Consider the following 138,729-nt stretch of genomic DNA (forward strand, 5'->3'; position numbering starts at 1 on the left):
CACAGGGAGGGTTTAAGAACCACTTGTCCACCCTCCATGCCACTGAGTTGGTCACCGGCAAACAAATCTGAACAGACTAAATCCCGCCTCTGAAGATCTCGGGGATGGTAGGGTGCAGGTTTGCAAACACGTACTCCAAGGGGCTTCAAGAGCCCAGGAAAGGAACTCGAAAGAATCCTTCAAGAGAAGGTGGTGAGAATGGGCAGCCACGAATGGGTAGGTTCTGTGCAGGGACTCCCCGGTGATGCATGAAGGAGCGTCCCTCTTGTTGAAATGGGATAAGAGAGTGAACCAGCCCCTACAAGACCAAGAGTTCAGGCTAGGGAAAGGCCTCAAGTTCATCTGGCTCCCAGATATGCTTTTGCTCAAGCCATTCTGAAGAAAGAATTCTTGAAGCCACCCTGACAGGAGACCTGCTAACCTCTGCTGAGAACTCCTTTACTGTGCAGGAGTTTTATCCCTCTGAGCTAACCTTAGGCAACAGCCCAGACCTGCTCCTGTCCTACCCTTTCCCGAACCAACTGCCCCCCATCCCTCAGAACACGCCGGCTGTGGAAGGCACATTCAGGCTAGAACAGGCATCCAGGCAATGAGCCCCTTCCCTATAAGACATGACCAACAAACCGCAAGGAAAGCAAATCCCCAGGAACGCCTTTGTATGAAGGAGGGATCCCTGGCTTAAAGGGGCTGAGGACAGTAGCTGCTTGTCCTCTCTGCAGGGTCCCCTCCACTGAATAAACAGAAAAGCAGGACTTACACACCTGATGCCTTTGGAAGGAGGATCAGAGGTTGTTACTATAATGGGGGCTGCAGTGTTTGGAGCCCTGGTAAAAGAAAATCATACTGGTGAGTTTGGTAATTGCCAACTGGTATGTTACCTAAGACATATGCATGACCTCATGTAGAGCGGCCAGGCTCATGGCTGGGATTTCAAGCACTTGCTCCAATTGTTTGCAGAGTTCTGGTCATTGGTATGCTCGGCACTTGGCCATCAACTTGACGCTAGGTTCTCGTGGATTGCTGTCCTATCAGAGACTGATAGCATGGAATACAACCAACAGAGAAAATCCAATAAAAAGCCATTGTAGAGACTGATCTGCCACCATCCTGCTCCCCGGTGGCCCATCTAGTGGGTGGGGATGCTGGGTGGAGTGCTGGCTGATTTCCCAGAGGCTTTTTGTGTCTGCTGTAGACTCCTCTGGACATTTCCTGTCAATCACAAACTCAAGCTGGGGCCCACAGGCAAGCAAGTCTCCCATGATCAGACTGGAATACAAATGGGGTTTTAGATTTAAAGATCAGGTTTGATGGCATGTGATGGGAGGGAAACATGAAGGAGAAACCCCTTCCCAAAGCTCCATCACCCTACAAGTGAAAATTCAAGACTCTAACAAGGCTCTGTCTTGAGTTCCCACCCCCTACTCCCAGGCTTTGCCCAAAAAAGGAAAAAGGGAAGCTTTAAATCAGGTCACCCTAAATCCTCTTTTATCCTTGAGATTATCCATCTGGTATTTGTGTATTTGTGTTTCTGCCAATACAGTGGGATTCGGGTGCCCTGGGCCCTCTCTGGCTCCTGCTACAAGCCACAGAGGTGGCTTCAAACACCTGTCTCCCCCTTCCCCCTTTAGATGTAATTGGAAAAGAAAAGCTTGAGTAGCCTCCAACATAGAAATAAGTAGAGTCCTCAGGATGCGTAAGAAGACCTCAGGGCACACTGAGGCCTCTTCCCACATTGAAACATGCTCAGCCCTGAGTTCCTGCCCTCAAGTTACCAGTGAGACAGTCTTCTTAGCAGAAGCCAAGTCTACCAAACTGTGGCAAAGTCCTTATCCTTCAGGTGAAATGTGGCATCAAGACCATTGCTGGGTCCCCAGTTGATCCATTCTCATTACGGTCTCTGCTGCTTATTGAGCAGTGACTAAATGTTCTCTGACGTAATCGCAACAATCCCTTATAAATGGGTGCTGATCACTCATTTACGGCTGGGGAAACTGAGCCTCAGAGAAGTTGAATATCGTCCCCAAGGTCACACAGCAGAAAGTGATGGAGCCATAATACCAACTCAGGTCCCCAGGCACACAACCATTCAGTGCCACTCACACATGTGCCTGGGTTACCATGCCACCATCATCACACTTTGGTTACACCCTTTGCCAGCATCACCACTGCCACCTTCTCCACCTCCCATCCAGTATGTCCTAGCCTTCCTTTGTTCAACCAAAACAGCTGTCCTATATTTGTCCCTCCTGGACCAAATCTCACCAACAACCCCTCACTAGTGGATGAGCACTGCCGAGACTGTGAGCAGAAGCAGCCAGTCCCCACCCCTGGCCAGCCTGGGTCCCAGGCAGACCTTCCTCCCAGCAACTACCACGTGGAGATCCTTCCTCCCTCTTCTTTCTCCTATGCTGCCTTCTCAAGCTTCCTGCTATCTTCTGGAGCTTTTCTACTCATCACCCAGATGACCTGGAGATAGTCTCTATTGGTCATAAGTTCTGCCCTCTTCTCCCCAGGTCACTCCAGAGAGACCTGCTCCTGTGAGTTACTATGCCATCCTGGCCCATCAGCCCAGGGCTTCCCACTGCTCTCAGCAGCCTCCTGCTTTGTGTCAAAGGAACTTCATTTGCCAACGACTTGTTCATGTGTTGTCACTGGATTTATTTACATTTGCTACATGTCTTATTGGACTGAAGGACAGTGAAGGTGGCATCCCACTACCCACAAAGCAACCTCACCCTGCCCCTCCAGAGTGCTCTGTTCATACCGCTGACCCTGAGATGGACAGCCGCTGAGCACACATGACATGAGTAACCATTCCGTCCTCTTGACCTGGGTTTCCTTCCGGGAGCAAAGGGGAGGTGGAGGCAGGCACTGGTTGGGAAGGTGACTGTCAGATTAACCCCGATGGGTAAAACTCCTCAGTCTTACAGCGTCTGTGAGCAAGGCAACTCAGCCTCCTGTGAACTCCCTAATTTCCAGGCTGGTGGGTGGTTATTTTTCCTCCAAAGCCCTTGGCCAGCCCTTCCTCTCACCCAAGGGCTGTGGTTTGGGGCATGTTTTGACTTGAAACAGTCAGACCCATGGCGGTATTTGGAGTTGTAAGCCCCTTCTGTGCTAAAGGGAAAACATGAATGGTCTATTTAGAACCCGCTAACAATTCACAGTATGAAAACAGGCAACAATTCTGCTGCTGAAATGCCTGCTTTCTGAGAGTAGCCCCAGGGGAGCTGGCTGTCTGGCAATTCTGGCCCCTACTCTGGAAGACCCTGCACTAGTGGTGGCAATGATTCCAGAATATCATGCCTCTGTCCTGGCTTTTTCTCAGCCTCTCCTTAACCTCTTCCCAGAAGACTTTCCTCCGGGGGCCTGCAGTGTTCTTGTGCTGAGGGAGACCACTTTTTATAAACCGGATGAACTTTGCTCTGGACAAATGAGAGAAGGGTGAGTATTTGGGAGGGCCTCAGACAGATTCTCCTGGGCCTGGGTTGTTAGGTTTTCCCTCACCATCACAAACATACACACAGTTCACCTGAGGGAGGAAGCTGGCTTCCTCTTAGGACAAAATGGCGGCCCTGGAGCTGTAGATGCATTCCAGGGTGTTGTCAGCACCAGAGAATCACAGAGGTTTTCTTTATTTAATTGCATCCTAGGATCAGAAGGGGAGATGTCAATCATAGGTTTGTAAATATTCAACCTAATTAAAAATAACCAGTTTACTGAAATACCAAAAGCTTGTTTTCAAACATTATCCACAATTTGGAATGGCATTAATCTAATTTATAAAAACTGAATTTCCTCGTAGATAATAAGTAATCCCAATAAAAACCCTGATTGGTTTTGGGTAGGAATTGGCAAACTGATTCTAGACTTTATGGAGAAATGAAAAGGAACTAGAATGGCAAGAACAATTTTGAAAAAGAAGAACAAATTTGGAAGACTGGCACTACCTGATTTGAAGACTTACTACAAAGCTACAACAATCAAGATAGTATGATGTTACAATCGGTATAGACAAATTAATGGAACAGAATAGCATCCAGAAATAGGTCCACACATATATGGCCAACTGATTTTAGACAAAAGTGTCTAAGTAATTCAATGAGGGAAAGGATTGCCTTTTAAAAAAATTGTACTGGTATAATTGGACATTCATATGTATAAAGTTAACCTTGATGCTTACCTCAAACCACACACAAAAATTAACCTGAAATGGATCATACTACTAAGTGTAAAGACTAAAGTCTAAATTTTTGGAAGAAAAAATAGAAGACAAAGCCTTTGTGACCTTGGATTGAGTAAAGATGTTTAGATAGCAGACAAAAATCATGAATCACAGAAGTAAAATTAACAAATTAGACTTTGCCAAAATTTAAAACTTCTGCTCTTCAAAGACACTGTTGAGAAAAATTTTACAAACTGTGATAAGACATGTGAAAAGCATATATCTGACATAGGTGTATATATGTTTGCACATATTTGGTAAGTGTACCCCACATCATTAGCCCTTGGGGAAATACAAGCCAAACCACAGTGAAATACCACTCCACACTCACTACAATGGATAACATTTAAAAAGACTGAAAGTACCAAGTGCAAGGGTGTGGAACTATTGGAACGTTCATATTTTGCCAATGGTGGGTGCAAAAGTGCTACACAGTTGGCAGTTTGTGAAAAAGTTCAGCATTTCCTTAGTCAACCAGCAACACAATTCTTAGATATTTATCCAAGACAAAAGAAAACATTTGTCCAAAAAGACTTGTATTTTAATATTCATAACAGCTCTGTTCATAATCATCAAAAAGTAGAAACCACTCAAAAGTTCATCAACCAGCAGATGATTTAACAAATTGTGGTATATCCATATAATGGAATACTACTTGATAACAAAAATCCATATAAGTGATAACCAACTCACAGATGCAGCAACATGGATGAATCTCAAAAGTATTTTGCTCAGTGAAAGAAGTTAATTACAAATGACTGTGTCCCATATAATTCCATCTATATGACACAGTGGGAAAGTCAAAACTGTAGAGACAGAAAACAGATCAATGTTGCAAAAGGCCAAGAGTGGGAAGGAAATCGCAAAAGAACATGAAGGCCCCTCTTGATTGTGTGGTCATTACATGACTATTCACATTTGTTAAAACTCCTTGGACAAACTGAACACTTTAAAGGGGTGAATTATATGGTATGTATATTTATACTTCAATAAATCTAACTTTCAAAAAAAATGAATCTCCAAACTAGCTTGGATAATGGAAACTCATTAATTTGGATCCCCTTTATTCATATTTTAGTGACAATTTATACCCACAGGGGCCAAACTTCACATTTCCTCTATCTAAAAATTGTCGTTGTTAACTTTTTTTTCTTTTTGTAGACAGAGTCTCACTCTGTTGCCCAGGATGGTGTGCAGTGGCATGATTTTGGCTCACTACAACCTCCATCTCCCAGGTTCAAGTGATTCTCATGCCTCAGCCTTCTGAGTAGCTTGAATCACAGGCACCCACCACCACGCCTGGCTAATTTTGTATTTTTAGTAGAGACAGGGTTTCACCATGTTGGCCAGGCTGGTCTTGAACTCCTGACCTCAGGTGATCTGCCCACCTTGGCCTCCCAAAGTGCTGGGATTACAGGCATGAGCCATCACACCTGGCCTACTGTGAACTTTTATTATCCCACTAGGGGAAGGAGGAGAGAGATTCAAATTACTATGTACCAGGCTGGTACATCATACTAGGCATTTTGTACTATAGTACAATCTAGTATAGTAGGATATGGTACCACAGTATGGTATGGTACAGTATGGTGTGGTGTGGCACACTGATTTTATTTGGTCTTTGTTATGGGTAAAATTGTGTTCCCCAAAATTTATATGTTGAAGTCCTAACCTCCAGTACCTTAGAATATAACAGTATTTGGAGATCAGGGCCTTTAAAGAGGTGATTAAGATAAAATGAGATTGTTAAAATCCAGTCTGACTGGTGTCCTTAGAAGGCACAATTAGAGCACAAAAAGAGACACCAGGGGTGCACGGGGGAAGGACTATATGAAGACACAGTGAGAAGGTGGCCATCTGCAACCCCAGGAAAGAGGCCTCAGAGGAAATCAACCCTGCCAACACCTTGATCTTGGACTTCTGCCCTCCAAAAGTGTGAGGAAATAAGTATCTGTTTACGTTCCTCGGTCTGCAGTATTTTGTCATGGCAGCCCTAATCCAGCCCTGATACAGTCTCTTACAGTCCACCCAACACACTAAGGTGAGATAGGCAGGGACGAAAGCCCAAAGCTCTGACAGTGTCAGTAGCCTGCCCAAACTGCAGTGGCTGGGGGGGGCGACCTGGGGTGAAACACGGGCCTGACACCCAGAGCTCACACTTCTGCCACATGCTGTACCCCCATCCCCCAACCACCTAGACTGCTATTCTCAGGGGCTCAGAACTGGTTCTGTCATGTCTCTAAACAACCTGCACTGTGCTTACTTAGTAAATGTTGAATTGATTTGAATAATTAAAGATTTCAGGATGCAGGGACCTACTTTAAATATCCAGCTATTTTCCAGGGCAAATAAATACCACTGATTTTTACAAAGTGTGAATGTGATCATAAGAACTGAGAGCTTACCTACTCACCATGTCCTGAGTTCTGTGATTGCTGGGCCCAGTGACAGGCGTAGAGTATGCCAAGGGGTGGCTCCTGGCCCTGTTCTCAGGCAGGTCTTACAGGACCTATGCAATGAATGCTGTGTTAGCTCCAATGTTCATTTATTCTGCAAACATTTATCAAGCACCTACAATAAAGCTAAAAGCCAAAATTTTTTTTCTCTCAGACAGACTTATCAGTAGATCCTAAATTGTTCTAACCTCTGACCCATTATAACAAAGGGGCTTGGCTGGGCACAGTGGCTCATGCCTGTAATCCCAGCACTTTAGGAGGCCGAGGGGAGCGGATCACAAAGTCAGGAGATCAAGACCATCCTGGCTAACAGGGTGAAACCCTGTCTCTACTAAAAAATAAAAAAATTAGCCGGGTGTGGTGGCGGGCACCTGTAGTCCCAGCTACTCAGGAGGCTGAGGCAGGAGAATGGCGTGAGCCCAGGAGGCGGAGCTTGCAGTCAGCCGAGATCACACCACTGCACTCCAGCCTGGGCAACAGAGTGAGACTCTGTCTCAAAACAAAAACAAAAACAAAAGCACAAACAAAGGGGATTTGTGTTGTTCATTTATTTTGTTTTTTACATCAGATTTTTTTTTTTTTTTTTTTTTTTTTTTTTTTTTTTTTTTTTTTTGCCGTTCTATGCACCAAAGCCAGGTGAAGAAAGCAACCTGGAGTTGAGGGTCTTGCAGTTGAGGAGCGGAGAAGGATCTCCTTGTATTCTGAGCATTTTCTGGAGGGCAGAAACTGACCTCCTGTTCATCATTAGATTCTGAGGGCTCAGCAAATAGCGAATTTTTGGTAAATGTGTTTTGGACTTAGAACTAAATTTTAGATAAATCAGCTGCTCAGAGTAAAAAGCAGCCACTTGGGGAAGTGATTAAATGCACATTTAAAACTCGGCCTCTGGGAGAGCCAGGCGCACTGGGCGGCTCTGAGAGGTGTCCTCTGCTCAGCCAAGGTAAGGACAGGGTAGCCCTGGCGACAAGGGGAGCAAAAAGCTGGAAATGGGACTTGAAGGAAAGGACAGTAGGGGACCGTTGACTGAAACCAAAAAATAAAGAGGTGGAGACGATTTTGTGCAGAATCCAGTGGAGCTTTGGGTTTGAGAGGCCAGAAAGCTGTGTCCGTGGAGATGGCCAGCCAGCAGCCTGGGGCTGTGGAAGGGAGCCATCAGGACTCTAGCTGGGGAAGAAGAGCCTGAGGACTCAGCCTGGCTCCTCCTCCTGCCTCACTCCCCCCTTCACCAACTGGCAGGTTTGCTTATGCTACCTTTTATGTATTCTTAAATCTTTTCCTTCCTGCCTACCGCTTGCAACCATAGGTCCTCATAATCTCTTCCTTAGATGACTGCCTTCTCACAGGTCTCCCCTGCCAGCCTCTGCTCCTCTTAGATTCACCCTTCACACCATCACCAGTCACTTGTCTGAAATGAAATTCTCAGGATCTCCTTGGCCTGCTCAAAGCCTGCCCCATGCTGGACTCCCTCTCATTCTTCAAGACTCAGCACAGGCATCCTGTCTTCCAGAAGGTGGTCCCTGAAGTTCCCAGGCACAGCCAGGAGGGCTCTGTGCACTTAGAGGTCATTAAGTGTCCTGCGTGACCACACCAAACTGCCATTGCCTAGTGGTTATTATGTCTTCCTCCCCTGAAGCCTGTGACCTCCTCAGGGCTGCAACCATACCTGGAAGTCTCTGTCGTCAGCACCTATCCCAATCCCCGGAACATACAGGCATTCAGTTCTTCTTGGGAGAGAGAGAGAAAGAATGAGGACCAGACGCTAATCTTGAAACATGTCTATATATGGTGGGGTAGCAGCCAAGTTTCCCGTATCCTACTTGAGGGGGCTTGGCTTCCTGCTGAGTCAGGAGAACTCAGGGCTAACTGCTGGCTTTGTCACCACCTACTGTCTGACCTTGATCAGGCTGTCTAACCTCTATGGGCCTCGGCTTTCTCATCTAATAAAGGGGTTGGGCCAGATGAACTCCACAGTTCCTTCAGCTCTGATTCTAAGGGCATCAGAGGTCTCCTGACCATAGGAGTCTTGGCCCCATCTCTGCACCCAGGGAATCACCTCCCAGGCCCTCCAGCATTTTCCCTGCCCTGATCCTACCTCCCTGGTCCCCTGACTTCCCTCTCCCTGAGCTGGAGAAGCCCATGGCAGCCTCATTAAGTGGCACTGACTGTCACAGCCTTGCCCATGGAGCCTATCAAACAGCTTTCAATGGAAATTAAACACACATGGCTTCTCTTCTGAGTTTAACCAGCTGTTTTCTGGAGACAGGATTACTTTCTTATTAAGAGCAGAAGTCCAGATGGCCAGGTCTTTGGATCTTCTTTATTGTCTTCTTTAGAGGCTCATTAAATTCCTCTTCCCACCCACTGCTGGAGGGGAGTCCACCAGGCCTCTGGGAAGCCCAGTCCCTCCTCCCACAAGCAGCCCCTCCTCCCTGTCAAAACTGGGCTGCATCCCCTATGAATAATGAAGCCCTGCTGGGCTCAAACCAGGCCACCTTTCCTTGGATCTCTGCCACTTGTGGAGACAGGAGATGAAGGACACAGTCTCTCTCCTCACATTTCTCATAGTTTCTTTAAAAATGCAAGAAACAGCTATTGAGGAGAATTGAGATAAGTTGCAAAATACACATCCCACTCCTAAATTATTCTTTTATCTCCCAGTAGAATAACCCCCACTGGGTAGGGACCTTGTCTTGCTCACTCACCACTGGATTCCCTCCTCTTGTACATACCAGGCATTCAAGAGATCTGTTGAATGAATAAATAAATGTCATTTTCCTTGTCATATCCCCAGCTCCTAGAACAGCCTTTGAATCAATAAATTCTTGCTAAAAAAAGAATGAATAATGAATGAATGAATGAATGAATGATTTGCACAATGCTTTGAAGGATGAAGAGGAGTTAACCAGAAATGAAACAAAAAAGGAAAGGGGCAAGCAATCCCAAGAGCACGCACAGAGGATGGCATTTGCAAAGGCAGAAGAAAGTGTGGAGCTTCCAGGGAACAGTGACTTGTTGGAAGTGGCCCAACATTCTATCTGAAAAATGAGTTTAATCGAAGATTTACAGGAAAGTGGCAGAGGACAACCTAGCTTTTCTCACTTCTTTCCCTTCTACCATGAACTTATCTCCTTTAGATCATTAACAAAATCACAGGGACTTCATATTTCCACCATATTAACCTCAATCTTTTTGTTTGCAAGCAACAGAAACTTCAAACTCCTCAAGCTAAAAAGTAAGCAGGTGTAGGAGATGGTTCTTGCTATTTATCTATGTTTCTATGTACACATGTGTGCATGTCTGTATTTATATCTCTCTCTCTCTAATCTTGGGTTTACTTCCTTCTGAAATAACCTCATTCTCTCCTACTTAAAGAGCTTCCTCTTTGCAACCACAGGAACAGGTTTGCATGGCCCCCACAGCGTTGGAAGCACTTATATAACATCCAAATAAAAATACTAGGAGAGGGCAGAATGTAGTGGCTCAGCCTGTAATCCCAACACCTTGGGAGGCTAAGGCAACCAGATTACTTGAGGTCAGGAATTTGAGACCAGCCTGGCCTATATGGTGGAATCCCATCTCTACTAAAAATACAAAAATTAGCCAGGTGTGGTGGTGTGCACCTGTAATCCCAGCTATTTGGAAGGCTGAGGCATGAGCATCACTTGAACCTGGGAGGCGGAGGTTGCAATGAGCAGAGATCACACCACTGCACTCCAGCCTGGGTGACAGAGTGAGATTCTGTCAAAAAAAAAGAAAAGAAAAGAAAAGAAAAGAAGCCCAGGAGAGGATTTTGATGGATTCTGGTTGATCACATGCCCACTCCAGCTCAATCTCTGCAACTATTGGCCAGCCCGTGTCATGTGCCTTCCCATGATGGACAGCACCATGACTGACAGACTCAAGAGAAAGCGAGGAGTGTTCCCCCAAAGGAAGAGATGCTGGGGAAAAATAAAACCACAGATCCCATCACATCAGCCATGCACACATCCCAAACAGCCAGGTGCCATGTTGGGATACATTGCAGTCATGTCCAGTTGTCCTCACTCATCAGAAGAGGAGGTAAGCTTTGTGTCTTACATTCATCAGAGGAGGAGGTAAACTTTTTGTCTTACACTAGCCTCTTCTCTGGAGCTCAGTTTCTTCATCTGTAAAGTGAGTATGCTGGGCTAAATTCATCTTTAAAAGTCCCTTCCAAATAGGACAGTCTGGTACTTCTCAGAAGTTTACATTTCAAGGCTTGCTAACTTATCTTGAGTAATGGAAATGTCTGTTTCCTTAATTAATTAATTCATGAGGTAAGCTTGGATATTTTATCTTTCTTGTTCTTAGTCATTTCAAAAACACTGGATGTAAGTTCAGCAAAGGAATCCAATCTCTTTCCCAAAGTAAATTTTTTAGTCTCATTCAGAATTGGGTAATTTGGATCATCCTCTTTGGAAGAATGAGATATTTGAGATGAAATACTTTAGATCCATCCCAATTTTTAATTCTTGGGCTCCCAAATTTTATTATTTTGAATTGATCCTGGGAGCTACGGAAAGGGAAATCATTCCTCCTTAAGGTTATTTGAAACTCACTTGACTTTAGTGGAGAATATTTCAGATTAGTGTCTGTAAGCCTGAAACTACTGTTTTTGTTTTATATTTACTGAGCACCATGATGTTCTTGTAAGGTGCAGAGAAATCAGAAACACTGATCTATTAGCCATTCACAGTGCTGTGGGACTCTGTGCCTTTTCCAAGCACATCTATCTGCTCTTGCACCCCCAAAAACCCTGGTCAGAGGCAGGACAGATCCAGAAAACAGGGCACAAAGAAGGACTATGATGTATTCATAGTTAACAGCTAGTTGGTCATGCTAGAATATGAAATCCAAGTGTTCTGAATTCCAGTCCAGTTCCCCTTTGATATAATCATCCCATCTCCCCTTCCCCTCCAACCACATTCAAAGCCTCCTTCTGCCAGACCCAGAACCAAGCCCCAACCCTCCCTCACCCAGCTACCAAGGCTCATCGGTAATGTCATGACCCCGGCCACTGGCCTCACTGAACCTTTCAATCTTGCCTCCCACAAGCATCTTTAGTCGGCACTGTGACTTCCAGGCACCTATGCTATTTGCAGAGAATTCCCTTTCCTTAATCCAAGCCCAGTAATCTAAATGTTTGACTCCCTGAGAGACCCTCTAGCACAACCAAGTCTTTGTTTGACGGTGGAGCCTGCCTCCCCCATACCCCTCAGCTGTCTGAGGCCCACGCCCACAGCCCCACTCACCCACACACAACAGAAGACCTGTGCCTGTCTTCTACAGCTGTGAGGGGGCCACAGAGGATGTGGGCACTGTCCACTGGCCCCAGGGGCTGAGGGAGTCTTCAGAGCCCAGCTGGCATGACTCACATGTTCTGCAGCTGGTAGGATCCTGGGCTGCAGAGGCCGCACCTGCATGGTGTATCTTAGATCACTGGCTCAGGTAGCAGGTGACTCAGCTTCTCCTCGAACCCCCTGCCACCCCTCCAGAGGAACCCTGTTCCTCAGAGACCACAGCTTTCTTTGATGGGCTTGAGTGGCTAAGGCCTGGCATGGCGAACAAAACCTAACTTGAGAAGAACCTCAATTGTCTTCCTGATCATTTTCCCAAATAGTCTAGTACAAACCATATCCAGCAGGCCATTTCTTCTCATATTTTTTCACTCATAAAAATATTTATTGGAGACCAGGCGCAGTGGCTCCTGCCTGTAATCCCAGCACTTTGGGAGACCGAGGCGGGCAGATCATGAGGTCAAGAGATCGAGACCATCCTGGCTAACACAGCAAAACCACGTCTCTACTAAAAATACAAAAAATTAGCCGGGTATGGTGGTGAGCACCTGTAGTCCCAGCTACTCAGGAGGCTGAGGCAGGAGAGTGGTGTGAACCCGGGAGGCGGAGCTTGCAGTGAGCCAAGATCACACCACTGCACTCCAGCCTGGGCAACAGAGCGAGATTCCGTCTCAAAAAAAAAACATATACGTGTGTGTGTATATATATGTGTATATATGTGTGTGTATGTATATATATACATATATATAGGAGGTCGGGAGCAGTGGCTCACGCCTGTAATCCCAGCACTTTGGGAGGCTGAGGTGGGTGGATCATGGAATCAGGAGATCGAGGCCATCCTGGCCAACATGGTGAAACCCTGTCTATACTAAAAATACAAAAATTAGGCAAGCGTGGTGGTGCACATCTGTAGTCCCAGCTACTCAGGAGGCTGAGGCAGAAAAATCACTTGAACTCGGGAGGCAGAGGTTGCAGTGAGCCGAGATCGCGCTGCTGCACTCTAGCCTGGGCGACAGAGCCAACTCCATCTCAAAACAAAACAAAACAAAACAAACAAACAAAAAAACAAAAACAAATTTACTGGATTTCACTATATTTTTGGAACATTAAAGAAGCTGACATGCTTTTCTAGAACACTCACTTTCCCCATGCCTCGAGGTCCATGAAAAATGCTCCCTCATTCAGGAAGCCCCTCCTACAATTTCTATTTTAATTAAATTAGTGGCACAGAGAACCATGAGGGCTTACTGCTCACAGTTGTCTCCTAATGGCCAGACTTCTCTCAGCCACTGGTACTGCAGCTAACTCTGTTAGCACTTGACTAGATGTGGTCTGAAACGTCCCAGAGTCAGGGTCTTTGATTCTCCTCTCCCCACCCAGAACCCTGCAATCCATCACACTTTCTTGCAGGATCTCTCCTCCCTCACCTGCAGAGGATTTCACAGGCAACTCTGCCTGTCTTTTTGCTGCTTACTCTGGTCTTCTGCACATGGGAACCAGATTCATCTTCCCAACAAAGTACTGTGATTGTGCCCTACACTGACTCAAAAACAGCCCTTAGTTTTCCACTGTTCATAGGATTCTTTCAGTCATTCATCAAGTACTTGTTGAGAACCTACCATATACCAATTACTCTACAAGACCCTGAGGATCCAGCCGTGAGCAGAATCGAATTGCAGTGTAGATGGGAAGAGCCACACAGGCGAGCAAACAATGATGTGATGAGCGCTGTCCTAGGAAGTATGTAGGAGTGTCAGGGAGGTGTAGACCACCAGCACCTCACCTGGGCGGGGAAAGGTTTCCTGGGGTTGGACAGCTAATCTGGGCAGAAACTCCCTGGTCTGCACTCAAGGTCTAGGCCCCTTTTCCTCCAAGCTGTCCCCACTCTGAGTGTTGGCTCTGAGTAAGGCACTCCTTAGCTGACTTAAACACCCTGCCCGCTTGCCTTCCTCCCAGTCCTGAGTTCTGAATCGTTTCTCCATGTGTGGGACTGAAACTTCAGCAGGGCAGGACCAGCAGCCCTTTAGCCAAGTCCAGCCCCACAGTCAACACAGGATGGACCCACATGATATATTTTAAAGGTTTGAATTAGGTGCTGTGGCAGAGACCATCAGGGCTGTAGCCAGGCTGTGACTGCCCCGCTAAGGATGACATTTCCTCACCAGTCACAGGACATGTGTGAAGCTGACGTGGGCCACTTCCAAGGCTGGGCTTTCACAATGCTGCACGTGCCCCACTCACCGCCCTTTCCTCTCTTCCCCCGGCTGACACTTGGGCAGGTGGTGACCCAGCCTTGATCGTGGCCTTTCATATTATGACCAAGACGTGCAGAAGACACCACCATCCTGGTCCCTTAAGCCACTGTATTGTTGGCAGGGCAGCACAGGCTTATCTCAATGAATACAGTTGCCAACGTGTCAGATTTCAGATTTCCAGCATCCACCAAAAAAGTGGAAGATCTAGCAATATTACGTCCACAGTCCTGCAGGGCAGCAGTCAGCAGGCACCAAGTCGCAGTTTGCCACAGATCCCACCGTGCCCGGTGATCTGAGGTCTGGTGTCCCTGCCACAGCCCTTGAACTATTGCTTTTCTGACCCTTCACCCTTTTCTATAAACTGCCCGATTCTTGCAGACAACTGTAGTTTAAAAACTGCCCTGAAGCTTATTTGAAGCATTTGAGCCTCTGAGTAGAACATAACTCAGGGAATCCAACTGCTGGTGAACCTCCTGCCTGGCTCTTCCCTCAGGAGTTTTTGCCACTTAAAAACCCACACCTAGGCTCAGTGCGGTGGCTTACGCCTATAATCCCAGCACTTTGGGAGGCCAGGAGTTCAAGACCAGCCTGGCCAACATGGCAAAACCCCGTCTCTACCAAAAATACAAAAATTAGCTGGGCGTGGTGGCACGTGCATGTAATCCCAGCTACTCTGGAGGCTGAGGCAGGAGAACTGCTTGAACCTGGGAGGCAGAGGTTGCAGTGAGCTGAGATCACACCACTGCACTCCAGCCTGGGCGATAGAGCAAGACTGTCTCAAAAGAAAAAACACAACAACAAAACAACAGAAAACACCCACAACAGTTATTTCAATCCTGGTTTAGGACCTAGATCAGACCCAGTGCCTGACAAATATTCTGCGTGTCCTCTTTACATCCCTGAAATTAAATTAATGTTACCCACCTACACACACAATTTAAAAAATCAGTATAATGTCCTAATTGAAATATAAAAGAGAAATAAAAGTCGTCTCTGATGACATCATATGTGTTTCAATATGTTAAAGTTTGGTGCAACTACCTTAGCAGCCAGCAGGAAACAGTCAGATGCTTGCGTGCAGAAAAACACCACCGCAAACCTGACAGCTGCAAATGCAGATTGGCACAGGTGTGTGTGGTTTGGGTAACTCAAATAGCACAAGTGGCATTGGCATTAGGGATGTGATTTTTCCAAATGGTGAACAACACAAAATCTAGTTTATCCCTGATTCTCACAACAGTTGCATTCCTGGAAAAACTTCATGCATTTAAAAATACACAGCTAATACTCCATGGTCATGAGTCAAATGGAGTTTGATTTTAGGCTCAGATTATTCTGAACATGTACTCCACTCAAGAATGCACAGTGGGCTGGGTGCAGTGGCTCACGCCTGTAATCTCAGCACTTTGGGAGGCTGAGGCAGGCAGATCGCCTGAGGTCAAGAGTTCGAGACCAGTCTGGCCAACATGGTGAAACCCCATCTCTACTAAAAATCCAAAAAAAAAAAAAAAAAAATAGCCAGACATGGTGGTGTGCAGCTATAATCCCAGCTACAGCTACTTGGGAGGCTGAGGTGGGGGAATTGCTTGAACCAGGGAGGTGGAGGTTGCAGTGAGCCAAGATCGTGCCTCCGCACTCTAGCCTGGGCAACGGAGCAATCTCAAAAAAAAAAAAAAAAAAAAAAAAAGAATGCACAGTGGGCACCCAGCCATCACGCAGGACAGGAACAGTTCTTCATTGGGAGCCATCACCCAGAGCATTGCAGGCTGTCTAGCATTTCTGCCTTTTCCCATTAAATGGCGAGACCATCCCAACTCAACCATTAAGACAACCAAATTCACCTGTACAGATGCTTTCCCAGTGAGAATCACTGCACCAAATCAAGAAGTCACACAGAGAGGTGAATGGGAATAGTGGATAGGACTCCAAGATTTTCCTCAGATCTCAAAGATAATGAGACATCACCTCAACATGATTTCCTGCTATCCAGACTTGTTAGGTTTTTTCTTCAGCAAAGGAATCAGCAATGAACAGAAAAGACTGTAGTAGCCTCCAAGGTGAGTGTCCTGTTGGCTTTTCCCTCTCAGGACCCTGGGAGAAGAGGAGGAGGTAGAAGGCTGCTCGTCAGACAAGCCCCTCCTCCCCACCCCACTCAAACCCAACAAGACAAACTTTACTTCTTGATTTCTGTTTTTAAAAAGGAAGAACAAATAAAGCAAGAGGCTGAAACTGAATGAAATTCAGTTCTCCTGTCCCTTACATCTCCTGTCTATTAATAGCCTCTTTGAATGAGTCACATTGAGACATTTATTGGCTGTCTCTGAGAGTGCTTTTACCCAAAATAGTTCCCAAGCCATGTTTCTATGCTGCTGTGATGCTGGGGCAGCCAACACAGGCGCCGTTTCTCGAAGAAGAAACATGCATGTAAATCAGGTTTCACCTGGGCAGGCTGAGCCGGGGCCCACAGTCAAAACACCAGTTGGCCCTTCACAAACTTGAAACACTGAGGATATGAAGGCTTCATCGTCCGGACTCTCCCCCAGAGACCAGCCTCCTGGCGTCTCCTTGAAGAAGCACCTCATTGTCTCCACAGACCTTGGTGTTGTCTCAACTCTTATGTGGTTTCTTTAATAGCTTTTTGGGGAAATGCTGTTGTGCTTCCACCTGTGTGTAATGAGGGGACAGGGACAGAGAGAAAACAAGTGAGATGTTCCTTCTCCCACGACCCCAGAGCCAGGGTCTGCTCGTCCTTGTCCCTCAGAGCCTAATCCCCTCAGGGCAAGCGCCTCACTTTCCTCATTTCATGCCACCCCAGCCCCTCATTTCCTCCTCTGTCCCAGGCCATTTTTAACTGTCTGACTGGGAAGGATCTGACCTGACAGGACAATTAAATATTAATACTGTGATTGAAGAGTCTGTGTGCAAATCAATTAAAAATTGGACATGTGGGGCTCAGATATTTTTAACCTATTTTTTCTTTCTGTCTGGAAAACTCTTGCTGCATAGCTCAGACCTGGGTGCCTTGGGGCTGGGATGGATTCTGGAAGGTAGGGAGGACAGGCTGGGAAGCTGGTCACCACTGTCCTCAGATGGGTGCTGTGTGTAGGGGTTGATGTGGCCTTTCTCCTACCACGAAGACAGAAGGGAGTTCCGTGCACCAGTCCCCTCCTCCTCCATCAAAACCTCCCAGGACTAGCTGGCACTCTCTTTGGGCTCCCCTCCTGTGTCAGTCTATGTCAGATGTTTGTAATTATTTGATTTTTTTATTGCACTGTATTCTAGAATGTGAGGGAATGCATTCTAGAGGGCAGGAACCATCCTCTCCATCTTTCTACACAGGTCCCCCCGCCCAGTCCCTGGAATCTGTTGGGCACTTAATAAATGTTTGTGCAATGAACCAACAGCAAGGCAATGACATCTGCCACTTGTTACAACTTCCTTGTTTGAAATGGCAAACCTGTTTAATGACATTTAAAAGTTTAATCCTCCTGCCCCTTCCAAGTCAACTCGAGGTGGCATGTGGGTGAAAGCAGCTTACATGGAAAAAGTATAAAGTTTATCAATAAACATTTATTCCATCATTTCTTTCTGTAAAGAAGCAGAGTGGGCAGCTGCTCCCAGACCCCGACATAAATTGATTACCCACCATCAGCGGGCACAGATTTTGGCTCTGAGCTTCCTGGAAGCCCAGGCCAAAAGGAAGACATTGTAGGCGATATGGTTTTCATTTACTCACCCAAAAGATCACAAATCGGTCTGCAGAGACAAAGCTTTCCCAAAACTCTCTAACTGAAGAGTGATTTGGTATGTGAATCCTTACACTGAAATCCTAAAGCAATTAGCCGGGCATGGTTGTGGGCACCTGTAGTCCCAGCTACTCAGGAGGCTGAGGCAGGAGAATCGCTTGAACCTGGGAGGTGGAGGTTGCAATGAGCCAAGATGGCGCCACTGCGCTCCATCCAGCCTGGGCGATACAGCAAACTTCTGTCTTAAAAAAAAAAAAAAAAGAAAGGCAGAAATCCTAAAGCAAGCTTGTCCAGCCCACAGCTCACGGGCCGCATGCAGCCCAGGACAGCTTTGAATGCGGCCCAACACAAATTTGTAAACTTTCTTAAAACATTGTGAGTTTTTTTTGTAATTTCGGCTATTGTTAGTGTATTTTGTGTGTGGCCCAAGACAATTCTTCTTCTTCCAGTGTAGCCCAGGGAAGCCAAAAGATTGGACACCCCTGACAGCTAAACTGTCATTTAGCTGTTCCTCAAATAAGCCACACTGACTTCTGCCCAGGACTCGTCCATCTCCTGGAATGTTCCCCAGAGCTTCTTGATATTCACCTCTCTGCTCAAGTGTCCCCTCACAGCAGCCATCCTGCCCCCCAGCACCCACTCCTAGCACCACACTCAAACCACACTTTGCCTTCCTTTATTTCTCTCCGTTGCATTTACACTCCACTCATCCAAGCCCATTACTTATGTGTTTGCCTGCTTGTTTTCTGTTTCCTTCACTAAACTATAAGCCTCATGAGGGCAGGGATTTTGTCTGTTTGGTTCATTGCTGTATTCCCCAGTCCTAGATTAGCACTTGGTATCTAACAAGCATGAAATATGTATTAGCTGAATTGTGAATCAAGGACATTTTCAAGCAGGATTTTTGGAAGTGACAGAAACACTGTTTTAAAAGGAGACACCTGTGAGTATGATATAACATGTTCCCAGGTACTTTGATTTCTTATAATACAATTTCATATGGGGATAGAATGTGGAGGATCTATAAATGGGTTGCATTAACAAGTTCCTGGGTCTGTCATCTGTCTCAAACATCAGGAGCCTAAGTGAGATTTGGCAAGCTTCTTTCACTCAGGGTCTGCTCTTAATTGGACTTCCCAGCAATTACTCCAAGTACAGCTCTTCAAGATTGCTTAAAATGTGAACCTTCTGGTTTAGCTACCGGACAACAAGGCAAAGTGCCGCTCACCTGCAGATGCTTAAGAGCTGGATTTACACCCTCATCCTCTGAAAAAGAGAACTAACTTCAGCAGGAACAAGGACAGCTGGAGTAGCTACAGGCAGAACCAGGGCATCCTGTAAGAGAACTCTGAATGCTGTCTGGAGCTCACACAAGTTCCTGGAGTAATGCTTTAAATTCTATAATCTGTAATGCCTTAAATTCTATATCTGTATGATATAGAATCTGTATTAGTTATCTGTTGCTGCATAACAAATTATCCCCAAAGTTTAGCAGCTTAAAATGACAAACATGTATCATCCCATAGTCTCCATGGGTCAGGAATTTGAGAGCAGCTTAGCTGGATGATTCTGGCTCAGGGTCTCCCACCTGGTTGATGTCAAGATATTGGTCAGGGCTGCTGTCATCCAAAGGCTTGACTGGGACTGGAGAGTCAAGGTGGCTCACTCACGTGCCTGCTGACGGTTTCTCACTGGTTATCCTCACCACCAGGGCCTTTCCATAAGGCCGCTTGAGGACCTTTATGACATGACAGCTGGCTTCCCCCAGAGCAAGTGATCCAAGAGAGTGAGCAAAAGGGAAGCCTCAATGCCTTTATGGCCTCGTCTCAGAAGTCAAACAGTCTCTTCCACTACGTTCGATTTGTTGAAAGTGAGTTGCTAATTTCAAGCCATATTCAAATGAAGAAAAATTAAGCTCCACCTCTTAAAGGGAGCAGAATTGAAGAATTTGTAGACGTATTTTAAAACCAGCACACCAGCTAATGTGAAGAAAGTGGTCCCAGCAGGAGAAACATGTGCAATAGCCATTACCAGGCAGAGAGGTTCTGTGTAAGAGGAAGCACGATGCACTGAAAAGATCCTGGATGAAGAATTAGACATTCCAGGACTCACATCTTAAGCCCATCACTGACCAGCTGCATGAATTCAAAGATGATGTTTACCTTCCCTGGGCTTCAGTTTTCCTTTGTTTAAGATAGAGATAATATTACTCATTTTGCTGAAATACTATGAGAAATAGAGAAAATCCATGTCAATCTCTCTGGGCACACAATAAATACTTAAGAAATGGTAGGTCTTATTAAATTGTGCCATGACACCTTGTGAATCCTTAATTTTTGAAGAATTATAAATGGGTGTACTGTACAGTGTAGAAAAATAGATAAACCACTAAAGAGTATTACTGAAGATATGCCACATAAATGGCAGTAGATGTTTATCTAATATAGTAATTTTGGTTTGACACTCAGCTTATCCATCTGGGATATTTTTGTGTATGTGTGTGTGTGTGTGTGTGTGTGTGTGTGTGTGTACACTGTGCCCCTACTCCTCCAATAACATTTAAATGGCTTACAAAAATACCAATTGCAGCCAGGCATGGTGGCTCACACCTATAATCCCAGCACTTTGAGAGGCTGAGGCGGGAGGTTTGCTTGAGTCCAGGAATTCGAGACCAGCCTGGACAACGTAGGGAGTTCCCATCTCCACAAAAATTAGCTGAGCATGGCGCAAGTACCTGTAGTTCCAGTGACATGGAAGGCTGAGGTAGAAGGATCACCTGAGCCCAGTTTGAGGCTACAGTGAGCTATGATTGCATCACTGCACTCCATCCTGCACAAGAGAGAAAGACCCTGTGTCCAAAAAAAAAAAAAAATACCAATCTCAGCTGGGTGTTGTGGTGTGTGCCTGTAGTCTCAGCTACTCAGGAGGCTGAAGCAAGTGGATCCCTTGAACCCAGGAACTCAAGCCCAGCCTGGGCAATATTGCAAGACACCATCTCTATTTTTTTTTTAACGAATTGCAGAATAAAGACATCGGAAACAACATGTTATGGCCACGTGCTGTAATACCAGCACTTCAAGAGGCCAAGGTGGGAGGACCACTTGAGCCCAGGAATTTGAGACCAGCCTGGACAACATGGTAAGACCCCATCTCTACAGAATTAAATAAATAGTCAAGCATGGTGGTGTGCATCTGTAGTCCTAGTGGAAGGCTGAAGTGGGAGGGTCACTTGAACCCAGGAATTCAAGGTTACCGTAAGTTGTGATTGTGCCACTGCACTCCAGCCTGGCTGACAGCACAAGATATTATCTAAAAAAAAGAAAAAAAGAAAAAGAAAAAAAAAGTAAAGGAAAGAAAGACAGAAAAATTTTAAAGTATGCTATGAAAAACAAACAGAAACCCAGGAATATGCAAAGCACAAATCAAAAGAGAAAAAAGACTAAAGTGAGGAGGAAAATAAAAATAATTTGAGACAACATTTTGGGCTCTAAGCCAAAATGAGCAGAGAACCATGATCAGGGTCACAAGGAGATACTAAGTACTTTTTCCAGAGCTTGATTCTAAAGGGAATGTCTCACGAGAAAGCCACCATAAAACACACAGAAAGATGTAAGACTATCCCTAGGGGAGCTATAATCACTATTTTTTTTAAAGCCTATGGCATCCTATGAGAACGCAGAGGGCATGATCTCAAAGCTACCACTCAATAATGGCAATTCTGCAGGGGTCACGTCTGCCTGGCATATCTAGAAGAGTGCATGGAAGACAGCCTACATGTCTTTTGGTAATACTTACCTAGTATCCAAATTAAGATGGTAAGAACAATAGTATGCATTTTTTGAACACTTGCTAGGGATCAGGCAATAAATTTGATGCTCTCCATGCATGATCTAATTCAATCTTGACGATAGCCTGTGAGATTAATACAATAATTAACCCCAGTTTCAGAGAGGGAAACTGACACACAGAGACTCTGGATTACACAGATTGTGAGCAGAAGAGTCCAGATCTAAATCTGGGCAATCCAGAGTCCATCCTCTGAAAGTTCTCACTGTGAGCCTGGAATACTGGGGACTGAGACGCAAGTGGAGGTGGGTGGGACATCTGGAAGGTGGGGATGAGGCTCTCCAGCAGGGCCTACTGGGCGGTGGCCTGTGTTAATTGAGGAGCCCCAGGATGACAAGCAGCAGAAACAAAGAGGGCCTCAAGAGCCAGAGGAGACTCCCATTACCTCTCATCGTTTTGTCTAAAACCGTAGGGTTGTCCTAGTTCTGCTAGCTCTGGGGCTCACATAAAAGCACTACAAAGGCATCTCAGTGGCCTGGGACCCAAGGATGTGGTTCTTAGATGGATGCTTCCCAAAAAGAAGTCCATAGCCAAATAAGATCAGAAAGGCTACCAAGATCTATTAGCATAATAAAGGCCCTAGAACATTCTGTAGTCAAGAAATCTATTTAACATCCTTTCATCTGGCATTGCCCAAACTTTGTATTGTTGAAGCACGTGTTCACATCCTGCAGCACTACCAAAGGCTGACCTAAAAGATCTCTAAGGTCTCTTTCAGTTCAAGGAGTCCAGGAGTCCATAGTTTTAGTTCTTCTTAAAAAAAAAAAAAAAAAAAAAAGCAACAGTAAGAACAAGGAATGAAAAGGCAGAATGCCTAAGCTCAGTTTCAATCTCTGCCCCTGGTTAGCTGGAAAACCTGAGTTTAAAAAAAAAAAAAGAAAAGAAAAACCCTCTCTCAGAGTCTTGGTCTTCGTATCTGTCAAATAGAGATAATGATGGTGTCTCTGTTATTATGCTGCTTTGAGAATCAAATTAGGTAATGAATGCACTCTGAAACAATGTATAAATTATAACTTGGCATACAAGTCAGCTATTTCTATTGTAAATTAAACACAACAAAACCAGGAGTCTAACCTGAAAAGGTTTTCATCACCTGGTTATGTGTTTGGGGCTCGCCATAGCTCTGCTTGCCCTTAGACTTTGTAGTAATGACACACATTTTCCAAATGGAACAAATCCCTTGAATTCTTTTTCCCATCCTTCAGAATGATACTTTCAATGTCATTTCAATTTAGTATTTGGGTCGGGAAAAGAAATAAATTAAAACCAAACAAATGGTTTGTTCTTCTACACAGCAACCCTCTGGTTGAATGAGTTTGAAGCTTTTCATTCAGTGCCAAAGGCTGGTGGTCAAATTAAAAACAGAGCACAAGACAAAAGGAGACTACTAAGAGAGGAGAAATTCACTGGAGAAAGCTGAATTCCAGTACAGCAAATCCCGTACAGATAGTCCTAGGACACAGCTCTTTAGGGACTAGAAATCATCCCAATCCATCCAGAGCAGCTCTCTTCCTGGATAGAATGCTTCTTTTTCACTTCTGAGTCTGGTAGCTGGTGAGATAATACGATTCCAGCCCAGACAACACCTTCCTGTCTTCTGCGCGTAATAAATAATATAGATTTATGTCATGAGAAAAGATCACTCCCCAAATTCTTCCACCCCATTTGTTTATTTTCCTCTTTGGACTTTACCCAAGCCATGACTCTCCCACTCAGCCAGTTCAAAGAAACCTTTCATCTGAAAGCTTTCTAATTTTGAAAGAATTAGTATTTCTAATTCTGAAAGAATTGTATCTTTCATGATACAATGAAGCTAAAGGTTCAATATGGAGTCTGCATGACAATAACTTTCTTTCTTTCTTTTTTTTTTTTTTTTTTTTGAGACAGTCTCGCTCTGTTGCCCAGGCTGGAGTGCAGTGGCACCATCTCGGCTCACTGCAACCTCCGCCTCCCAGGTTCAAGCGATTCTCGTGTCTCAGCCTCCCAAGTAGCTGGGATTATAAGCCTGCACCACCATACCTGGCTAATTTTTGTACTTTTAGTAGAGACAGGGTTTCACTATGTTGGCCAGGCTGGTCTCGAACTGCTGACCTCAGGTGATCCACCTGCCTTGGCCTACCAAAGTGCTGGGATTACAGGCATGAGCCACCAAGCCTGGCCTGAAACTTTCTAATGATTGTTTTACTCTGTAAGACTATTTCTGATTCTGACTGGATCACTGACTTATCGCTGAAGGAAGTTCTTGGACTCATTCTCAGTAGTAACTGGGATTCCTCAGAGGAAGTGTTAGAGTTGTTGAGAAATGAGAGAAATGACATAGCTCTTCCCAGGGCAAGATGTAGCCCCAAAGATACAAAATGATGGTGCCACGAGTTGGAAACTATGGTTTCCTGCATTTTTATTTATGGTGTGCAGTCAAAAGTCCAGGGTCTGCATTTCTAAAATGTCCTGGTTAATGAAATTTCACTCACAACGTTTTTTTTTCCTTTTGATTTTATGGAAAATTTGAAGCATTCGCACAGGCAAGAAAATACAATCTCTTTTCATTTTGCTTAAACCCAGGGGGGCTTTATTCAATAGCACCTGTTTGGGTGAGCTTCAACAAGCATCTCCAAAATAGAAACGTTCCATTAGTAAACTGTTTAGGAAATAGACCGTGCTCAGAAATGAGCCTGCTGAAAGTGCTGCAAAGTTATTCTGCTGTTTCATCCTTGCTTATTTTCCCCCCATGGAGTTTCACATCCTATTTTTAAACTATGTTTCACCTTAAGTGACAAAGCAGCCCTTTGGAAATTATATATAAAGTCTATTATTTTAATTTGTTTATTAAAAAACATTCTGTCTCTTAATTAGTATTAGATCCAAAAGAGTGCTGCTATGTTTATTTACATAGGTAGAGACATATGTACATATATGTTATGTATATTTCTTGCTATGCATATAATATATAAGCATTGTACATTATATATTATATAATTTAGACAATAATCATATATATAAATGTTTATATTCTCTGTATATTTACACATATACACGCATGTATACATGTACATATATAAAGCACTAAGCGTGTGTGTGTGTGTGTATATATATAATATATGCTTAATCCTGTATGTATATTTTCCAGTCAGTCCTAACAATTCTATAATGCAAATGTTAGTTCTCCATTTTTCAAGCAAAGAGCCTCTAGAGAATTTACCTCTCTAGCCCAAGGATGTGCAGTCATAACAAACTTGGTATTTCACCTCAGTGCTGATTCTAGAGCCTGTGTTTTCCCTCCTGTCCATCATTCTGATTTTCTCACAGCTAACAATATAGGAGCATCAGATATTCCTGTATGGGATGGAACAGAAAGGAAGCTAAGAGCTCATCTACTTTACCTTCATTTTACAGGAGGAATGGGAGCCCAGAGATTTGAAATGACTTGCTCAAATGTACATAATTAACTGACAGGAGCCATCACTTCTCAGCATCTCCTTTTACTCCAGAATTTTACTCACATAGTATAATCTCACTCAATGTGAGAGTTTGTTGGAATTTACTCCCCCAAATGAAACTGGATTTATTGTATTTTCTTTATATGTAAAGGAATTCATGTTAAAAAACAGCATTCACTCTGTCCACATAAAATTATGAATATGCAAAAAGAGATGTGTGTGTGTGTGTGTGTGTGTGTGTGTATATATATATATAATTAGAACATGCAATAAGGTCAGATGCTCAACTAATAACCCCGTGTGTAGTTTTTCTAACATTCTCGTGTTCATGTAACAATACAAGAACATGTATACATGTATTTAAAGGTTGTCAATATTTGTTTTACAAAAATGTTTTTTCCCCATACATTCCCTGAAGTTTGCTTCTATCACTTAAAAACATTTTGTGAAAATCTCTCCAAATCAATTGGTAAAGCTCTATTTAAATATTGCCCAACATTACATGGTTGAGAATATGCCATGATTTTACCATTCCCCTTTCAATGAGTTCTCAGTTTGTTTCTTGATGTTTGCCACCACAAGCAATGCTGCAGTGAATATCCTTGTACTGGTGGCTTTATTTCTATAGAACAGACTTCCAGGAGTTGAACTGGTAGGAAAGTCCTCCTTTGCTACTCTGTCTTCATTATTTTATGTGTATTCTTGGACATATATAGTCTTCCACATGAATCTTAAAAAATTCTGTATCCAATTAAATTAAAACTTTACTTAAATTCCACTTAAATTAAAATTCCATTAATTATACATGTTACTATTGAGGAAAATGACATTTTTATGGTGTGAAGTTTTCCCTTCCATACTATATCTTTTGATTACTTTTCTGATCTTGCTTTAGATCATTTGATAAAATATTATAGCTAACCTCCATATGGCTCCTGTGCCTTTCTGATCTATATTTATATCCTGTAAAATGTTCATGTTAGTTCTAATATTATGATATTTCTTGAATTTTCTAGGTATAAAATTACATTACTAAAGTATGATATTTCATCTCTTCTTTTTCAATATTTATACAAAATATTTCAATTTTTTGCCTTCTTGCATTTACTGGAATTAACTAATGTTGAATTTTGGGGATAATAAGCATGTCTTTTCTGTTCTTGATTTTAATGAAAATGGTATTCTCATTTCATTATTTATAATGATGTTTGCTATTGATATTTGTTCATCTTTATCATATTTTCATATTTTTCTATTTATATCTTTACTTAGTTTTTTGACTAATAATGTGCTTTAATATATTGATATAATGAATTACATTAATATATTTATTAATATTGAACCATTCTTATATTCTTGTTATTCTTGTATTTTTAGGATAAGCCCTCCTTGGTCAAACATTATTACTATTATGATACATTGTTCTCTTTGCTCATTCTTTCTTAAACATTTTTGCAATATTATGTATTAGTATGCTTGGTTGATAGTTTTCTTCTGTTTTAAACTTTTTAAGGCTTTCCCATTCAAGTTATTCTCAATTTATTCACAGGGAATTTTTTTCTTATTTTCAAAGTTATGTGTATCTCTTATGGAATCCTGTAGCTAGAATTTTCTTCCTAATTTGTTTTTTAATTAATTGACTAAAAGCTGAAGAAAACAGTGATTTTAAAATGCAAGCCACTGTTTCCTGAAAAGACTGAAATTCAAATTCACTTTTGGTAGACTGTCCTTTTATTCTGGGAAAACCATATGAAGAAACCTTGTGGTTTCATAAAGTTTATTCAGAAAAAACATAGTAAAATCATCCTTCTCCCAAAAGAAATATTTTTGCCTCAGAAGCTGAGTGTTCTGCAGGGTGATGCTAACACGTGTCTGCTTGTGCCAGAGCTCAGATTTCTGTAGACTAGGTTATGTTTTCTTCTGTCTGGAGGATTTCATGTTTGTTTCATGGTGAAGAGGGAGGGAAAGAGAAAAATAGGAGAAATGTTTTCCTTTTCTAAATGATTTAGAATGCACCCGGTAGCAAACTGATGAGGATTTTTAAAGCATAATTTGCAAGATGTAGAGAACTGGAAAGAAGTGCTACAGGACCAAATCCCATGTATGACACAGTTAGAAAGAAATGGACTGGCCTGGGCAGCTCAGTCTAAACTATTTTGTAAGATTAGGCCACCCAGAATCTGCTGAGGAGAAAACAGCATGAGGTGGCTGTCCCGCCCCCTCCCCACCTGTGGGTGTAAAATGGCATTCCCCAAGAAGGAGACAGTCATTCCCACTTTGAAGACTGCTGAGAGAGGGTAGATCCTAGTACAAGAAATGGAGCCTGGGAAGCCAGGCCCTGAGTTGGGCTGAGGCAGAGAGCATTTTCTTCTCTCCTGACCTTGGGCAGTTGGGTCTGGACAGGAAGTCATGATGCAGGGGTGAGCAGGCCCAACCAGTGGAGCCTGGCCCCAAAACCCTTTGCAGAGGCCAAGGACAGGCCCGCCTGGACCTGTGAGCCCTGACAGTGGCTGCCTCTAACAATAGCTATGACCTCTTCTCTACTGTGTCCTACTTCCTTTTTGATGTTCCCAGCCCTGCAGAAAATTCTGAGGGTAATACTGAGGGTAGTGCAGCAATACTGAGGGTAGTGAAGGAGGCTGCTCCCTCACTGGGAAAGAGGGAGAAAGCTGTGTGTTCTCTGCCACGCCACCTCCCCAAAAGCAGACCACTGCGGGAGTGCAGTTAGTCCTCTGCCTCTATCCCTCCAGGGTCTGCCTCAACTGCAGGCAGTCTCCTTGCCCCTGACATTCCCTTCCTGGGCAGCTCTCATATGGGGACTGAGCGAAGCAGCTTATAAAATTCTGGCCCAGGTGGCACGGAACATTGGAAGGGCAATGGTCTCTCCAGAGATTGTTCACCTGGTTGCCAGAAGCTTTATTGGGTCTGCACTGAAGCTCTCTTCCCAAGCCCTATTCTTTTTCTTTTCTTCCTTTCCAAGGTGTTGATCTCTAAAACACCATGAAGTCCTCTTGAAGAATGCTGTCCTTGCTTCTGCCTTTGGAAAACCCAAACTGCAAGGGCAAAGGACACAGAAGCAGTGGTATGCTGGCAGAACAGAGAAGTGGGAGAGGAAGACTATAGCCTGCACCTGAGCACCTGGAGGTGGGGGTGGGGGATCTCAGAAGTAAGTGACAGGGTCAGATGAATAAGATGGACCAGTGATCTGTGAACCCTTCTAGCGCATGGACACTCTGACTCTGATCCTTGCCACCTGCCTTCTATGGCAAAAGAGACTGCTGTGTTTGTTCATCAATTAAACTCCTTCCCACAAGTTTCTCTTGGCCAAGAATGTCTCTTCAGCCCTGAGCTTCCCATTTACTAATAGGTCTTTGTCACTCCAAGAGACAAGGCTTCCCATCTCCTGCAGTCTTATCCTCTAATCCAGTTATTTCTGCTTTTGGAGCATAAACAAGAACTCCCCTGGTTTGCCCTTTTGGGTTCCCCAAAGCTTAGGCTTCCCTATTCCTTCCTCCAGTTAGCGCAAGAGCAATCGGACCCAAGATTTCAGCTCATGTTTATCACACACCATCTCAAAAAAATCTACTAATGCTTTACAAGCCCTCACAAGCATTTCCTGCAGGCTCCACCACTTTGAGAATCAGCAAAGCCCTTGAATTTTCCCTGCTAGTGGTGTGCTGGTAAAATCAGCTCTCTGAAAAGTACATACACACACAGAGAATAATATAGCATTTGCTGATTTCCAATTTTGGTGGTGTAAATGCTCACACCATAACAGATTTCAAGCTACCAGTGAAATTTCACAGCCTTTTACAACAAGCTTGTAAAGTTCCTGCGTATTTAACATTGGCTTTTGATATCCTATAGGAGCTGGCTTCAGCAACCACGGCGTGGCTATCCTCCAATTCTCCAGGTCACTCCCAACCAGAACCCATCTTATTCTCCTAGCATTGTCCTTGACTAACATAATTTTGTCATGACAGCATTCGCCATGGCCCACACTGTCTTAGAGACACATTGCCTATCTGACTCATTTAATCCCCACAAAATCAAGCATCTTTATCTCCATTTCACATACCATGGTTACTACTGGAGGTTTATCACCTTTCATCAGACCTGCACTAGACATAAAACATAACACACTGCATTGTTGGGCAAAGCAGTGCACCCCTCTTACAAGTATTTTTTTTAAACACAATAAAGTTCTTTCAAGCATAAATTTATTTTCCCATGACAAAAGTAATGAACCACTTTGCAAAGAAAATTGGAAAGCAACCATTAATTCTTATATGTGTTAAGATTATTTCATGTCATGGTAAAATGTTTGTGAAATATTACATTTTAAAAATGGAGTATAGTATAGTAACCTACAATGTGATACCAATTCTGTAAAACAGTAAATGTATTAATGAAACACTGTAAGTAAAGGAAAAATGGGTAGTTATCTCTTTTTTTAGTATGTTTTAATTGATATATCATGGTTATATATATTTGATATTTTGATACATGTATACAATGTGTAATGATCAAGTCAAAGTAATTGGGATATCTACCACCTCAAACATTTATCTTTTTTTGTGTCATGAACATTATAATTCTTCCCTTGTAGTTGTTTTGAAATATGCAATAAATTATTGTTAATTATAATTTTTTAATTAAATATTTTTAAGTTTTAATTATTATTATTTTTTTTTTAGAGACAGGATCTTGCTGGTCACCCAGGCTGGAGTGCAGTGGTGCAATCACAGTTCACCTAAGCCTCGATCTTTTGGGCTCAAGCAGTCCTCCCACCTCAGCCTCCAGAGTTGTTACCTATAATTTTGAACAGTAGTTAACTGTGAACAGTGAGAAGCAAAGGTTTTCCTCACTTCCTCTTTTACAGTTTCTGTATTTTCCATAATTGATACATCATCACATATTACAATTATGATGAGAAAACATTATGCATATTATTTTTATTTGAAAAATATAAAAATAAAAACAAAATCTATGACCTCACCGTTCAAACTCGACATCTCCTCCATTTTGATGTCATGCATTGTTTCTGACAGAGGTTTGATTGAAAAGAAACAGTATCAATAAGCATAGGCTCCACAGTCCTCCCACATCCCTCTGAGTGCCCGCGGAGGGGCTGGGGACTCCCCCCACACCTTCACCCACAAGGACCTCTCCCATAGACCTTTTCACATTCTCTCTCATCTTCCCCAAAGCCTTGCAAGATGGGAGTAATATTATTATTCCCATTTCAGAGATGACAAAGCTAAGAAACTCGTCCTCTGTGGTTTCTGTGCTATGAGGCTCTATCTCATGTCCCCGCACGAAGTATCTTTGTATGGGAGGCGTAATGGTTAAGAGCATGGACTTCTGTCCGACAGAATTCATTAAGTTCCAGGCCAGACACACCACCGCTCTCTGGCAATGTGTCCATGGGGTAGGGGTGGCACTGAGCTTCCATTTCTTATAAAATAATGACCACAAGATCGTTTTCCTTGAAGGGTGGCTGTGAGCCTTCAATGACACAGTGATGAAAAGACCTTAGCACAGTGCTGGGTAACCGCTAGCTACTTCAGAGGCACAGCTGAGACTTGCACAGAGGTACCTGGCTGCAAAGTCCGGCTCCTCTACACTCTGCAGAGCTGTTTTCCCCCCTCAAGAGTTCCTCTCCTCCGGGAGGGGTTGCCTCGCCCGGGTCCAGGATCTCTGCCTTCGGTTGAAGCGCAGCGCCCCCAGCCGTCCGCAGGAGGAAGCGACGCCTCTGTCTCCCCAAAGTGAGGGCGCTCGCGGCGGCGCTGGGGGTGGTCTCCTCTTCCCTTCATCATCGCCCAGCAACCTGGGGGTCCTCGTGGTTTCTCCCTGGCCGGGGGCTGGAGGATCCTCTGTGCCTCCAAGGCCCCTTCCTCGTCCTAAGTCGAGTCTCCTCCTTACTGACCAGGCATCGCGAGCGGATGAATCTCCCTCGTTTGGGCGGTTGTCCCTGTCAGGCTGTCAGGACCTGATTTTCCCTGGTAAGCCTTCGTCAGGCAGGTGGCCTCGCCCAGGCCTCGGAAAATGTCAGGGCGCAAGCTGGGCATACGGCCCTCCCGCTGGCGAGCAGGCAGCGCCCGCGTTCTTCAGGATTTGGAACAGCCCTGCCAATTAGCTTGTACTCTGCCCACATGCCCAGAACTAAAAAGGAAGCAGGCCAGGCCCGAGCAAAATTAGACAATGGGCTCCCAGAACACCAAGGGCGAGGGCGGCCCCAGCACCTGCTGTTCTCGCCCCTCAGGACTGAAATTGGGCATGGAGTTGGCGAGGGAGGCCTGGCAGGGAGGGAGGGGGTCGAGATGTGCGTTTGCTACAGGGCCTTCTTCCTCCACGTTCCAGATGGGACTCAACGCGGGCTGCCCAGAGGAGGGGATGGGGAAGGGCCAAGCCCTGAGACTGGATTCTCTCGGGGCCACAGAGGGCGGGTGCTTACAGCTGGGGTCAGGCACACTTCCGTTCTGTCTGGAGGACCGGACAGCGTGGTGGCTTCTCCAGATACAGTGCTGGCCGCTCAGAGCCCGTGTGTGGAAGACAGTCTGGTGCGGGGGTTGAGAATGAAGATTTTTGGAGAGAGGCTCATGGGGGTTCTTGTCCCACGTTCCTTACTGACCCACTCTGCCACCTCGGTTACTTGAGAAAAGTTAAGGTTTCTTTCTCCAAAAAGCAGAGAGAATAAAAATTTCTAACTTGTAAGGTACCCTGTGAGAATAAGAGGAAATGAAATGTGGAATCCATATAGTATCTGCTTATAGAGTTACTGAGGTCTATTTTGGGATGAAGAAAAATGTAAACCTTACAATGGTAATATTTTTATCTTTGAGGTTCACTAAAGCACCAGAAGGTATGAAGGCGGAGAGAGGAAACAGGGCAATGGAATGAACACTTCTCAGGGATCTCTCAGGTGCCACAGGACTGGGCCAGGTGCCTTCCATGTGTCATCTCATTTTACAGGGCAGGTAACATTTCTGAAAGATCAGGCAGCTAAAAAGCAGACAGCTTTCTGGCACAGCAGAGAAACAAAAGAAATGCTGGAGACTGGAATCCTGCTGTGTCAAGACACCTAATTAGAAAACAATGTCAGAGTGAATTCATCCTGCAAGTCTCCAGCTCTGCCAGAAGAATTAAAATAAATGTGTCACCAGAGGAATCACAAAGTAAAGCCTATTATTGTTCTGGGGATTCTGGGGAGTCAGAGGTCTGACAGGGGATGGGGCATGTGCTACGTCGTAGTATGGTGCTAAATGGGAGTGCTTCCAGATCCCCCCCACCCCGACCCCAGAAGCCTACCGCATCGAAGATCTTGATGTCAGTTGAACTTATCTATTTATAATGAGGAAACATTAAGGTAACTCAAGCCACCAAAATAAAACAGGTTGACAGTGACTAAGCAACAACAGAGTGCTAGATTTATATAGAGATTCTTTCTTTCAAGTGGCTGAGACATTTCACAAAGGAGAACTGTAGATTATCATCAACTTCCATTTGGGGACTTAGAAATCCACCATTACAAAGACAGTGTTGGCATCATTCCTTCCAGCTCTTGGCTGAAACTATTCTTTCCTATGTCACCAGTGAACTCCTACTGGCCAACGCCCAAAGAATACTTTCTCAGTTTTAGTTTAGAGAACTATTCCACACGCACAGTTAGACACTAACTGCTGGAAACTTTTCTCTAAAACACAAGCTCTTGCTGGTTTCCCTGCTACCTCTCTGGCTGCTGCTGCTGCTCTGAGTTGGGGCTTTCATCAATCTTCCCATCAACAAATACTGATGTTTTGAAGATTCATCTGTAACTCACTTCCAATCTGAAACACTCCCTGGGAAATGTCTTATTTGCAAATTTTACAGCTAAAATCCCTCCTCCATAGAAAATCTATTAATAAACAGTACCTGCAAACGGGGGACTCTCTGGGGGAAACTTTATCACTACAGTTGGTGTCAGCATTATATTATAATTAATCCATCTTTATCTCAGATAAAGATGTAGGTTCAGATAAATAACGGCCCCTTCCCTTTAAGCCTTGTTATAGTTGTGCTAAGCCTATTTGTGGCCATAACTGGGATGGAGTGGTTGAGATGAGATGCCAAAGAGACTATCTAACCTTCTGGGTGATTTTTTGCTGAATGAATATATTTTAAAGTACCATTTCTGATCTCATTCGGCTTCTCTCTAGCCTCTATCAATTACTTGTTGATTAAAATTGGAAGACGGGCTATATGGGGTCTAGAACTTTTCTTTGTTCATTGTTGTTTCCCCAGGACCTCGAAAAGTGCCTGGGATGTAACTCACAAATGTGTGTGGAATGAATGAGTAGTTCTATCTATTTCACGTCTGGGTCGATGTAGGCTGTACCCATGTGTTCCTGGCAGGGGAAGTAATAGTAACAAAGACTTTGGCTAAGCTTCAGAGGCCATGGATTAATAGATTTTGGAAGAGGTCACTTTTGGATTTATCAGCTTCACATCTTATATAAACTACTTACTGGATCCAAAAGACTCCATTCTTTATGGGAGACTCATGGTTTGGCCATTACAACAGTGAATGAAGTAAGGTTTTGGGACATACGTAACCAGGCCTGAATTGGTTGAATATGAACTCGGAAGTTCAAATTCAGAACAACATCTTTCTTTTGTCAGCTCTTCAATCTCAGCCCTTGACAACCTAAATAACAAACAGAAGAGGGGCTCTCTAAAATAAAAATGATATTTATTCAGGAGTAAGGCATTGCAATGGAAATATGGGTGCCATAGTAAACTACATGCATACTAAGAGAGGTAAAGAAAGACAAAAGTTTTTAAAGGAAAAATGAGATGGGTTACATAATTGTTTGGAGATAATTATCCTTGCTGCAAAGATCAATAGAAAGGGTGATGTCAGTACAATGTTGGACAAGCAATTATTGGGCAGATGTCTTTACAGAAGTATTTGTGTGTGTGTGTGTGTAAGATTGTGTGGCCTTTGTGCAAGGTTGTGGTTTTTGCAGTCTTTTGTGATATTTTCTTATCAGGTACACAAGCAAGCAAACCTGCTCTTCACAGCCTTCCCTAACCCTATTTGTCAAGTGTTTTTTTTTTTTCTTTAATATTAGTGAAATAAGATAGAAAGCAACAAGTCTCATACCTGATGTATGGGCCAAATAAGAAGTCCATCATGCTGCCTAATGTCATGACCAGAGACGTCCAGACTGCAAACCAGGAGAGCTGATGTTTTCATGCATTTCTGAAGACATCAAAAGACTCCACATCATGAGACTCTTACCCCTTTTCATGCTTACTCTTTCACTTGGCAAGATAAAAATGTCATTGAAATTTCATAATCGGTAGCTCCTGCTGGAAACTTGACTAAGAGATCCTTCAATATCCATTAGTTAAGTAGGAAAACAGGCCACATGGTAATAACAGCTCTCACTTAATTCTTTCTCATCATTTGATGTCTTCAATTGTTTATCTTTAAGCCTCAGTGTGTGGCTCAAAACCATGATTTAAACTGGGATTTTCATACTACTATTATTTTTACCTTGTTGTTGCTGTTGTTGTTTTTGTCTGAGACAGGGTCTCACACTGTCACCCAGGCTGGAGTGTGGTGGCACCATGGGTCATGGCTCACTGAAGCCTTGATATTTTTACTTTGTATTTTCCCTTTTTAAACTTTGTATCTGCAAGTCCTGTGGCCCCAGCTCCTCCAGGGCTGAGGTGGGAGGACTGCTTGAGCCTGGGAGGCAGATGTTGCAGTGACCCCAGATCACACTACTGTACTCCAACCTGGGTGACAGAGTGAGACCCCATCTCAAAACAAAACCAAAACTTTTTACCTGTTACTTATTAAAATTTTTGCAGAAACACAACCCTAATAGGAGAATGCTAGCCCAGCACTTTGACATGGTATCAAAAGACTATGGAACAGACAAAATTGAACTTAATAATAGACTCCAGGTAGAATTAGCATGAGAACCACTTTTGTTCAATCTCCTTTATTGTTCAAATGTGGCTGAAAGGGTTCTGACACTGACTCTTAGCCGCCATTCACTCCCCACAAGGTGGGATGAGACCAGCAACTGGGACCAAGGGTGGTCAAATCCAACTACAGGATAATCAGTGATGCTCTCAGAGAAGGATCTTGATCAAAGGTGGGAAATGTGAAAGTTGTCAGAATCAAAATGGAATCGGTAGTATTAAAAAAAAAAACACTTGGCAAATAGGGTTGGAAAAGGCTCTGAAGAGCAGGTTTGCATGCTTGTGTGCCTGATAACAAAAACTATCACAAAAGACCCTGCAAAAATCACAACCTTGCACAAAGGCCATCACAATCTTATACACACACACACACACACAATACTTCTGTAAAGCCCTCTGAGATTCCTGCCTCAGCGGCTTGCCTTTTGGCCCTGGAGTCTTCTCTAGGATGAATATGCCTAGGTGAAAATGTTTGCGAACGCTTTTATCTTAGTTTTATTTTGGCGACATGCACCTGATTTGGCTCTTTCCCCTTGCTTGTTTCTGAAAATCTTCTGAGAGCAAAGCAAAACAAAACAAAACAAAAAAACAAAAAAGCAAAAAATCCTCAATGGTGGATGCAGGATGACTAATTGAAAGCCATTAGGGTAGCCACCACCATTTAAATTATCAGGCATATTAATCAAATAAAATATTAGGCACACAGACCAAAAGAGAACTCCCCAGGGAAAAAAAAAAAAAAAAAGTCTCAGAGACAGACTGCAAATTCTGTAGAAATCAGAGCACTCAAACAGAAAGACACTTGTTTTTATACCAGAAAGGACTTACAGAAAAGACATATAGTCTTTTATCATCCCAGAAGAGATGTAAGATCCTTCATTTAAGGCAGCCTTATAACCAAACCAGATCCCAAATAATATCAAAAATGCCTGACACAAAGAGGAAAGCTCGGCCTCAGAGAAGACTCCAGGGCCGAAAAGGCCAGCCGCTGAGGCAGAGATCTCAGAGGGCTCAAAGAGGACCGCACGCCGAAGTCAAGAACCGCTGATTCTTCTGAGAGCGAGCTTTCTTCAGGTCCCGTTTTCTGACACCATTTATGTCAACCTAAATGACAAACAGAGAAAGGCTCTCCAAAAGAAAAAGATGCTTATTCATGAGTAAGGCACTGCAATGGGAATATGTATGCCCTAGTAAACTATGTGCATACTCAGAGAGGTAAAGCAAGACAAACATTTTAAAGGGAAAGACAAGGACGATTAATGTAATTGTTTTGAGATCTTGGCTACAAAGATCAACAACAAGGGCGACACCAATCTGAATTTGGACAGGCCATTGTTGGGCAGATTCCCTGGCACAAGTATGTTTTGTGTAGGATTGTGACAGCCTTTGTGCAAGGTTGTGCACTTTGCAGAGTCTTTTGTGATAGTTTTTGTCACTAAGCACACAAGCGTGAGAATTCTCTCTTCATTGCCTTTCCTGGCCCTATTAGTTGGGATTTAAAAAAAAAATTAGTGACTCCATTTTGTTTCTGACAACTTTCACAGAACAAATGTGTGTAGATCACAGGTTCCTGTCTGCTTGGATTCTGGTCATGTCTTCTCATTGAGTGTAATTTAATGCCTCAAAAAAATTAATCACCGGCCGGCCTCGGTGGCTCAAGCCTGTAATCCCAGCACTTTGGGAGGCCGAGATGGGCGGATCACGAGGTCAGGAGATCGACACCATCCTGGCTAACACGGTGAAACCCCGTCTCTACTAAAAAAAATACAAAAAAACTAGCCAGGTGAGGTGGCAGGCGCCTGTAGTCCCAGCTACTGGGGAGGCTGAGGCAGGAGAATGGCCTAAACCCGGGAGGCGGAGCTTGCAGTGAGCTGAGATCCGGCCACTGCACTCCAGCCTGGGCGACAGAGCGAGACTCCGTCTCAAAAAAAAAAAAAAAAAAAAAAAAAAAATTAATCACCTAATGAAGACCTCTTATCTGAAGATCTGTTTGTGATCTACTCTGACTGGTAGGGGTCCCAGACAATTTGCTCACCACTTTGAGCTCATCAGAAATTGTGGTAAATGTAGTCTATCTCCTTCAAATTCTTGCCTTATCAGTTTGCTGGATATGTAACTAAATGCTATGCTCATTTCCTTCTTGATAAGGGCCAATCTGAGGTTTCCAAAGCTACTCTGCCTGAGAATTCAGTGGTCCTCAGTTACGTTCCAGGCCCATGGTGCAATGATAGTTTCTCTTGTTTTGAGACAGAATCTCTCTCCGTTGCCCAAGCTGGAGTCCAGTGGCTCCATGCTGGCTCACTGCAATCTCCGCCTCCCAGGTTCAAGTGATTCTCCTGCCTCAGCCTCCCAAGTAGCTGGAATTACAGGCACACGCCACCACACCCAGCTAAGTTCTATATTTTAATAGAGATGAGGTTTCACCATGTTGGCCAGGCTGGTCTCGAACTCCTGATCTCAAGTGATCCATCCACCTCATCCTCCCAAAGTGCTGGGATTACAGGTGTGAGCCACCGTGCCCAGCCCTGGAAAGCTCTTTATCAACTCGTGCAGGCATCTCTCATGAATAAGCAACAAGATCACCTGTTGTCCTGCGTTGAGCTTTTCTCAACCTTTCATTCTGTGGATTAAAGCCAATTTTGGATTTAGCTGCTAATGTTCAAAATAAAAGCTCAATCAATAACTGTCCCTGCTTTATAAATGGACCAGCATTTTATACTGCCTTCAGATTTGGGGTCAGTTAAGTATCGTTTTCTTAAAAATATACATAATTTTTTGGAGGGAGTCACAGAGGAGTGCCAAATAGAGCATGTTTTGTGCCTTTTGTTCAAAAGGTATGCTAATGATTTACAGTCCCTTTTTGATCTTTGCAAAGAATGCTGTACTTCCATCCACCCAACCCTTCCTGCTTTTGAAGGCAGAAAAGCTAGTCCTCTCCATGGTCAGAGAGCAAAAGCAAAGCTTTTCCCTCTCCACCTTCAGATACGATGACTTAGGATGAATGACTGCTAAACCGAAATCATTTTTTGGCATATGTTCCTAAAAATGTAATTAGTCTGTTTACAACTCTAGGCAGCAGGTGAGCTCATTCTATTTCATAGATTCATTCCACCATCAATGTTCACTGAAGGGTTCAAAGAAACCTATGCCATTTAAATGTGATATGTTACAAGTATGTTGTTAGAATTTTTCTGTAGATGAGATAAATGTTTGCTAACTATTACTCTGAATTTTTCTTCATTATGCTCTCTGGTGAAAAACAGGAATTTTTCCTTTGTGTGTGTGTCTGTGTGTGTGTGTGCGCGCGTGTCTGTGTCTGTGTGTCTGTGTGTGTGCGTGTCTGTGTGTCTGTGTCTGTGTGTCTGTGTGTGTGTGTGTGTGTCTGTGTGTGTGTCTGTGTGTGTGTGGTTATTTTTGGGAAAAGTCTCAAAAGTATTTTGTAAAGAAACTCCTAGTCCTGCCCACATGGTATGTCTCCCTTCATCCCCCTTTTTCTTTGTTTATCAAACCTTTTTTTAACACTCACTGTGTGCCAGGCAGTCTTCTAGGCATGAGAATAGAATGGTGAACAGAAGTGGCACCGTTCTTCCCCTCATTACTCTTACATCATATTGGAACAAGAGTATTGGGTTTTGGCTTCTTCCTTTTTACCCGAAGATGCAAGCCTTATTTTCCCATTTAGTTGCTTTTGAAATCATGTGGACCCAGCTCTCGGCAACACAGAATCCACATCTAACTTCGTTCTACTCAGCTCTGCTGTCCCAAAGATATTTCAGATCTACCCTCTTATCTTTTCTCCCTTTAAGGTTCAAAGTACTATTACTGGTTTCCAAACTTCCTTTAAAACGATATTATTTCTTCCAAAGAAAATTGATTTGGAAACCAATTTTATTGAAACTACTCTATTTCTATCTAAAATAGGATGGAATGATAACTGCCTCCCTGAGTTTCCCACTTTGTCCAGAGCTCTGAGAGAACCCCGCCAAGCCTAATTTAAAACACTCTCCCCTGGAGAACTGACTTACCTGGAGCTCGGCCTCTGGGGGCCCACACTCTGGGCTGAATGATAAATCTGGGGCTGGGCTGAGAGTCAATTTGGCCTTCAAACTTATCAGCACTGTTCCTCGTTGTTTTTCTGTACATTTTTAAAAGGGCTGCCTACCCTTTTCAGAATCGATGAGCCAAATCTCACATCCTCATGTCCATCTGGTGCTCTGTATTGTGTCCGAGGCTACTGCAAAGTGATAAAAACTAGGGCTCAGTTTTGAAAGGCGAGGCAAGCGAGGTGCCATTGTTGAAACAGGCTTTCCAATTGGAATTGTTAAGACTGAATTTCTTTTTCTCAGCAGGGCTTGTGTAGAGAGCTCCACACCCCACTTAGTGTAAAGAGCAGGTTCTTATCCCACAGTCAAGTAAAAAAGAAAGAGAAGCAGGTCAGGTCTCAGATACTTGCAAAGAGGGTTACAAAGAGAATAGCTTGAGCACATATTGCACAGAATAAAAATCGGCTGGTCCAGTGTTTGTATTTCTGGAGGGTGGGAGGCAGAGGGAGGGAGGGAGGGAGGGAGACAGAGAGAGAGAGAGAGAGAGAGAGAGAGGTGTTTCTAATTCAGACCTGCAGTATAATTTCACCATCTGCTGGAAAGAGTCCCCATGACACGAAATTCTGCAGTTTCTCTACCTTCTCACGCCCCCACTCTGTTTCCACTCCATTGCTAGGAGAGGCTGTCTAGAACTGGAGAGTTTTGAGAAGCTGTTGGTGGAGGAGTCGTTTTTTTACATATCGCCTCCTGTGCCCCAAATCTTCTCCAGAATCTAGGGGAAGGAAGGACAAGGCAGTTTTGTTACTGTTGTTTGTTTGCTTTGAGGAGCATTCTTCTTTTTCTGAATATAAAAGTAATACATCTGACAATGCCTAGTAAGGATATGGAGACATAGGATCTGTTACACATTGCTGATGGGACTATGTATTGATTAATGCAACAACTTTGGGAAAATACTATCTTTTTATTATTAATTGACAAATTATAATTGTATGTATTTATGGGGTATGATACGATGTTCTGATACATGTATACAATGTGAGATGATTAAATCAAGTGAATTAATAAATCCAGCACTTCGAATACTTTTTTAATGGTGAAAATGACATGCCATTGCAAAATTATAACTGAGACAGGGAAAGATATCTGACCTAACCAACTCCATCTTGCCTCTAACCTCCAAGCTGTCCCTGTTCAGTCCTCAGCGTAGGCCAAACTAACTTTCGGAGGAACTTAGCTGATAGTTTAAAACAAAAATGGCAACAGCCCTTTCCCAAAACAAACCTCTTTCTTGCGTGGGGACTAGATTGCCTTTGTAGGACTAGCAAATTAGTCAAAAGATTAGAAATTATGGTTTAGGAGTCATGCTGCTGGAGGCTACAAGATTCCTAGCACTCCCCACATTGCTCCTGGGGATAAAATCACTATTGTAAAACCTAAGACCAGTGCTTGAGATATTTTGCAGACCTCACACCTGATGAATCAGCTGGCGCCACCCAGATTGAAAAACTGGCTCATCTGATCTTGTGGCCCCTACCCAGGAACTGACTCAGCGCAAGAGGACAGCTTCGACTCCCTGTGACTTCATCTCCAACCCAGCCAATCAGCACTCCCAACTCACTGCCCCCAGACACCAAATTATCCTTAAAAATTTGGATCCCCCTTGGGGATACTGATTTGAGTAATAATAAAACTCTGGTCTCCTGCATGGCCAGCTCTGTGTGAATTACTTTTTTGCTATTGCAATTCCCCTGTCTTGATAAATTGGCTCTGTCTAGGCAGCGGGCAAGGTGAACCTGTTGGGCAGTTACAAAAACACTTAAAATCTACTCTCTTTGCAATTTTCAAGTACACAATATGTTGACTGTAGTCACCATATGGTGCAATTGATCTCAATGAGCATATTCCTCCTAACTGAAACTTTGTACCTCTTGACTAACATCTCCCCATTTCCCCCAGCCCCCAGCTTCTGGTAACAACCATTCTACTCTCTGTTTCATTGAGTTTGATTGTTTTAGATTCCACATATAAGTGAGATCATACAGTGTCTTTTTGTGCATGGCTTATTTCACCTAACATAATGTCCTCCAGGTCCATCCATGTTGTCACAAATGACAGAATGCTTTTCTTTTTCAAAGCTGAATGGCATTTCCTTGTGTATATATGCCACATTTTACAATCTATTCATCTGTTGATGGGCACTGTGGTTGAATCCATATCTTAGCTATTGTGAATAATGCTGCCATGAACGTGGGAGTGCAGGCATCTTTTCAACATGCTGATTTCAAATTTTTTGGATATATACCCAACAGTAGAATTGCTAGATCATATGGCTGTTCTATTTTTAGTTTCTTGAGGAACCTCTATACCGTTTTCCATAATGGCTGTATTAACTTACACTCCTACCAGTAGTACACAAAGTTCCCTTTTCTCTACATCCTTGCCAACATTTATCTTTTGCCTTTTTGATAACAGCCGTTATAACAGGTGTGAGCTGATATTGTGGTTTTAATTTGTAATTTCTCTAATAGTTAGTAATGTTAAGTATATTTGCATATATCTGTTAATGGGATTGCATCAAACCAAAAAGATTCTGCACAGCCAAGAAAACAATTAACAGAGTGAAGAGACAACCTGTGGATTGGAAGAAAAGATTTGTCACTACCCAAAGCAATCCAAAGTCAATGCAATCCCCATCAAAATACTGGCTGGGTGCTGTGGCTCACACCTATAATCCTAGCACTTTGGGAGGTCGAGGTGGATGGATCACTTGAGGCCAGGAGTTCAAGACCAGCCTGGCCAACATGGTGAAACCCCACCTCTAATAAAAATACAAAAATTAGCCAGGTGTGGTGCATGCCTGTAATCCCTGCTATGCAGGAGACTGATGCACAAGAATCATTTGAACCCAGGAGGTGGAGGCTGCAGTGAGCTGAGATTGTGCCACTGCACTCCTGCCTGGGTGACAGAGTGAGACTCTGTCAAAACAAACAAACAAACAAAAACCAATAACATTCTTCACAGAAATAGACCAAAAAAAATCTTAAAATGTTTTAAGACCCCCAAATAGTCAAAGCAATCCTGAGCAAAAAGAACAAACCTAGAGGCATTATACTATCAGACTTCAAAATATACTACAAAGTCGTGGTAACCAAAACAATATGGTACTGGCATAAAAACAGACACAAAGACCAATGGAACAGAAAAGAGAACCCAGAAATTAATTCACATATCTACAGCCAATCAATTTTTGAAAACCATACCAACAGGAGTTCAAGACCAGCCTGACCAACAAGGTGAAACCTTCTCTCTACTAAAAATACAAAAATAAGCCAGGAATGGTGGCGGGTGCCTGTAATCCCAGCTACTTGGAAGGCTGAGGCAGGAGAATCACTTGAACCCAGAAGGTGGAGGTTGCAGTGAGCCAAGATCAAACCACTGCACTCCAGCCTGGGCAACACCGTGAGACTCTGTCTTAAAAAAAAAAAAAAGATAAAAAATAAAAATAAAAAATAAAATACAATAAGTTTATAAGTTTGGCTAAGTATTCTAATTTGTGTCAACCTCCTCGTCTGTAAAGTGGGGGTTATATAATAACAAATATCTTAGATGATTGTTTGTTATGGAGAGTAAATAAAATAATGAAATATTCCTTTTAAAGGAATAACATGGTATGTAAATTTTATTTGTTTTCAATAATGCAACAAAAAAGAATAGCTCCCATGGCACACACTTGTATTTCCATTAAAGGTTCAGACACAGTACTGAATCATTTAATTTTCACAGCTTGACAGATGAGGAAGATAGTCCTTTATCATCTTCTAAAATATTCTAAGTAACCTTGTAATTATACGCATTCATATTCAGTGGATATTGATTAAATGTCTGTTACACATATTTTAAGCACTTTTATGTGCAATATAGTGAAAAAAACAATAACTTAAAATTTTTTCATACCTTTATTCCGCTCTTAAAAATTTATCCTAAGGAAATCATCAAAGATGGCACCCATATTTATTGTGCAAACTGCTTATTGCAGGTTTGTTCATAATAACAAAAAATTGAAACAACCAGAATAAATGTATACAAAGGATTAGTCAAATAAATTATCATGCATATGTTAAATGTATACAACTCAGCTATTAGAAACATATTTTCAAAGATTACTTTATCATGTGGAAAAACATATGCAATGTTAAGTTTAAAGAATAAGACTACTGTTTAAATGTCATGATTATACTTTTGTTCAAAAATATGAATTAGAGAAAACAGCTGGAGGGAAACATACCAAAATTTAATAGCCATTTATGATCAAATTCTCAGCAAATTAGAAATAGAAGGGACGTTACTGAACCCGAAAAAGGGCATCTCTGAAAAGCATACAATTAACATCATATATGACAATGAAATACTGAATACTTTCTCCCTAGTTTCATGAATAAGGTGAAGAATGTTCACTCTCACCTCCTCTATTCAACATTGTACTAGATGTCCTAGCCAGTTTTATGAAGCCAAAAAGAGAAATAAAGTCATTGATAGAGACTGGAAATGAAAAAGTAAAACTGTCTTTTCTTGACAGACAGCAAGAAAATCCCAAAGAATTTACAAAAAAGTTACTAGAACTAATAAGTGAATTTTACAAGGTTGTATGACATAAGTCAATATAAAAAATTAATTATATCTCTGTATATTATCAACAAATGATTTGAAAATAAAATTTAAAAACAATTCCAGGTGATCATAAATACTCAGGACAAAAGATATGCAAAAACTCTACATTAGAAGCTTCAAAATATTGTTGAGAGACGTTAAAGACCTAATTAAATGAATTCCATGTTCATAGAATGAATGACTCATTTTTTTATTTGTTTGTTAAGACAGGGTCTTGCTCTTTCACCCAGGCTGGAGTGCAGTGGCACAATCATGGCTCACTGCAGGATGTAGCTCACTGAAATAGCTCAATAGCAAGAAAACAAACAATCTGATTAAAGAATGGGCAAAGGACCTGAATAAGCATTTCTCAAAAGAAGACATACAAATAATCCTATATTTTACACTCTGACAAGCGTTTCCATCCCTAGGTCCATCCCTCAACCTCCCCAGGCTCAAGTGATTCTCAACCTCCTGAGTAGCTGGGACTACAGATGCACATAGGCACACCTGGCTAATTGTTGTACTTTTTGTAGAGACAAAGTTTTGCCATATTGCCCAGGCTGGTCTCAAACTCTTGAGTTCAAGTGATCCGCTCACCTCGGCTTCTCAAAGCGCTGGGATTACAGGTATGAGCCACCATGCCCAGTTGACTCTAGGTTTTAAAAAGCGTCCGTTCTAGATTAAGTACAATTCTAATCAAAATTAAATCAGGCATTTTCTTTTTCTTTAAGAGATGGGGTTTTGCTCTGTCACTGAGGTTGGAGCTGTGATCAAAGGGACACTGCAACTTCAAACTTCTGGGCTCAAGCCATCCTCCCCCGCCAGTCTCCCTGGTAGCTGGAACTAAAGGCTCAAGCCACCATGCTTGGCTATGGTTTTTTAAAGTAATTGACAAGTCTATTCTAAAATTTATGTGGAAATGCAAAGGAACTGAAAAGGGGCTGAAAATAGGCTGAAAAGGGGCATCAAGATTGAAAGTAACAAATCTTGAAATAACAGTCCTGAAAATAACAAAATTGGAGGACTCACACTACCCGATTTCAACAGTTACTAGAAACTATAGTAATCAAGAGAAAGTGAAAGTTGCATAATTGCCATGAGAACCTACTAATTTGATGTTACTGTACAGATACTCTTTAAGGTTCATTTTAATGTAGTCAATAATTTCTTACCTCAGGACAATAGTAGGCTATCTCTGTTAAAAAATAAAAACAACCTTATTTATTTATTTATGTAGGCCTTAGAGCGTACCACAGTATTTCCCAAAGTAAAATTCACATACCACTGGTCTGAAGATCCTTTTAAGTGGTACATGGAAAAATACATTTACTTTTTAAATAATTGTGTGTTTAAAAATGATTCTGTGCTTAAAGTTACAAAGACCATTTTTCTATTAACGATGGTCATATAAAGTTTCCTTCTGACAAAAAAGCAGATGGATTTATGGACTAATACAGGAGTGCTAACACCTCATTCGGACATTAGGCAGATTTACACCCTCACCCCCACCCCGGCACTGGCAGAGAAAGAAAACCTGGGCTTCCCCTCATCCACACACTCCTTCCCCTCCAGGCCTGAGACTGCTTTCACTACAAAGTCAAAAGTACCAGGAAGGGTGTTTTCCACAGACAGGTAGGCTGGCTCCCAACTCACCAATCAGGTAACAGAAAGGCAAGCCAGGGGTTTGCCTTAAGGAGGGCCTTCTCTGTGGACACACAGGGAGTAGGAATCAAGCGTCTCTGTCTCTGTCTTTTTAACACACACACACACACACACACACACGCGCGCGCACATGCCCTAGACCTCTCAGCATCACCTCTTCCCCAGCCTCCCAGGGCCCAGGTGTTGTTTCTGTGTCTCTGGAGACCGAATGTAGTGGCTACCACTACACTCTCTTATTAACAGATTGTGTGCGACCCTGCCATGAATTCAAAGCTCCAACTCAAAGTCCAGGGTATGTGCATCTGACTGGCAGAATTAGGCAATGAGCCTGTCCCAGGACTGCAAGGGAGGCTGTCGAAGTAACTGTATATGAAAACCTTTATTTCTACAATGGTGTTCATGTGGTTGTTGGGGTGGGGCCCAGTAACAAAGGACATAGAGGAAAGCATATTGGGCAGACAAAACTAGCATTCTATAGAGGAGAAAACCAAGTCTCAGAGAAGTTAGGTAACTTGCTAAAGTCACGCAGCGAGTAACTAATTCTGCATTTACAAGATCAAATACTTTTTAATCAAGCTCTGGTCTCTAGAGCCTCAGGAATTCTGGTTCTTATACATGAGAGAGAAAATTTGGGAGAAAATAAAAAAAGAAGCAACAACAACAAGATGCAGGCCTCAAGAACCAAGGAAAAATGATGCCCTACTCTGAATCTACAAGGCTGTGTGTGGTCCAAGCCTACACCAGCGAGATGCTCTCCTGACTTGTCCAGAGGGATGAGTTGTGCAATGTTCGTTTTTGATGGTGAGGTTAGAATTCCCAGGAAAGCAGCTTTGTTTGTTTTTCTTGTGAAGCCAGCACTTTATTGGAATAATTGTCTTGTTTCTATTCAAAGTCCTCTTTACCTCTATTCCCATAATTTTGAGCTTTTTCTGGTTTTTGGAGATTGTACAAAGACACTGGCACTTTGCAATCTCCTCCCTCGGGCTTTGGGTGTGCCACACACTCTGAAACACACACTTTCCATGGTGGCGGTTCTCCAGGCTGTCGCCTTGTCCATCTCTGCCAGCGCTATCGGGAGGTAGCTGGAGGCCCTGTGCCGGAGAGCTGGCTGGCATCCCTGCTTGACTGGCCCACTCCTGGAGATTCTCAGGACGGTGACCGTGAGAACAGGCTGATGTCCTGAGGACGTGCGCTCCCTCATGTGCGCTTTGCCTCATGCTGAGAGTCAATTTCTTACTCCTGTCACAGAAAAGCTGTGTAAGCAATTCAGACCACTCCTTGATCCTTTCTCCCACTAAACGCTTCTGAAAGCTCATTATTGTTTCAAGGGCTATTTTTCTGCCATCTTTTGAGAGACTGAGACAATTAGGTCGGTTTCAGCAGGTGGATACTCTTCCTGAATCTCTACCCAGAGCTATCAGAAGTCAAAGGATACATCACCTGGCCCAAACTGCCTCAAGCAGTTATCCAGAACTGATTAACACAGAACTTACACGTGAAACTCAAGCATAGCAATCCGGAGGGAAGGACGGTAGGAGGAGGGGACTGAAAACATATTTGCATGTGGCACTTTGTACAACAGCCAATGGTAGCAATTGCGCTGCGTTCTCACAGTGAGTTTGGCGGTGAGCCACCTGCTTTCAATACAGCCATCCTTTGAAACAAGTTCTATTTTTATCCCCACTTCACAGATGAGGAAACTGAGAAATTCATTTCAAGGTCATACAGAGTAAGGGCTGGGGCTGAGATTTTAAGCTCAGCAGTCTGGCTCCAGGGTCTGTCTTCTTTTTCTTGTATTGATACACAATATTTTCATACTTGTGGGATACATGTGACTTCTGTTATGCATAATAAAGGTTGAGAACATGTCAACTGCCCTCCCCTAGATCTTTGGTGCACCACTGGAACCTTCCAGGAGCCTTCTTCTTTCCTCACACACTTGCCTGTTTAATTTAGCCAGTGTGTTTCTTTGGTTTCAGTTAAAACTCCACTGCTAAGCCTGTTTTCTCATCAATAAAATGGGAATAACAAAGGTATGTGTCTCATAAAGGTCTTACAAAAGCATAAGTTCTAAGTACCTGATAAATGTAAACATCCATTAATGAGCATTATTATTACAAAAGTAGTAGAGTTTCACAGAGGATTGATTCTGTTTTTGTACCCGCCCCCGCAACCCGTCGCCCAGGTTGGAGGGCAGTGGTGCCATCTCGGCTCACTGCAACCTCTGTCTCCCGGGTTCATGCCATTCTCCTGCCTCAGCCTCCTGAGTAGCTGGGAATTACAGGTGCCCACCATCATGCCCAGCTAATTTTGTATTTTTGTAGAGACAGGGTTTCACCATGTTGGCCAGGCTGGTCTTGAACTCCTGACCTCAGGCGATCCACCTGCCTCGGCCTCCCAAAGGGCTGGGATTACAGGTGTGAGCCACCATTCTCAGCCTCACAGAGGTTTAGAAAGTACTGGCTTAAAGTGAGATGCCTCTTACTTGGTTAGCCTAGAATTTTCCATTATTGCCTTACCAATATAGAGATAAACAGGTTACCATTCTTTCCTGTAGCTCTTACTCAGAATTTCAAATTTAGAAATGTCACGTTTAGTGATTTTGGTCTAAAGAGGACCATTTTTACCATCACCACAAAGCTTAGGAACCCTTGACTTCAAGACCCACAAGAGGGCCCACCAGGCAAAGGATCTGTGTCTTGGTCTCAGCATTTTGAGCTCTGCCCACACTTAGGTTAATTCAGATGAACACACAAAAGAAAGTACAGGATGTATTCTTTCATTAATGAGTTTATTCATCAGGAAAGGAAGAGAATAAATGCTGCTAATCAGAATAGCCAGTTTTCAGGGAATTAAAAGACAGTTTTGCTTGAATGTGCTAAAAGTTTAAATGAGGAACAATACATTGTCTAAGTCAGTAGTTTTTACACTGTATTCAGTGGAACCCTAGAGTTTTGCCAAGGCGTCTCAGGGGCAGCTCTGAAGTTCTGATGTTAGTAATTATCCCTCTGGCTGAATGTTAACTTAAACACAGTGGAGGAACTCAGGCTGTAAGGCCTGAGGACAACTGTGAAGCAGCTGTGCCAGAACCTCCACGCTGCCTAAGAGTACAATCAGTTGTGGAGATGTGTGACCTTGGTCAAGTCACTTCCCACCTCCGGAGTCTGTCTTCTTCTCGTCCAATGAGGAGAATCAATGGCCTGACAACTTAAAAAATCTTTTGGCTCTAAAATTCTGAGACCCTTACATGAGTTGTGCTCTCTTCAATGTTTACTTCCAACAACGACAAAAAAGATTTTTAGGACTACCTTCATACAACTGTCTTCAAAATTGGCACATCGTTTCTTTGACATTTCTGTGATTGCAAATCCTAGCCCTTTCAGGATAAATGTGATTTGGGGAAGTGACAGAAAACATCTACTCATTCTGAACCAGGTGTTTCATTCAATTCACCCCACAAGAGCTTAGTGAATGCCTTTGAAGAGCTAGGCACTGGCAGAGGTGAGACAAAAGTGACGAGCCCCAACTTTTCCTTTTTTCAAGCCATTCCCAGGCCAGTGATAAGCTGGTAAAACACATACATGGGTTTCTTGCGTGGTTTGTAGATGTTTCCTAGGTGGAGCCATTGTGACAGGAGATGATGAAATGTTGGAGCCAAGGATCAGAGAAATTGGTAGTTGCCTTGGAAACAAGACTTGTCTCTTGTATCTACCATTTTGAAGTCTGATAAATATCCTCTTGACTCAAGAGACCATAAGGCCTGAAGCTGTAAGCAGTCCTTTTTCTTCTTCCTACCTCTTTAGGAAGTCACTCTCTAGCCCCTCACCATAACTTTTTCTTCATAAACTCATTGTCCTTTTTATTTACTTTATTTTCTACCTTCTTTACTACATTTTGTCCATTTGTCCACTACAACCACCGCAGGTCCTATAAGTACCTCCAACTCCCAGATCCCTTTGATAGCTGACTGTTTGGCAGGTGAATGTTGTTTGTAAGGGTATCTGAGTCAGCCTTCATGGCAGCCATATTACACACCCTTGGTTCAAATAGATTAATTGTGCACAGTTAGGAGAGCCAGTCTGTATCGCAGAAATCAGGCTAATCTAGGTTCAAATCCCAGGCCCATCTACCTTGTGGCTCTGTGGCTTTGGGTGAGCCGCTTAAATGAAATTATAGGTATCTTGCAAGGTTGCCATATGGATTAAGGAATCATATAGAGCACTCAGTGTATGTTAATGCCTAGTGAGGGTTCACAGAGTGGTTCTGACTGGGTGCGACGGCTCACACCTGTAATCCCAGCACTTTGGGAGGCTGAGGCGGTCAGATCACTTGAGGTCAGGAGTTCAAGACCAGCCTGGTCAACATAGCGAAATCCCATCTCTACTAAAAATACAAAAATTAGCTGGGCATGGTGACGCACGCCAATAATCCCAACTACTAGGAAGGCTAAGACAGGAGAACTGCTTGAACCCGGGAGACAAAGGTTGCAGTGTCCCGAGTTTGCGCCACTGCACTCCAGCCTGGATGACACAGTAAAACTTTGTCAAAAAAAGAAAAAAAAAAGTGTTGGTTGCTTTTATTATTAGGATATTATTAGGACTGCAAGGAGGATACTAGTGTTCATATAGCTTATTAGACAGCTGGCCTGGACCAGTCCTCTTTGAGGTGTTTCTGGAACTTGAAGGAACCACTGCTGAGCTGAGTAGAAGCTTACAGATATACCCTAGGGGAGTATGTGGCTTGGAGACAGCGAGCCACCAGGAACCACAGAAGGAAGAAGGTGGGGTGAAGTTGAGTCAGCAGTCTGGCCAGACCAGTTGATGGAAGCAAGACCTGAGCTGGATTCAAGAGAGAAACTTTCATTACCTCAGGTTAAAGATGGTCTCAAAGGTTGACATTAGAAAACGTAGAAAGGTGAAGCCAGGCGTGGTGGCAGGCACCTGTAATCCCAGTTACTTGGGAGGCTGATGTGGAAGGACTGCTTAAGGCCAGGAGTTCAGAGCTGCCGGGCACTATGTCCTCACCTGTGAATAGCCACTGCACTCCAGCCTGGCCAACATAGTGAGACCCTGTCTCAAAAACTTTTTTTAAAAAGAGTAATTGTAGGAAGGTGAATGGATGTCCCCTTTCCATTGACCTACTTGATTAAAAGATTAATCTACATTTAAAAAGCCACTTAATTACCACCAGGGCCATTAAGACATAAGAAAATCTCAACAGTTGAAAGAGGTCTGTGGTGCATATGATAAATCTGGAACTGGAAATTGGTGAATGATCCTCTAAAAATGAATGGGGTCTTCCTTGTATGTACACATGTGGAGGTAAGGATCTGACAGCGTGGAGGTAAGGATCTGACAGCTTGGAGGTTGCAAACTGGAGACCTTTGCTGTCACGTATATTTTGCTTAACTCAAACAATGTTTTAAAGTAAGATTTCACCGGAATTTCTGGTTTTTCTCAAATATTAAAAGATGGAGCCCCACAGTCTTCCATAGCAACAGTCTGCCTTGCACCAAGTACCCACTGCCTCCTGTGGATATTTGGTGGGGTAGGGGACTTCAGAAAAGGTTGCTAAAACCAAGAAACTACTTTTTAGGGGTTTCAGGCTATTTGCCGCTCCATCCTTGAAATGCTGTCTTGGTTTTTATACACTGCTCCAGCCTTGTTTTCCTCCCACCTCTCCAACTGCTCTTTTTCATTCCCTTCTACAAATGTCCTTCCTCCTCTGCTGTCCCCAGATTCTAGGAATCTCAGGGCTCTATTTTAGGTCTCTTTTTCCTATTCCACCCAGTTTTCTTGGTAAACCTCATCTCCTCTCAAGGTTTTGAGTCCCAGCCAAATGCTGCTTATGTCCATGGTAGGTGTGCAGTACATAAGGGACTGGTTGAATCGTGCAGAAACACGAGATAGGAGGATTCTGGGGGGATTTTGTTTTTGAGACGGGGTCTCCTATGTTGCTCAGGCTGGTCCCAAAGTTCCAGGCACAAGCAATCCTCCCAACCTCAGCCTCATGAGGAGAGGGGATTATAGGTGTGCACCACCATGCCCCACCTGGTGTGTATTTTTCATTTTCTCTTCTATTCTTTCACTGACCTAAACTACTTATTTTTAAAATCATAATGTTTATTTTGGAAACTTATGAAAATACTGACATATACAAATAAGGAAATAGCAATTGCCTATAATCCAAGATAACCACTGTTAGTATTTTGGCTATTTAACTAGACCCTCACTCCATGATTTCCATCACTCTCTATCCCCTCACCATAATTTTTTCTTCATAAACTCATTGTCCTTTTTATTTACTACTTTATTTTCTATCTTCTTTACTACATTTTGTCCATTTGTCCACTACAACCACCCCAGGTCCTATAACGGTGCCTGGCATACAGAAGGCATGCATGCACTTAAGTCTTTGTTGAATAAATGAGTCAATGTCATTATATATGTGTGTGTATATGTGTGTGTGTGTGTGTGTGTGTGTGTGTATGTATGTGTATGGAGAGAGTGAGCAAACACTGGATCATACTTTATATACAATTCTAGAGTTTTATTCACTTACCATTACCTTTGTGCATGTTACTGACTTGTTGAAAACCTTCAGTGATTTCTTAGAATAAGGTCCAAAATCCTTACTTTAGCCCACAAACTTGGGTTTCTACAGCCTAAAATGTCCCAGAATTCACTCCCCTGAGGATAAAATGAAAGTTTAAAAAAAAAAAAAAAAGGAAAACAGAGTGATAAATATCAAGACATAAAAGTATAAAGATATGCACAGTGATTCTAAAAATTCAAATTAAAACTAAACCAGAATATTTACATATTTTATTAAATCTTTACAATCAGTAATTATAATCAAATACACAATTATATACAGGATTATATACATTTTGCCCAGACTTTTACATCACAGTACATAGTTTCCCTTAGAAATATTGTATACATTTATCATCAAACAATAAAATCCAACAACAGTAGTGTTACAGCACCTGTTAGTACAGACATCTTTTTCATAAATTACATCATAAGAAAATATACGGCTGTAAATTGGGCTTTTAAAAATGTCTTTTATAAAATCTGAACATACAATATTTCATTCACAGAATGTTTTTTTTTTCTATGTTCTGACTGAAGCCTTGTGCATAAAACGACCGGCTGGACTATTTACTAAATTCTACCCCCCCTTCTCTAAAATTATAAGCAGTATTTGAATTACTTATGCTGAGCTTTCTTCATGATGAATTTGGCATGGGGTTTGGTGAGAGAACAAATGTTGGCTTTACTATAAAAAGGTTGTGTGATGGTAATTTAAATTTTAAAAACTTCTTGAGAGAGTAATTATATTAGTGAAGTTAAAATCAGAAAGTGTACAATTTTTCATTTTACTAATACTGTAAAGAAAAAGGGAGATATATAATGCCAAGAGTTAATTTGTTCTGAAACAATTATACTCTTTTTGGAAGCCTATTACAATTTAAGAAGAAAAAAGAAAACCTGCCCAAGAAAATATCCCATACCAAACATATCTAGTAAATTACAATTCTTTCACACTTAAAACTTTATGGGAAAAGTATTGCAAATAAGGGCATATCATTTCAATGAACTTTTATATGCAGAAAAAAACTCTAGCTATTTTTAGTAGGTAAACAGGTTTTTAAAACTTGAAAATACCTGAATTAAATACTTACTCTAATATCTCTTAACTTGCAGCTAAAATCCTTACTTGATTCCAGATTTGTAAACATTATATAAATGTTTCTTACTCAAACAATTTTATGGCTGTGGTGATCACTTCAGCTATATTTCTAAGCAGTCAACATTTAACTGAGGTAGACCAGATGTTTCTAAATTGGGGTTTCATAGAATCCCCTGAATCTTTAGCAAGTTATTAAAATGTCTATAAAAGGTAACTAAAAAACAAAACATTAAAAAAAAAAACAACTAATGCCTTTGGAATTTTTAATGAACTAAAAAACTACTTTGTGGCAATATGTCAAGTAAGTAAATGAATGTAGAGTCAATTACAACGCTGGAGTTTTTCAGACGAACATTATATCCTCTTTTTTTAACTCGGGAAATACTAAGTATAATTCCTTCTGGGTATTAAGAAAAATTGGTTAAATTTTTTCCTTTTCTTTCTTTTTTTTTGTTTTTAAGGATTTACTTTTCTAAACAAGTGAACGATTTGCTTCTAAGCGTCGATGAGGCAACACCTCCCTCTAATGGCCAAAGGAAGAGAGTGGCAGTAAGCTGACTTTTCCAATGTGTCACACAATCTTTCATGTCATTAAGTTCTCCTTGTTGGAAAAGAAATTAGGTTGTTTTCATAACTTAAAAAAGTTAGATTTAGACAACAATGGCTTTCAGCTACAAATACAAAATCAAATCCATGTATATAAGGCTTCTGTAATCAATGTCTTAGAGGAACATCTGCTCATTTTCTCCAAGCCCCAGTCCTACGAATCAAGGCAAGTCAAGTAATTAAGCTTCAGCTATTTTGGCAGCTTGCAATTAAAATGAACAAAGCACTATGTCTATCCTTCCATATACTGTATATATTATAGTTCTATCTTGTTACATCAAATCTCACATGCAGAGAGACTAAAAATATCCATTTTGGTTTCAGGTATAATTAAAAGCCAATAAGGGTCTTGCATACTATTCTTTTTCCCCCTCCCCAAAATGAATTCTCCATTAGATTTACTACTCCCTGACTCAATTATATTTACCTGGAATATCTGAATGCAGGTATTTATCCTCTCAGAAAAGAATATGTTTACCTGGGATCTAAACATACTGTACACGAATATACATAACTACAATACAGCACTGCTGTTTTTAACAGCTCCACTTACAGCTCACCAGTACCTCACAACCGTGTTTTAGGAAAAAGTTTTGTGTAATGTTATGGTAAAGAGAAGAAAATTACGTCTCTTAAATATTCCTTTAGAACTGATTCAGGCAAGTTTTAAAAATAAATAAAATGAATAAAGCCATGATTTCAACTATAGGGCTGTCTACAGGCATCAACAACAAAATTTTAAAAATTTTTAAACTTAAATGTGGCCAGCACCAGACTACAACGACAACAACCAAAAAAAAGGGGGCGGGGGGATTCTTACTAAGCTATATGGCTATATGGCTAGTTGTTACTGTACTTTTTTTTAAAACACAGGTCACCATAGACTAATTTTCAAGTCCATATCAGAAGGAATATCTGTTAAAAACAAAAACCAAAACCATGATTCAACGGAAAATGTGACAGACTCCTTAGGTGCAACTTTAGAAACCTAAGTTTCAAAGGAGAAAAACAGTAGTTACTCCAGGAATTTTAAATCACTAACCACAGTTTTATCATGGCGCTGTAAGATAGAAAAATGGAACAAAATGTATATAGCTGTTGGCGATATGAGCCTTGTGGCTCAAATTGCATACCAAACATGGGATGGAGTAAGGCTGATGGCTAGAGGTAATCACCTCTAAGAGAAATGAACTGGAAAAGATTTATAATCTACCCTACAAGGATATAATGCTAGGTTCCATTTCAGAGTAGTCATAGCTTTCCCTATGGAAGGCCCAATGGGAGGTTCATATTGCAACATTATCGTTTCTCCCTTACTCCATTTTTCAGAAGTATTAAGTAAGCAATCTCCACAATATATTATATGACCTTTTTACCTGGTCCCACTGATTAGTCTTTATGCAGAGAACTCACTGAGAAAATACACTGGCTTCACCTTTGGTTTAAATAAAAAGGACATTGTTAAGAAGGAAAAAAAATCAAGTCATCTTGATCATTTGTCACTAAATGAAACAAGAGAAAGCGATGAGCAAAGACTGTTTTCACCACAAATGCATTTGCTTCATAACCATTTAGGTCACTTAGAGTGTTTTGTGAAGGCAGCATAATCAGAATGCCACAATACCCGGATGCATCTTCCCAAAAGAGCCTCTAACCCCCAAACCAAGAAAGGCAAGCTTCCTTTAATTAGAAGGCTATCCAAACTTCGATTCCCCACTCCACTACTAAATGAATTCTGTTTCTTGTCTCTCCAGAGACTACAGAAATCTGCTTCCCAGGAATGCTCAGTAATCTTTCCCTGGCCTGAGGTGTTGCAGGGTGGTGCAGTGCTGCATTTGAAGGGGGAACTGTGGATTTCCATTTTTGATGTGACAGTTTTAAACAAGGTCAATTCTAACACAGCATGCTCCAGATTCCTACCATAACTACACCAGTCAGAACGTGGTTGTTCATCACCATACTTAAAGCCTCCCATTAGAAAGCCTGCTTAGTATTAGGGTGTCTATTAACCACACACAGTTTACCTGTTCTTTTTAAATACCTACCAACAGATTGTTTAGCAAGTCATAGCTCATCCTTCTCCATCATTTCAAATGCTTCTATATCTTCATTCCAGTCTGCTAATATGGAGTCTATAGGCTGGACCTTTTTACCCCAGCTAACATTAGGATTGGAATCTTCCTCAGTTTCTGATTGTTCTTGAAGCTGGTTATCTAAATCTGTACATTCACCATTAAGATTTGCAGTCTCATGGTTTTCTGTGGGATTAGAAGTCTGTTCAGAAGGGGAAATGCTTGCAGCATTGTCCATATCTGCTGGAGATAATGATTCTGGGTGAGAGTTTAGAGAATTTTCCTCAGAAGACTCTTGATCGACCAAATCAACCTCCTGAGAACTTGATGAAATCTGTTCAGCACTCTGATTCTGAGAATCATTTTCAGAGGATGGTTGTTCTTCATTTTCCATTTCAGGATCTGTGTAAGAAACAAACAAAGCTCACGCTACTTCTCTAAAAAAAATGTACTATTACACTTTCCAAAGCATACTGGTTTTTGCAAGAAGATGAAATAAAAAGTGAAAGAGAATCATGTTAATGCAGAACAGTGAGCATCAGCACTGAAATGAAGACTGTCTTCATGCAGTCACATTTTCCTATAGATTCACTGTGCAAAATGTGTATTAGAAAATAAACGTTCTTCCAAACTGGAAGGAATGACAATAACTAAGACTGACATGAGTGGACATGAGCAAGCCAAGAAGTAAACTAACCAATAATAATATTAAAATATAGAGAGATTTGCAATGTATGGCTAAAATTTATTAGATACCTAAAGCTTACGCATGAGAACATATTAAACAGAATCAATTTTAAACAGCATATATCATTGCGATATTTTAAAATAATATTCCTTTGAAAAGTGAAATTCCTACTCAGTAAGCCATAAAGATGCAGATAACATAGATTTTTTTGAATGACTAAGGGTATTAATGTGATTGATCAGAAATATTTTCACAAGACAAGAACTGAGATTATTTACAAAATTCTATTACTGTAGGTCTATGAATTATAAGATACAGTCATTCTAAAATCCACTGGAAGGCTGAAGAGTGGGTTAAACCTCTTATAATGAATATACAGTGAAACCACTAGAGGCATTTTATTTAGGGTTCCTACAAGAAAGTGCTTAAATAGCATCGACGCCTACATGCTACATCCTGTTCAGTCTCTGCCTCTGTGATGCAGTCGGCCAGCAAATCTCTTCCAAGTGATCATTCTGCATAGTGCTAGGGATAAAATGAGGGGCAACACCAAATGCTATACCTGCCCTTATGGGTCTTATAGTCCAATACGGGAAAAAGATGTTTATTATACAAATAATCACAGAAAATAAATAGAAAACGCAACTGTGACATGTTACAAAAGAGAGATAAGGATGTTGGATGCTCAAGTTCCTTATGTAAAATGACACAGCATTTGCATATAACTGACACACATCCTCCCATGTACCTTAAATCATCTCTAGATTATAATACCTAATACAATATAAATGTTACACAAATCACTGGTATACTGTATTGTTTGGAGAGTAATGACAAGAAAAAAAAGTCCATGTATATTCAACATAGATGCTTTTTCCCTCTTGAATAATTCCTGTCCACGGTTGGTTGAAACCATGGGTGCAGAACCCACAGACACAGAGTGACAACTGTAAGGAGATTTCAGAAGTTCCTTCAGAAAGTGACACTTGAGCTGAGGTTTAAGTACAAGGTAATATGTCAAAGAAGGGAGGGAAGAGGATTTATTTAAAAAACAGAAAAACCAAAGGAAACGCAGACATGCAGGAAGAGGTGGGTGGGTACCATTGGGGCACAGAAAACAATTCCCCAGAATATGGTGCTTCCGCATGCTGAATGCTTGGACAACTGAAAGGTCTCAGAAAGAAGCCTCAGATTTGAAGTCTGTCTCTGACCTTCCCCTGCCTCCCTGTCTCTCTGATCCTCTTTCCTGAAGCAACTGGGGGGATTCTCTCTGGAATTTTCTTATCTAAGGAAGCTTCTTTTGAAACAAAATGAAATTGTCTCTAGAATCCCTCCCTAGGACTCTCATCAAATAACCAGAAAAAAATGAGCCATCAGAGAAGAGCAGAGACTGCACGTCCTCACCACACCCAGAGAGACTTTTCTTCTGTTCTTCTGGGGACAGCTCCGAGAGATTAACTGGGGGACTTTATCTAGATACTATGCAAAGAGAATCCTTTACCAATCATTGTCTGCGCATTGGGCCTCTTCATTCCCCAGTATTCCTCTTCCCTAAGAAGAGGGAATTTAAGCTTCAACCACCTGTCCCCTTTCATATTCTGTATGGCTCCTGTGCACACACGTACACATAATAAAATTATTACGCTTTTCTCTTGTTAACCTGTTTAACAGGGGTGTCAGCTATAACCCTTTATGATGGGGAGGAAAGGGATCACCCCTTTCTGCCCCTACATCGCATATATATTCACCCTGATGAGGTGGGATTACCTGACTCTGAAACTTCACATTCTTAGGGTTTTTTTCTTGGTCAGGGCAGGGGGGGATTGGAGGGTTGGATTGAGGAGTTCCACACAATCTCTGTCTTCTAAGCTGTGAAAAAGGTACAATTTAAATAGGCAATTAGGGAAACCAATGGTGCGGACCAAAGAAAGAAGGTAGCTGGCTACTTACAGCTTATTTATCCTAGGTTCCCTAAATTCAAGAGAGAACAAAAAGAAAAACCTCCAAATTTCTTTCTAGATTGTATTATTCCAGATTAGAAAGAGAGGAAAAGGTGTAGGGTTGTTTTACCTGGTAATGAAGATTGTGCTTGTGATCAAAAACTCTCCTAGGGTTACATATACAATATTATTTTGGGACTGTAGCTAATGCAATCGGACAAGAAAGTAGAATAATCAATGTAAATATAGAAAAAGATCAAATTATTTGTATTTTCAGATTGTGATCGTATACTGTCAAAGCAACTCGAATGAAAAAAAAACTATTAGAACTGATAAAAGAATTTGGTAAGAAGACTATGCAAATACCAATAACTCCTTTGTAGTAACAATAACTAGCTAAAAATATAATCATTAAACCTTTTCATAATAAAAATAAAAGCTACAAAATACAGAATTAAATTTATTGTAAAAGGTATAAGACCCATATTGCTTAATACTATAAAATCATAATGAGAACACAAAACAAGATTTGATTAAATTTATAGGTATATTCTTAAATGAAAAGTCTTAATATTTAGCATTTTCCTAACTTATATGTAAAGTATGCAATTATATAATTTCAAAATGAATCTCATTTGTACTTCTTGTTTTTGTTTTAGAACCAGATACAATTAATTTAAAGTTTCTAGGGAACCGCATATGTCAAAGAGAAGTCAAGAAATTCTAAGAAGAATCAGTGAGGGGAGAATTGCCCTATCAGAGAATAAAATTTACTCAGAACAGCAAACTGTTTTATTATTGGCACAGGAATAAAAAGATTAGTAGAACAGAAGGGTAAGTCTAGAAGCAGATCCAACTATGCAAGAATATTTGATATATAGCAAAGATGGTAGTTTAACTGAAGGAGAAATTAGTGGTTTGCTTCATAAATGGTATCTAGAAACTGACAACTCAATTGGAAAGTAAGACTCCTAACTTATGTTTTAAAATTCCATATGATTTAGAGACCAAAATGTAAAAAATTGTAAAAATGCCAGAAGAATTTAGGAAAATATTATGTAAAAATAGGATGGAGTGATCTTCTGAAGTGAGACAGGAGACCCAGGAGCCTTAAAGGAATTATTATTTCTGATTACATAAAAATGTTATGAAAGTTACATGAACAAAGTGAAAAGATGACATGTTGGGAAAATTGTGTGTGTGTGTGTGTGTGTGTGTGTGTAACCTGTCTCTATAAGTGTGTCTTTTCTAGATAATTTACAGAACCTCTATTTCTTTATGAGTATGCATGTAAATATAGGAAAAGAAATGCACAGACAGACAGAGAGGTCCTATAAAATATCTAGAAAAGACACACAATCTTATTTAAAGAAGGCAAAATGTATGACTAGGCAATCCATAAGGAGAAAAAACAAAAAATATACCTATAAAGGGAAATATGCTGACTAAAATAGGAAGAAACATGTACTTTCATATATTGCTGGAAGGGATGTGAATTGCTACAAGCTTTTTTGGAATGCATCTTGTAACATCCATTAAAATGAAAAAGACCCATATCCTTTCTGCCAGCATTCCATTTTAGTAAATCTCAAAATTCTAGAAAAAAGTATGCATATCTAAGAAGATATGTACAAGAACATTACCTACACCATTGTATACAGTGGCAAAACAAAAACCTGGAAATAATCTGGATGCCTAATAGTGACATGGTTAAATAAATCATGGTACTGTCATAATACAAAACATAATGTAGCTTTCAAGAGAATAAGTTATGCTATCCTACTAGCTTGGAGGAATGTCTTTAATATAGCTTTAACTGTAAAAGGCAAGTTACTGAATGATACATATATTTAGAAATGTATAAAGCACGAAGAAAAATACAAAAGACTACACATCAAACTGTTATCTTGGTTGGTTATCTCGGAAAGATGAGAGATTATTTAAAAGCTTTTAATACACCTCTGGATTGTTTAATTTGTTACAAGTTTAATTTTATAAAGTTTCTAAAAAGATACCAATAACTATTCTATGCAGTGCTATAGGAAAGTCACCCGGGGCCAACTAAATGTAAATGCAGAGAAGCAGAGAGAGAGAGAGAACTTTGAAGAAGATGTCCATAGAAGAATAGATTTTGGTTTTCGCAAGCTGAAGGAGCTATAGAACTAGAAATAAAAGTGACAATCAGGAAAGTAAAAATGGCAGTTAGAGAACTACAAAAACATAGAAGAGTTAAAGTCTGCCAGATTGCTACAAATCTTGATCCTAAGGTGCCTGTTTTCACCAGTATGTGAGATCAAAGTCCTAAGAGCATAACAACCACAATATTAAACTCAGGAATGGTACATCAGAAACACAGAAAGAAATAAGGGAGAAACTCTCAAAATACAAAGGAAAAAAACCAGTATGCTTTAATAATGAAAGGGGAAGAGAACCTTGGTAAAGACTTAGAGATTGGATGTTATACAATCATTCATTCATTCATTCATTCATTCATCTGTACATTAAATATTTACTGAAAGCAAGGAATATAGCGATAAGAAGCAGGTAAAGAACTATTTAAGTATCATAGTAGAACTGTATTAAAAGGACACCCTTAAATTTTACCTAGGAGAATTAAGAAATATTTCATAAAGAAGGTGGAATTTGAAATTTAGGATGTCTAAATGTTCTTACAGAGGAAACAGGGATTGACAGGGAACTTTCAGAAAAAGGGAAGAGATGGTGCAAATGTGAAAATGCATGAGAAAACATGCCTTGGTTGGAGAAGGGAAGGTTAAGTATCAATTCTGCTAAGAAGAATGTTTCAGATGTTTCTCTCCAGGTAGAGTTCATCGGCATATGTACTAGATTTTTCTCCTAGGAATCAAATCCTTTCCAACAGCAACGTAAGGTCTGTGGTTCAGCTGTCGAACAGATTCATTCCAATCAAGTTCAGTGGGGGATAATCAGGAAAAGTGACCCTGCCTGACTTAAATCAGAGCATTGCAAAGGATGGAACCTTTTTTCCCCCCTCCTCCATTTTCTCTGTCTGGCTCTTTACCAGACAGACACAAATAGAGTGGCTTGAAAGCATTTGTCTAGAGCCCTTAAGGCGCTAGCTATAGGCTTACCCTCTAAGTTGCAAGCATGACGATATATTGGAACTTAAAAACGCTGATGTTTTTTCCCCGTGAGAAATACTACTGAAAAAAGGAAATTTACTCTTAATTGTAAACTGCTTCAATTTGGACCTAAAGGTAACAACACATTGCCTTTGTTTGTGGGCACAGGGTTGGAATAATTAAGTACCTTTATGAACTGAAATTTTGGAAAACTGAAACGCTGAGCGATATGATGCTGAAAATTCTGTTCAACAATAGACTGTGGATAGCTTAACTTTCAGAAGTGTCACAGGTTTGACCTCAGGAAGCAACATCACCTGATAAAATGCTAATGCTTTTTAGCTTCTAAAGAAGAATGTGTGTTAAGATAAACAGAAAATTTCTGCTAGCAGAACAGTTTCAGATATGTCTATATGGCATGGACTTATCAGAGTAAGAAGACAGGAGTGAAGGCTTTTTAGGGGCTTCTGTTTTCTGTATTAATATATGAAAAGGACTGCTTAATCAGCACTGTGTGACTTCATAAGGAAAAACATGTATTGTGGAATGAGATTTCTAGAAAAGGCAATCTGGAGAACATTTTATTGTTCAGATTTTAAGGATGTTATTTACTGCACTTATATAATCCGTTAACTAGTATCCGTGATGGTACAATATGGCCTGATACATAGCTGGGAGACAGAAGAGGGGTGCTTTCTGAATCTTGTTCAGTATTTCTCAAAGTGTAGCTGAGGAAGCAGCTACAACACAATCACCTGGGATGTTTGCTTGAAGTTTCAGATTCTGATTCCCAATCAGAAAGTCTGAATCAGAAAGTCTGATTCAATATTTGGAGCAGGAATCAGGAGCCAACACTTTTAATAAGTGTTATCTGTTGATTCTGATGCAGGGGAGAAACACTGATGTATGTGGTAACGATATAGGACAAATGATAACCACTACAGACTGTGTAGTCTCTTAGGATATTATCCTAAGTGAATAAATTTGTGGATTTCATAACACTATTATCACTGATTTGTTACATTAATAAATATTAACAATTATACTGTATCTTGTTGCTAATCAATATAGTTGTACAGTTCTATAAAGAGCTATTACACAAAAAAGTGGCTTTTCAATACTTACATCAAAAGATCACTCTATAACAATCACAGTTCAGTAAATTTATAGACTAAACTTTTCAAAAAATATCTTTTAAATAATGCCCTTTTAATGCAAGGTCCTTAAGGGGATACTGTTCACCAAGAATTTTTATTTTCTGGTAGAATTAATCATGTCTCATAACCTTTCTCTGGTATAAGAAGCACATGCTTTACCATAATCCTATAGTCCTAACCCATGTACCACACACACACACACGAGCTTTTAAAACAAGCCAATACTTTAAATATTTCACATTGTGTTCAAATAAAAAGTGATCAAAGTAATAAACACCAAAACAACAATGCCTTGTTAGAGTGACTCTTGTATGGACACAGACATAGAATTCATCTATTATATGGCATGTATAATTATTAGAATTTGTTACGACAGGATCGATTAAAAATTATTATGTGACAGCTGACTAGACATGAAAATAATCTAATTATGTTACACAAGATATTAGCATGGTATCCACTGAAACAAAATTATATATGTACTTGTGTGTGTACACACACACAATACATATATACATATATAATTTAAGGCTTGTTAATGCAAGATACTTACTACTATTAATAATGTAGCTTGGAATCATTTTACCTTTTAATATTGCTGCTGAAATTCCAGTGGTGGCACAAAATAGGAGGGAAAAAAACAAATGCATTGAAGAGTTACATGAAATAATAAAAAGTTACATGAAATAATAATTTGCCTATGTTAGATGTGCCTAAATGCATATATGTAGGCAAGAAGATTTGAGTTTAGAAAAGGGCCCAGGAAAAAAGAAATCAGGTATACAGAGGATTTAAGATTAGAAAACCTTTGTATTCTGTTCTGTTTCCATCTATACATTGTTATATACAAACAACCTACTTGCTCACCCCATTGCTCTTAAATAATTGACATTTCAAAGAGTCTCAAAGAAAAATAAAGCAATACAAGAAGACAAAACTAGGCTAGCATGATTATGCTAGCATAATTATCACCAAACTTTTTTTTTTTTTTTTAAATGTCCCACTTGGAAGTCACACAGAATTGAATCAGTTTCCTACATATCTATCAAACACCCCAGGGGATGTCACAACTCTGTACTATTATACAACCTCATCTATTTAAGGGGATGGGAGAACTTTAGCTCTCTCTTCACGTCTCTCCAGCAGACAGGAAAGACTGCTACCACGAGCAAGATCTGAAGGCTCACCTTCCCTCATTTCTCCTCTATCCTTGGGTGTGAAACTATGTAAGAATACTACGAAAGCCTTGCATTTATATAGTAATCTGGGTTTCAAAGAGATTTCAAATTACTAACAAACATTTTGGCCTGCAGAGGACTATCTACTCTCATAAATTAAGACATGCTATCTTGTTTTTCAGAAACAGCCATTTGTAACTCTTACAAATATCCATGTGATAGACTTAGACCTCATTGGGAAGAAGCTGCTAGATTTCTATTGCCTTCACCAAGACAGCAGTCATTTGATTACAGGTGGCCTGTTGAGACCAACTACTATCATATTGTATACAACATTCTATACATGTCTTCTTATTCCTTGTAAAAGACATGTAAGATGTAGTATCAGTGAAATCACATGGTGAACATTTCCGGATGTTAAAACGGCTTTCCTGAAGTAGTCTCTTGTATTTTTATCACCTGAACAGACTCATGGCAAAAATTACAAATTACACATAAAAACATGTTTCTAAAAACATCCTAACTCAGAAAACAAAGCAAAATAAATGTTTTATTATTCTTATTTCCAAAACAAAAATATATTTTGAAATCATCTTCTAAAAATTTTACTTGTTTTCCCAGTGAACCTCAAAAAAAAATTTTTTGTGACTCATTCTTGTTATCAAACTAGCAAAATTAATACTAAGCTGCATAAAAAAACAAAGAGTATTTGACTCTTACCTCGATCTTTCGCTTTATCAGAAAGGAGCACTTCTACCTCCTCATATTCCCGGATGGCATCCAGGATGATACTTCCTTCTTTGCTGAATAAGAACAGCATGGGGATCTTGATGTCATCCGTATCCTTTCCATCACCTGCCATCTGGAACAGAGGGGCAGTATCACTGCTGCTCCCCTCATTGTCATCTAGCCAGAAAATAAATACAGCAAACATCAAAACATCCAACCATTAAAAAGATCTATCTACCAATTGTTACTGATTTTTTTACAATGACAGAATTAATTTTATGCGAGAACCATAAAAACCAACATAACTTTTGGACCCATTAATTATCATAGAATTGTATCCAAAGGAAATAATTCAAAAGAAGCAAAAAGCCCTATGCCCAAATAATTTTACTAAACTATTTATAATTGTAAACAACTGCATACCATTATAAGTAAGTTATAATGACCTACTTGATAGGACACACAGAATAATAATACATTAAAAAAGTAGAATACAGAATTCTATGATTATGACTATAAAAATTTCATATGCTTATGGAAAAGCCTAGAAATGAAAAAATTCAATGACTTGGATGACAGTGACAGAACTATGAATGAATTTTATTGTTGAAAATTTCCACTACTGTCATGAGTACATTGTTTTACCAAACTAAAAATGGACATTTCTTTTTTATATAATGCACACAAAGAATAGTTATGACTATAGTGCTTCTTCCTCTATAAGCTAAACAGTATTGCTATTTTGCACTGGTTAAATAATAGTACTAGAACTATTAATAGTAGTATTACTAGCAATATGCTGTGCTGTTTTACTGGAGATGATAATCACAACCACCTCCAACTCGCATGCCAGTCTCCCAGAAGAAACTGTCTGTCCTGTCTCAGGGTGCTCACTCTCATAGGTCCTGCTAAGTGCAGAATGCATGACCCATCCTTTTGGTAATAATTGATTAGACAAAAGATGGCTACCTGACCCTGAGTCTCTCTGGGGGACCTAGAACTGGCACACAGAAAGACTTTCAGTTAGCAGGGGGAAATAGCCCAGTTAAATGACACAGACTTGGGGCTGAGGCTGCAAACTAGAATGGCCATTTTGGAACTGATGAACAAAGAGAGAGCAAGCTGGTGAGAAGCTGGAAAATGAAGCAGAATTGCAAAGAGGGGCAGGGAAGAAGAGTTCAGAAGAACCCAGAGGTAGAGATATAAAGAGAAAAGTGAAAAACATTCACTATCGTGGATCCTGATGATTTTTAGTTCCCACTTCTACCTCCTAGTGAATCCTAGTTGTATTTGTACGGTTGAATTCATTGAAAATAATCCATTTCCATGTAGTGAAAAAACTTCCCTTCTTAAACCAACTTAATTATCTCCTGCAGTCACATGATTTCTAAGATAATTCGTACTTCTAACCCTTGCAACAAAAAACAGCTAATTCCTAATTTATTCATTTATATACAATTAAAACAAATAAAAACAAAATGCTTTGTCAGAAACAAAAAACTTAGGAGAAAGAAGTCAACACAAGAAAGTTTCTCATTAAAAATTAAATTTTTGGCTGGGCACGGTGGCTCATGGCTGTAATCCCAGCACTTTTGGAGGCCAAGGCAGACAGACCACTTGAGGCCAGGAGTTTGAGACCAACCTGGCCAACATGGCAAAATCCCTTCTCTACTAAAAATACAAAAATTAGCTGGGCGTGGTGGTGCACGCCTGTAATCCCAGCTACTCAGGAGGCTGAGGCACAAGACCTACTTGAACCTAGAGGTGGAGGTTGTAGCGAGCCGAGATCATGCCACTGCACTCTAGCCTGGGTGACAAAGCAAGACTCTGTCTCAAAAAAAAAAAAAAATTTCTGAGAGTGAGGATCATCATCTCTTATTTATTTATCCACAGAACCCAGTATAGCATTTCCCAACTAATAGCTACCAAAAAAAAACATTTGATGGGCCGGGCTCATCTGTAATCCCAGCACTGTGGGAGGCCGAGGCAGGCGGGTAACCCAAGATCAGGCTGAAAATTCAAGACCAGTCTGGCCAACATGGAGAAACCCCGTCACTACTAAAAAGAAAAAAAAAAAAAAATACAAAAATTAGCTGGGCGTGGTGGGGCAGGCGCCTATAATCCCAGCTACTCAGGAGACTGAGGCAGGGAGAACTGCTTGAATCTGGGAGAAGGAGGTTGCAGTGAGCAGAGATCACACCAACTGCACTCCAGCCTGGGCAACAGAGCAAGACTCCATTTCAAAACAAACAAAACAAAACAAAACAAAAATTGACAATTCTTGCATATTATAGAAGATCGTGAGAATTAGACTTCACTGAAAAATATAAAAAACCCAAAAATACTACACAAAGAAATATTTTTAAATATTAATGTATAAGTTCTACACTTTATACTTTACATTTTCATTTTGAAGTCTTGGTAAGAAATGTTCAAAATGATAGTGATGGTTAATATACTAAATTCTACAATAAAACGAATCTAAGTGTGGGAAATACCCAAGGATAAAGAGGATGATTTAAGTCAGGGGTCGGCAAATCTCTTCTGTAACTGGCTAGATGATGAAGAAATATTTCAGGCTTTGCAGTTCTCTCCTGTAAGTACTTAACTCCATCACTGCAGTTCAAAGCAGTCATAGACAATACACAAACAAACTGGCATGACTGTGTCCCAATAAAACCTTTATTTACAAAAATGGGCCACGAGCTGGACTTGGCCTAGAGTCTTGTAGTTTGCCAACTGCTGATTTAAGTCATTAAACAGGACTTCTCCTAATGTTTATTAATAAAATTCATGCATCCATTACATCAACATAAGTGTTAATATTCTGTTTTACCTGAACTTTTTTTTTTTTACCTGAACTATTGGGTGTTGTGTGTGTGTGTGTGGCGGGGGGCAGGGGTGGGGACGGAAATCCAAAATGGATTTCCCTGTGAGAGAAGTTGTACAAAAGAACTCACAATCAGCATATGACCCCAGGTCTTTCAAGGTTCTTTCTGAATGTAAACTCCTATTTACTTTAAAACAGAAAAATTTATATTTCCCCTGATAGTCATAGCCTGTTTATCATGATACAAGTGATTGTCTATGAAAGATAAAAAAGCAAAACCCACTAGTTGATACATATGGGTAAGATGATTTAAAGGTGGTAATTTGTCATTTCAGCGGAAAAAGATCCAAGGGGATAAAGATCTGCTACAAATACTGTAAATACTGCTATAGTAGTACTTATCCTATGTCTGCTATTATGCCAAGAAATTTTATATATATTATCTTTAAACCTTACAATCACCTAAAATATACTTATTATCACATCCACTGGAGCTCAAAAAAATTCTACTATCATATCAAAAAATATTCTACTATTTAATCTACAGATTAAAAAACTGCAGCTGGGCCAAGGTTACACTGCAATTTTGTGGTAGAGCCAGGAACTGTACTCTCATGTGTCTGTCTCCAAAGCCTGCATCTTTGTGGAGTAATGGAAATTTTCAATGGCTCCCCACTGGCGGTGGCACAGTGTAATTCTTGCCCTTCAGGGGTTATGGATCTTATGGGCACATTTTCTTATCCATGGTACTGAATGTTTTTACCACTCAGTCCTACCACACCCTCACACCTAACCCCAAGTATTTTCACTGACATTAATATACAGAAACTCAAATCTAGACTTTTGAAAAAGATGTTAGATATCTAGAAATTAAGAGTCATTGGATTACCTATCCTTCATGTTGTCTAGGTAAGGTAAAAAAAAATATAACAAACTCTTTGATAAAATTTTAGAAAATAAAAGGAAAAAAATCCTAAAAATTATCTCTTCTTCAGTCAACACAATGACATGGAGAATTACTTACCAATAACAATGCCACCAATGGCTCCGGCATTCTGGATGTTGCGTGCCTTTTCTGCAAACATGCACTGTCCTCTTTGTATCAATGCGATTTTTCCCATCACTGCCTCTGGGTTAGTAAGCTCTGAACAACCATTGTATGGTTTACTGCTTGCAACAAATCCTCTTGTCTGTAAGAAATAAAAGCAACTTAAATACTTTAATCTTCTCAAATGGCAATCAAGTCATTAAACCTCAATATCTAGAGCTTTGAGAGAACCAGACTCATTTCTTTTCTAATAATATATCTAATATATATTCAGCATAAAATTTATTTTAAACATTGTGCATATCATAGTACTCAACCAATATTTCGAGTGTGCTTTGCAGTTTATAGAACATTTTTACATAAACTACAAAATCTGTTATTTACAACGACCCTGAGCAAAACAACACAAATAACATTTCCATTTCACACAGGGGGAAACTGAGACTCAGGTTCTGTAATTTGCTCACAATGTTAACACAATGTTATTAAGTGGTAAAGTTGGGACCTGTAGGCAGATTTACTACATTTATAATAGCTGGGAACCAATTTGAAATGATCATTGGTAACAAGAAAAGTTTTTCAAAGAGAAGAAAAAAATGGATTTAGTCTATATGAATCTGCAAGCAGTTCTTTTCCCCAGAAAAATTAAATCCACCAAGGAACTGATTTTTTTAAAGATGTTACTATAAAGATGTTTTAATATCCTTCACTCTCCTAAAACATAAATTCCATAAGGGCATAGATCTTCAATGGTTTTGTAAACTGATACAGCAAGCAGTGAACAGAATATAGTAGGCACTTAATCAACAGCTGAATGAATCAATCAATCTACATAGCTTCTACATAGTTTAAAATACACATGAGAAAAAGTCTAAATTAGCACTAATAGAGTGAAAAGAGCATTGGCTTTAGATTGTCGCGATACTTGGGCTCTGGTCCTAGCTCTGCAATCAATTAGTTAGACAAACTTGTGAATTGTTTAGTTACGTAAGTCTTTGTTTTCTACACTGTAACTATGTTATAACTATAGGGATGGACTAGCTTAATGATCTTCAAAGTTTGCCCAGTAGAACCTCAGGGTCCCAGGCTTTCTCCAGTCACTTGAGCCAGAGCTTCTGTGCTTTTAGCTGTTTTCTACATTAAGCTCCTGGTTTAGATTTTTGTTTATAGAAAGGTTTTAGTGGCTCTTAGAAAGTCTGAAAACCATTTTTAGATCAAATAAAGGTACTAAATTAGAGAAGAGACCAAGAAATTGAATAGAACCTGAATAATATTTTAGTTAGAATTCTATAAGCATGTTATATACATAAATTATGACTCGAAGTTTTCAAGATATGCTTTTACTTTACTTAAATCCAGGAGACTGACTATTTCGGGTTTTTAAATAAATTAAAACTACTACGTTAGAGAAGAGACTAAGAAATGAGGCAATACTTAATATTTTAAATTCAGTTTCAACAACCATATTTTAAGTATACATACCTCTTTATGTTTAGACAGATCCAGCCCAAACTGAGCTGGTCCAGCAGTCAATACTACCCTGCCAAAAAATGGGTGGGAAACAATTTGTACAGCTCGTGGAGGCAGCTGCTGTTCTTTTTGTTGCTGACTTGACAATTCAATCATCTCCTGCATGAACCTCAACCCATCTTCAGCGTCAATTGAACTAGCAGCCTATGAAAAAAACAAATTCATTTTATCCTTCCTTTCTGGAAACTTCCACCAACTTTTTGATTTCCTAAAGACACTTTACTATAGTATTCTACTCTAAAACTTCTTCTTACACTTTAGGTCACCGCCAAGTATTTATGACTTTATTTGTACTCAAAAATAATACCTTCGGAAATAATATTTCTGAAAATAACTTATCTGTAGTTTTTATCAATGTCACTTTCGCTATTCTGTAAACCACTTTTGATTCAGACTGAGAGCTGGACTTCTAGCAAATGCTCAAATGCTCACTTCGCTTATTTTCCCCACTGGCTTTCCCTCTGAAGAAATAAACCTCATACCTGACCCACACTTTCCCTCCTTGAAATAGTGAACAACCAGATTCAATTTGATTCAAAACATATGTGTCAAGCACTTATTCCATCTCAGCACTTGCCTAGGCATTGGAGAGACAGTCCTTTAAGAAGTTTGTGTCTGGAGGAGAAAGACATGTAAAGTTAGCTATGATAAAACTTCTCAAGTGGGAAAGTGGAAAAGGAGCACAGACGAGGGAACAATTGATTCTGCTTGTGTGTACCTGGGAAAGATTTAGAATGACATTTGAATTCAGTCTTAACAGAGGGAAAGTTGAAGAATGACTGACTATAATAGAAAAAAAAAGATGATTCCTGATACTTTACAGGAAAAACCAACAAGACATGATAGGAGTCAGAGGATGGAAAAAGATAGAGAGGAACTGGGAGACAGAGAAGAGTTCAAACCTGTCCTGAAATTTCCAGCTTTGATGACTTAAAGAACGATGATAGGTTTTACTGACATGGAGAACCAAAGAAGGAAACATAGGTTGAGGTGAGGGTAGAAAGACAGTAAACAAGAGAGAGATAATTCAAGTTTGGACAGATTGAGATTGAGATGCAAGACGTATGAGAGGTAGATGAAAGGTGAATTTAATAGTAAAGTTAGGAATCAGGATTCATATACATAGCTAAGAAGTCATATGTATAAAGATGATAGCTAAGCTTGTAGAAATAGGTGAGACTGTCGAAGAAGAGTATATAGAGAAAAGAAGATCATCCAGATTCTTGGACACTGTTTACATTGAGCGGTTGTGCCAAGGAGAGCTACAAAGCAATAAACAGTGAAGTAGAGAAAGAACTTTGTTGCTGAAATATCCTGGAAGCCAAGAAGGGAAAATGTTTTATGAAGGGTTCAGCCAATAGTCACAGAAAAGTCAAATCATAAAAGGATTAAGAGGTCACTTGGTGGTAATTATGCCATTGGCAGCCTAACTAAGTAAAAGCAATGTCACAAGAGATGTCACTCCCACTGAGGTCAAATAAAACATAAGGAAGAAGGAAGAATACTCTTAAAAGAAGGAAGGATGTGGCAAGAATGTGGATGAGATGAAAACTTGAGGGTGTGATGAAGTTGTGGGAGGGCTGAACTTGAGATTAAGGGATACCTGAATACGGTTCTAGGTTAAAAATTATTCAGCAAACTATGTGGTTTTCTCAGAATCAATATACTAATAAGGTAAATAATTTAAAGACTTCGTGTTATAAAAACTTTCAAAGTAAAAATCAACAAAAATGTCTCAAAAAGACATGTTATTTTTCCTAGGCACAGACAAATAAGTGCCTATGATGAACAAAATACTTAAGATTCAGTAGCACTTTGGAGACTAAAATGATGTAAAACATGGAGATATGAATATTAAAACTAATTATTAGCTTTTGAAGTTATGTTGTAAATAAAAGTAAAAGGGGAAAGCCAATGGACTGAGAAACAGAAAACTTAGATTTGAGTCCTGCGTTTGATTATATTAACTTCAGCAAATTACTCAACCTATCTCTGATTTATTTAATTGATTTATACTATCAAGGAGTTGAATTAGATGACTTTCCAAGATACTTCCAAGTCCTAAAATTCTTATTCTCTCACTGTAAACAATATATTTAAAGTGTTTAGAAAGTTGAAATCCATTATCTTATTAAAGCTAATGCGACCACAGAAAGCAGGGCAGACACGGTATCTAGTGTAGCAATGTCTTACTTGGATTGCATGTTGGACCAACTGGACTCTCCCATCTTTGAGGTGAATCAAACTCACCCCCATCTTCTTCAGGATTTCTAAATGCTCAGGGTTAGTGGCCATGAAATCTCTGGCTCTCAGAGGGGGTTTAGCTCCACTCCTGAAACTCTCCTCTCTGCTAAAAGTAATTACAGGCAAGGCTTTAAAAACTACAAATTAGAACTGGCAAAAAACACATGTCAAATAAAAATGATATTACTTGCAAAATTGCTAGTTTTAGAACTAGTGAAACTGGAATAACTGGAAACATATTTTCTTATACATAATTTCGGTTAACAAGTGGTATAGCTTTCAAATATAACATTTTCTAGTTATAAAAGTATGTATATTATCTACATAAGGCAGTATTAGTCAACAGAACTGTAACTATTTAAAGGTACAGAACAAGTTTGCTTGGGGATTTGTTACTATTGACGTTAACCTTTAAAAACACAGATTTTTCTCCCAATAGTTTTAAAAGCAAATCAATACTTGTATCAGTGAATAATAACACTTACGTAAAAACAATTTTTAAAAAGTCCTTGTAATGACCTTTCTAATATAACTATTCGTCAGAAAATGAACTCATTAAGCCAAACAATTTTAACAAGATAAGTACTCCCTCAAAAACTCAAATCCAAAAAAACAAAATACCTGTATTTTCACTACACAGAAACTATAGACAAAAGGAATTTTTTTTTTTTTTTTTTGAGACGGAGTTTCACTCTTGTCACCTAGGCTGGAGTGCAATGGTGTGATCTTGGCTCACTGCAACCTCCACCTCCCAGGTTCAAGTGATTCTCCTGCCTCAGCTTCCCGAGTAGCTGGGATTACAAGCGCCTACCACTATGCCTGGCTAATTTTTTGTATTTTCAGTAGAGACAGTTTCACCATGCTGGCCAGGCTGGTCTCGAACTCCTGACCTCAGGTGATCTGCCCGCCTCGGTCTCCCAAAGTCCTGAGATTACAGGCGTGAGCTATCATGCCCAGCCAGAAAATATTCGATGAAACTATTCCATGAAAAATGAGTTACAGAAGTTAAAAACTGTTACATGCTGCCCACTATTATTACTTTAGTTCATAAAATAATATACTGAAAGTTTCCATAATAATAAAAAAGATATTACTGCAAAATAAGCTTTACTATCTTACTAATAATTTTTATTTTAACCAGTGATAGCTACGTATCTCAACATTTTTGGCCTACGTGAATGTCTTCTTGGCTGTTGGTACATGCTCCCTAAGTTTTCTGTCATTTACTAAGAAACAACGTTATTATCAGAAAATATAAAATAATACATCTTACACTCTGATGATGCCTCTAGGACAGCTCTTATCCACCACATTTTTCAAGGGCTCACGAATACTTTGAGCATACAATGGGTCATTAGGAAAGAGGATCTGAGTATTTGGACAAGTCCAATCAAAGTTACTGTCATCCAGTTCTGTATATTCCGAGGTCTACAATATAAAAACATTTTATGTAAATAGAAATAATTATTTTACATAATTTTTTTTTTTTTTGAGATGGAGTCTCACTCTGTCGCCCAGGCTGGAGTGCAGTGACACAATCTCCACTCACTGCAAGCTCCATCTCCTGGGTTCATGCCACTCTCCTGCCTCAGCCTCCCAAGTAGCTGGGACTATAGGCGCCTGCCACCATGCCTGGCTAATTTTTTGTATATTTAGTAGAGATGGGGTTTCACTGTGTTAGCCAGGAGGTCTTGATCTCCTGACCTCGTGATCCACCAACCTTGGCCTCCCAGAGTGCTGGGATTACAGGCCTGAACCACCGCGCCCGGCCTACTTAACATAATTTTTAAAAGCAAACAGCTAATGAAATATATAAGTGTATACAGGATGCAATAAAACAAAATAAGAAAATGTATATATTTAGTTTCTTCTTACCATATATATATTTATTGAATTTTAGTCATGGATTACTTTTCACTTGGAAAAGTAAAACATATAGAAATAAAAAGAGAGTAAGACATTTAATTTAAAAACTCACTGTGTTCTTCTTAGAGATGCTTTGATTTGTAGTAGAGAGCCAAAGAGGTAACAGATGAGCTTCTGTTGTAAAGATGTAATCTTCTATGTCAAAAATAACGTCTTCTTTATCAGCAAATAACAGGTAAAGATATTTAAACATTTCGGCCAAGAAGAAAGAATCCATTCTAAAATAAAAAGTCACAAATAAATATAAGTAGAGAAAAATAATTTAACTATATGAAAGCCATAATAGTCAAGGTTAATCATCCTGTCTATACCAACTTATGTATTCAAAGAACTATAGAATGTATCAATCCACCAGGGGCAGAATAACCTTGACTCCAAGTATATTCCATGTTAATGAAAAAGACCAGAGGAATTGTCTACCACACTGATACACTGAATCTTGTGAATAATGCAGACAAGATTTTTCTATAGGCCTTTCAATAAGGGAAAGTTCTCCATTTCTTCTATAAAGAATCAACAGCAGGGAGGGAACTAATAAATTTTACTAGTGAGAATCATATAAGAATCTTTAACTAAATTAAAGAGCTGGAAAAAGTCATACAAATCTGATGGAATTTATCATGTAGCTATTTAAGTGATTTAAAAAGAAGGCTTTAAAGATAAAGAAATTATTAGGATGTAATTTCCTGGCCAACATGACGAAACCCCGTCTCTACCAAAAATACAAAAATTAGCCAGGTGTGGTGCCAGGCACCTGTAATACCAGCTACTCGGGAGGTTGTAGCAGGAGAATGGCTTGAACCCAGGAGATGGAGCTTGCGGTGAGCCGAGATTGTGTCACTGCACTCCAGCCTGGGTGACAGAGCAAGACTCCAACTCAAAAAAAGAAAAAAAAAGTTACATGAAAAAAGTACAATGCAAAGTCACATGGGCTACGATTGTAACATTCTAAATATTTATTTACCTGTTAAGAAGGGAATGTGGAGAAATAAAGAGAGTAAAACTGTATGTGTTTTTACAAGTGATTTAATGTTACAATGTTTTAACAACAATTTAAGAAAAGTTTAAATTAAAAGTGTCAGGAAAAGAGCATAGCTGGTAGATGGAGTCACAGTGACATCAAATTTAATTTACTACTCCCCAAAGCATCATAGGTTTTGGCAGTAATAAACAACTTCTAGTTTACTGGACAAGTTGCACAATTTCATACTTTTGGCCAAGCACAATTACTGGCACATAGTAGGCACTCAATAAATGTTTACTAAATTAAATGCAAGTTTAAACAGCATGATTAAAGAATGAGCTGGAGAGGCAGTAGAACAAAGAGGTAAAGAACATGGGCTTTGGAAATAGAAAGACCTTCCACTAATGAGTTCTGTCACCACGGGGATATAAGGACTATGAGCTTGAGTTTATTCTTCTGTAAAAGGAATATAACAATACACTCATGACACTGGTGTGAAGACTGAGACATTAAATGTCAATTATTTAGCATAGCACCTGGCATACATATGAGATTGAAACTACAGCTATCATTTTTCCCACATATATATGATTTTTTATTTTGGAACAAAAACTTACCTGTAATGTTTCAAAATATTTTTAGCCATTTTGGATATTAATCTTTTTAGACAATATAAAAACACTTTCCTGTTTATCTGCAATACACTTATCATAATTTAACCTTTTCTGATGGACTGGCAGTTATTACATGAGCAAATGCTATCTTGAGAACTGTAGACAGATGAGCAGGATATTGATAATTGGCAAATACTAGAATAGACAGTTTGTAAACATTTAGAAAAGAACAAGGCATGGTAAGATAACTACAATATGAATTGGGCAAAGCTAGCAAGTATCAGATCATACGATCTATTTTATATTTTAAAATCATAAACACATACATAAATAAAAATACACAGGCATTAAAAATGTCTGGAAGCCTTTATACAATTGCTAACAGTAGTAATCTTACGCAGTTAGGGAAGAGTGTCTTAGCAAGTATCTTCCTATTATTTTTGCCATTTACATTCTTTTTGGTAATTATCCATTATTAGGAAAATACAGATATTTTCATTGTGAAAAGTGTGTGTGTGTGTCTGTGTCTGTGTACATGATGGTATCCTGGAGGACAGTATAGTGCTCAGACCTACAGGGTAATAAATCACCGCATGCAAAGAGCCTGTAACTGAAAGCTCTCAAGTGCAATTTTGGTTGTGGTCCAACCAAAATTCTTCCGAACAATTTGGATGAAAAAAATGTAAGGCATGCTTATCTAAACTATAGATCATTGAAAAATGGTAGTTTAGCTAAGGAGATTCAACCCCTAGATCAAAATCTAGAAACAAAACAAAAAAAGAAATTTTGCTAAGTATAAAAGTTCTAAGTTTACACGAAAAGAAGAAAACTTGGCTGTTCAAGGGCAGGGTGGGGAACACTCATTTGTCAGCAGACTATACAGTTAAGTATGTGAAACTAGTTGATCACAAGCTCACTGTGAGTTGAACATAATAAAGCTCCTAAAAAATCTAAAGCACATCTAATAACACAATATGAGGAAGAATGGTAGTTCTCAACCTTTCGTTTGGCTAAATACATCTGAGGCACAACCATCCCCTGAGGAACAGTGAGTCAATGAAGCAGTGGTCCTCAACTGGATAGAGGGTGGAAACTCATCAGCCTCATAGAAAATTAGTGACCCTTTGCCTGAATCCAGACAGCTACGGGGCTGTTGTGCCAGACACATCTTGAGTATGGTTAATTCTGGACAAGATATTTTAAGAGTTATTGTATATACTGGAATGCAATCAGAATGGGGCAATGTCATTGTGTAAGAGGTCCAGAAACAATGTCATAAAAGGAGTATCTGGTGGGGAAAAAAAGAAGGATGTTACACTTTGAAAAATGGAACTCTAAACAGTAAATCATGTCTTCCTCTGTAATTCTTCAATCTGTTACCTCTTTTGTATTTTAGAACATATCACATGGTTGTGATAATTTCTTTTTACACACCTATCTTATTCACTGACTGCAAGTCATGGGAGTGCAGGGACTAGTTCTATTTTATCTTTCTACCCCATGCTTAAGTGCAGGGACTGGCATATAGTAGGTGCTTATTGTTCTTTAATGAATTGCCAGTATAACATCATTGTCAAGAGCCAATCTGCCTAGATTAGAATTCTGACTTAATCTTACTAACTGTGTGACCTTAGGCAAGTTTCCTAACTTCTCTTTCCCTTGGTTTCTTCACCTTTAAAATGAAGACTATAATAGTACACTTCAGAAAGCTGTTGTAAGGATCAAGTTAGTTAAACACATAAAATGCTTAGAAGACTGTCTGGAGTGCAGGAAACAGTCAATAAATATTATAGGCAAATACACAAGACATCTGCTTTTATTTTTTGCTATTATTTGTATGCCTGCTTCCAGAACCTAACCATTTCTCATTAGCAGGGATGGAGATTCTAAGCCTAATTAACCATTATCCGAATACTAAGTGAAGAACTAAGAAACAACTTTGTGGGTAGATGATGAGTGCTGTGTTTCTCATGTCTTCAGTCTCACTGCCTGGAACTTCTTTTACATTTTTCTTCTTCTAAGTCTTGTTTATCCTTCAGGAAATAGGATCCTTTAGGAATCCTTCACTGACTATCACATCCCAACCTGTGCTTCATGCCCCTTTAATATGTTTCATAACACATACACAATGTTTTAAAAGTCTACTTATTGGCCTGCCTTCAGTGACTCAAAGACAGAAAGGACATATCTTCATATCTTTAATCCTCAAAAACTAGTAAGAGCCCTGGCACGTAAGGGGCCTCAGGAAGTATTTCTGGAATGAACATTTGCTAACCAAATGAACAAACAAGCTTTAGCATTCATTTAGAGATGTGATAACCATATAAGTGATCTTAGAATAAGCAGAGTGCTTGTGAATTTCACATGGAGTACTTTTCATAGCTTGAATACTTCATACCATCTACATCTATACAGTGTCTAACAAAACAGAAACTACCACTGGTCCTTCCCACCCCTGCAAGTCAGCAACTGTGTAAGAGTACACACAGCTTTTGAGGAATTCTTGGCTGAACGTGAATCATATTCCAGATCATTCCACATCTTGGTAATTTCTAATGTTTTATGTAATATAAAAGGAAACTATTATCAAAGAAGAAAAAAAGCAACGTTTTAGATAGTCCTAATACCAAGGTTTTGATATTTAACAATCATTGATTCATTTATTCAGAAATCATTTGAGCACCTACTATATGCCAGGCACTATGATAAAAATGCAAACGTTTCAAACATAGTAAAATTAGTCTATTCAACAGAGTTTAAAAAAGTAAACACAAAGAACAAAGGTTTCCATCCTTTGTAAAAGAATTAAACTTATTTGAATCCTAAATGGTAGTTGCATTTTGTGTTGTTTCAGAGAGACCCTGAGGAAAGGGGGTGTTAGCAATTGTTTTACCTGTCCTCATGACTTCCAGTACGAACATCCTTCATGGCAGCAAATCCACAAGGCACTCTAGCATATTTATTTAAATTTTCAATAAGTGTCTTCCCTACTTCAAGGTAGTAAGGATCTCCTGTAGCCTATTAAAAAGGAGAATATATGTGTGTGTGTGTATATATATATAGCTTATATATTACCACATATCCATTCATTTATCAAATATTTATTGAGTACCTACTAGGTGCCAGGCACTGTATCAGGCACTGGAGCACATTATATAGAACTGATATCTGAAAAAAAGCTATGAATCTGCTTTACAGAATTTCTTAAATACACAATTATAAAATTTAACTATATAACCTTAGATTTTAGATTAAATTCCTAATGCTCAGAAAGGCTGCCTGACTGAAGCAAGGCAAGAGACATGCTTTAGAAAGCAGCTCTAGAACATAAAATTTCTCTTTAAAGAAATGTTCACACAATATTTTTTAAAGAAAAAAACCTTACATGTCAATTCTGGCATCATTCAATAATTCTATGGACTAGATGAATAAGAACTATGATATATCCAATCATTACAATATTAAAAGGGGACTCTGAAAACCCAATTACTATTATAAGAGTGAGAGATCCAACAGAGAATGGGGGCTAAACAGTAAAGTGGGGTATCTTTTCTTACTTTATATAAGAAGTAGGTACTTTCTGCAAATTCTGGCCTTAAAGGATGTTGAGCCCAGTGTACTCTGAAATCTGTGGTAAATGCCTGAACAAAACAACATACAAAAGGCATAAAAAAAGTGATTAAACAAATAGTTCTAGAATATGCAGAATATATATAAATAGGTAAAAGCAATTAAAATAGCAATCATGACATTTTCATCAATAAAACATCAATTTTCATTGCTTAAAATAATTCATTCTGCGAAGGCTGCTATTTTTACCAATTAAATGGATTATTTTTTAAATGATCATTCTGGCTATTAGAAAACTAAGAAAAATTCAGTAATGAAACTCAGTAATGACACTACATGGGTCCTGGTGGTCAACATAATTGTGTTTTATTTTTATCCTTCTCTCTACTTTTTCCCCTTATTACTTCTCTAGTTCTCACACTTATTTTTAAATTGTTTAAATTGACAAATAAAAGTGACATATATTTATGGTACACATGATACAGTGTTTTGATATATGTATACACTATGAAATGGCTAAATCAAGCTAATTAACATATGCATTATCTCACATACTTATCTTTTTTGTGGTAAGAATACTTAAAATCTGTCTTAGCAATGTGCAAGCATACACATTTCATATTTTAGCTTGTATTTTCTTTTGTAACTGCCTCAAATCCTTTATGGAATAAGACAGGGCAATATTTAAAAATAAATAAAATTAGTCTATTTGAAATTTATTCAATAACATAATCAACTGGTTTTTAAAAGAACATAAAAATAAAAGCAAACAAAACCTTTTATGGGAACTAAATAAAAACTTCATTTGTGATAGATGTATTAATTGAAACCTCAGTTTATTCTGTATGGATATGAATTTTCTGTAATGCACAGTCCTACTCACCTGAAGGCTAATAAAACTATACTTTCCAAAACAAACACTTTAGGAACCCTTCTAAGTTGGTGGAATGCTTAGATATCTCACAGAGGGTAGTCAATAAGCAGGGATAGAACAAGGCCATACACACATTTGGAAATTTTTAATGGTACATTTCTGGAAAGCCAAAAAGTATGCTATTAAAATCTTGTCATATCAAGCTAGCAAGAATATTTATTACTAATATAATGTATAAAAACCAGGAAGAATAATTCTCAATCAGCATGAGGAAGAGATGGCATTCTCTACATTTCCAGGGCGCATGTGTGAACAACAAAAGTGTATCTAATGTATACAGTTTCATAAGACAAGCTTTAGAAAATAAAAAGTGACAAAATCTCCCTAGCTGGTAGGTACATATAAGAGTTAGAATGAGAGAATATTACAATGGCATAAGTTAGGAAGAGTTGAGAAGCACTAAGCCAGGAGTTTTTTTACATGAAATTTTAAAAATGTCAGCATTACCCTAAATCAGACTTCTCTTAACACACAAAGAAAAGCAAAAACATATACAATACTGTACAAACCAAAAATAGACTATTTAATAGGAAAAAAAAAAGAAGCAACATGACTTGAAGATGCCATTTTCTATCTTTAAATTAGCAACTTATGGTGTATATGTGTACGTGTGTGCGTGTGTGTTTGTGTGTGTGTGTGTGTAAGATTATTCCAAAAATTATTTGCTTACCTCTGGTAGAAAATTGTGTTTTTTAATCACCTGATATAACATTTCATGAGTTTCAATAGCAGGTCTAATATCCCCCTTTAACACCTAGAAATCAACAACAAGAAAATTACCTAATAAAATATGAGCTGATTTTATCTCTAATCATTACATAAACAGAAAAATGTATACAAATACAATTCTGAACTGCAACCATGTTTTGTAGTTCAGTTTTAAAGATCAAAAATGCACCTAATTAACATCATCATCTTATGTTCATATTAAGAAAGCAGAATTCTTTATACCTGCAAGCCTGGGAAGAAGGCAAGCAAAGCATCCATCCAAGTCCGAGCGTTCAGCATTGGTTTGTGGATATGCACATCAAGTAGAAGAGGTGGCTGGCTAATGTACCTCATTATGGCATCGTAGTGCTAAAAGATCACAATATGTGTTCATGAAAGTTAGATGAAAAAAGAGGTACTACTCTAAATACATTAAATAGCACTGTGAATAAATTAAACTAGAATTTATATATAAACTCACTAAATAATTACCAATTTATATAAATATTTAAGTTATTTTAGATGGAAATCTTTCTAAAATATGTATGTACACTCCTTTATGTCCTCTAACTCACATGCAGACTATTAAAGACTATATGTAATATGGGACCTTCTGAGAAAAAGGGAACTGAACATCTCCATGTCCTGTGGCGTTAGCCCATGGTTAGTATGTCTTTGTGGCCCACTGATGCCCGCAGGTCCCCTTGGAATATGGCTACCAGCTTCTATATTACAGAATTTGTCTTTTCCTGTATCTTGGAAGTCTGATCCCTTCTCGGCTAATAATATTTTGGTGCTCACTACTATCTAAACTAATGCAGCTAATCACTGCTGCCATTCTTATGGTTTGCTATCTCAGCTTTTTATGGTCTTAGAAAACACTTTTTCCCTTCTTTTGTCTTCTTCTCCAAGATATTTCTCAGCTTTGACAACAGGTTGAGTTGTGATAACAAGCCAACAAAAACAGTTATTTGTCCCCATTCACCTCAAGAAATTCTTGTTATAATCTAATACACAATCTATGTGATAATTTTATAAAGTATTCGATTAATGACTTATTACAACTTTTACTAATATTTTTTGCAAATTTACCTATTATTTAATCACTAGTATTGAGAACTGGCCATAGGTTAAAGGCACTGCTCTAATCACTTTGAATGCATAAACTCAATCCTCCCGATAACCCTATAAATTAGTACCAGTACTCCCATTCTGTAGATAAGAAACAGAGGCAAATAATATTAGTTACTTGCCCAAAGTCACAAAACCCGTAGGTGGTACAATCAGAATTTAAACCAGTATATCTCCCATACTTTTAATCACCATGTCATACTGTCCCATACATACAACATGGATGAACTGATAGGTGAACAAAGAAATGGCAGATTATTTTTAAAAGAATATAGTGATATAACTGATGAGTTTGCTATATTCATTTCGGTTTGCTTCAGTTAAAAAGGTGATTCAATTGGGTTCAATAATCCTCCCACTTTTCCCAAAAAATATGCCTGTGGTTCTGAGCCAGTCTTAAGACTTGCTTTTGAAATGAATACTCACTAGTTTCTCCAAGTTTTCAAAGTCCTGTATCCTTGGTGTAATCAAACTAAGCCAAACTTCCAAGATTTCAAAAAGAATTGGAATCCAAAGGAAAAAGCTACCTAGTAACATATTTCATCAATTCTTATCCTTGTACAAAACAAGATTAGGTAAAATTCAAATCTACTACGTCTCTTATTGGCAGATCTGCAAAGTTTCTGATAAAAGGTGAAAATAAAACTACTTTATCAACTAATTTTTTGGAATGTATGTCACTTTTTATGCTGTCCCTGTCCAACATCATCAAATACTGACACAAAACCACTACACATTTTAAAAATTGTTTTTACAATGTCATTCAGGTAATGGAGTTTCTATCAAAATCTGGACTCAAATGAAATTGATTATAAAATTAATATAAAATTGTATCAACTTACTGTGTTAAATCTTTCCAGAAAACTGTCATCTCCAAGCAAGACATAGGCTTTCAATAGATATTCATAATATGAATCAATCCCTGCTCCAACTCCACTATCTATGGAAACACAAATGTGATTTTTCATTAAACAACTGTTAAATTTAAAAAAAAAAATCACTTAGTAAAAATTTCAAGACCTGAAAACATTCAGACAAATCACAATGATACCACTATAACCTACTACTGTAACTTCTTATAATCAAGATAAAACTTTGGAAAATGTACACAATTAACCCCTAAACAACACACTACCTGATTCTCAAAACCAATGGTTATTTAACAAGATGCAAGGGTAACAATAAAATATCAAAGAACTTTCACCCACTTAAAGAGAATATAATTAGTGGCAAATAAGACACAAATGTTTTTACTTTTTCCACGTTTGTTTTTAACTTTGCTTCATAAAGCCACTGAAAATTGAGTCTTCTTTCATGTATAGAATTTCTAACTGAAAATTTTGATAAAGAAATGAAAAAGCCACGAATGGTATTTTTTGCCATGAATTCATATACCAAAAAGTAAAACACAATCCAATTGAATTACATATGCTTCCCTCTTCTCCAACAGCTTCAGACATTTTTCTATATATTTTGTATTATTAAAATCAATTCTAATTTATGCAGATAAGAAAAAAATGATTTATAAGAATTATCTTCAAAATTACCTCTACATACTTCTACTTCATCCCTCCATCATCACCAAATCTGTTGCTAAAGTGAACAATGATGCAATATACTCTGTGAGGGGGCCCAAAGCAATCTGTAATGTTAATTTCCTAATTTTCCAAAGACTTCAACATTTTGCCAATATAAACAAAAGATGCAAGTAGACCAAAATCATCCAGTTAGTAGGAGGAAAAATCCATACTACATAGATTATTTTTAACTGTTTATTTATGCCTTTCCTTCAAGCTATAAACACTACTTAGATTAGCATTAAATTACGTTGTGCATATATATGACTACACCAGTTTAGATTTGCCTTGGAACAGATAATTACATTTAAAATAAATAATTTTCTAACTGTTTCATAGTTTAATTAGCTCTTAGTTTCACTGGGGGAAAATAAGCATCTTGTGCTCTTTAAGAAACTGGTATGTATACATGAATAGTAAATTCACTTAAATCTTGAGGAAATCTAAAGATGAAGTCTCTTGTTTTGCTTTTTCCTAAAAAGGAAAAAGGAACCAAAGTCAAGAAATAATTAAATAACAATAATAATATCTACTCTTAAAAAGAAGAAATGCTATCTAACACAAAAATGAAACCTATAGATTCAAAAAACACTTATTTTACTGTCTTAACCAATTAAAAAAAAAAAGATAGGTGGAGTCTAGACCACTTAGAACTGAACCAACTCTAGACAAAAATGAAGATGGCACAATGATGTGACTGCAAGGAAATGACTAAAGCAATTTCACAGTTTTCATGTTTGTAACAATATATTGATGCACAAAATATCAAAAATACAAAGTCTGGATTTTTCCTCGTAGGTCTGTAATACACTATCAAAACTTCTATTTAATGCATTTGTATTTGCATTATAAATGCATTAAGCCTTCTCTGTTTATATATATGCTATACAAACACATACATGTTGGTACTTTACCATGAAAATAATAGTTTTTATCTCAAACTAGTGAGTTGTCTTTTTATCCGTATTTATATACATGTCATTTCTATTGTAAGACATGCTTTTCTAGTGGTACATTTAAATCAACATATTATGTCACTTTAAATTTTCATCTTTAAATGAGTCTTTTTAGTGTTATGACATAATGGATTTAATTTAACAGCTGAAGTACAATATAGTAACTACACTGTACTATTTAATTCACAGATGTAGGAAAATATTTGATTTTTAAAATACAACCAAGATGAGACTAGACAATCATAAGCAGTGAAATACTAGAAAACAGTGAATGAATACATAAGATGATTTTTCATCAGTGGCCATTCAATATTTTGCTTTTAGGAACTTGGAAGAAATTGTCTTGAGTTTCAAATGTTCTGGTACATCTAGTCATTTCTTAGCTTCCTCAGTACCACCCTGAATTACTGAAATAACTGACTTTAAGAGTCAAAAATTCTCTTCTGGTCTGGGGTAGCCAACAATGGCCACATTGAAGATTTCCCCATAGAAGTCCTCTTTGAAGGTATACATGATAAGAGTTTCCATGGACCGCTTTGTTTTCCTGTAGTATGGGTTCCATCTCATGCTCACCACCATCTTATGGACATCTCCACTTCCAACACTAGCCCAACCATAATAAACACCAGTGGATACATCACCTGGAAGATTATCTACTACTTGTTCACTTGTTCAGGAAAGTGAACTGTGGGGATGCCAAGATCCTTGGAGCTGTGGCTGAAGCTGTGCACTACTTGGCTTCGGCAGAAGTACAGCAGGTGCTTCATTCTGCTGGGGTATGGGCTGTGTCTGGGTCTGTGTATCCACAAGGTGGTGCTTATTACATTATTGAAATGACTAAGTAAAATGGGCCATGCATGAACCACTAATAGGACTGTTGTGTCATAACGCAATGATTATGCTTAATTCAAAATTAATTACGATTAACTTGCACCTGAGGTCTGAGGTGGGCTTAAGAAAAAAAAAAATTACAAAATTCTGAAGTCAAAATTCAGATCTGTTTCAGGAACCATTTAGATGACACAGAAAAATTTTATACAATACTGAATAAAGGTAATAATTTTATTATGTTTGAATTAATAATTTTATACTTTTTATTTATTTAAATATAGGCAGTTACCTTTTATTTTACATATAAACAAGATAAGCTTTTTAGAAATAGAGAAAATGTATAAAAAATATGCTTTCATTAAGAATACTCTAGTTTATTTCCATTCATCTATACTTGTTTTATCAGGGTGTTTTATAAAGATAAAATCACATTCTTTGTACAATTCAATATCCTGTTTGTTCATAAAACATTGTTATATGTTCCTTCCCATGCTTCTGATTTATTTTAATAACAATATTCCAACACTGACATAAAATAATTTTCTTAGCTTTTTTTAATTGACGGTTACTTAGACTGTTTCCAATTTTCTGCTACTTATAATTGCATGGAATATCTTGGGACCAAATAGTTTTCTATGTTTTGTATTATTGCTCAGACTAGATTCCCAGAAGTAAAATTATTAATCAAAGGGACTACTAACATCTCGTTACTGGGCACCTACTTCATAGTAAGTGTAGTACATGCCCGGCACTGTTCTAAGCACTTTACATTGGTTAACTCATTTAATCCTCATACAGAACAACTAATTACTATTAATATGCCCACTTTACAGAAACGGAACAGAGAGGCACACAGAGGTTAAATAAGTTTCCCAGGATCACATAGCTTGAATCCAACAACATGACTCCAGAGTCTACGCTCTTAGCTACTATATTTCTGGAGGTAGGAAAAAAAAAAGAATTTATTGAACACAGATTCTTACTAAATCACACCTTGATATGAGATGGCTGAGGAACTCTGGTTCTCTAGTTTTCAAATAAATTATAGCATTTCATCTATACCCTATACCTACAATGCTATATCCATTAAGAAATAAAATACTAAATCATCTAGAAGCAGCGTGTCACATTTGGCATCAAAAAAGAAAATCTGGCTAAATTAATTAAAGTTCCAGCAATCCTGTGAGAACCTATGCTTTGTAGTATCCCAAAGATTATTTTAACAAATGAAAATTCTGTATTTCCCAACCATTTTGAGGATGCAAAGGCTTGATTTAAAAAGCCTAACTTACATACCTTTTCGTACCCAATCTCCAGTATGAATATTTATAGTCACGCCCACTAAATTACTACTTCGTTGTCTTTTTTCCCAGAGAAAATCGAGAGCTTTTCTGGCATATTCCTGTAATTAAAAAAAAAAAAAAGAAAGAAAAAGAAAGAAATGCATAATTGAAGAACTAAGTATCTTTGGCAAATAGGAAACGAACAAACAAAACTCAAAGGCCAATAGGATATTTCAAGAATTAGGTTAAATTTCTAAGATAACTATTTATAAAACAAATTTCCTTAAAACTCAAAGCCTGGCTCTTTTTCAACCAATCAGTGTAGTTAGGAAAGACTCTCAATAAACTATTCAGAGGAGGGCTCGCTCTGAGACCATTCATTTCATCTACTCTTTTTTTTTTCCTTCATTTCATCTACTCCTGTAGCACAAGTTCATATTCACACACAAGTATTATTAAATTATATTAATTGCTTACATAATTAGATATACTTGTTAAAGTAATTTCTATCACTTAAATGCAAAGTAAAAATCTCCTTAGATACTCTTATTTAGAAAACTGGAAGAGAATTTCAAAGGTAGTATGCTATTGTCGAAACTCATTTCAGATCCTACTTTTTAAATGGTATGCAAGTTCATTAGTAAAAAGCTATTAAATCAACTAGGCTACTAAATATTTGATAACAACAAACTTGTAACCTTATGATATGTTTTTCTTTTTCTCATTTATTTTATCTACTAGACACTAAATGAGCTGTAATCAAATTTTTGGCTTTGGATGAAAAGATGTCACAAAATTTAAATGCAAAGGGCAAGTACAGGTAGGTTTCTAAATTAATTTCAGAGCATGAACCTATTTAGCACTGCAGAAGGACTTCTATAAAAGAAAAAGTCATTAAACCAATTTGCCACTTGGTAGATTAGAGAGTGTAAAATAGTTATAATTCCTAACGCAAACTATGATTTCTTTCAAACACAAAGCAGGTTATAAAGGTTATAATTTTAATTAAATGGCAGAGTTTCAGAGCCAGGAAACTTCAAAAACATTGTATTTCCCTACTCTTACTCTACAGCTAAGAAAACAGGCCTAGTGAAATTCAAGATTAGCTAGAGTTTAAAATTGAATTACAGGACAAAAAACTAATATGAGAATTCAGATCTCTTTATAATTAGACCAAGGGTCAGCAAACTTTTTCTGACAAGGACCAGATATTTTAAGTGCTATAGGTCACACAGTAAATGGCACAATTACTCAACTCTGTCCCTGTAGCACCAAAGTAGCTACAGATAAACAATTGAGCATGGCTGTGTTCCAATAAAACTTTATTAATAAAAACAGGCAGTGGCTGAACTTTGCTCACAGACTGTAGCTTGCCAACCCTGTATTAGATCAATGCTTTGTCAACTGCATCTTCTCTGATGGTAAATTACTGCATATTCAAGAATTTTTTAAAAAATCACATGATTTTCTTTTTTTTTTCTTTTTTTCTTTTTTTGAGAGGGAGTCTCCCTCTGTCGCCCAGGCTGGGGTGCAGTGGCCGGATCTCAGCTCACTGCAAGCTCCACCTCCCGGGTTTACGCCATTCTCCTGCCTCAGCCTCCCGAGCAGCTGGGACTACAGGCACCCACCACCTCGCCCGGCTAGTTTTTTGTATTTTTTAGTAGAGATGGGGTTTCACTGTGTTAGCCAGGATGGTCTCGATCTCCTGACCTCGTGATCCGCCCATCTTGGCCTCCCAAAGTGCTGGGATTACAGGCTTGAGCCACCATGCCCGGCCAAAAAATCACATGATTTTCAACAGATTTATTCATAAACACAAAATAGCTCATTTGGAAAGAGTATAGGTTTCAAATTCAGAAAGACATGGATTCTAATTCCAATTCCATGCATCACCTACCAGCTGTGCAGGTCTCTCATAGTCTTTAGCCTTATTTTCCTCACCTGTAACTGCATCAATATCTGAGAGTTTATAATTATTAAAGTACGCAAAAGTATCCACACTTTTTAATGAAGGGAAAATATTAGTGAACAAGATATAGAATAAAAATTTAAGTTTAAAAGATTAACCAACCAAACATGATAAATCTGTCCTTGAGACATTTTAACTTACAGACATACATACACACAGAGTCAATTTGTTTTCTTTACATTCAGATCTAGTATCTGTAATGCTGGTACACAGTCCCTATTTCTGCTTGTTCTGTTTGCCATTTGCTGGATTTTTAAACATTAACCTAAGTCATATGCTTGAAAAAGAGGGTGCTTTGTGTTAACACTGCACTCCAATGACATGCTTAAATAATGAGATTGTTTTAATGAGAGACATAGCTAGTCCACAACAACTATGTGGGGATATTCAAGTCTTTTGGATAATGAATAACATTTCCCTTGCAGTAAACAAATTTACAGATTCGAGTCTCAATCAAGACTTAAGTACAAAAATTTCACTGTGTTTTAGAAGATTAGTGAAGGTTCCAGAACTTTCAGAAGTGCAATAGACCACCTGGAAGTCTAACAAATAAAACACAGGGACATAGTATTTCATGTAAGACATTTATGATATCAAGGAGACATCAAATTCATTTAAGTAATACGGCTAAAAAACTTTCTAAGATTAAACCTAAACATATACTTTATAGATGGTGAACAAAATGCAAAGTTGGATTTAACATAGCTCCTTCACAATATTCTAGGTTTTTGACAATTAAAACCCATGTAAAGGAATTTAGACAAAAAGTTCACTAAAATAACAGTAATTCTCCAACTAGATATAAAGTTAGTTATGCCCAATACCCAGGATATCAAAGACCGTAAAAAGCAAACCTCAAATATTGTTGCTCCTGTGAATCGACTTAAAGCAGCAAATTCAAGGATCAAGGTACCTGCACAAGCCGTACAGGTATCTGTCTCAGTTCCTGTCCGAGCTTCTGGTTTTCTGATGCCAAACTTTAAATTAATCTGAATACAATTAGAAAATTGTCATTAGCAGTTATCAAGATAACGACTTTCTGATAACAAACTACTTTTCAATCGAGTCCTGACATAAAATCATGAAAATAATTCATAAAATAACTAAACACTGAAATTCAATGTGATAATCTCTGTGACCTTCCAATTAACATCTAGGGAAATACACTCTAAGCGCCCAATATTCATGAAGTAAGGGAATATTTACAAGGGAAATTACACACAGAAGGTATCTTTTATAACAATTTTGTTCCCAGGACAATTTGAATTAGTAAGTACAAGAATAGGGAAGTAGATCAGCCTTAGAAGAAATCAGGGTTAGTTTAGAATTTGTGAAAAACCAGTCTATATTATATATTAACTAGTTCATCACAAAGAAAAAATGGATTGTTATGATGTATATTTGAAAGGAAATTAAAATTTCATTTACGGGTTTTAAGGGTTTTGAAATATAGAGTGTGTCCTTGCTGGCAGGTTAACACCACAAGGGAAATTTTTTCAAAGGGGTATTTATTAAGTCGAAGAAAACCAAATAGGCCATGAGCGGTAGCTCATGCCTGTAATCCCAGCACTTTGTGAGGCCAAGGCGAGTGGATCACTTGAGGCCAGAAGTCTGAGACCCGCTTCGCCAACATGGCATAACCCCATCTCTACTAAAAATACAAAACTTAGCTGGGCATGGTGGCGTATGCCTGTAATCCCAGCTACCTGGGAGGCTGAGACACGAATCTCTTGAATGTGGGAGGCGGAGGTAGCAGTGAGCCAAGATAGCACCACTGCACTCCAGCCTGTGTGACAGAACAAGACCTTGTCTTAAAAAAAAAAAAAAATCCAAATAATACCACGATATGAACCTCGATTAACTAGACCCAAACTGAGCAGACACTGACTAAAATTAGAATATTTTTCAAGCCGGGCGCGGTGGCTCAAGCCTGTAATCCCAGCACTTTGGGAGGCCGAGACGGGCGGATCACGAGGTCAGGAGATCGAGACCATCCTGGCTAACACAGTGAAATCCCATCTCTACTAAAAAATAAAAACTAGCCGGGCAAGGTGGCGGGCGCCTGTAGTCCCAGCTACTCGGGAGGCTGAGGCAGGAGAATGGCGTAAACCCGGGAGGCGGAGCTTGCAATGAGCAGACATCTGGCCACTGCACTCCAGCCTGGGCGACAGAGCGAGACTCCGTCTCAAAAAAAAAAAAAAAAAAAAAAAAAAAAGAATATTTTTCAGCAATCCAACTAACCAACAAAAAAGGAGGTATATGCCAAGGATTCAGCCAATAACAAAAAAAATCAAACATAAAACATCATGGGTATACTCTTGGTTAAGTTATTATTCAAACTCTATATAAAGAGAAGCTTAAAAAAATTTAAATTTCAACTTATCTGGATAAATCAACTGCTAGGTATACCTAGTGCCTGAACAGTGTCCAATCAACAGATTCCAGGCATTTCTAAACAAACACCCCCTCAACAACAAACGAACAACAAATGTGAAACGTAGGTGAGACATGGGGATCTGATCACTGTTAATGTTGTCCTCAGTACTGCCATTTATCTTACTTTGTAGAGTGCCACTTGAGACATTTTCACGTGCTATTAGCCTAGCAGTACCCCTCCATCCCCTCCCAAACTTGTAATTATCTCTATCATTTGTACTTTTGTAGGATTAGCTAGTTTTAGGTAGTTCTGCACCATGAACAAGAACGAAAAGTATCTCCTACCCCCTTATGCTGCCTGTATCCCTATCTACAGAACTAAAATTGAAAATTGATACTAAGAATGACCGACTTACAATGAAGCAGTCCTTAATAATAAAGTAAAGATTTAATTACATTAATTACACTAAGGTAAAGTATAATTTTACAAGTATTTGCAATAAGAGTCAACAGTGAAAAATATTTTCTGGTCAGTTGCGTTAATTTACTACAATCAACTAATCAATATTTATTGCTTATTTACCTACCATGTGGGGAATATTATGACAATATACAAAGGAATAGATCCTTGTCCTCAAGGAGCTTAAAATCCAGACAGAGCAAATAAGACAGATATGTAAACAGAGAAAATAACTAACAATGAAAAGTCATAAATTAAGTGCCAAACAAATGGAAGTCACAAGTGCTAAAGTGTGAATTTCAGAAAAGGAAATAACGCTGAATTGGGAGTAGTTGAGAGCTAAGAATGACAAAGTCCAAGAGTAGTCATAAGAAAGCAAAGCAAAATAGAGAAGAATAAACATTTGTGTATCCCACTTTCAGTACCCTTTCCCTTAAAATGGAAATACTTTGAATCATTAACGTTTTAGTACAATAATACTTAAGATGTTTGTATATTGAACTGTATCGCAAGATGATTGCTATAAAATTTGTAAAAGGACTATTTATTAACACAACTATCTATAGTATCTGTTCATTTCAATCTTGTATCCTTCCTGAAGATAAGTGGTATTAAACACCTTTTTTTTTGGTGGGGGATGGAGTCTCACGTCGCCAGGCTGGAGTGCAGTGGCATGATCTCGGCTCACCGCAACCTCCACCTCCCGGGTTCAAGTGATTATCCTGCCTCAGCCTCCTGAGTAGCTGGGATTACAGGCACACACCACTACATCCAGCTAATTTTTGTATTTTTAGGAGAGATGGGGTTTCACCATGTTAGCCAGGATAGTTTCAATCTCGACCTCGTGATCTGCCCGACTTGGCCTCTCAAAGTGCTGGGATTTCAGGAGTGAGCCACCACACCCAGCCAGTATTAGAGAACTTTTAAATGCAGAACCAAGATACATTTCAGTATCCAAGGGGCACTACCATTTCCACAAATCAGGGAAGAAGGGTTCAGGGCGTTTTTTGCTTATGGGATTCTCTGGTAATCTAGGGGCTGGTAGATAGGTTCCTGTCTTCCTGACTAGGACTCAAATGACTGGGTTTAGAGATAGCACTGGTGTAGTGTCTATTACTGCAGAAATTAGTAACAAGGAGCTTATTGTCCTGCTTTCTTGAGAGGTTTAAGACAAAAAGAGATGAAAGTAGGAATAAAATAAAGCATGAAGCAATCTAGAACCTGGTTCCTCCTAATTCTGTGTTCCTGAGAGTCACAAGGCAATTTTTAAAAGGACACCTTTTTATTAAAAGAAAAAGCATAAATTACTTACACTAAACTTGTTTACACTGTCTTTATGCTACACTAGAAAATCCTTAAAATACGTGTAAATCATAACAGAATTCTTACTAACCTTATATTTTATGGATATAATAATCTACTCAACGTTTGTAATGAGGTCTTATCTGAAAAGCTGGCAAGTTGCTTTTAATTAACTTTGAGGAAATGGCATTACAAAGTGTGTACTAGCTCTAAAGGTTATATATGAGTTTAAAAAATGACCACTAACTCTTACAATAACATTTCTGTACAGTACATTCATCTGAGTTAAAACCATTAATGCAAATACTATCAACTACATATGCTTATCTAAGAGAGACTGATTACACAAATGTTTAGGGGCCAAAGCATACTAAGCATGTATAAGAAAGGATGGGACAGTAGTTATTTTTCTTCTATTGTCCTATTATAAAAAATCATTTTAAAAATTTTCTTGACATTTCAGAGGATAAGAAAATAATGTAAGTTTCTTACATTATTCTGTTTTACCATAATGCTCATAGTATCTTCTGTTTTAATTCCTTGTCTGCTTCTCATGTTATGGTAAAAGTAAAGAAATGCTAGATTCCTCAAAATCTAACACCTCCATTTATAATAAAAACTAAAAGTACTTACTAAAAGTAAACTGAATTAAATAAATGTTTATATATTGTTTAAAAAATTTTGCTTTTAATTTTAATATGCTAAGAAAAAAGATCAACAAATTTAACTGTACTAATAAGCAAAAAAATCCATATTAAAATATAATTCAATTTTTTCTCAAGTTGGCAAAATAATAATATACAGTATTAGTAACAGTAAAATGACACATGTACTTTTACAACACTGTGAAGTAAAAAAGTAGAATCTTTCTGGAAAGCAATTGGGCAATAAGTACCTGATGTCTTAAAAAGCATTCCCTACTCTGTGACTTATTACTTCCTCTACGAGTAATTTATCCTAAGGAAGAAATAAAAAATGTGTAAAAAGGTGTGTATAAGAATGTCTACAGAGGCCAGGCACGATGGCTCACATCTGGGAGTCCAGTACTTCGGGAGGCCAAAGTGGGAGTATCTCTTAAGCCCAGGAGTCTGAGACTAGCCTGGGCAACATAATGAGAACTCCATCTCTACAAAAAATTTGTTTAAAAGTCAGCCAAGCATGGTGGCACGTGCCTGTAGTCCCAGCTACTCAGGAGGCTGAGGTGGGAGGATCACTTGAGCCCAGGAGCTGGAGGCTGCAGTGAGCTATTATCACACCACTGTACTCCAGCCTGGGTGATAGAGGGACACCATCACAAAACAAACAAACAAAATGAATGTTCACTGGAAAGCTTTTTAAAATATCAAACTAGAAATTTAAATAAGAAGACATTTCATTCTAGTCTGTTTAATTTTTAAAAAGTGCTAGTCACAACTCACTAAATTGATAAAGCACTGCCCTATATCATGTTATATCTCCAGTCAAGGATGACTTCTTGATGGAGGAAATGAGCCTTATTTGATTTGACTTATATTGGTAGAGAAGTTATGCCAGGTGACAGAGATGGTAAGCCTAAAGGCATAGAATGAAAAAAAAAAAAACTTAAGAGACTCTGGGGACACTACAGATTGCTGTAGCTGAAATAGAACAATGATTTCACCGGGATATGGAAATATGAGAGAATGTCAGAAAGTCTACTGCCAAATTATAAAACATTCTGAAAGTTAAGGGACACTCAATACAATACAAAGAGCCATACAATTTTTGAAGATAAATTGACAAAAATTAGATTTTAGTGATACTGGTTTTTCAAGTGCTCTGAAGCATAAACCAAGACAGAAAAGAGTAAGACAGGTATAAGAAAAGAAAAAAAACTGACAGAGTTTGGTAATGGCTGAGGTGTCTGTCTTGGACAAGAGGGAGAGAGTAATAGTGTTAATAAAGAATGAGAAATAAATCAGAAGAAAAAGCTCTTTCCCTCTTCAATGGCTTCTTTCCCTGTGCTTTAAAGGAGAAAACCAATAAAACTCCTTCAACTGACTTTATTGCCAACTCTCCTTTAACTACCAACACTGAAGAAATTTTAAAATGAGTGGTTCATTCCTATTTACTTTCACCTACTTTGAATCCGTTCCTCTTTATTCACTACAACTTCATGCCTCTGTTTGCACCCAATTCTCAAGTTTTCTAGAACACTTTCTCCTTTCAAAGTTCCCTTCTTTGGATTTTATAATACTGTACACTACACTACACTACATTACAGTTCTCCTCTTAAATCTCTGTGTACTTTACCTTCTACTGGCTGTCCTTCCTCCTCATGCCCTCCCTCTGTCCTGTGAGTTCTCTCTCTATCCTCTCATTTGGACAGTTAACACCTACATACTAACGGCTTCAATTATATCTTCTACACAAATAATTCTGTGCCCAGGTTCTGGTCTAGCATCTGTTCTTCCTTCTGCAGCACAATCTAATCTGTAATGTAATGACACATTAAAGCTTAAATTATACATACACACAATGGAATACTATTTGGCCATGAAAAAGAATGAGATCCTGTCATTTACAATAACATGGATGGAAGTGGAGGACACTATGTTAAATGAAATAAGCCAGGCACCCGGGTGCGGTGGCTCACACCTGTAATCCCAGCACTTTGGGAGGCTGAGGCAGGTGGATCACGAGGTCAGGAGATCAAGACCATCCTGGCTAACACAGTGAAACCCCATCTCTACTAAAAATACAAAAAATTAGCTGGGCATGGTGGCGGGCACCTGTAGTCCCAGCTACTCAGGAGGCTGAGGTAGAAGAATGGCATGAACCCGGGAGGTGGAGGTTGCAGTGAGCCGAGATTGCGCCACTGCACTTCGGCCTAGGTGACAGTGCAAGACTCCATCTCAAAAAAAAAAAAAAAGAAAGAAGCTAGGCACAGAAAGACAAATTTTGAATGTTCTTACTCATTTGTGGGAGCTAAAAATTGAAACAATTGATCTCATGGAGGTAAAGAGTAGAACAATGGTTATCAGAGGCTGGGAAGGGTAGTTGGTGGGGATGGGGAATAGGGGATGGTTAATGGGTACAGAAACAGGTCAGACAGAATAAGATATAGTATTTAATAGCAAAACACAGCAACTACAGTCAACAGAAATGTATCATACATTTTAAAACAACTAAAATAGTATAATTGGAATGTTTGTAACACAAAGAAATGATAAATGCTTGAGGTAATGGCCACCTCATTTACCCTGATGTGATTATTATGCATTATATGATTGTATCAAAATATCTCATGTACCCCATTAATATATACCCACTATATACCCACAGAAATTAGAAATAAAACCTTTTAAAGCTTAATCTAATCTAATTATCACATCACTTAGAAGTGTAATCAGTTAATTGAAATGAAAATAAAAATTTGTTATATAGCTTTGAAGCATTTTTTTTCAGCCTCAAGTAGGTGAACAACAATGGCTCTGATCACAAAACTTCATTTTGTAAAACAGCAAAGAAAGTACCTAAAGACTCATATTTTTCAGAAGTACTTACTCTTGGATAAGGAAGGCCACTGGTAGTGTTGAAAGCCGGTAAAAGTTTGTAACCTAACTGCTTTGCCATTTGGAGAAGTTCATCATTGTACCACTGCATATATTCACCTTTTTCTTTCAGCATGATTGCCAGGGAGTGCCCACCCAAAAGACCCCTAGGATCACAGAAATGAAACATTATCCATACCTTACAGACAATTAAAAGTTACCATCTAAAAAGGTGTGGGTACTTTGTTATACAATTTAACATAGTTAAAGAAAAACAAAACTTATTTAAACATTATTTACTTAACACTGCTCATTTTATGGCAAACCATTACAATTACAGAATCAATTTTTTTTTTAAATTAGATATTCTATCCTGTTGTGAAGTGTTTTGTGTTCTTAAATAGATTAAATTTTCTTAAAGAAAAGAATTTTCTTTAAATTTTCTTAAAGAAAAGAATTTTCTTTAAATTTTCTTAAAGAAAATCCTAGATATTACATTTAACAAATCTAACAAATATTTTAACAATTTTTTAATTTAAAAATTTAGTTGTATCACCATGAGGTCTTTAACTTAGAATATTATTTAAAACACAAAAATCTCTCACTCTAGATTAATAAACTATGTACAATTTCTTGTATTTAATTGAAGAGTAGACTCATTTTGACAAAAAGAAAGGAGTTACAATAACAAACATTTAATCAAAACTATAAAAATTAAATAAAGTTGAAACTTGAACTAATAAATCCTGTAATTTCATCTTTTTAAAAAAATGTCCTGGCCAGGCACAGTGGCTCACGCCTGTAATCCCAGTACTTTGGGAGGCCGAGGCAGGTGGATCACGCGGTCAGGAGATCGAGACCATCCTGGCCAACATGGTGAAACCCTGTCTCTACTAAAAATACAAATGGCAGGTGCCTGTAATCCCAGCTACCTGGGAGGCTGAGGCAGGAGAATCACTTGAACCAGGGAGTCGGAGGTTGCAGTGAGCCGAGATCGCACCACTGCACTCCAGCCTGGCAACACAGCGAGAGTCTGTCTCCTAAAAAAAAAAAAAAAAAAAGTCCCAAGAGCATTTCAAACTGTTTGTTGAGAGGTAATCTTATAAATTCAGTTTCATATGGCTTACCTGAAGAGGTGCTTGGCTATTTTTAACAAACTACATAAGCTGGTGAAAAACCTGTGATGCAGCTGACTAATGTTCAACCTATATTCCCTTTTTAACAACATACAGATATTACCTTTGAGTCTACAGATGTCTGTGAGTGATTAAATACAAGCCTCTGTGTTTCATAATGTTTCAACTTACATCTTTTAAACACAAGAAACTTCTTGCATGATTACCATCAAGAAATAAACAATATATCCTAAACTTTTCTGATATTAAAATTATAGACTGGGCATGGTGGCCCATGCGTGTAATCCCAGCATTTTGGGAGGCTGAGGCGGGCAGATCACTTAAGGTCAGGGGTTCGAGACCAGCCTGGCCATCACGGTGAAACCCCGTCTCTATTAAAAATACAAAAATTAGCTGGGCTTGGTGGTCTGCACCTGTATGTAGTCCCAGCTACTCAGGAGGCTTAGAAAGGAGAATTGCTTGAACCCAGGAGGCGGAGGCTGCCGTGAACCAAGATTGTCATTGCACTCCAGCCTGGGTGACAGAGCAAGACTCTGTCTCAAAAAATATATATAAATAAATAAAAATAAAATAAAATTATATCTTTAGTGTCTTTCATACTTACCCAAGAACTCTGATGTTTGTTTCAAAGACTGATACGACTACATCGTTATCTAAATTAACATCTCTTAAAACTTTTCTCACTGCATCTTCAAATTCTTTAGTTTTATTTAATACCTAGGAGAAGAAAATTATGAAATAAAGTTCTTTTCTACCAAGTCAAGGAGAAATATTCTTAGAATGAGCTATTAAAAGTCAGTCTACTTTAAAACTCTAAGGAGTGACATACACAAATAATATTTCTAAGTATATTATAAAAATGTAATAATATCTAAAACTGAAAAAAATGAAGTATCTAATTATATAGCATCTTTATACACTTCTTTGCATACACTGAAATATTATGAGGACTTTGAAGCTACCATCATCAGACCTGTTAACTGGATTCTTAATGACCCAGGCTACATGAGGTGAGCTCCAGTAGAATTTGGCTTCTAAGTCAAAACAAAATTAAAAACCATCCTATTCACCAGATACATTCTAAAAGTTGCTTTTATTCTCAGAAGAAAGCACTTTCTTCAAAGCATGTTCAATTGGTCCTAAACTATGTATCCCCTGCTAGCTTCACTCCATGGATGCTCCGTTCACTAAGGAGGCTATACAACGTTGTGGTCATGCCCTGATTTGAATTCTGGTTGTTTCACTCACTATCTTTGCGATCCCAGGCAACTTACTTCCATCTCTGAGCTTGTTCCTTCATCTATAAAAAGAGGAAATACCTACTCTTATAGGGTTGTTTTCTTAAATTAGATAATGTATGTAAAATGATTTTAGTAGAGTGTCTGACTTAAGTGCTTAAAATAATTACAACTATTAACTATGCAGATCTAGAATCCTGACTAAACTAAGAACTTTGTGGATTCTTGCAATGAGCAACAAAAGAGGCCCCTGTCATCACATAGGCTGCTATGATTTTTCAGTCTAAATTAACGCTGCACATGAGATGTTACCTAGAGATTAGGTGCATTAAAAGTAGTTTTCTTTTACTTAACTGTTTAATCTTTCCTGGTTTGATAATAATTTGTTGTGCTTTTTCACTTGATTTGATACTTTCAGTAAAAATTCGAATGTATAAAACATTCCATAAGAGTATCTCCCTAAATTCAGTAAAAGTAAAATTGAGGGTAAGTCCTGACTAAAACATAATATGAAATCTGATTTTAAACTGACTGCTCTCCCTTCTCAATCTCAAAGTCCACATCAAGTCAACAGCAATAAATGCAGGCACATATAGTGCATCTATCACTTTTGGAATGAGACATAACTGTTCCACTATCCCCACCCTCCACACACATATACATTTTAGTATCACTTTGTTAATCTAATTCTTCTCCCTAGGTTTCTCTCCTGGGAATTCTCCCCTCTTGAACTCTTCTAGCTTGTAATCAGACTCTTCCGTGTGTTTTCTTTAAGGCCTGAACTACCTCTCTAACTAAAAAGTAACTTTTCCCCCTTCTCTCCAAAATCAAAACAAACAAGAATATTAGTCCCAGTGACATTTGTTTTAAGGCAGAATAAAGTAGAAAGAGAGTTCTCTTTGTCCACAATTAGCTAAAAAATTCATTTTTACAGCTCTACTACTTAATGAGTTTCTTAAGCTCCTAACTGATAACAAAGGATAACCTCAGGTCTGATCCTTTCCCCCATTATCTTTGTTTCAATTTTATTTTTTTCTACAGATTTCATGGTAATGTTGAATTTAAAGGTAAGCTTAGCTTAAAATGTTAGTGCTTGACTCCATTACAATCAACAGAAACTAGATGGCTGGAATTATGAACAGTTTTAAAGATTAAACCATGACAACAGTAATTCTACTTCACAGATTATGGTTATGACCAAAATGAAAACACTAGGGTTGTGTGTACTATTACAAGTGACACATCCCATTAATATTTTCAAATTACTAAATCACAAAATGAAAACATAATCACAAAGTAAAAGCAACGCAAATTAGAAATATTAATACTTATACTGACAAAATGTACAAGATAGCATTCCTTCTAAATGTAGAAAAAACTTTCAAAGTCCTTTAATTTCCCCTAATTCTTCTGTTTAAGCTAAAAAGAAAATGTTTAAGATAGCTATAAAAACTCAAAATGAACTTTTACATTTCAAAATGATAATGACATATAGTAAGTTTCTTTCTATTCCCACTTGAAAAGACTGAAATTTAAAGATTTTATGAAGTATCATTTTTTAAATATTTATAAGACTTTATCAAACTTTCTTCTTGACTCCTCTTGAAGAGAGTTTCAACAAACGGGGCTATTTATCTGACTCGGAACCAAAGATCAGAAATAAATAGTATCTCAGAGTTAACAGAGACAATATCCATTCTAGCCCCTTCTGAGATAAAAACAGGGGCCCAGAGAAGTTAAACAATTTGGCCAAGGTCATAAATAAAAATATTACGTGATCACTTCTTGTTACTTCCTGCCACAAGAAGACAGAACTCAGGTCACACCACAGCTGCATAATACAAAGGTGGTCTGCTGAACACCATCAGGCAGTTTACTAGCAATGCAGACTTTTGGGTTCCATGTTGGATCCACCGGACCAGAATCTGCATTTTAGCAAGATTTCTTAGGCAACTTGTAGTACACTGAAGTTTACAAAGCACTGCTTCATTGTACTGTGCTTTAAAAAATTAGCATACGTCAGAATCACCTAGAAGCTTGTTTAAAAACAGATGGCTAGGTCTCACTCGCAATGTTTCTGCTTCAGTATTTCTGAGATAAGGCTTGAGAATCTGTATTTCCAACAAGTTCCCAGGAAATGCTGATGCTGCTGGACTAGGGACCCTATTTTGAGAATCAATGCCAAAATACAGAAATGGTATAAACTGAAGGATATATCATTTATAAGAACTAATGGCTGCCAGATGGATTTGTAAACACAGCAAAGTTATATAGCTTGGAACGACTTTTTCTGCACCCCCTACTTTTTTTTGAGAAAGGGTCTTGCTCTGTTGCCCAGGCTGTAGTACAGTGGTGCAATCATGGCTCACTGTGGCCTAACCTCCTGGGCTCAAGCAGTCCTCCCACTTCAGCCTCCCAAGTAGCTGGGACCACAGGTGCACACCCCTACACCTGGCTCTCCTTCATTTCTGATAATATTTTTTAAAACACACAGGATATCTAAGGTTCATATTCATGAAAATCAACTAAGCACTGTCAGAGAAATGATGGGGGAACCTGCTATAGATAAAGCCAAGATTACAGAATGAGAAACAAATTTAAATGTACCTATGATTTTTTCCAGCACACAGGTCTGCTCTTCATTTCCTCCCCAATAACAAAATAGACCTAATGTGCATAAGCCAGCTATAGTTACGAATAAGTAACACCACTTAGATTTTCCCAAAGTGGTCATCTGCCTTCCAGGATATTTTGTATATATTTTCTCTTCCCCTATTATATGCGGAAAACCGTAGACCAATAAACCAAAAGCAAGGTACACAGTATTTTCTCTTTCTCATAGTTACTGTAATATAGTTTGCATATTCCATTAATCTCTGAAAAATGAAGCTGTGACTTTCAAACCCTGACTAGCTAAAAAGATCTAAACCACCGTGATTTTTCTTAACCATAACTGCATTTTTGAACAAAAGAGCTTTTGAAGGGATGCCCAGCCCCGCTCCAAAACAACTGTATCAGAATAACTTAGGAGGGGCTATTTTTTTTAAATCACAAGTGATCCTCCTAAGCTGCTTTTAGAGTTGAGAATTTTTGCTCTAAAAAAAAGAAAAAATACTCCAGTGAAAGAAGAAGGCAGAAACAACATTGAGAAGAAAAGCCTAGTTCCAAAAAATTTCTGACAACCCAAAGGTTTTTTGTTTTGTTTTTTAAAGATTAATCACCACTTGGGACTTGGGACATTAACTGGAAGTTGGGAATTATGCCTTAAGGAAAATTCTCACAAAAGCCTACTTTTATACCATAATGATCTAAGAGTTAAAAACTAAAAAGATACTGTATTTAGAAATCATGACACCTGTAACTCAATCTTTCCCCTCTGTCATCACAAACAGTCCTAAACCAGAAATAAATTTCTGTACTGTACGATGTTGAAAAGGAGTACCAGGAAGTGATCAGCTGGTGCTAAAAATCACTGCTGAGAAAAATTAATTTTTTGCTTATGAACACAGCATATACAGATTCTAATTTAACAATTTTGGCATCATTGTGGCATGTCATTTTGGAAAAACATCAATGGTATTTTCTAAAGTTACTTTTTTCCAGTAGCTTCAACCTCCTTGTCCAAAGGGGGGAAAAGGACCTTCCTAATTAAGGTGCCATTACATAAGTTGACATTCCCATAAATTATTTGGGTATCTCCATTATGTTACATAATTCCATTTGACATCATCAACTCAACAGTGTAAAAGATTTATTTAGAAACAAAGATCAGAACACCTTTAATTCTGAAGGCTCCTATTTCATACTTACTATTACTGTGTTATGATCACATTCATAATACTTAAGTGTGCACATCATGAAATTAATAAAATAAATCCAAGAAGAGTCAAACCTACCACAAGAGTGTCCAAAGAATCAATCAGTGTCAGAGAAAATCTAAGAAACAAGTGTAACAAGATATAAAACATTAGAATTCTAAATAGTTTATGAACGTACAAGTAGAGTTATCTACGTTCTATTGATTGGTAGTTTCTATAAATTAGTACTTCCATGTATCTATAGTACAATGTAACCTATAAAGCTCTGAAAAAAACTGAAAAGCCTTTATATTTATGTTCAATGAATCTATGCACCTTCAAGACACATAGAAACATTCACTAGCTCTGAAAACAAATGAAAATATTAAAACATCAACAGTCTGATGTGCTAATGACTTTACAAATATTTTAAAAGTTACATATATTTTAAGTTATATGCAGCTTAATAACTAACTTTTCTCTGATCCAAGATGTAAACTGATTAATCTTTTACAAATGATAACAGAAGGGAATAAAGAAGCATAATGTAATACATAAAACAGTCTTTAAAACTTAGCCAATCCCTAGAAATATTATACGTAAACTGCCTCTAAAAGTCTAAGACTTGGGAACTCTGAGATGCCATGCCATGCCCTGTGTTAACTAATACTCACTTTCCCAAGGCATCATCGACGTCACCGCGACTTGGCTCTTGGCCTCTAACTCGACCTCTACAGGTTAAAGGCATGAGTTCATCAGCAGGGTAAGCATGTTCCTGCAAGGAAAGCTTTAGTAAGTCACTAAGGAAAATAAGAGAAAACACACATCATTTTGAGAACATAACTTCTTCACAGTTAAAAAATAAAATAAGTTAGTCAAAAGTTGTACTAAATTTACACCCTGTGGAATCTTTTCAAAAATCTTTACTTAGAAATGTAATACATGCTTGGAAAAAAGTCAAACAATACCAAAAAAATTTCTTTAAAAAACTGACAATCTGCTTCCCCTCCCCTCCCCAATCTCACTTCCTAGAGGTAACTACTGATAAGACTGGCATTTATCCTTCCAGATTTATCCCAAATACATACACATATATTATTCTAAAATTTTATTTACCAACAGGTGTTCATGCCATATGCACCTATTGCTCTAAAATTTGTTTACTTAAATCATGGAGTTTTCTTTCTATGTTATTAGAATGTTACAGATGTACTCTATTCTAACAACTACAAACTGATAACATTAGCTAATAGTTAATGAGTACTTATATTCTAAGCACCATTCTATCTATATATTTTAGTTAATTTAATTGTCACAATGCTCTGAAGTAGATTCAATTATCTCCAATTCATGGATGAGAAAACTGAGGCCCAGAGAAGTTAAGTAAGCCTAGAGCACACATCCAGTAAATGATCCAGAATTCAAAGCCAGGTGCCCTGACTCCAGTCTATCCCCTTAGCAGTGCCCACTCCTCAAAGTATCCCTCTATTGATGAACATGGAGGTTGATTTCAATTTTTCACTATATAAACAGTGCTGCAATAAACACCTATGTGCATGTATCTTTTGAACATATGCCAGTATTTCTATGTATTAGAAACCTAAAAATAGACCCATTAGGGTCAAAGGTATGTATAACTAATTTTTGGTAAACGCTACAAATTGCGGACACCAATCTACACTCAATTACATTCTCACTAACATAGGAAATGATCAATAGTTCACATTCTGCCAATCTCCTAGGTAAAAGATGGTATCTAAAGTTTCATTACTGATAAAGATAAGTATCTTTTTGTATTATCCATTGCTATTTCTTTTTTGAAATGTCTATCTTTTGCCCATCTTTCTACTGGTTGCTTTTTCTGGCCAAACATACATTATGTTTGTTACATATAGTAAATATTTTTCTCCTTTGTTTGGCTTTTGACTTTATTTTGCTTTTACCTTACAGTTTCTGGCTTTCAAGCATGCTTTAAAAGGATATCCTGAGCCTCTGAAAACAGCACTCTTATAATTTTTTTTGTATTGATATTTACTCCATCTGGAATCTATTTTCATTTATAATATGAAATAGGAATGTAACTGTATTTGCTCCCCCAAAACAGATAATGTTCTAAATACTACTTTTAAAACCATCCATCCTTTCCCCAACGGCTTGAAATACTGGGTTCATTAGTTTTAAACTTTTCACAAACCAACCCATGTTTCTGTAGTATTTATTCATTCTACAGACCTATTTGCCTATTCTTACTCCAAAACCATTATTTTATCATTAAAATAATTAAAATTAAAATCAATAATTTAAATAATTATAAAAATTAAAATTAAATTTTAATTATCATTAAACTCAATAAACCATTAATTTATTATATGAAAATTATTTTATTAAGTTTACCCTTCTGAAGAACTTTGAAATTTCCTTAAATTCTACTGAAATTTTAACTGGAAGAGCCGAATTTGGGGACAATTGGTATCTTTACCAATTGAGTCTTCCTTTCTCAGAATACAGTAGGTCACTGTATTAATTCAGGTATTCTTTTATGAATTCAGTTTCACCCTATAGGTTGCGCATATTTCTTAATATTATTAATAGGTACTTTATAGTTTGCATTACTGGGATTTTTGTTATTTTAAGAATGACCATGACAGATCATTTCTGGTGTAGATGGTAATGAAGTACGAGGAGGAATCTTCCTTCCCTACCACTACAAACACAATGAAATGCTAAATCAATGTTATAAATTATTTTTTAACACATAGTTGAGCTTAAGAAATTTTCAAGTACCAAAATTAAATGGTGGAGTATAGAAGATAAAGCTGCACTGACCATAACATGGGTATTAGGGATAAAGACAGATTTTAGTGGGAGTTACGTTAATGCCCAAAGAGCACAGGAGTTGATGCTGGTGGTCACGAGCCAGAGCTAGGCTCTTTTAAGTTGGGTGGTTGCTTTTGTGAAATTGGACTAGAACATTTCTACCTACTTGCCACGGGTTTTAATAGAAAAGAATAAAAACAATAAAGACCTGCTGATCTTTATATTTCCTTCACCAAGGGACAGTTTCTGAAAGATTCCTCTAAAATTAATAAAATATAATTACGAGAAATATAGTTAGAATCACTGTGTTAAGTACATGTTTCAACTTTAGGTAATACTAACTCCCTGCGCCAAGAATAATAGGATTAACATACTCATAATTCTCCCCCTCAATATAGGATTTTTGTCAGTTATATTATTAGAGGTAGTCTCACTTTGTATGGTCTCACTATGCACAAGTTACAATTTTGTTACACACCCAACATGGTTCAAATTTCAGTTATCATGATATATTAACTGTAATTACATAAAACACAAACTTTGATGCTAGCTCTTTAGTCTACAAATCACTAAATAACATGCTCATAATGATCGGTAATCAATCACACTACTTCTTTCAAAGTCTGTCAAGTGAATGATCACTCTGTTTACTCAGTTCACACGGAGATGAGTGTATGTTGCCTCCTTGTTACCCCCGTGATAATCCTATGTAACAGTTTACAAAACTGAAAAATCAAAGGGGAATTAGCCAACAAAGATAAGAGTCAGGCAAAAAAATAAAAAGTGACAATGCGAAGTGAAATTTGAATTGAACATAAATGAAGTTATCAACAAATTTTAGCTGACCATGGGAATGTCGACACTTTCTCCATTCAAGAGACTATAGATAAGCAGCCACAGAAACGTAATAAAGGCCAGGTTATTGACACACATTAAGTAGTTGTGACATAAAGGTTGAAGATGACACAGAAAAAGTTATGCCCACAAAAAACTTCCCATTGAAGAAATCCTCAGAGATATTTCATGACACTGAAAGAGCAAAGGACAAAATATTTAAAGCTGATTCAAATTTAGAAAGGAGTATGCCAATTCACCAAGTATAGAAAAGATACCTGCTCCATATCTGAAGTTATACAATGAGAAGGCAGCAAGGTAAGCACTGTTTAAACCACTCTTAATTAAGAGTTTTTTGTTTAAAAAAATAATTAGTAAGGCCGGGTGCGGTGACTCATGCCCGTAAGCCCACCACTTTGGGAGGCCAAGGTGGGTGAGCCACCTAAGTCAAGAGTTTGAGACTACCTGGCCAACATGGTGAAACCCCATCTCTACTAAAAATACAAAAAATTAGTTGGGTATGGTGGCAGGCATCTGTAATCCCAGCTACTCGGGAGGCTGAGGCAGGAGAATCACTTGAACCCGGAAGGCAGAGGCTGCAGTGAGCCGAGATCTCGCCATTGCACTTCAGCCTGGGCAACAAGGGACTCCGCCTCAAAATAAATAAATAAATAAATAAATAATAATAAATAAAATGAAAGCACTTTAAATTTCAATGTTTCTAATATTTTTAATTACCATATGGTAAATAATAATTTTGCTATTTTTTCATTTCTCTTCTATTTATAACCATTAGAAAGAGAAGTTTTGATGTTTTAACAAAGACTTCGAAGGTTTATAACATCTACATTCTGGTCTGAAACCGTAATTCCCCAAGTTGCTAGTGTGAGAACTCAAGTGGAGTTGATGCACAGCATTTTTCTAAGGCTCCTCCAATTTCTTAGTTTTTATTTTGTTCATCTCTTGATTGCCTGATGTACTCAGGTATTTTATTACTTATTTGTTTTAAAATAAGAGTATCATGGGTATTGCACTTCTCTGATATTCCTGGGTTAGGCTGTCTTTTGCCTTATTTGAAAAACAATTTGAATGGTTATAAAATGGTTGGACCATTTTTTTTTCCTTCAGAATTTTGAAGATACAGTTCTATACTCTTCTTTCTTTTGCTGGGTGTTGCTATGGCAAAGTTTCTAAGACTAGAGTGATCTTTTGTATCTTGTATATGACTTGTTTTTATTATGCGAATGCCCATATGATTCTTAATTCGTGAAATTCAGCAAAAATACTCCCGATTCCATGTCCAACTCTCTCCTACTGCCTCTCAGTCAACTTATTTAAATTCCAAACTCATAGCAAATTAGCAGCAGAAATACAGACTAGTGGCCAGGAACACTAAACACACAGTAAAGGGAAAGAAAAAATACACATAGAAAGTGGAGGGTGGGGGGGGGGAACCAAACTTTTAAAGCAGACTAAAGAATACTTTGCATTGAAGATGGCAAGCTTTCAGATATTTAGAAAACTGAGTGCTCTGCAATAATCCATTCCTGAGTAGAGGATTCTAGGCAACACGTTTTGATATCATCAGAATCTACATACAGCTACTAAATTCTGAGTTCAATACCATATAATTTTAACATTATATATAATTTCTCAGCATAAATTCCTAATTACTTTTTTTTTTTGGAAACGGAGTCTCATTCTTTCACCCAGGCTGGAGCGTGGTGGTGCAATCTCAGCTCACTGCAACCTCTGCCTCCTGGGTTCAACAATTCTCTTGCCTCAGCCTCAAGAGTAGCTGGGATTACAGGTGTGTGCCACCACACCCGGCTAATTTTGTCTTTTTGAAGAGATGGGGCTTCACCATGTTGGCCAGGCTGGTTTTGAACTCCTGACCTCAGGTGATCCACCTGCCTCGGCCTCCCAAAGTGTTGGGATTACAGACGTGAGCCACCATGCCCAACTCCCAATTACTTTTACATGTGTCTTTTCATGTGTCAGACTCCTGACTACTCTTTTATGTGTCAATTCCAACAGAACTGATTTCTCAGAATGTACATTTTTATTGCTTTATAGTTTTATATTTAACACATATAAACAACAGTTAGAAGAAATACAAAAATGTTTTAAAGTTCCTAATGCATTTTGAAAGAATCTTTGTAAAACATCATTCAAATGTTAATTAGGTTGTAAATAGTTCCTTACTATTTTAAACACTGCATAGAAAACTTCATACTGCTGTTTTTTAGTGTTTTGTAACAGACACACACACACTGTCTGAAATTAATATAAATTCAAACTCTAAATTAAATATGAAGTTCAATTCCTGAAATTAATCTAGGTAATAAAAATATTAATAGCAACTGCAACCCAGAATAATCAAATAAGGGAGTTTCAAATCAGGTGTAAAAATACTCTGTCTCTTTGTTTCAAGATTAAGAATAAAAATACAACCACACCTTTTTCTTTGGGTTAACCACAAAGCAAACTACAGACAGTTTGCACAAATTCAGAGCAATGCATACGTGGCAAATTAACAGCCTTATCGAGCTTCAAACATCCTGGCTTTTTGAGGCACGGTAATACCTCCTCTCTCTTCACAGTTTATTGTTGAGGGACAAGTAATTCATATTGGTATGACTCAGAGCCATGAGAAACATTTAATAATTATTACTCAGAAATAAAACTCAGATGATAAAAGAGTCCTATATAAATTAAGTAGAACATGTGCCTAGCTGAAAGCAAAGAGCAAAAATAAAATAAAATAAAACAAATCATAATAGACCCTCTATATCAGACTCTAAATTTACTAGGGCTTTGAGGTAACAGACTTCTGCTCTAAAACACTCAAGTCAAAACAGCATCAAAAATTGACTCTTTGCTCCTAGATCTGGTAACTTCAGCAATTTTAAAAAAGAACAACAAAGCTGAAAGACTTAAACTGCCTGAGTTCAGGACCCACTATAAAACTACAATAATCAGGACAATGTGATATTTGTATAAGGGTAGACAGATCAACAAAACAAAATACACAGTCTAGAAACACACCCATGTATGTATGATACACCAATTTTTTTACACATATGTCAAAATAATTCAGTAGGGAAAGGATATTCTTTTCAACAAATGGTGCTGGAATAACTAGATAGCCACATTAAAAATACATATATAAATCCACCTTTACCTCACATCATATACAAAAATTAACTCAAAATCGGTTATAGATCTAATGAACAAGCTAAAATTATAGAACATCTGGGGGAAAAAAAAAAAAACAAGAAAAAAATTTGTGACTTTGGGCTAGGCAAATATTTTTTAGGTAGGCTATAAAAGGCATGAATCGTAAAAGAAAAATAATAAACTGGACTTGATCATAATTTAAAATATTTGTTTCAAAAGTTCCTGTTTAGAAAATCAGAATGTAAAGCACAGACTAGGAGAAAACATATCTAAAGCATATATTTGCTAAGTGACTAATATCCAGAACATATTAACTTTTATAACTCAGTAATAACAGAACAAATGACCTGATTTTAAAGTGGACACAAGATCTAAACAGATTCTTCATATATATATATATATATATATATATGAATAGCAAATAAGCACATGGGAAAATTTTCAACATCATTAATCACCAGGAAAAATCAAATTAAAATCACAATGAACTACCACTATACACCCAACAGAATGGCTGAAATTAGTAAGACTGGAAATACCAAGTGGAAGGACACAGAATAATTAAAACTCATACACTGCTGGTGGGAAATGCAAAATATTATAGCCATTTTAGAAAAGACTGGCATTTCTTATTAAGTTAAACTTACACTTGCCATATGACCTAGTAATCCTATTCCTAGGTGGGAAATATATGAAAATGTATGCCCAAATAAAAACTTGCACTCACAGGTTGACAGCAGCTTTATTAATACAGTAACAGCCAAAGACCAAAAATAAGTCAAATACTCATCAAACGGTGAATAGATAAAGAAATTGTGTTCTATCAAATCAACTAATACTACTGGGCAATAAATAGGAATTACAATATATCTCCAACATTGTGTTCTACCAAATCAACTAACACTACTGAGCAATAAATAGGAATTACAATATATCTCCAACAACATGAATAAATCTCAAAAGCATCACACTAAATGAAAAAGTAAATCAAAAGACTATGTACTGTATGATGCCATTTATATGAAATCCTAGAAAGAGAAAGCTATAGTGACAAAACACAAATCAAGGTTGCTAGGGGTCAGAGGTGGGGAGAAGGAATTTATTGCAAATAACTTTGAGTTAAATTTTTGGGGTGATGAAAATGTTCTGTATCATGATTGTGATGGTGGTTAAACGATTGTATACAATTGTCAAAACAGAATTGTGCACTTAATTTGAAATTTTATTGTCTGTAAATTATACCTAAAAAAGATGAATTAGCGGAACAATCTGGTTCTACTGAAAATTCTATGCAGAGTATCAGCATGATTACAAAATGTTTTGAGAGGATACTATAGAATTTCTTGTGTAATTTTGGTAGGGTTTTAGGATGTTCTGAAAGCAAAGGCCAAGGAACAATGAGATGATAGTCCCATAATAGTCTACACAAAAAGAGGTAAATATAAATTTACAGCTCCCTTACTACCATTAGTACCATGCCTAAAATACTTTGTTTACAGAATTACTGTTTTTGATGACTGAACCATTAAAGAGAAACACTAAGTACAGAGTTTCAGATGGGGAGGATGAAAAAATTTCTGGAGATGAATGCACAACAGTGTGAATACCCTTAATGCCACAAAACTGTAAACTTAAATGGTTAAAATGGTAAATTTCATATTATGTATATTTTACGACAATAAAATTTTTTTAATACATTGGGGAGTAGGGGAGAGGCACTCCAAAACAAAGTACATAAATCTAGAAATGCACAGGAAGTTCATTTTAAAAGTTTCCTTGGTTTGATTAATAAAGACTATTCTACTGCTGCTTTCACAAAATCAAGTTTAATAGTGGTTATGAGGTCTGATTCTACTAAAGGAAATTGTGCTTACCAACTCTTTCCAAGCTTATTTTTAACGTTTAGAGCTCTTACCAGAATATAGTTTTTGCTTATAACAGTTTGAGTTGTCTAACATAGACGGGAAAAACACTGGGAGCTCCAAAAAGGTTCTACATTTGGATGGCCCAAATACGTGTCATTTTGTCATCTAAATTAATCTGTAAACTAAACTGAACACAAATACTCAAAACATGCTAATAGAAGCCCTCAAGTGACTGTGGCCTGAGGTTAAATAAGGTCACACAAGAACTGCTAAGGTAAACATCAAATTCATGTTATTCGGGAAAAGAGAAAGCCATCTGTACAATTCACTGTGGGTAAACTGCAGCCTGACTGGGGCTAGAGATTGTCAAATGTAGTCGTTATACTACTAATAGTTATGCCAGTAAGTGATAAAAATCCAAAAATCCCTAGATTTCAGTCCAGAGATGGCAGAGATGTGGTAATCTACCTAAAGCTAGCAGGACATTTTTATTAAGAAATAGCATTAATAGAAACTTCTATTGCATTAATAGAAAAAGTAAGTTCAAAGGGTACATGCCAAGAACAGGAAAGAACGTGTGTGCTTTAAGCAAGTTCTATGTACTATCTGGAGAACGAGTTCTGAGTTACAGGCTAAGTGGATTTTAGCAGGGCAATTTCAATTTAGGCAGGAAATAAGTAATAATAATAGTAGTAGTCGTTATCAGTAGCAGTAGTAAATTCTTACATCATGCTTCCTATTTGCCAGACACTAGTTCTAAGCACTTTCATTATATTAACTTGCTTAATCCTTCTAACAATATTGTGAGGCAGGCAAACCACTGTCTTCATTTTGCAGAGATGAAGAAACAGGCTCAGGAAGACTAGGTAACTTTCCCATTGTAACCCAGATGAGAGGTGGCAGAGCCATCTCAGGGTGTCCTGTTCCATGTCCAGAGTTCTTGCTCTTAATAATACTATATATTGCTTGTCTTCGGAAAACACCACTGCTTTCCTGGGAAGCAAGAAGGTTAAAGGAGTTGTTCTACTGTAGACCAGACTGGAGAGTAATATTAGAAAGAACTAGTGAGAAATGAGGAAAAACTTTCAACATTTATTAAAAGCCTGCCATGTACCAGGCATTTTACATTTTAGGATAGTAGGCAACTGACTATAAAAAAAGTAAATAGATTTACAGACCCTGAAATTCACCTTAAACTTGTATTTTTAATTAAGTTTATTATTTCTTTGAATTTAAAACACAAAGATATATCACAATGATCAAATGTAAAAAAAAAAAAAAAAACCACATTATTTTACTTCATCTTCACAAGAATTCAATTCAGTTCTTTCAAAAAAATTTACTAAGCATTTATGTACCAGGCACAAGACATATTAAAAAGGTGAATTTATCAAAAATTAAAGAAATTGGTTCCTGTTCTTTAAAAAAATATCTATAGTCTACAATAACTCTTTGCAATTATTCTCATTTTACATAGACAGACACTGCTCAGATGGGTTAAATAACCTGTTTATCAGATGGGTTAAATAACCTGTTTAGGGTCCAACCTGTAAATAGCTGAGACAGGATTCGAACTCAAGCCCTTCTAACTCTAAAACCTATACACTTTCACCCTACAGAAAGCTAAAAGTGTTTCTGAGTATAGGGACTGGAAAAAAATTTCCAACTGACTTCAAATAACAAATACAAGGCAACTGTATTCTCTTTAATATTTTAGAACTGTGTCATGTCAGTTGAGAACTTGAAAAGAGGAAGTGTAAATTCTAGATTAAATATTGGGTTACAGACCTCACACAGACTGAATATAGAACAAGTACACAGCAAGAGTCACACAAATTGTAAAATAATTAAACATTTTAAAATACATATTATAGTGGACAGGTATGGTCCACTGGAAATATAGAAGAGAATGTTACTTTCAGGAATTCCTAGTCTTTGAAGCTGAAATCCCTGTCTCTTAGATCTTGCAAGTAGTTAATTGTGCAGAAAGGTATTCAGTTAGGTCCTAACAGGCACAGGCCAGAAAGTCCTCTGAAAGCTGCCCTCAGTACCTGCACTGTCACAAACCTACTAAGTGTATTCTATAGTTAGAAAAAATGTATTGATATAACTTTCTGCCATTGATATAACTGTTCTACCTAAAAAGAACAAGATATTAAAGATACCATGCTTTACAAAGAGATGACCCTATTCACTGTGAGAAATTGAACTTATCCAGCTATACGTTATTTTATTAAGCTTTGGAACTGTATTCATGAGTATGCATTTATGAGACGGCTAAGGTCTGAGAGTATAGCATGAATCCACTTGGACATCTCAAAATCATTAGCCTAGATTTGTTAAATTATGCTTTGCCCAAACTGAGTTAACCAGGGATAAATGATTTTGAAAGAAATAAGGGTTGACATGTGGGTGACAAAAAAAAATTAATTAAAGAGAATGGGTGTAATGGCTCACGCCTGTAATCCCAACACTTTGGGAGGTCGAGGTAGGCAGATTACTTGAAGTAAAAAGTTCGAGACCAGCCTGACCAACATGGTGAAACCCCATCTCTACCAAAAATACAAAAATTAGCCAGACATGGTGGCACACACCTGTAATCCCAGCTACTAAGGAGGCTGAGGTAGGAGAATCGCTTGAACCTGGGAGGTGGTGGCTGCAGTGAGCTGAGATAGTGCCACCATACTCCTCAGCCTGGGTGACAGAGCGAGACTCCATCTCAAAAAAATAATAATAATAAATAAAGAACATTAAGGGAATGACTGAGGTCTTGAGAAATAAATTTGAAACTGTGTTTTTAATGTTGAAATATATCCAAAAAAATCATATTCTAAAAACATTTATTAAGAACTCAAAATGTGCTCTCTCCAAATTTACAATATAAAAGAGAAAGAGGATTGTCAAATATAAAACATGTTTTAAAACTAAAAATGCATAAACTACATATATTCAGATGTTCATAGATAACAATGATGTTGATGTATGAAGATACTTGGTTAATATATGATAAAAAATGGATTCACAGAATCAGTTGAAAAATATTTTAAGCAGAACTAAAGTTAGTCCTCTGCCAAACTCTCCCAACTACATTTTATAGGCTATAATCATAGAAGAAAATCTGCTGACATATTTTAAAATGTAAAAACAAGTTTATAAGGGATATTTGTCAGGATAACATGATTAAACTCTTTTCAAATTACAATTTATATGCAAAAAATTTTTTGAATTCCAAAATTTGCTAGCTATTTCATCTACATTATTGTGCAACAGATCTCCAGAACTTTTCATCTTGTAAAACTGAAACTGCTATTTAATCTTAAGTGAGCCCTAAAACAGTTTTAAATAATATGAATCAGGAAACTAGAAAGCAAAATATATTCAATGCAGAGTCCATGAGGATACAATTAGGACAGAGGCTAAGTAATAGTTTCTCTTTCAAGCAATGGTTTTCTTCAGTGTATAAATATTGTAAACTTTTTTTTAATTAAGAGAATAATTTCCCTTAAGACCAGTGATAACATCTTCTTCATGTATATATCCACACTATCTAGCTACATAAAGCACCCAATGAACACTGTTGAAGGCACCCAAGGAAGCTGTTTAAATAACAAAGTTTCATAATCTAATTTCAATTTATTCTTATCTGTTCAATAAACTGGTTCCCTAAAAACCACTACCAGAAAGACTATTTTTGTCCTGTTTTTTAAAAATTTCCTTCCAAAAAATGTAATTGTATTGTAGGTTTCAAAATTCCCAGTTGACTATGCTCACATAATAATCAACTCACATAAATGGTAGGTAAAGATAAGCTTCCTACTTACCATATAGTTACCATAAGCATGATCAAACATTTCCAGTACTTGATTCCTAATTTTAAAAGCAGAAATGGAAAAAAAAAAAAAAAAAGGTAAGTATATTCTATTTATTATCTTTCAAAAAGTTAATTCTTCCTCATAAAAACACATACCAATAAAAACAAAAGAAAAATTTAGGTAGAAAGGGACATAAACAGGGTCAGAAACTATAACAGTTAGCAGACAAGCTTTCATGAACTCACCACACAGAGCCAAACTTTAATGATTACTAGTAATTTATGTACAATTCATCTTGTAATTTTTCTTAAGAAAACTAATGAATGACAGATGCCATGATCAGAGAAGGAAATCTGATACAGAAAAACAATGACCTCTTAACACAATTATTTAACATATCTGTCTTGAAGGGAGGGATTTTGCTGGAGAGCCCTTAAAAAGAACCATTATTATTGCATTTATTGCTTCACCTATATGTTCTACTAAGAGAGAGGTACGCGGGTATGTAGCGACATGAAATAACAACACTTTATGAAGCCTCTGCCTTTGACTTACATTGAATAAAACCACTAATGCCTAGTTTAAGTACATATTAATATGCTTGTCACATTTTCAAAAGATGCTTTTTATGATGTGCTGTACTCTAAAAAACTGTCAAAAATCAAATAAATAGTATTCACTTCAAAAATGAGAAAACTAATGCTCAAAAAGAGATTTGTGTGTTTTGGTGAATTCTGTTTCACAAAATCTCCAAAACGGTTGTTTAAAATGGAGATGTCTGATCACTACACCAGAATTTTACTAAATCAAAACCTGTAAGGTTGCGACTGAGGAAGTAGCCTTTCAATTAAGCACTCTCAAGTTCAGGGACTTGAGGACTATAGGAAAAAGTACAAGTTAATGGTATGACTAGACAAGGTCAAATAATTAGCAAAGGAAAAACAGCTTAACAATCTTTTATTAACTTTTCCTTTTTCGTTTTTTTGAGACAGGGTCTCACTCTGTCACCCAGGCTAGAGTGCAGTGGCACGATCTCAGCTCACTGCAACCTCCACCTCCCAGGTTCAAGCGATTTCCTGCCTCAGTCTCCCGAGTACCTGCGATTACAGGCATCCACCACCATGCCTGGCTAATTTTTGCATTTTCAGTAGAGACAGGGTTTTACCATGTTGGTCAGGCTGGTCTTGAACTCCTGACCTCAGGTGATCCACCCGCCTCAGCCTCCCAAAGTGCTGGGATTACAGGTGTGAGTCACCATGCCCAGCCTATTAACTTTTCTTTTACCAAAGTTCCAGTCACTGATAGCAAGAATTGAAAAAAGTGTTAAAGAAATTGCTGACTATATTTTTATTTGCCTCCTGTTATACTGCAATCGTCATTTTTAAAACTATAGTCACGGATGATGAAATACTGGTAATAATAGAGCTAGCAAACAGAAAAGACCTCAGTTTCAGATCCTGACTATGGCGACCAGCAAAATCAAGTACACTCAAACTTGTGAAGTAAACAAATTAAGTCCTGACAACTTTTTATGAATAATAACCATTTAAAAACACTTCATTATTTAAAAAAAGACCTTACCACCACTTTGCTAAAGCACCTATTCTTTATAAGTTTTTATATATATATATATTTATATATACACATAATTTTTATATTTGTGGTTTACAGCTCTGAACTCTTATCCTGTCCTAAGCAGGAAAAAAAAAAGAGCTTAAAATATCCCTTTCAGGAACTCATATCAATGAATGGAAGATGGAAGTTCTTTTTTTTTCTTCCCTGAAATGGAATATAAGATTACCACCAAGAAGTAGAAATTCCTATAATTGGCAATGATAGTGCCTAGACATGTGTATTACAAATGACATAAGCTTTAACTTGCTAACTCAACTTTACAAGCATTCAACTTTCAAGATTATGAGTAAATCACGATTGCATACAAGCAAAACACACTATTTTCCAATCCTTACATTTATGCAGCATATGATGAGCCAATTTCAGAACACATATTTCAAAGTGGAGCTATTTAATATCGTTGCTCTCTCTGACTTACACATAGAAGACTAACGAAGTTAAATACAGAATGGTATAATGATTACTATATTGAACAGAAAAAAAAGTTTCCATAAGGTTTTATCCATTCGAAAACTGGATTAAAATGTATTGGAAATCAGACCCAGTTCAAAAATTACATCACTCTTAATTTCTGTAAGTCGGCTTTTTCTTTTTCTTTTTCTTTTTTTTTTTTTTTGAGATGGAGTTTTACTCTTGTTGCCTGGGCTGGAGTGCAATGGCACGATCTCAGCTCACTGCAACCTTCACCTCCGGGTTCAAGCCATTCTTCCTGCCTCAGTCTCCCGAGTAGCTGGGATTACAGGCATGCGCCACCACGCCTAGCTAATTTTGTATTTTTAGTAGAGAAGGGGGTTCTCCATGTTGGTCAGGCTGGTCTTGAACTCCTGACCTCAGGTGATTCGCCCACCTCAGCCTCCCAAAGTGCTAGGATTACAGGCCTGAGCCACGGCGCCAGGCCAAGTTGTCTTTTTCTAAAGTTGCATCTCCTGCCCACGTGCTATAGAAACTGGATTGTTTTCTACTTCACTTTTTAATGAAAACACAACATTAACAAAATATCCTGTTGTAAAATTTTAAAAACAAAACCAAAAAGCTTATTCCATGAAGGATAAGACTACATATAACCAGTTAAGTAATTCCACAAAGTATAAGTTATTGAGCAACTGCTTACTATTCATGACAATTCCAGTCTTTTACCATCTGTTTGGTTTGTTGGGGGGGGGGGGCGTGAAGGGAAAGGGGTGGGGTATTTTCTGCTGTTTATCATGAATCATTATTTGGGCTTTAAAAAAATGCACAGGTAAACCTAATGAATCAAAGTTCAGTTTTCTGAAAATTCCCAGAGGAGAAAGCAGTCATGTAATTGTGTATTTGCCATGTATAGCTCTAGATTCTTACTCTACCCTTATTCAAGGGTAGAGCAATCTAACAAGCCTAAATAATTGTAATTTCACTGTCATAAATGATCTCAAAATTTGAGCTGAAATTTCAAGTCAATTTGGTTGAATTTTTCCAGTTAAAAACTAATTTTGGTCAAAAATGATTTATCCAATGACTCTTTTACAAATAAGTTTTTAATAAAAAATGGAGAAAGGATGGTGATGGTCACATAAGATTCTTGTGGTTCTTAACAGACTTGATACTTCTCTTCCAAGTCTAACGAATGTGCAACACACTGCAGAGAGCCTGGCTCTGGGAACAGAGAAGCCTGGGTTTGAATACTGGCACTACCAATTAGTAGCTCTGCGGCTGAACAAGTCAACCTTGGGTCTCAACTTCCTCATTTGCAAAATGTGGATCACATTCATTGGGAATTAGGAAGGAGTACAGAGATAACATATGTAAAGTGCTCACACAGTGAGGTATTTGGTAAAAGTTATCAATGATAATTAAATTCATAATGAGAGAAAATGTAAGATACTTATTAGAGTTTACAGGTAATTTTATTTTGATGGTTGATACTTCAACTTTTTTCCATCAAGTGATCTTTATTGCTATTTAGAAACGAACACAAGACCCTTTGCAATGATTTAAATGACGTACATAAAGTAAGACCTGATGGTTCCACCACCCTCCTTCGTTCCACTTTTTTCTGAGCTATTTTTTCTTTTTTAAAAAAACGTGGGATGGTACTATACATATTATTCTACAACTTGCATTTTTTTTTTGTCTTGGAAATATATTCTGGATAGGCTTCCAGTGACATACTTCCTTCTTCTTAATGTCTCAATATTATTCCATAATATGAACGTACCCTATTCAACCATTTCCTCCAAGGAACAGTTGTTCTTTCAAACTGCACTTCTTTTTTTTTTTTTTTTTTTTTCCGAGACGGAGTTTCGCTCTTCTTGCCCAGGCTGGATCTATCTCTGCATTAAGAGTGCTTTTATTTTCTTAGGGTAGATTCTCAGAAACAGAACTGATGAATCAGAGTATGCACAATGTAAATTTTAGGAGAGACTACCAATAAGTTAGCAGCAATGTACACTCTCACTAAGCCTTTTTCACTCCTGAACTAGCCAGAACTGTATTCCCGTGTTTTGTATTATATTTACTAATCTGATGGGCAAAACCCAGCTAGCTCCTTGTTTTAATCTGCATCTCTTACATTTATGGAGGTTGAGTAACTTTTCATGTTTACCACTTCCATTTCCTCTTCTGGCTTAACCGTTCATGCCTTTTGCCCATTTCCTACTGGTTCTTCGCTTTTCTCTTATTCATGTGTAGGACCTCGTGTATGTATTACTGACTCTGAATTAAATGGTGTAAATAGAATTGATAATTTTACGACACTTCCAAGACGGATAAAAACTACTGAATAGGTATACTTGAGACTTTTGAATAATTTCCCCCCATTCTATTCTATTATGAAAATACAGTGCAAGAAAACACTGCAAGGAAATAGTAAAATGTGTAAAGTTCAAGTTCCAATGAACGCCCCCTTTTCCGTAACAGGTGTAAACATCATTTCCTTAACTACTGTGAGATCAGCAACATTTTCCCAGCTGGAAGCTCCCTTGAGCGAGAAAGCTAACCATGCCTGGGTCAACAGGCAACCAACGCAGGACTCCAGCGCGCAGCGATGCGGGCTGTAGCCCCCTTCTCGGGCCACTGACATGGCAGCCGCGTTGACACACCGCGCCTGGCTTCAAGGAGCCTGCACATGTCACTGGCGGCCAGGGCGACAACCCGTCAGCTCCCCCCGAGGTCAGGTCGCGAGCGGCGGCTCCCACTTCCCCGGACCCTGTCCACCCCATTAGGGTTCTCGCGCGGCAACAGCCGTTCCAATCGCGACAGGAGAGGCCACTATACGCGACCGGGTCGCAATGACAGGCACCCCTCCCGTGGTCAGCCTCACCGAGAAACCCACCCCAGGCTGCCAGCACCCTTACCCAAGCTTCTGTTTCTCCTCCCTACTCATGGGCTCGGCCCCCACCGTCCACACGGATGTGGCCGACACCAGGCAGATCGCGGCCGTCGCCGCCACTAGGCTCCATGGCGCTCGCTGGGGGACCGGGGACCCACAGCCCCGGCCGCCGGCTTCGCTCATGGCCCCGCGGTCCCGCGCACGCGCAGCTGCTACGCCCGGCCGGTGAGACACATTGCGGGACGCCGGTGGCCAGGGGGCTGCTAGCCGTGCCGAGACGGGGCGGGATGCGGAGTAACACCGGCGGCCCCCGGCGCCGAACTCTTTCCCGAAGCCACCGAGCCGGTCCCCAGCGCCAGCGCTGCCACCGCCCTCCGCCCTCAGTATCCCGGAGCGCCTCCCCCAGCTTTCCGGTGTCGTAGTCTAGGAAACCGCCTCCCCAACGTTACTTCCGGGTAGGACCGAAGCCGTGGAGCCTCAGGACCAATGGAGACCGCATCGGAGAGGGGCTGTCTCCAGCGACTGGAGAGGGCATTGGCCAGGAGAAGTGAGACGTGGACAAAAGGCGGGACGGGGAAGGGATCTCTCGCTTCGACCCGCCTCCGACCCGCGGAGTTGCCCTCTGAGGACTACCAGTCCCAGTGTGCACTGCTTCCTCCCCGGCTCTCTCGCAAGCCGACTCGGAGCCGCGTCGCTCTCTTCTACCTAGAGTGGGCGCGCTGCACTCTGGGACGTGTGGTCCGCCGAGGTTACCGGTGGTTGCTGGGGTCCCACCTCCCCCTTTCCTCGGCGCCCTGCAGTCAGCCCTGCCTCGGTGGGCTGCTGAGTCTCAGGAAACCCGTCAACTGTTTATCTCTCTTCCTCAGAAAGCTGTTTCCCAGAGAGCTGGCTGAATGAGGCGCACTGCCCCCAAGTCAGTGCTGCTGCATGCGTTAGGGAATAGTGTTGGAGTAGTCGTCTACCCTCAGGGAAATTCCAAAACACAGTAACAGCAAAATGAATTGAGCTTTTGAAGGCATTGCTCTAAGGTTTTTACTCGCAATTATCTAATGCATTCTTCTCAAGTCTGATAGAGTAAGTACCACCATACCCCTTGTGCAGACGAGGAAACAGGCTTAGAAAGATTGGTTAACAAAAGCTCGTCACACTGCTGGATTAGAATCCAACCAGCCTCTGATTCGGAAGCCCTGGCATTTAACCACCGCGCAGTACTACAAGGATGAAGGAGCACGTGGGTCCTCGTACATGATTAATAATAGTTATCTAAAAAGCTCAATGTAAGGAGAACTGTGTGGGCTGCAAAGAAGGTTTAATGAAGGAGATTGGAACTTGCAATGAATTTTGATGACTGAGTCCCAGGTTAACTATTGGTAAAATGACATGTTGGTTCCTCTTGAAAAACCACATTGTTTTTCTAGTGTGATCATTCAATAGGTAGGTGCGGAGTTTAGGGGCTTGGATGCGATCTCCATGACCACAGTAAATTACTTACTTGTCCCTTCAGCAGCATTCAGCTGTCTTTCTGGAAACGTTTCTTCCTTGATTTTTATCACCTTACCTCTTACCTCTTAACCTCTTACCTCTTACCTCTTCTCTGACTGATCCATTTTCCTTCACTCTCTTGCTACTTTATATTAAAATACACGTGTTCCCTTAAGGTTTTCTTTTTGTCCTTTTTCTCTCTGTACTCTAATTATTCCTTGGTGATTTCTTCTCATAATGATTCAGCCAACATATCTCTGTGGTTGATTTCCAAATCAACATCTGTCCTGATCATTAGACCCACATTTCCACCTCCCTAATAGAAATGTCCTAACGTCTGGCCCAGGGGTAGCTCAAACGTAAGATGTTTTGTGATTCATATTAATGCATCGGAATCATTGTCAACTCATCTTTATCCTTCGTGGTCCGTGTGCATTCAGTTACCAAATTATATAGATTTTACCTCTTCTATCTTTCAGATTATTACCTTTCTTTCTATTCCCACTTCTGCTCCGTTCAAGCGTCCATTACCTCTCTCCTAAACTATTGCACTGGCTCAATAAATGTTGAATATACTTGTTTCCTTATTCCTTCAGTTTTCTTACCTGTAAAGTGGGAAAAATGTAGTCCTTTTATCCAGCAGTCCCCAACTTTTTTGGCACCGGGACCACTTTCATGGAAGACAATTTTTCCACAGGGCGGGAGAGACACCATTCCATCTCAGATCATCAGGCATTGGATTCTCATAAGGAGCGTGCAACCTACATCCCTGTCTAGTTCACAATAGGGTTCATGCTCCTATGAGGCTCTAATGCAGTTGATCTGACAGGAGGTGGGGCTCAGGTGGTAATGCTTGCTCACCTGCTGCTCCTGAGAGGCAACTGACTGGTACCAATCCACTACCCCAGGCTTGGGGAGCCCTGCTTTTATCTACTAACATGGATGCTGTGAAAACACATGAAGTCATTTCTGTACAATATTTAATATCCTTTGTTTTTTTTTTAAATGGATCTCCAATCCTACATTGGTTCCATCCTAGTCCTCTTTGGCAGCCTTAATGATGAAGTTACCGATGATCTCCCTGCTACCCTACTCTCCTCTATACATGGCTGTCAGAACTGGTATTCAGGAACATCTGCAAACCCTCTGAACACCTTCTTTCTTCCTTCTAGTCTGCCCTGCCCTCAAATCCTGTATGATAACTAAATAATTCCTATCCTGTATCCTTTCCATGCCTTTACTCATACCATCTCCTGTGCTACCCCATCATCTTTGTACAACACTCACCACCTGTTAAGGCTGGGCTCAGATTCTGTCTCCACAAAACCCTTCCAGAACCTTCTAGTTAGCAAAAAGTTATCCTCTCTCTATGCCTCCATTGTATTCTGTGTCTTCGTTATTGTGTTTTTCACAGTCTGCATACCCACTACATTTTGGCCACATGAAAAGTATTGATTTTAGCTTATTTGTAGGTTGTCTTCGTCTGTTTTCTGTTGCTATAATGGAATACTTGAGACTGGGTAATTTATAAAGAAAAGTAATTTGTTTCTTACGATTCTGGACTGGGAAATCCAAAAACCTGGCACCGGCATGTGGTTGGTTTCTGATGAGTGCCTCACGCTGCATCATGACATGGTGGAAAAGCAGGCACGTGTGAAAGAGGTGAAACACGAGGGGCAGCCTCTCTGCATAACAACCCATTCTGGCAGTAACTAATCCAGTCCTGAGAGAATAAGAACCCACTCTAGCAAGAAGTAACCCAGACCGGAGAGAGCAGCATTAATCACCTAATCACCTCTTAAAGGCCCCATCTCCCCAGATCACTATACCAGGGACCAGATTTCCAACACAGAAATTCTGGGGGACACACTCAAACTATAGCATAAGGATATTCTGAAACACCTGGCACCGTGCCTCTCCTGCTGTAGATGCTCAATAAATGTTTAACATACTTGTTTCTGTATTCCTTCAGTTTCCTTATCTAAAAAGTGGGAATATATAGTCCTTTTATCTACTTACATAGATGCTATGAAAACACATGAGGTCACTTCTGTACAATATTTAATATTATCCTTTCTTTGGACGGATCTGCAATCCAACGTTGGTTCCATCCTGGATCCTCTTTGGCAGCGTTGGTGATGAAGTTAGCTAAATAAATACCTGTGAGTTGGTCTTGGCTCTTGCATAGAGAACATTACAAACTAAAGGTCAACACCAATCATACGGTATTTGAAAACTAAGAACAAATAAAACAGAAAAATAGTGACATTCAGTTATATGGAAATGTAGTCAAGTCAATAATTTGAAGTGGATTATTGGCAATAACACAGTTTTCTTTACCTTCCTGATGTTCCAAACCTTTATAAGAAGTCAAAATTGACTATGAACTATCATTAAGAACATACTAAAGAAGTACTGGCATTTAATGTTTAACATTTTCTCGTGTATTTGTTTGTTTTCAAGTTAACACTGCATTTTTAAAGATTATAATGGGAAGCCAGAACATAATTCTTTTTCGAACTGCTAAATAATAAGTTTTTTTTTTTCCCTTGTTGAAATTCAATTTCTAGTCAATGATTGAGCCTGTTTTTCACCGATCTCAGCAACCTTAAGTAGAAAATCTAGTGTGACCTAAAAAGTTATAAAACTTATCAAAGGTGGAGCCCATGGAAATAAAAGAAAAATATATTCACAAAATGCATTTTTCAAAAAAGAAATTCTTTTTTTTTTTTTTTTTTTTTTTGCTAGGCTCAGTGGCTCACACCTGTAATCCCAGCACTTTGGGAGGCCAAGGTGGGCAGATCACCTGAAGTCAAGAGTTCGAGACTAGCCTGGCCAACATAGTGAAACCCTGTCTCTACTAAAAATACAAAAATTAGCTGGGCGTGGTGGCAGGCTTCTGTAATCCCAGCTACTTGGGAGGCTGAGGCAGGTGAATCGCTTGAACCCAGGAGGTGGAGGTTTCAGTGAGCCGAGATCATGTCATTGCACTCTAGTCTGGGTGACAAGAGCAAAACCCTGTCTCAAAAAAACAAAGAAACAGAAACCATTTTTAACCCTGTAATGAAAATAATAGAAATTCTTAGCTAATTGGCACTTTATGAACAGTAGGAAAAATTTACATACATTATTTTAAAACCTACACAATTAGTGGTAAAAAGGACATAAGAGTTAATTGAGAGAGCCTAGTGTTGTACAGAGGGAAAAAGGTAGAAAGCACATCAGAAGAATAAGGATAAGGACTTTTAAATATGTAAAGATTTTAGATGTATAAAACCCATTAAAAATGGTAAGAAATAACAGCCATTTCTAAAATGCCCTTTAACCAGATAACAGTCTATTTGCACAGCCTTGTAGCTTATGTAAATATGCATGCTCACTTTCCTGCTTGGATAAGTCAGAGATTAGGGAGGGACAGGAGCCCTGGGTAGAACCATATGGATTCAAAAACATAGGGAGGGGCTCCATTTTAATATTATGGCTCAGAAATAGTCCCAGGAAGCTGGGACCAGCTGTGCAAAACTGGTCATAGAACAGCAGTTGCCCCTAAATGATTTGAATTCTTTAGTAGTATGGAATTTGGGAGTGGTGATTTTGTCATTCTTCACATTGCTTTTCCTATTCTTTGATAGTGTGCAGAATTGACAGAACAATTTTCTTCTAGAGAACCCAATCTTGCAAACATTAAATAAAGACAGTGCTTATTCTGTATTCACAATTAGTGACTTTGAGGCCTTAGAAAGAGCACTTCATGAAAAAGATATTCAGTGAATGTCGTCAACTGACTTTTTCAAATTCTAAAAAAGAGAATGAGAAATTCAGATGATTCACCACCCCCAAAGATGTCCCCAGGGCTTTTTCCACCTCTCAGTCTTGATTTGAGATCTTCAAAATCACTTCAGCTTCAGATTACTATCCCATTTCTCTCATTGGCACCAGCTCCAACTCTCTCAGGCAAGAAAGTTTGCTCCTGTGTCATGATTATTTGGTTGGGTCACTTATTTAGTAGCCATTTTCCATTTACTTCAAGTATCAGAAGTAAAACCAAGTCACATGGCTCTTCAAGGGAGTACATTTTGTGTTCTGGTCCCTCTCTTAAATCCCCATTTCACCATCAGCATAGTTCCCACTTACTGGTACAGTGTGGCCACAAGATTTAGGTGAGCACCATTCAACAAGAGTTTGCACAGGTACCATTCAGGCCAAAAACAATGGCTCCAAGACAGCTCTGCTGATTATTGGCTGGGCTTCCTTAAGCAAATGCCTAAATATCTTTGTGCTTTGGTTTCCTTATTTGTAAAATGAGAATAAGAATAGTACCTACCTCACAGCATTTTTAGAAAGATTAAAGAGTTTAATTGTTATGCCTTCCTTTTAGGGACGTTGTGAAGATAATGAGATGGTGTGTGTAAAATATTTAGTAGAGTTTGAAGGATTTCAGTAAATAGTGGGTATCCATATCACTATTATGAGGTAAAGAGGAAACATCGCCATTGTTGAGAGTAGGATTCAAGGGTGAGTGCAGCTGCTCCAACAGCACCCTTGGCCCTGGTTTTATTCTCAGCCCTGAATCTTTTTTTTTGTTTTTCAATTATTATTTTTTTAAAAAGAGAGAGAGAGAGAGACAGGGTCTCACCATGTTGCCTAGGTTGGTCTCGAAGTCCTGGACTCAAGCGATCCTCCCACTTCTGCCTCCCAAAGTGCTAAGATTACAGGCATGAGCCACCACACCTGGCCTCAGCCCTGAATCTTGTCTACTTCCTTTGCTTGCTTACTTCGTGCTGCCATTGCAGGCTCCTCATCCAAAAATGTAGCCCTCTGTAGGTCAGCAACTCCAGAGACTGTGGAATTCAGACGCAGTTTGTATGAGCCTCATCCCTGTATTAAATATGCACAAAAACACAAGGTACTTTTCTCTCCTCTTAAAATTAATAATGGCTTCATTTGTAAGATATTTTAAGTTATAAACATTCTGGAATAACGTTGTCAGAAAATCTTTGAAGCTTTTTGTTTGTGTGACTTTTTTCAGTTTTACTTTGTTTTTATAAAAGCTCATCTTACCTCCAACCTCCAAGGGATTTAGAAAGATAGTTTTACTGGTTATCTAATAACATATGAAATTAAGGATGAAAGTGAAAGGTGCCCAGCTGATCATGTCAAAAAGCATTAGGTAGAGTAATCCCAATATTAGGACACTTAAGAATTAAAAGTAAGCTATTTCTGTAATGATCCTATCATTTCTTATTGTCCAAATCCAACATTCTTCCTAGAATTATTATCCAAATCTTGGGTTCTTCCTTGGAGCTCCCTTTGCATACATATACATATATGTTTTGCATATGAATATATCATATATAGCTATATACACATATACAATATACATATATTGCACATGTAGGTATTTATATACACGTACTCGTAATACTATCTTTTCACGCTTTCTTCCTCTTATCCTGTAGTCCTCAGAGTGGTCCAACTTTGTCAATCCCCAGCGTTTCTTAACCTCAGAGGTAAATGCTGACAGTCCTTAAATATTTGAAATTAAATATTTCCTGGCCTCCTGCTTAAAGTTGTATGCAAATAGTGCTTATTTCTGTTTCTTCTCCAAATGTATTGATAAGTTTGGAGATTTTTTGGTTGGGATTGTTTTTTGTTTGATCTTTACAAGTAGGGCTTTTAGTATTTTAGGTAATAAGTGGGGGTAGTGAAGATTTGTGATGGATGAGAAGCAGAATAAAGAGTTCTTGGTTTCTTTGCAGAACAATCTCTTTGTGATACTTTAAAATCAGTATACAACCTTCAAACACATGATTCTACTTAAAACTTTGAGAGAGTGGTGTTAGATACCATGGCTGTCTTGAAGATCACCATATTTTTCTTGGCACTAGGTGATGAGGCAAGTGTAGTTTCATTGTGCACAGAATGTACTATTGTTCATCCATTGCTAAAGATTAATAGACTTTATTATTATTTACAGAAGTAGCTCTTAAGCAAATATAATATTCAGAGCCTTCCTAGCCCTTTTTGGGAGACTTGTACCCAATTTTAGCACAGTCTCTGGGTTCCCAAGGCCCCCACTCTAATGTTTAATGTTGTTCTTCTGGTTTTTCTCTGCATCACCTCACATCACTTCCTCTTCCTACTCCAATTCATTCTGCATGCACATGCATGTGTGTGCGCGTGCACACACACACACACACACACACATTTGCTTTGTGCCTATTCCTGAACATTGAACTTTGAATCCGCTGACTTGGGTTCTACATTTAGATCTGCTAGTTACCATTTTATGGAAGTCTGTTTCTCTAAGACTCAGGTTTGGTTTGGTTTTTCTCAGTTCATATGGCCAAGAAAAGTGGGCAGAGGTTCCAGATATAGAATCAGATTAGTGGTTTACAGGAGTGAAATAACTATTACAGTTTAATTATGCAAAACTACTGGCTTGTTTTTAGTAGATAGATGTAGTAGTCAAATTCTAGGAGTTGGGGTGAAAATTATTTCCTAACAACTTCGTAACAATTAAACCAAGTTAAAAATTAAACCAAGTGTCAGGCTGATTTCTGTCACACATACAGATATTTATTAAACAAACATTTGTTAGCAAACAGAGACAAGGTGATATACCTATTCTGTGAGTTTGATGAGGTCCCAGTTCACGGTCTTTTTAGGTTCTGCAATCATGATCTTGCATGAAAGATTCACTGGAAGCAGATGAATAATATTCCAGAGTTAGAATTCCATCACCCTTACAATAAGCATCCAGCAACCGTAAGTCCTTCAACTCATACACCATCCCTAATCGTCTGGCTTTTTACAACTCGTTCATGCAAGAATGAGAGTGTCTCTAAAATATTTTAGCCAGTCTTTGTATCTTGGAAATCATTAATTACATGAGAATCTGTTCGTCATGTCTATTGTGATGACTGACAAACCACTAATATTGACAATGAAAATCCACTTTTAACAAATGTTATAGAATGATTTTTGCTATTAATAGAGATAAGAGTGACAGATGTACTTGTACCCACCTCTATAGGGGTCTGCCTGATGAGATCACTACCTGCCATCTTAGAATATGAATTTATGATTAGTGCAACTGACTGCACCTTGAGTGTAATTTAACCTAAGCCATACAAAATATACTGTCTATATTGAAGAATTTTGGGGTATACTGGCAGACATCATACTGATAATAATATCTACAAAGAACACATAAGGCACTTTCTCCCCTCCCCATGTGAAAATTATATCCTTGTTTTACAGATGTAGAAAATAAAGGTCAGGCCAGGCACAATGGCTTACATCTATAATCCAGCATGTTAAGAGGTTGAGGCGGGAGGATTGTTTGAGCCCAGGAGTTCAAAGTTGCAGTGAACTATGATCATACCACTGCACTTCAGCCTGGGTGACAGAGCGAGACCCTATCTCAAAAAAAAAAGTAAGTAAATGAAATTCACAGAGAGGTTATGTCACAGGTTGAAAGCAGGGAAATGGTAGTAAAATTTGGATATAAGTCCAGACTATTTCTACCATACTAAGATGACCATAAATTCTGGTTTGCCTGTGACCAGATTTACATCATTTTCATGGTATCTGTATTAGTCCATTTTCATGCTGTTGATAAAGACATACCCAATACTGTGAAGAAAAAGAGGTTTAAGGGACTTACAGTTCCACATGGCTGGGGAGGCCTCACAGTAATGGCAGAAGGAAAGGAGGAGCAAGTCACATCTTACATGGATGGTGGCAGACAGAGAAAGAGGGCTTGTGCAGGGGAACTCCTCTGTTTAAAACTATCAGATCTCGTGAGACTTATTCACTATTGCAAGAACAGTATGAGAAAGACTAACCCCCGTGATTCAATTACCTCCTACTGGGTCTCTCCCACGACACATGGGAGTAGTGAGAGTTACAGTTCAAGATGAGATTTGGGTGGGGACACAACCAAACCATATCAGTATCCTATCTGATTAGTGCCCCCTTTCATTTTCAAAACTGTCCCAATTTAAACAATAAATAATGTGATCACCCAAACTATACTACATTGCCTCCAAAATCCAAGGACCTTCATCCCACAACTATGTCAGACTCTATTAGACATATGAACAAGACACAGCAGTGTTCCTGTCCTGACCTCTTCTTGCTCCATCACACCATTTTGAATATGAGGAAGGAAAAAAACAGTATAATTAGGTGGCACAATCTAGGCAAAGAAAGTCCTGATTACAGGAAATATAAGTCTCTTCTATTACTTAGGAAGGTATAATGATGAATCACCAAAAAATTGGGCAGACTATCCTAAAATTTAATGAAGATTATAGGAGGAAAATTAAGAGCAATATTGAAATTAAGCTATGTTTTCAACCAACCATATTTGCCCAAGAACATTCATATTGACTAAATTTGGTGTCTGTTTCCATTTATACTTACCCTAGAACACTAGAGGGGAAAATAGTTTTGCACCCAAATTTTACCATGTGTAGGTATAATATAAAAGTCACACTTGTGTGATAAAATTAGATGTATTAGTCAATTGTGGGAACTAGCTGAAAAGCACTTCTCTTGTTTGCACTGACAGTTTACTCAAAGAGCATTCCTTTTTCAGGCAAATCCAAAATCCCTTATCACTGCCATGACCTTTTCCTGAAATTATAAAGACAGCTGTCCATGACTGTGTATGGGTTGGGAAATACTGGCCTTTTCTCAGCTGAGGGTTCACCATGGCAGAAACATGCTGCCCTGTGACCCAGTCGTGAGCAGGCCTTCAGAACTAAGAAGTGCTATTGTGTAGGCAAAAGCAGCCCTCTGTCTGCATCATCCCATGACTGGTTATCTATACTGTATTTATGCCGGTCAGAGACTACTGCTCCATTGTTTTCCATGCCCCTCCTCTCTGATGGTTACTATTCTTTGAAATAATAAGGTTAAGCTGCACCAAGGTTAAGCTGCAGCCACTGATGTTTTGCCACCTCTGACATTGCCTGAGGTCTTGCCAGTGATAGGCTGTCACAGTGATTGGCAGCAATGGCAGAGTAAGAACATCTGAAGAGGTCAGCATGGCCAGCTAGACAACCTGAAATTCTCTGATTAAAGTTAATTCTGGTCCAAGCATGGTGGCTCACACCTGTAATCCCAAAACTTTGGGAGGCCAAGGCGGGCGGATCACCTAAGATCAGGAGTTCAAGACCAGCCTGACCAACACGGCGAAACCCCATCTCTACTAAAAAAGACAAAAAGTAGCCGGACGAGGTGGCGGGCGCCTGTAGTCCGGAGGCGCTCAGGAGGAGGCAGGAGAATGGCGTAAACCCGGGAGGCGGAGCTTGCAGTGAGCTGAGACCTGGCCACTGCACTCCAGCCTGGGCGACAGAGCGAGACTCCGTCTCAAAAAAAAATGAATATATATATGTATTAGCTGGGCCTGGTGGCACATGCCTGTAGTCCCAGCTACTCGGGAGGCTGAGGCAGGAGGATCACTGAGTCCAGGAGACAGGTTACAGTGAGCCGAGATCATGTCACTGCACTCCAGCCTGGCAACAGAGTGAGACTCCATCTCAAAAAAAAAAAAAAAAAAAAAAGCTTCAGCATGTAGATCAGTAGCCTGTTAGAAGACATACCACAATTTATAATAAAATGTATTTAACACTTACGTCTTGATAATACCCACAGGGCATCTGTGGTGTCATGGATAAGGAGGGGGTCATGGGAATGTTTTGAGCTGGGAAGATAGGATAGTTGTCTTTATTGCATTTTCAAAATAAGAAAGTTCCATTCCTTCTGTCTTTTTTTTCTTTGAGACGGAGTTTCACTCTGTTGTCCAGGCTGGAGTGCAGTGGTACGATCTCAGCTCACTGCAACGTGCATCTCCCAGGTTCAAGCAATTCTCCTGCCTCAGCCTCCCGAGTAGCTGGATTACAGGCCCCCACCACCATGCCTGGCTAATTTTTGTATTGTTAGTTGAGACGGGGTTTTGCCATGTTGGCCACGCTGGTCTTGAACTCCTAACCTCAGGTGATCCACCCACCTTGGACTCCCAAAGTGCTGGGATTACAGGCGTAAGCCTCCGTGCCCAGCCCATTATTTCATAACCTAATAAATGAGCATCACTTGCGCATAACCTTCTTCTTATTAAGGTGTTAAGAAAATGGTGGCTAGTGTCTAATTAGTCCTAACAGCATTCTGGTTGCTTTATATGTATACTCTTTATTCTCATTTTCTAACAATTCTCTGGGGTAAATTCTAGTATGATTTGCATTTCCCAGATGAAGAAATTGAGGCAGCTAGAGGCCCTCAGGCTCCCAGTCATTAAGTTGTACAGCCAAGTTTAAAACCCCTGCCGTCTGGCCACAGACACAGCATTCCACCAGCCAATGTCCTGCCTCACAAATAACTTCCTAAGACGGATTAGCATGCTCTCTACCACCTTGTTGTCTAAAACAAAATCTGTAATGTATTTAAATATTCAATACACCACACTTGCATTGGAAAACATTACAGACTTTATACCACTTATAACAACATTTGACCTATAAGATGAATTGAACTTTTTAAGTAATTTCTCCCACTTGAAATCCTCTTACTACTGCTTTCTGACAAACAGGCTTTTTTTTTCTTGAGATGGAGCCTTGCTGTCACCCAGGCTGGAGTGCAGTGGCGCAACCTTAGCTCGCTGCAACCTCCACCCCTGGGTTCAAGTGATTCTCCTGCCTCAGCCTCCCAAGTAGCTGAGACTACAGGCCCCCACCACCATGCCCGCTTAATTTTTGTATTTTTAGTAGGGACAGGTTTCACCATGGTGGCCAGGCTGGTCTTGAACTCCTGGCCTCAGGGATTAGCCTGCCTTGGTTTCCCACAGTGCTGGGATTAACAGGCGTGAGCCACGCTTGCCCAGCCCAATGTTTCTCAATTTTCTGAAAATACTGTTAAATTTGAATCCTTAATGAAATCTGTGCCTAGCATAGCACCTTATGCAGTAGGTACTTAATAAATACACAACTGTGTGTGCATTCGAAAATAAGCTCCCTTACATTGTTCTCAATAGATGTTCTCTATTGTCTTCATCATATTAGATCTGCCTTTACCTTCTTTCATCAATTTAGTAATTCAACAAACATTTGTGCAGAAGTAGTAGTCTGGGTTGCTGCCTTTATTTCTCTATACAGGCGTCTCCAACTCCCGGCTGGTACTGGTACCCATCAGTGGCCTGTTAGGAACTGGGCTGCAGAGCAGGAGGTGAGCAGAGGGTGAGCTAGCTCTTATCACCTGAGCTCCCCCTCCTGTCAGATCAGCAACAGAATTAGATTATCACAAAAGCACAAATTCTATTGTGAAACTGCACATGTGAGGGATCTATGTTGCACACTCCTTATGAGATTCTAATGCCTGGTGATCTGAGTTGGAATAGTTTCATTCTGAAACCATCATACCCTTCTCCTGCCCCATCCATGGAAAAAAAATGTCTTCCACAAAATCAAAAGGTGTCCAAATCTTGGGGACTGCTGCTATAAGTTGGCAATTGGTTAAATGGTGGTGCCACTTACCAAAATGGAAACCATAGGATAAGGGACTATTGGGAAGAGGGGGATAGGTAACGTTAGTTGGAACATGATGAGTTTGAGGTGCATGCTTGACATTCTAGTGAAGGAATAAAGTAAACAGTTGGACATGTGGGTCTGGAGATCATGAGAGAGATGTAGGCTTTTAAATATAAAAGATTTGAGAGCCATCAAGCACCGTTGGTGGTAGTTAAAAGTTATGGAAAAGTGATTCTGAACCTGAGGGGTAAGAACCCTTAGGAGGTCTACCAGTTGCTTCAGGATGTCCATGTAACCCTAAAATTAAATGGAACATGCCCTCCCCACAAGAAGACTGCTGAATTTTATCACATTCTCCAGGAGGTTCATGTCTTCAGAAAAAAGGCTCAGAATAAGCATGAAAATACATGTTTCAGGGAGAATCACTGGGGATCTCTAACATTTAAGAAATGGAAGAAGAGTGATGAAGAAGACCGCAAAGTTTGGAAGCAAAACAGGGAAAAGAGTCTCAGAAGTCAAAGGAGGAGATATTTTCAAGGAGACAGTGGCCAGTAGTGTCCCATGCTACGTAAGGTCAAACAAGATAAGAACAGAGTTCTCTATCTTACTTGCACATTCCTCAGGGTAGGTTCTGTATGCAACAGGCACTCAGTTCATGTTTAATGGACTAAAAAAGTATGTCCTTTAAATCATTTGAGAGGAGTGAAGTAAAAAGTTGAAATCAATAAAATGATAAGCTCATGGCAGGTTTAATTAGGTTTGCCTTTACATTAGCAAATGAAACACACATGAAATTAGATAGGTTAACTTTATTAGGTCATTTTATGAAGTTGTGTAAATTGGTGAACTGAATCTCTCAAATACTTACATCCAACTGTATTCACAGGTAATATAAGAAGCCACTTCCATGGAGTAACTGAAAAGATATCTATCTCCTTATACTTTACTATCCCTCCTACTGCTATATTACAGTGCCTAAAAGACCAATCATTCTAGAAGAAGGGCTTGCCACCTGGATTATGTTACCTCGGAAGTGGGCCACATTGACTGGCTAATGTTTGCATAAATATTATTAACCCACTATGATCTCGGATTGTTAGCTCAAGAATAATATAATGCCTTTTTATTTGTGATGCTTTTAAGTTTAAAAAGAAGATTTTATAAATACTTTATTGTATTATTTAATACTCACAATGCCCCCCAAAGAAACAAGTAGTCAAAGGAACCTTTTAAGGGAGAAAAAAAAGCACCTAAGTCTTTTAAGGAGATGGTCTCTGAGAGAGATAGATAGATAGATAGATAGATAGATAGATAGATAGATAGATAGCTGGAGAGATAGTTAATAAACAGAGGTTTTGAGGATAATAGTACAAATGATAATGATGATGATGCTCTTAGTTATGATACAAGCGAAAGTACGGGAAGAAAAAGACCCCACAAACAATGGTTCATACGAAATAGAAGATATTTTTCTCCCAGACAGTATTCAGAAGCAGGTGCATGATTCAGACCCGAAAGGCAATTTTCCTCCACAGTTATCTAGGAACACACGTTGCTGTTCTATCCCCAATAGGCATCTCCATGGTAGACACTGGTTCACCAGCATCACATAAACCTTCCAGCCTGCTTGAAAGTGATAAGAGAAAGAGGAAGGCAAGCAAGTTCCTTTAAGGAGGATGTGACCTGGAAGTTGACCACCTCTTTGCTCATATCTTATTGGAAAGTACTCAATAAATTGGTCACATCTAGTGCAAGCAAGGTTGAGATTTTTATTCTCTAAGTAGGTAGCCATTTGCCCAGCTTAAACTCAGGGATTCTATAACTAGAAAGGAGAAGAAGATGACAAATACTGGGAGACGCTTGGCAGTCTGTGCCAAACCCTTGCTTTGGTGTTTTATAGACATCATTACAGTAATGGTGCAAATACGAAATTTTGATATGTTTATAGATTTCTAAAAAGGGTTAACTGTGGAAAATCAGTCTCATTTTAATTTTGCTTATTATATATAGTCTGTCTATTGAATCCCTTAATACCAAAGTATTAATAGTAAAGAAATAGTGGGATCTCTTTGGAGAGGTATTTAAAAACCTCATTATTTTGACTGAGCCTTGGGGAAATTTTACAGTTGCAAAGGCAGCCTGGTTTATCTTTATGACTTTCCTTATCTTTTCTCCTCTGTAGAAGATGTGTAGAGATAATATGTTACTGGAAATGGTGCAAGGCAGCTTCCCTGGAGAGTACTTAAATCCTGTGGTGATGAGAGATACAGCTAGTAAACAATGAAAGCTATAATATCAGTAATTGCAGTAGCTCCTGGAATAAAAGAAGAATTAAATATAACAAGGTTAGCATAAAAGTACTAGAGGGCTGTTTTTCACAGTTCCACTTTTGGAGAGGTGGAACCTGTTAGAAGTTGATAAGAAAATTTAGTGGTTTGCAAAATTATGTATAGAAGTTGATAAGAAAATTTAGTGGTTTGCAAAATTATGTAATTTACTTACTATTGGGTTTTGGTGAGAAAGCAGGGAAATTATGATAGATGTCGCCCAAGGAAGTAAGAATGTAATAACAGTTAAACAGAAGTGTTTTTCCATCACTTCCATTCCTCCAGGATGCTAGGGAACCTGGATTTAACAAACTGCTTTTTGTGCATTTATGAAGGGTTTTTTTCTTTCTTTCTTTTTCTTTTTTTCCTTTTTTTTGTTTTTTGTTTTGTTTTGTTTTGAAACAGAGTCTTGCTCTGTTGCCCAGGCTGGAATGCAGTGGCACAATCTCCGCTCACTGCAACCTCCACCTCCCGGATTGAAGCGATTCTTGTGTCTCAGCCAACTAAGTAGCTGGGGATTATAGGCATGCACCACCAAGCCTGGCTAATTTGTGTATTTTAGTAGAGATGGAGTTTCCCCATGCTGGCCAGCCTGGTCTTGAACTCCTGGGCTCAAGTGATCCTCCTGCCTCGGCCTCCCAAAGTACTGGGATTACAGGCATGAGCCACTGCACCTGATCTGTTATTAGTGATTTTATTAATGGTGTTGATATAGGATTTAAAAAGAAATTATTTAGGCAGATAGTGAGGGTAAGGAAGTCCTCAGTAAGGTTTCCTTTTAATGAAAAGCAGCCCCCAAATCATTTTCTTTTCTAACAAAGAGCAGCATGTAAAATGGAGTTGTAGACACAGACAAGCAAGCCGGACGCTTGCACAGGTGAATGCCGGCCCCTGTGCCAATAGGAAAAGGCTAGCTGGGACTAGGCATGTTCAAAATGGCGGCTCCATCTTCCCTACTCTATGCCAGACACGTGTACAATAAGGAGCAAATGAGATGGCACTCGCCAAGTGGAACGTTCATTTGCATAATAAGATTAGGGTGGGGCGACCAGCCTTCCCTGCCATCCTGTGTAAACATCACACCTGGTGAAACCAATCTGTGGGCCCTACATAAATCAGGCACCGCATCTTCAAGCCTGCCTATAAAGTCTGCTGCAGTCTGCCGCAGGACAGCCTTTCCCTTTTGGATGCCCCTTTCTCTCGCCAGAAGAGAGAGCTGCTCTCCTGTTTCTTTCTTTCGCCTATTAAGCATCTGCTCCTACACACATTCTTTGTGTGTCCATGTCCTTAATCTTGGTGTGAGACAACAAACCAGGGATATTTACCCCAGATAACGATGCCACTTCAGTATGTTCTAGAACTGTGCTGTCCAATACAGTAGCCACTAGCCACATGTGGCAGTTGAGCGCTTGAAATGTAGTTAATTCCTAAGTGTAAATAGACTTTTAGATTTTCTTCAAGGTACTGGATTTCAAAGACTTGTTATGAAAAAATAATGTAATGTAATGAGTTTTAACATTGATTACATGTTTAAATGATACTATTTTAGATGTATTGAGTTAAATAAAATATATGACAAACACTAATTTTACCTGTTTCTTTTCACTTCTTTTAATGTGGCTACTGGAAAATTTTATATTACACTGTGACTAATTTCTCTTGGACAGTGCTGACTTAAAAGTTAAGTAAGAGAATAAACAGGTGATCTCTTTTCCCATCTTTTGACCTATTCTAAAAACAAAGGTTATAGAGGTTTTGTTTTTGTTTTTGTTTGTTGTTTTTGTTTATTGTGGGTTTTGTTGTTTTTGAGACAGGGTTGCACTCTGTCACCCAGGCTGTTGTGCAATGGCAAGATCACAGCCCACTGCAACCTTAGCCTCCTGGACTCAAGTGATCCTCCCACTTCAGCCCCCTGAGTAGCTGAGACTACAGAAGCATGCTACCATGCCTGACTAATTTGTTTTGTCATTTTTTTTTTTTTTTTTGTAGAGATGAGGTCTTGCTTTGTTGCCTAGGTTGGTCTTGAACTCCTGGCCTAAAGCTATCCTCCCACCTCTGCCTTCCAAAGTGCTAGGATTACAGATGTGAGTTTTAAACCAACAGCCTCTCTACCTGAAGTTCCCACACACACCAAGTCAATGCAGGATCACTGATACTGTATCCCAGGGTCGTCAGCCTTGGGCTGAACAATTTCTAATGATGGATGTCTTGCTACTTTGTATGATGATCCTTTCATTTCTGGACAATTCCAACTCAGAAAGCCCTTCCTGTCATACTGGGAAAAAATTTGGCTCTTTGTAATTTCGACTTCTAAGATTTTTTCCTCTAGCGTAATTAAAATATCTAATCCTTGCCATATGTCTTTCTGTTTAATTCCATTTAAAAAGTGCAAGGTAATATGTAAGGATCTATCAACAACTATCAGCCTCTTCCATCTTCACCAGCTCAAACCTACTCATCCCCAGGGCAAACAAATAATCCCTTTTCTCTTTTATTTGACACATCCTCACTTGTCATTAGGGTTTGTTTTTGTTTTTTTGTTTTTTTTAAAATCAGAATATTCATTTTCCAAAATTCTGCAGATACAAGTTTGTGGAAGAAAGCAAGAGTCATGATAAGATGAAAATATTCAGTAAGGAACTGACCTCTAAAAAGTTAGTCTGCGCTCAAACATTACTTTCAATTCAACACCAGTGTCTAGGACATAATAGATTCTCTCAAGAGTGATTTAAATATCAAAGGATTGAGAAGCGCCATGGGAAAATTGATGAAGCCCTTTAAAAAATGATTTTTATGATAGCATAGCAAAATTGAAATGACGTGAATTATCTCATCATACTTTCAAAAATTTTGTCAGGAAAGGTTTTGGCAAACAAAACGGCAGCACGTTTGTGTGATAGGCTGAAAAACATGGCCTCCATCAAAAGTTGGAGTCTTGGCCAGGCACAGTGGCTCATGCCCGTAATCCCAACACTTTGGGAGGCCGAGGCAGGTGGATCACTTAAAGTCAGGAGCTTGAGACCAGGCTGGGCAACATGGTGAAAACCCATCTCTACCAAAAATACAAAAATTAGCTGAGCATGGTGGTGCACGCCTGTAATCCAGCTGCTCGGGAGGCTGAGGCAGGAGAATCTCTTGAACCCAGGAGGCAGAGGTTGCAATGAGCTGAGATCTCACCACTGCACTCCAGCCTGGGCAACAGAGAGATACTCTGTCTCAAAAAA

The 138,729-nt window shown here is 38.8% G+C and overlaps 1 protein-coding gene and 1 pseudogene across 2 annotated transcripts; both read right to left on the minus strand.

Moving 5' to 3' along the window:
* Positions 1 to 52,408: 52,408 nt before the first annotated feature.
* Positions 52,409 to 120,609, minus strand: EDEM3 (ER degradation enhancer, mannosidase alpha-like 3). 2 transcript variants are annotated; one of them, XM_011995359.1, is made up of 21 exons: positions 120,191 to 120,609; positions 115,233 to 115,278; positions 103,390 to 103,490; positions 102,815 to 102,854; positions 98,285 to 98,397; positions 96,558 to 96,711; positions 89,749 to 89,883; positions 86,939 to 87,044; positions 83,121 to 83,218; positions 81,391 to 81,516; positions 81,110 to 81,193; positions 79,493 to 79,576; positions 78,829 to 78,953; positions 74,410 to 74,575; positions 73,705 to 73,859; positions 72,381 to 72,534; positions 70,140 to 70,331; positions 68,634 to 68,799; positions 64,771 to 64,956; positions 63,426 to 63,473; positions 52,423 to 56,388 (listed from the first exon to the last, which is right to left on the minus strand). In XM_011995359.1, exons 1-21 carry the CDS (start codon positions 120,346 to 120,348, stop codon positions 55,979 to 55,981), a joined length of 2,847 nt encoding a protein of 948 aa, XP_011850749.1. In that variant the 5' UTR covers positions 120,349 to 120,609; the 3' UTR covers positions 52,423 to 55,978. The 2 variants fall into 2 exon arrangements, with proteins under 2 accessions (XP_011850750.1, XP_011850749.1); XM_011995360.1 differs by lacking the exon at positions 63,426 to 63,473 and having other exon boundaries at positions 52,409 to 56,388.
* Positions 85,107 to 85,578, minus strand: LOC105550435 (annotated as a pseudogene).
* Positions 120,610 to 138,729: the final 18,120 nt, after the last annotated feature.

This window comes from Mandrillus leucophaeus, unplaced genomic scaffold (genome assembly GCF_000951045.1).
Source record: "Mandrillus leucophaeus isolate KB7577 unplaced genomic scaffold, Mleu.le_1.0 Scaffold484, whole genome shotgun sequence".
Lineage (NCBI taxonomy): Eukaryota > Metazoa > Chordata > Mammalia > Primates > Cercopithecidae > Mandrillus > Mandrillus leucophaeus.

Bases quoted from the DNA above. Each gene is read 5' to 3' on its own strand.
- EDEM3 (XM_011995359.1), bottom strand. From the start codon at position 120,348: ATGAGCGAAGCCGGCGGCCGGGGCTGTGGGTCCCCGGTCCCCCAGCGA. The intron at 78,954-79,492 runs GTAAGAAAAGAT...CCTTTTTAATAG, and splicing joins GTACCTACTTCTTATATAAA to GCTACAGGAGATCCTTACTA. The intron at 73,860-74,409 runs GTGAGTTTTTAA...TTTATATTGTAG, and splicing joins GCATCTCTAAGAAGAACACA to ACCTCGGAATATACAGAACT.